Raw genomic sequence first — 142,073 nt, 5'->3', positions numbered from 1 at the left:
CCGCAAGGCGGAGGATTAGCCTGTTAAGCCACGGCGCCGGCCTTGGGCTGTTTCAATAGGGAACCCTGCAGAAGGCTGAGAAGGGCAAAAGCCCAGGTGCCCAAAGTTCTGGGGGTCAGTGGGGGGAGTGATCCCTGACTGCTGTTTCCCAGTTTCTGAATGCCATATGGAAGATAACACGTCTGACTTTGCAACGTTGGGGAGAAGGATCTAGGCGCTTAGCTGCTGTTTTAAAAAGGGTCTCACTGGGGCATCCCATACGAGCACCAGTTTGAATCCTGGCTGCTGCACTCCGTCTAGCTCCCTGCTATTGTACCTGGGAAAGCAGCGGGGGATGGCCTAAGTGCCTGAGCCCTTGCCACCCACGGAGGAGACACCTGGATGGAGTTCCTGGTTCCTGACTTTGGCCTCGTTCAGCCCCAGCTGTTGTGACCAGTTGGGAAGGGAACCAGTAGATGGAAGTCTGAACTGCTGTGCCAAGTATCTGCCCACACTTTTTTTCTCTAGAGTATTATTATTATTTTTTTTTTTGACAGGCAGAGTGGACAGTGAGAGACAGAAAGGTCTTCCTTTGCCGTTGGTTCACCCTCCAATGGCCGCCGTGGTAGGCGCGCTGCGGCCGGCGCACCACGCTGATCCGATGGCAGGAGCCAGGTGCTTCTCCTGGTCTCCCATGGGGTGCAGGGCCCAAGCACTTGGGCCATCCTCCACTGCACTCCCTGGCCACAGCAGAGAGCTGGCCTGGAAGAGGGGCAACCGGGACAGGATCGGTGCCCCGACCGGGACTAGAACCTGGCGCCGCAAGGCGGAGGATTAGCCTAGTGAGCCGTGGCGCCGGCTTTCTCTAGAGTATTTTAAAGCAAATCTCAGACATCTCATTTATAAAATAGGACCTATTTAAGAGAAGATCTTCAATACAGTATTGCATTCGGTAAAATTAATAGTAGTAGTTTAATATCACCTGATACCCATTCAGCCCTAAGTGCTTCTTAGACTTGCAGCCTTTATGGTTTTAGCTCCAATACTGTCTTTGCCAAGGTTGTCTGTCTTCAGTTTTCTGAGTCTTCTGGTGGCCCCTGGGCTTCAGCTCCTTGGGTCTGCCAACACTGTTAACATGTGCTGTCTACTCCCACAGTTTGGTGGTTTTGTTTTCTCACCTGTTCGCTATGCTGCTAATCCCTTAACACCATTTTGGTGATGTTTCAAAGGAAGTGAAGGTAACTATTTCTTTACCTATGAAAATTTATTTTTTTGTTCTAGGAATTTATGACTAGTTGATGTTTTAGTAATACATATTTTTAAAGATTTATTTGAAAAGTGACATGGAGAGGAAGAGACAGATCTTCCATCCACTGGTTTACAGGCTGCAATGGCCAGGGTTGGGCCATGCCAAAACTAGAAGCCTGGAACTCCATCTGGTTCTCCCACATGGGTGCAGCAGCCCAAACTCTTGGGCCATCCTCTGCTGCTTTTCCAGGTGCACTGGCAGGGCACTGGATTGGAAGTGGAGCAGCTGGGGTGCTCTGATCCGAGCCAGCATTGCAAGAAGAGGCTTAGTCCACTATATACTTTTTTTTTTAAACAGTGAAAAGTTTATTGCAGTGTTTACATTGTCACATTTTGAACAATTAGGCATAGAAAGTACACCCTGAAAGAACTTCTCTTGCGTTTTCCGTTTCCCAGTCTCATTACCCAGAGGGAACTGTTGCCCAGTAGTTTGCCTGTCCTTGGGGGATTTTGCCTGTGCATATGGATATGTATGTGCACACTCGTACTTGCAGTCTTTGTTTATTCCTGGATGAAGCCCCTTTGGGGTCTGGAAGTTTTATGGTTTCGTTTCCTGAGATAAATGTCACTGCTGAATCACCTGGTGAAGCTATTGCAGTAGCTGAGACTAGATGGACGCGGCACACTCAGGCACGTGCCCGCTTGCAAGTTGCTTGGGGTGCTAGAGGTTGGGATAAACCTGCGGCCAAGCTAGTGTTTCAGCCGTCCATTTCCGGGCTGGCGGGACTTGGGAGGATTTGTTCTCCCATACACTTTACCTTTTCACCTTCAGGCAATACAGAGCTCCCTAAAGACCAAAGGGGGTGAAGAGTGTCAGTGTCCTTAAAAAGCAGATGTGGGGCTGCCTGGAGCATTTGTGAGGGGTCTAAGACATTTGCATATATCTTAGTTGCTAGTGGTTTTCTCCTGGCTCTTCACCAAAACCTTGTTCAGTGCTCCAGAATCCTTGAAGAGGTTACTGGACTGGCACTGTGTGGTGGAGTGAAAGTTGTTTCTTTTTGAAAACACTGTTCTCTGCCTTTATCTTCCCCTCTGCCTGAGGTCTAAATGCGTTAAGCATCCATTGTGTGACCTGAGACACAATGAAATACTTGAACGACTGGGAAGGGTCAAGCTCCCTGGAGGTGGTGGAGGTGACCACAACCATCTTAGTCTGTGACGGATGGACACTTGTGAGGCTTTATTGATGCATGGATTTCCAAAGTGACAGCTAAAATAGAACCCTGTTGCTGCTCGTTGGCAGTATACTTGGCAGTCTAATGATTGGCTTTGGTGTGAGCCCCTTTTGTTATCTCCAGGGAAGGTGCTGGGTTTCTCAGTCTCTTCCGAGCCTGTTGCAGTGCGGTGTAGAACACTGCTTATTAAAAGGAGCAGGATGGTTATTTTCTGGGAACGACTGAAATGGAGGCAGTCTCCCCTCCCAGGGTGTTATTGCTAAAGACCTAGATAGCAGGTCTGTACTTCCCATTCACTCTATTTCTAGAAGCAAGCAAATGTTCTGTAATTGCAGGCTTGGGCTGAATGCCTCAGCAGTGTTTCCCACTGTGCTAATTGGAAAAATATAATTTTCAGCTAACTGTGTCCTGCTTTGCAAAATAATAGTTGGCAGCTGAGTTGCCAGTTTGCTTCCTAAAGTGAACTAGTGCTTCATAGTTTCGCACTAAGGATAATGGAGCTGTGGAAGTGTCAGGGCGAGCCTGGGCTATGTACCAGGGCCATTAGTTCGCTTCAGCCTGTGAGAACAAATGCCTATTGATTTGATGCCTTTGTCTAGGAGCCTTTATTTAATTGAAGTTCAATTAAAATGTTTCGGTGGGGCCGGGTTCTGGGAATGCTGGTCAGTGTGGCCCGTGAGTTGAACAGTCCAGGGTGTATGTGTGTGTATGTCTCGTGTAGCTTTCTTATTGATCTGGAAGGGAAGTGATTTTCTTTTCAGTAAGGTCTTTTTTTTTTTTTTTTTGACAGGCAGAGTGGATAGTAAGAGAGAGAGAGACAGAGAGAAAGGTCTTCCTTTTTGCCGTTGGTTCACTCTCCAATGGCTGCTGCAGCTGGCGCATCTCGCTAATCCGAAGCCAGGAGCCAGGTGCTTTTCATGGTCTCCCATGCGGGTGCAGGGCCCAAAGACTTGGGCCATCCTCCTCTGCCTTCCCGGGCCATAGCAGAGAGCTGGCCTGGAAGAGGGGCAACCGGGATAGAATCCGGCGCCCCAACCGGGACTGGAACCCAATGTGCCGGCGCCGCAAGGCGGAGGATTAGCCTGTTAAGCCACGGCGCCGGCCTCAGTAAGGTCTTGATTTCTGGCAGGCCTCCCCATAAGCCTGAATGTGGTTGGCCATGCCAGCTTTTGGGAAATATTGTCAGCTTGGGAGTGTAGAGTTTGTAAGTGACACTTTGTTGTTGTCCTGTGCTCAGCATAGAATTGCTATCCAGTGCAGAAGGCTTGAAGTCTACGTTTCCCCTGCGTGGATCTTAAGGCGAGTTGGTTAGCTGCCGCGTGCAGTACTGTGTCATGGTTAGGAGCATAAGCTTTGGATCAGGCCTCTCTGGGTTCTGATTGCAACCTCTACCACATGGCAAGTTGTATGACCTGCGTAGTCTGTAAGTCTGTAAACCCAGTCATCTGAAGTTTGATGATACTGGTGATCGCATTGCACATTCATGGAGATTAGATCAAATGATGCATGTGATTGGAGTGCTTGGCTTCCGAAGCGCCGCCTATGTTAAATGATCTTGTTGTCTAATCGACCTACGTAACTTTTCTTAACGTGGTATATGAGGCAGCATCAGAAAGTTCAAGGAAAACAGAAAAGTTGATTTTGCTGCAAACAATTTTGAAATCCATGCATAGTTTTCTCATAATGCCCATTTTCCATGAACGTTTTGAGGACCCTCTGTATCCCACTTGGCACCGATGTCCTAGGAACCTTTTTCTGACTGTGGTGTGGCTAATAATTTTCCTTAACTCTAACTTCAGGACTTCAGTCTGCGAGGAAGGATTTAATGTTGGTCGGTTGCTACTGACAGACAAGTATTGATTCGGATTAGGTTCAGCTGTGACAGAAACCCTCGCTGACAAAGTTAGTTTCTGGGGCCGACGTTGTGGAACAGCAGGTTAGGCCCTTGCTTGTGTCGCTAGCATCCTGTTATGGGCACTGGTTCAAGTCCCAGCTGCTTTACTTCCAATCCAGCTCCCTGCTTAAGCACCTGGGAGAGCAGCAGAGGTGGCCCCAAGTGCTTGGGCCCCTGCACCCACATGGGAGACCCAGATGGAGTTGCAGACTCCTGGCTTTGGCTCAGTCTAGCCCCAGCCGTTGCAGCCATTTAAGGAGTGAACCTGTGGATGGAAGATCGATCTCTCTCCCCATGTCTGAGTCCCTCTATAACTCTGCCTTTGAAATAAATTAAAAAAAATTTTTTTTGGTAAATTTTGTTTCTACCAAGGAAAATAAGCTCAGGGCTGTTGTGGTGGCTTCCTGGGCTCTTTCTGTCTTGTTCCATTCTCAATCTCTGGTTGCAACCTCAAGACCCAAGGACCCAAGGCTGCCAGTTGTGTCGTTATTGCTAACGCTAAGTTTGACCATGCCGGAATCTTGGTGAGCAGGAAAACAGCAGGTAGTTGAGAAGCCTTAGATGTGGGCGTGCCAGACGGGAGATAATCAGCCCCATGTTTGATCTCAGTTTCTGTGTCAGCGTCCAGTCAGGAGACAGAAATGATAGTTATTCCAATAGAATTTGGAGTGCTATTTTAGAGGGTAACTAGGTGTTAAGTGTTAAACAGGTAACTGAAATGGCAAAAGAAGCAAACTCCAAGGTACCCTGGGGTAGCAATTAACAGAGGCTGGGGGTAGCAATTACTGGGGCAGGAGGAGCCAAGAGAAGTCGCAATCACTAAACCTTCAGAAGTGTGGAGAAGAACTTCCGTGAGACTGACCCGGAGCGCCGGGGAGGGCCTGCTGGGGCCTGGGGACTTGCAGAGTTCTGTAGGGAGCTGCTTTCGTGAGGGATCCGCTGCACTCAAACGGGCTTCAGTTGTGGTATCAGAAGGGACTGCAGCTGCCAGAGCCAAGAAACATGAAGTGGCCTTTGTGGGAACAGGAAGTGAGCCGGGAGCTGGGTTCCTTTCCCTCCTCCAGCCTCTCAGGCTCCCCGAGCTCCCCTCCTGCAGAGTGAAACAGGAGTCCCAGCCCCAGCCTCCCAGTGCGGAGCACAGAGGGCCGGGTTTGAAGCAGAGATGGTTTCGCAACCGACACAGGTGGTGTCTGCCCGATGTCTCCATTTTTTAAAAAAGTCCCTTTCGGAGCAGTGCTGTGGCTCAGCTGTGCCGCGGTGCCGGCATCCCACATGGGTGCCTGTTGGAGTCCTGACTGCTCCACTTCCAGTCCAGCTCTCTGCTGTGGCCTGGGAAAGCAGGGCTGGGGAAGGGGTGGCCCAAGTCCTTGGGCCCCTGCACCCGCGTGGGAAACCCTGAAGAAGCTCCTGGCTCCTGGCTTCAGATAGGCCCAGCTCTGGCCATTGTGGCCATTTGGGGAGTGAACCAGAAGATGGAAGACCTCTCTGTTTCTATTTCTTTCTCTCTCTCTCTCTCTCTCTCTCTCTCTCTCTGCCTCTGCCTCTCTGTAGCTCTGTCTTTGGAATAAATAAACCTTAAAAAGAAAGTCCCTTTCTTCCTTCGGAGTGAATACACGGTGGTACTTTGACACTGTCTGGTAGATGTTGCCATATCAGCTGTGCTGAGGTTACTAAGCATGGGTCAGTGTGACTAAGGTTTGTAAAATGATTTTCTGTTGTTCTCATTCCTTGGGCATTTATTAGCTGTCACTCTTGAACGGGAAGGGCTTCCCCTTCTTCACCCTTGGCTCTGAGAAACATGCTTTCTCACTGAGTGGCCAGATGCCTAGCTAACAGGTGTGGTTGTGTTACCAAGGACTGGGGGGACTCAGAAGCTGTTTGCTGTCAGCAGCCAGCACTCTGCATCACAGTCCCGAGCCTCAGTGGTCTCATACTGCAGCCGGACTTAGGAAAATGTGCAGCAGTGCCAACTAATGTTTTACACGCAGATGGGTGGGGGACAGCCTGAATTCACAGGTGGTGTCTGGTGTTCTGGGTGTATGGTTGTCAGCTCTGGCTGCTTGTTCCCCTCATCTGGAATGCTTAGACCAGCATCCTATCCGCATGCCTAGTGATTGGTATGGGTGTGGCCTGGACATCAGGATTTTGACAGGCTTTCTTGGATATTACAGTATCCTTTAGGGCTGGGGACCCTAAACAGACTCAGTTGGCCTCATGGGGTAAATTAGTGTCCCTGTTGGTATCCAGTGCACAGGAATGGAGGGCCCCAACTAGGAATATAGGCCCATCTTGCCTTTGGGTTAGCATTTTAAAAAAATCTGTCCACTGTTAGCATCTGGTGACCACTTGGCATATTTATTTATAGATTTGATTTCTTACTTTCAAAAAAAAAAAAAAAGGGATTTTTCACAGTCTAATGTAACCAAGTTGGTTCATATCCAAGTAACTGATTTTAAAGTTCTTTTCACCATTGGAGTCATAAGCTCATTTGAACTTTTGTAAAAAATAGAAACTTTTTTTCAATCTTAAGGATGGAGTAAAGGAGAGAAGCTTGAAGTTGAATGAATAACAAAGAGTGGGCTACGTGAGTAAAAATGACCGTAGTTGCCACAGTCCCAGTATCGTGCTACCTACTTACTAGAAAGTAAATCTTTAGGGGTGGGCCTCTGCCCTGGCAGGTAAGACCCAGCTTGGGATGCCGGCATCCATGCTGGAGTTCAGCCCCATCGCCTTTCCAGCTTCCTGCTAACGCATGTCCTGGGAGGCAGCAGGTGATTGCTTAAATAGTTGGGTCCCTGCCAGCTGCATGGGAGACTGGGAGTGAATTCTGGCTCCTACCTTCAGCCCTGGCCTCCTGGCTTTGGTCTGGTCCAGTCCCAGATGGACCAGTAGACGGGAGCACTGTCCATCTTTGTCTCTCTTTTTCTCTCTGGCTTTCAAATAATTTTTTTTTTTTTTTTGACAGGCAGAGTGGACAGTGAGAGAGAGACAGAGAGAAAGGTCTTCCTTTGCCATTGGTTCATCCTCCAATGGCCACCATGGCCAGCGCGCTGCGGCCGGTGCACCGCGCTGATCTGAAGGCAGGAGCCAGGTGCTTCTAGTCTCTCATGGGGTGCAGGGCCCAAGCACTTGGGCCATCCTCCACTGCACTCCCAGGCCATAGCAGAGCTGGCCTGGAAGAGGGGCAACCGGGACAGAATCCGCTGCCCTGTCTGGGACTAGAACCCGGTGTGCCGGCACTGCAAGGCGGAGGATTAGCCTGTTGAGCCACGGCACCAGCCAATGTAAATGTTTTTAAAAGTAAGTCTTTAACATTTTTAGAATGTGTTGTGAAATAGTCCATACGTAGAGAAGGTATAAAGAATGAAGTAGTGAGCAGCCTTGAACCCAGTACACAGATTAAGATTCCAGGACCTATTGTTTTCGCTTTGTTCCTTTCAGGGATGCCACTGCCTGAATTGGGGGTTTATTATTTCTTTCCATTTTTATTACACATAAATAGTTTTTACTACACATATATAGTATATAACAGTATTCTGCATGTTTTAAGTTATGTGAATGATCCCACACCATATGCATTTTCATAGAGATCACTTTTGTTTGTTTACCGTTGTAGTTGTGAGATTCCTTTGTGGTTTTATGTGTAGCTCTGGCTCATTCATGACCATGGCACAGTTTATTATCAGTTATGGACAACATTTAGGTGGTTTCTGATTTTTGGCAGTTAGAAGAGTGCCTCCAGGCAACTGTTTAGGATGAGGGACAAGACGGAGAAGATTTACTGATTTATTTGAAAGAGTTGCAGAGAGAGAGAGAGAGGGAGAGACAGAGATCTTCTATCTGCTGGTTCACTCCCCAGATTGCCACAATGGCCCAGAGCTTGGCTGCTCCGAAGCCAGGAGCCAGGAGCTTCCTCTGGGTCTCCTTTATGGGTGTAGGGGCCCAAAGACTCTGGCCATCTTTCACTGCTTTCCCAGGCCATTAGCAGGAAGCTGGATCAGAAGTGGAGCAGCTGGGACTCGAACCAGCGCCCATATGCACCGGAGGCGGCAGCTTTACCTGTTCCACCACAGCGCTGGCCCCTCTTAGTATTTTTGAGTTACATGAATCTAAAAATACCATTTTGTTAGCAGGCCCTGATTCAAGTGAAAACACAGCAAAAAGAGGATCAATGATCTTAAAGTATGGAAACTGTTGAAACATTATTTGTTGTCTTGTTTGATGTAGGAACCTAGAGACTCCACTCACCCTGGAAACCTGGGAAGGCATTTCCTGCCATGTCTCAGGTTTGCCGGACAGTGTTCTTACAGCCTTCATTGTATGGCCAGAGATGGGGTGGGGAAGGAGGTGTGATGATGCCGGAGGTAGAGGAGTGGGAATAGAGCTTTGTGCTCCCGGTGCTGCAGATTCTGTCACTGAGGGGCCTGAAGCATCAGAAGAGGCCCTGTGCTTCTCCAGCCTTGCCTGGCACTGCAGAGAGTCGTCGTTGATTTGTTTTCCTTGGTTTCTCAACACAAGCAAAGCTGTGCTACATAAAGGACTCCCAGTCTTTGGAGTGTTTGGTGGGAGCTGTACAGGGGGCCTCCCAGCTGAGTGTCTGAGGGTTTCAGCAAGCCCCCGGGTAGTCAGGGAGCAGGGTTATTGGCAACTCATATGCCCTACTTAATGAAAAAAGGTGCAGTCTGGAGCAGTTTCTTCCCATTTGAGGATTAATCTTGTCATCATGGGGACTGGTGCTGTGGCATAGCAGGTAAAGCCACCGCCTGCAGTGCCAGATTCCCATATGGGCACCGATTTGAGTCCCGGCTGCTCCACTTCTGATCCAGCTCTCTGCTATGGCCTGGGAAAGCAGTGGAAGATGGCCCAAGTCCTTGGGCCCCTGCACCCACGTGGGAGACTGGGGGAAGCTCCTGGCTTCTGGCTTCTGATTGGTGCAGCTCTGACCATTGTGGCCATTTTGGGGAGTGAACCAGTAGATGGAAGATTCCTCTCTCTCTCTCCCACTCTGTCTCTCTCTCTACCTCTGTCTTTGTAACTCTGCCTTTCAAATAAATAAATAAATAAATAAATAAATAAATCCTTAGAAAATGTTTATACTGTCACCAGCAGTGTTACAGAAAGTTAGTTTCATGCCTTTGCCCAAACTTGGTATTTGTTATCCTGTAAGTTCTTTGCTAAATACATTATTGCTTAATTTCAACAGTCTTAGGAGATGGCCTTCTTATTTCAGATGGAGAAACTGGGTGTGAAATATTAACTTGTCCAGGGACACAGGAAGTAATTGGCAGTTCTAACCCAGGTCTGCCAGATTCCAAAGCTCTTCAGTAACATGAAGTCATCCGTACATCGTAAGGCTTCTGACCCTAAAACTGGAGGTATCAGCAGAGTGATGGGCAAAGGACTGCGGGGTGAAGAAGAAATAAGAAGTGCAGGGGGGAAGATGTGCTTAACGCAAAAAATGTTGGTAATGGCACCAACATGCAGGGCAGGCATAAAAAAAGGTCAGCTTAAGACTAGCCAGGGGCCAGTGCTATGGCACAGCAGGTTAAAGCCATGGCCTGCAGCACCGGCATCCCATAGGGGCCCTGGTTCAACTTCCAGCTGCTCCATTTCCAATCCAGCTTCCTGCTAATGCAGGAAAGCAGTAGATGGCCCAAGTCCCTGGGCCCCTGTACCCACATGGGAGACCTGGAAGAAGCTCCTGGCCTGGCCATTGTGGGCATTTGGGGAGTGAACCTGGGGATCAAAGACCTCTCTGTCTCTCCCCCTCTGTAACTGCCTTTCAGATAAGTAAATCTTAAAAAAAAAAAAAAAAGAATCGCTGGAGTCTTTGACCCTCCTCCCATAGTGGTGGGGTCTCTGTCCTCCTGCTGAGAGGCAGGTGGATTCTAACTGCCTTGACCCACAGAATTTGGCAGAAACGATCGCTGGTTTCCAGGTGTAGGGTTCTGGGCTGCCAGCTTCTGCTCTCCGTCTCCGAGAATACTTATTCTAGGAAGGTGGCTGCTGGACGAGAAGTCTGCTTTCCTGTGACTGCTGCGTTGTGAGATAGCCCAAGCAGCTGCACGGAGAGGAACTAAGCCCTCCAGCGTCCCTGCCCGGCCAACAGCCTGCCCCAACCTGCGGGCCGTGGGAGCAATTGTCGTGCCTCCAGCCCCAGTGGAGGGTCCAGCTGAAGCCACGGGAGCAGAGGTGAGCAGCCAGGCTGAGCCCTTAAATTCCTGATTCTCCCAATGTGCGCACAATAAATGCTCGCTTTCAGCCACTGCATTTTGTGATGTAACAATAGATAGGGCTGTAGCTAAGGCAGAAGCTGAAGGGAAGGTGTTTTTATCCTTCAAGGGTATGGCAAAATGTGCGTATCTAATGCAATTCAGAATTTTATGTCCACACAATGCAACTCTTGGTTATGTAATAGCACATCATAAATCACCTATCCATGACTCCCGAGAGCTACAGCTAAGGCAGAAACTGAAGGAAAGATGTTTTTATCCTTCATGGATATTGTAAAAATGCACATTCAGTGCATTTCAAACTTCAAAATCTACCCAACACGGTTCATTGTTATGTAACTGTACATCATAAATCCCTTGCCCATGACTGCCGATCCACTATTTTCATTTTCCCATGTTCTGTTCTGGCCTGTGGTTGAGTGCATGTTTAACTTATAATTAAATATGTAATTATGAACTAGATACAATTTAGGTGTCCTGTGCTATGTAATTTTTAGATGGGTTTGTCCAAAGGGAAATCAGACAATAATTAGAGTGGTGCAGAGTTAGTCGTAGCTGGCATTAATTTGGCACTTGCAAGCTTTACCTCATTCGCTTCTCGCAGTGACTCCTCCAGGAGGCTGTATCTTGCAGACGGGAGGACTCAGGCGTTGCAGAGGTTAGGAAAGCAACCCAAGGTGACAGCCAGCCCCCGAGGGACTGGGTCTTCACAGAGGTGGAGGAAGTGACAGCGCAGAGTCCTGTCCCTCAGGTGCCTGTAGACGGAGCAGTGACCCGCAGTGCAGGAGCATTTCCAACTCAGAGAGGCTGCATGCCAGCTGGCTTCCCCTCCTCAGTGAGTGAATGCATGGAAAACTGCGTAGGGGTCTTTGGAACAGCTTCTGGCGTGTGCACGGGCAGCTGTTCCTCCGGCAGAGCCTGCTGGAGATCTGCAGACCACGGAGATGCACAGCTGAGATGTTCCATGTGCTCCGAGAAGGGGGTCCCTACCATGAGGGCGTGACCTGTGTGTTGTCGCTGTGTGTGTGTGTGGCGGGCTTCAAAGCCTAACAAGTGGGTGATTAAAGGGACGGGAGAATAAAGGAAAGGGAGGTTATCTGGGGCTTTGTAGACATGAGAGACACCTTTGTTACACGTTGCTGGGGTCTTAGGTTCTTGGTAAGGTATCCCCATGTAAGTGAACCACGGAAAAGCATTGGACGAAAACCAGCCGGATATGTGAGCCTCGTTAGAATAATGTTGTTAGTGCTGCCGTTTTCTGCCATGCACGGCGTGCAACCTGGCTTCCCAGAGCAACCCCTTGGCCTGTGGCAGTGTGTTCTTTCCCCACTGCTGGGGAGCCTTGGGCATGGCGAGCCCATAGTGGGCTGGGTCTGGTTTGTCCCCAGCCTGTGTGAACAAGGGGGACATCTACCCTTATGCACTCGCTCTCCCCACTCCTTACAGACCTTCTGCCAGGCAGCAGAGTTCCTGGCTAGTGATCTCGGTGGGGCAGTGTGACGCAGAGCTGCTGGGGCTTGCTGATGAGAAGCGTGCTTTGGCGAGATAGGGAGGCCGGTCCAGGCATTGCCAGTGCAAGGCCACTGCGGTGACGCCAGGCTCAGTTCCTTGCTCAGTTCCTCCAAAGCAGCTCTCGTGGCAAACATCTCTGCAGGGGCGGTGCCTATAGCAGGCCAGCTGTGCCACCAGGACACTTTTGACTAATAGCCACAAGTTGTTTTCCAGAACAGACTGGTGTCGCGGTCACTTAAAGCTTTGTGTGTGCCCTTTACCAAGGGACGGGCCGGAACAGGCGATCAGAACCTGACTTTGCCACCATCGGGTTCTAGGTCCTGGTTGAGGTCACCTGTATTTCCTTCCTCTGACTCTGGGTCTGAGAAGGATTTTGAATTCTGAACTTGGAATACTTAGATGCTGTAAAAAAGATTTATTTATTTGAGAGAGTTAGAGAGAGGGAGAGGCAGAGAGATCGTCCATTTGCTGGTTCACTCCCCAAATGGTCGCAAGGACTGGGGCTGGGCCAGACCAAAGCCAAGGAGCCAGAAGCTTCATCTGGGTCTCCCAGGTGGGTGGCAGTTCAAGTTCCTGGCTCCTGGCTTCAGGCTGCCTCAACCTTGGCTGTTGCAGCCATTTGGGGAGTGAACCAGCAGATGGAAGATCTCTCTCTCTCTCCCTCCCTCTCTCCCTGTCCCTCTGCCTTTCAAATAAATAAATAAATATTTTTGAAAAAAACCAAGACAAGCCAATTCTGTCCTCCAAGGTGGGTGTGTGGACGGTCTGAGTCAACCTCAGCACCGCCGCTGGGGTTCTGGAGCAAAAGCCCTTCTGCTGCCTGTGAGAGGGAGGGGCGGCCCTGGGCACGCAGCCGGGAAGCTCGGGTCCTGGCCTTTGTCAGGGATGCCACCAGCCATGAGGAAGAGGACGCTGAGCCCAGGGAAGGGGCGGGCTTTGCAGCATTGCTGAGCTGCGTGAGGCCTCCCTGGCACTGTGCATTTCTTTGATTGTTTGAGCCAGTTTGAGTTGTGCTTTCTGTTTCTTGAAATTAAAACAACCCTAACCAGTACCCTTGGCACAGCAGTCCCTACTTTATTTTTCATTTTATTTGAAAGGCAGAGACATGAGGGGAGGGAGGGAGAGAGAGAAAGAGAGAATCTCCCATCCGCTGGTTCACTCAGGAAATGCCCAGGAGCCAAGAACTCAGTCTGGGTCTCCCGTGTTTAGCAGGTCCCCAGACACTCAGGCCGTCACTGCTGCCTCCCAGGGTGGTAGTCACTACTTTGAGCTGTTTGACAGCAGCAAAGTCCAAGCCCTGACACAGAGAGAGGTGACATGGTAGTCGTGGCTGGGCCCTGCTGAGAAGACAGAACTCTGAGTGTGTGGAACCCCAGGCTGTGGGATCCTGGGGGAGGCTCCTGGCAGAGATGCGACCCTCCTTCCCAGGGGAGAGGGGACCCAAGTGCCCTGTCTTGGGGGAGGGGGTGGTGAAGCACTCCTGCCCATCTGAGCAGGAGCCCTCCACTTAACTGAGGCTTGGGGAGCTGAGTACCCCGGGGATACTTTCAGCCCCTCCCAGAGCAGCAGAACTGTAGACACCCAGCCCTTCCCCCATCACCGCTTAGTAATGCCACAGCCCCAAACGCTGTGCCCTCCACCTGTGCTTGTTTTCTGCAACCCCTTCCCACTGGGTCTCGCCAGGTGACCCTGGAGATAGGGTCTCCAGGTCCTATCTGGCGCCTTTTCTCCTATCAGCCCCAGCCAGCCTTGTGCCTGCCAGCCCCACCCACTGCACAGCCATCGCCAGCATGTGCCCCCCCCATCCCAGGTGCTGCCCAGATCTTCCTCCATTCTCACCTGATTACTCAATAAGAGAAAGTATTCCCTGTGGAGGACGAGAGAGAGCCATGCAGAGACACAGAGGCTGGGGGAGCAAGGAGAGAAACTGATTTAAAAGTTAATACAAAGCTATAGTCATGATAATACGAGGCACTGCTAGTCCAAGAGCGGACATCAACTCACTGGAACTGCAGTAGACCCAAGGGTACAAGAAACACAAGGATCGACTGTGTAGGCAAAGTGGTATGGGGAGTCGGGGGGGAAAAGGCTCAGTTGGGGTTCTCAGCCGGGAGTGATACCTCTCCTTGGGAACATTTGGTGGTCCCAGCTGGGGTTTGAAACAGGCCTCTGATAGGTGGCAGGGTGCTACTGGACATCCCCGGGGTGCATGGACCAGGCCCTCAGGTGAAGGACCGCCGAGCTGCTGGAGTCAGCAGTGCCGCTGTTGAGAAACTCCGTGCTGAATGGAGTCACTGAACAGCTGGCTGACCACTTGGGGAACAAAGAAGTGAGTCTGAATCGTACCACAATTTTGCAAGTTTGATAAAAAAATACATTTTCATAAGGGGAATATTTACTTAGCTCTTTAATATGATTTATTTATTTTTATTTTTATCTTATTTTATTTTTTTTTTATTTTTATTTTTTTTTGACAGGCAGAGTGGACAGTGAGAGAGAGAGACAGAGAGAAAGGTCTTCCTTTGCCGTTGGTTCACCCTCCAATGGCCGCCGCTGCTGGTGCGCTGTGGCCGGCACACCACGCTGATCTGAAGGCAGGAGCCAGGTGCTTCTCCTGGTCTCCCATGGGGTGCAGGGCCCAAGCACTTGGGCCATCCTCCACTGCACTCCCAGGCCACAGCAGAGAGCTGGCCTGGAAGAGGGGCAACCAGGACAGAATCTGGCGCCCTGACCGGGACTAGAATCTGGTGTGCCGGCGCCGCAAGGTGGAGGATTAGCCTGTTGAGCCACGGCGCCGGCCTCTTTAATATGATTTAGAAGATGAAACTTTTTTTATGTTGTGAAGACTTTTCTAACCATGCAAAGAAAGTACTGAGTTACCTGTGTAATCATGAAAAAACACCTGCAAGAGCTGTAACACATAAGACAAAGGATTAGTGTTTTTAATATACAAAGAGCTCCCAGAAATAATGAAGAAAATACAATAGACTCCGGCTGGCACCGCGGCTCACTAGGCTAATCCTCCGCCTTGCGGCGCCAGCACACCGGGTTCTAGTCCCGGTCGGGGCACCGATCCTATCCCGGTTGCCCCTCTTCCAGGCCAGCTCTCTGCTGTGGCCCGGGAGTGCAGTGGAGGATGGCCCAAGTGCTTGGGCCCTGCACCCCATGGGAGACCAGGAGAAGCACCTGGCTCCTGCCATCGGACCGGCGCGGTGCGCTGGCCGCAGCGCGCCTACCGCGGCGGCCATTGGAGGGTGAACCAACGGCAAAGGAAGACCTTTCTATCTCTCTCTCCCTCTCACTGTCCACTCTGCCTGTCAAAAATTAAAAAAAAAAAAAAAAAAAAAGAAAATACAATAGACTCCAATAGAAAAATGCCAAAAGGAAATGTAGGATTAGGAAGTTATTTAAAAAAAGAAATTGAACATATGCCTTTGAACATATGTCTTTGAACAGCCCTTGTCTCTAATGTTGAGGAACAGGTTTGTTTGTGTGTGTGTGTGTGTGCAAATTGTTGAAATCTTAACTTAGTATAGAGTTGGTCTTCTGTGTATAAAGTTAATTCAAAATGTATCTTAGTGGAGAATGGAACTGGGAATGGGAGAGGGAGGAAGAGGAAGGGTGAGAGGGCTCATATGGTGGGAAGAATCACTATGTTCCTAAAGTTGTGCTTACAAAATACATGGAGTTTGTATTCTTTAAATAAAAGGTTTATTTGGGGAAAAAAAAGAGAAATGTATATGGTCAATATCACAAAAACTGCTCAATTTTCTGCAGTATGCAGATAAATGGAAATTTTACCTATTAAATTGGAAAAGGTGAAAAAATGATAAAACTGCATCTGTGTCAGAAGGAGTTGAATACATGGCTACTTGTGTATTGTTGGAGGAATGTAACATTAACATATTTTGGGGAACAGCCGTGAAAATCATAAATAACCTTAAGATATGATCCTGAAAGTGTGCAAAAATAGAACAAAAACCCTACGACAGTGTTCATTATAGCATCGTTGTAATGGAGAAAAGCTGGAGAAAACTTAAATGCCAGGAATCAGGAGCCGGTTGCAGATTCATTCACCAGAATACCATGTAATCATTAGCGATAACACAACAGTAGTGTAAAACAATATTCACATGGGGAAAATGTCTGCTATGAATTCAGAGGGGGAGAACAAATTATAAAATACTGTATTTAGTAGTATCACATTTTTGTAAAAGAGAAAAATACAGGCATGTGGTAGGTTCACTTGAGAAGGAGAAGGACTATTTACATAAACATACCAAACAATTGCTAGGATTATCTTTGGTTAGGGGTAGACTCTTATTTATTTATCTTATTATTACATGTACTCTTTTTCCTGTATTTTTAAGAATTTCTAAAATGTGCTGCTTTGTGATGAGAAAAGAATGTTACTTAAAATTCCAAAGCAAAGGGGCCAGCATTGTGGCGTGGTGAGTAAAGCTGACACCTGCCAGCCCTGGCATCCAATATCCGCACTGTTTCAAGTCCCAGCTGAATGTTGGGGCCAGTGCCGTGGCACAGGTTAATCCTCTACCTGCAGCATCGGCATCCCATATGGGCACCGGTTCAAGCTCCGGCTGCTCCACTTCTAGTCCAGCTCTCTGCTATGGCCTGGGAAAGCAGTGGAAGATGGCCCAAGTGCTTGGGCCCCTGCACCTGCGTGGGAGACCCAGAAGAAGCTCCTGGCTCCTGGCTTCGGCCGGCCCAGCACTGGCTTATTGCAGCCATCTGGGGAGTGAACCAGTAGATGAAAGATCTCATTCTCTGTCTCTCTCTCTGTAACTCTGACTTTCAAATAGATAAATCTTTTTTTAAAAATTAAAAGCAAAGCGCTTGTAGAGTGCTAACTGGGTACAAAATGCTTTCACTGGGCAGTTTCGGGTCTTTGGATTAGCCCTCTCCTCTCCAAGTCAGTGACCTCAATTTTTTCATCTGTAAAATGGGTTTGGATGGTCTTAACCTCTTAAGTATCTACAGTTTGCAGCTCCTGATGTTGAAGGCTCACAAGCTTTGTGAGTTTTTGTGCCAAAACATTCACTTCTTTTTTTAAGTCTTTTTTTTTTTTTTTTTAGATTTTATTCATTTATTTGAGAGGTAGAGTTACAGACAGTGAGGGGGAAAGACAGAGAGAGAGGTCTTCCATCTGCTGGTTCACTCCCCAAATGACTGCAATGGCCAGAGCTGGGCAGATCAAAGCCAGGATCTTCTTCCGGGTCTCCCACATGGGTGCAGGGGTCCAAGGACTTGGGCCATCTTCTACTGCTTTCCCAGGCCATAGCAGAGAGCTGGACTAGAAGTGGAGCAGCCGGAGCTTGAACCGGTGCCCATATGGGATGCCAGTGCTGCAGGCAGAGGATTAACCTGTGCCATGGCACCCAGCCCCAACATTCACTTCTTTATCTGTGAGTAGTCAGCAGGGTGAGACTCACAAGTTCCTAACAGATAAGATAGCCACAGAAGACTTGCATAAGTCTTCCTTTTTTGTTCCAAGGTAATCACAAGGTAGCAGGTGAATGGGCCTATATTGGAGCTGAGCCAGCTGAGGCCCACTTGAACTTGGTGTTTTCCAGGGCCTTGTTTAACTGGACTCCGCTCACCCCAGGGCCTTTGGACAGATAGGAATCCTAGAACTGTTTTATTATTAGGTTACTGGAGAAAACTGGGTAGAGTGTGGAGGAAAGAAAGACCTGACTGTTTTATCAAAGTAAAAGCTAATTTTAAAATAAAAGGATAGTGGGGGGGGAGGGACAGTGCTGTGGCGCAGCGGGTTAACGCCCTGGCCTGAAGCGCCAGCAATCCATATGGGCACCGGTTCGAGACCTGGCTGCTCCTGTTCTGATCCAGCTCTCTGCTGTGGCCTGGGAAAGCAGTAGAAGATGGCCCAAGTCCTTGGGCCCCTGCACCAGCGTGGGAGACCCGGAAGAAGCTCCTGGCTCCTGGCTTAGGACTGGTGCAGCTCTGGCCGTTGCAGCCAATGGGGAGTGAACCATCAGATGGAAGATCTCTCTCTCTCTGACTCCTTTCTCTGTGTAATTCTGACTTTCGAATAAATAAATAAATCTTTTTTTTTTTTTTAAAGGATAGTTGGAATGATTGCTGGGACAGAAAAGACCCAGAGCTACCCAGGAAAGGATGATCCTGTTGGCTGATGACTGGGCTTGTGGTTTCTCTTCCTGCACTGGGAGAGGGGAGTGGGAGGACTGGACCACCTGACTCAGCTGAAAAGTCCTGGACTTTGTGTTCAGGCCTCCCCAGCAGTGCCCAAGGTTCAAGAACAAGGGGTCAGAGACACAGGGCTCTACCTCAGCTCTCTGTCCCAGCAGCTCTCCACCATACCTTCTTGGTTTTCCAAAGCAGAGCTCTCCAACTGCAGTAGAACCAGAGCCCATGTGTGAATCATCTTTCGAGGGCCACAATTTGAAAAGAAGAAACAGGTGAAATTAATTTTCATTATAATGTGTGGCACTGCAAAAAGCTCATGCAAAATGAGATTAAAACGTTAGTTTGATAGAATACAATTGTACACTTCATGCACAGTTTTTTTTAAAGATTTTATTTATTTATTTATTTATTTGAGAGGTAGAGTTACAGACAGTGAGAGCAAGAGACAGAGAAAGGTCTTCCTTCTGTTAGTTCGTTCCCCAAATGGCTGCAATGGCCGGAGCTGCACTGATCCGAGGCCAGGAGCCAGGAGCTTCTTCTGGGTCTCCCACGTGGTGCAGGGGCCCAAGGACTTGGGCCATCTTCTTCTGCTTTCCCAGGCCATAGCAGAGAGCTGTGTTAGAAGAGGAGCAGCTGGGACTAGAACCAGCACGCATATGGGATGTCGTTGCTACAGGCAGAGGATTAACCTACTGCGCCACGGCGCTGGCCCTCATGCACAGTGTTTTTATAATAGATTTATCATCTATGACTTCACCCAATATATCAAAAGTAGTATTTCAACATGTACTCAGCATAAAGATACGGAGGGGAGCTGGCGCTGTGTTGTAGCAGGTTAAGCCGCCGCCTGCGGCAGAGGATGGCCCAGGTGCTGGGGACCCGGCACCCACATGGGAGACTCGGAAGAAGCTCCTGGCTCCTGGCTTTAGGATGGCCCAGCGCTGGCCATTACAGTGCATGAACCAGCGGATGGAAGACCTCTCTCTGTCTGTAACTCTGCCTCTCAAATAAATAAGTAAATCTTAAAAAAAAAAAAAAAAGCTGAATTAAAAAACAGCTCTAACATAGCCTTAGATTCATTTTTGTTTCCAGCTTCGCACCCTTCTTTCCCGAGGCTGCTTGTCACCTGCAGCAGTGCTGTGATTCCGCCCGGCTCCCCGTTTCTCCTCAGTGTCACCCGCGGATAGGCCGGGATGTTCTTGGATTTTGGGAACAATACTCCAAGCAAAAGGCTGAAGGAGGCCTCTTGGGTGCATTGGGATCCTTGAGCTTCTTTCTTTGTCTCTTTGGGAGGGATGGAGATTTTTTTTTTTTTCATTTTTAAAATTTCTTTAAAAAGATTTGTTTATTTATTTGAAAGGCAGAGTTACAGAAAGGGAGAGGTAGAGAGAGAGAGAGAGAGAGAGAGGTCTTCCATCCGCTGGTTCACTCCCCAAATGGCTGCAAAGGCCGGAGCTGAGCCAGTCCGAAGCCAGGAGCCGGGAGCTTCTTCCAGGTCTCCCACGTGGGTGCAGGGACCCAAGGACTTGGGCCATCTTCTACTGCTTTCCCGGGCCATAGCAGAGAGCTGGGTCGGAAGTGGAGAAGCTGGGCACTGCAGGCGGCGGCTTTATTAGATTGGACAGTGCTCCAGCCCCAGGCCCAAGGTTTTTCGCTTCTCGTTCACACCGAGCTTGTCCGCCTTTGCTGTGTCTTCACCTGTTCACTTGTCTTCATCGCCCACTCTGGGGGCACGTGGTGGAAAGGTCGGGGCGCTGCTTGCTCCCCCCTCCCCGGCAGTTTGCACGAAGACCGCACGGGAGGGCGTTCTGCTCAGCTTCGGAGGACCTGCTTGGCCGGTGTGTCCTGTCCCCTTGGCGAGGCACAGGGGCTGCGGGGCCTGTCCCGCTCTCACTTGCCCTAGCGCTGTGTGCGGAGCTCACCGTGCTGTTGGTGGCCGTGAGAGTGGGAGCCGCTCACTTCCTCTGTTCTGTCAAGGGGAACACAGCCATCATGGAGGCGCCTCAAAAAATTAGAAATGGAACGAGCAAATGATCCAGCAATTCCCCAGAGACTGAAAGAAGGACGTGGAGACGATTCCTGCATTCCCAGGCTTATTGCACCACCGCAGGCATCCATGGATGAAGAAAACCCATCTGTGTTCGCGGCAGAATACAAATCCACCACCCAAAGGACTTGCGGTCCTGTTGTCTGTGGCCCCGGAGGTGGACCTGGTGGAGATGGCTCGGTTAAGTGGAGCAGGGGAACACACAGAAAGACCACCATCACACGGCCTCACGCACGTACAGAAGGGAATGGAGGTGAGCGCACAACAGTGGGCGGCGGGGCTGGGGGCACAGGGCCTCGGCCTGCAGACGGAAGCAATCGGCTGTTACACAGAAGAGTGCTTACGGTCACCAGTGTTGTCCTGTAGGATGCAAAACAGCCAGCAAACAGCGCTGGGCACATTTCCTTCTCAAAGCAATGATAAACAACTAGAATCGATTATTACACGATGTGCAATCATTATCTGTCAATAATAAGAAAAGCTCTCACAGTCTGAATAGTCCTGGGGAAAAACAGTCCTTTGCCCTCAGCCCAGAGTACACCTACTCATTGTGACCTGTGTAAATGGGCCTTTGCTGCCAGGAGCTGGCTGGCGCGGGAACGCCCTGTAACCTCTCCTCTCCGCCGCTCCCTGTTTTACAATCAGGCTAAAGTGTTCCTCACACCCGTTCCCGCTCGCTGTGCTCGCCTGCCTTTGCTCGCAGTTGGCTGTGAGCAGCCCCGTTCTCACCCCAGAACCAGCAATCGGTGATGGGTGGGGACTTGGTGGACAGGGAGGGGCATAGGGGAGGGTAAAGCTTGGGGCCCTGCTGGCCTCTCTGCCCACTCCCAGAGCAGAGGGGTCAGCCCATGTCCCCAGACTTTGGCTTGGGGCCTGACTGTACAGGGTGGAGCACATCCTGGGTGGAGCACCTGGGAGGTGGCAATGCGGATCCGTCTGTAGCCACCACGAATATCAGTGTCTTGGGTCTGCTCTTCATGATGTCGCTCACCTCTTGGGGACGAACCCCAGATTCTGAGAGTGGACCCCTGGCCGGCTCATGCACCTGTTGCCCTCCTGGTGCAGGGACTCCTGGGCCAGGCAGATAGCCCTCCTCAGAGCGGTGAAGATGAGCGTGTTGTCTCTGTCCTTTCCCATGCTTCCTGGGGACCTGCAAGGCAGCAAGGCAGGGGGATTACTGCTTGCTCACGGTGGCCTGGTCTCCTTTGGTGCCTGCCAAAGGATGGGCAGAGATAACGGAGGCTTTGCTTGCTCTCCTTCCAGATGTTTGAAAAGTCAGACTCCGTTTATCACGTCCTGAGCCAGCTGGCCAACCAAGGAGGAGAGGGGCCATACTGTTCCATCATCCGTTCAGAAATACCACTGAGCCAATGCACACGAGTAAACGTGCTCACTCCAAACCTTCTCTTCTGTTTTTTTTTTTTTTGCTTGTTTGTTTTTTACCCAACCTTATTGAGACACACTTTGCAGACAGTAACAGGCACCCACTGTAAGTGTACAGTGTGATGAGTTGTGACAGATGTCTACACAAATGCAAGCATCAGCATCATCAAGTTAGAGAAGTTCCTATCACTCGCCCCTCAAATTCCGCCTTGCCCCTTTGCAATTGATCTTTCCCACCCATGCTCTCTGTAGCCATAGTTTTGCCCTTTCTAGAATTTTGTATACATTTAATACATAGTGTGCATATTTGTGTCTCTTTTGCTCAATATAATGTCTGTGAGATTCTTGTATTTTCCTTTAACTGCTGAGTAATAGTTGTTGAATGGACATACCACTATTTTTAAATTTATTTTTTCTTTATTTGAAAGGCAGAGTTAGAGAGAGAGAGAGATGTATCTTCCATCCTCTGGTTCATTTCTGAAAGGGATGCAACAGTTGGGGCTGGGCCAGGCTGAAGCCAGGAGCTTCTTCCATGTCTCCCACTTGGGTGCAGAGGCCCAAGCACCTGGGGGCCTTGCAGGGGCCATCTTCTGCTGCTTTCCCAAATGCATCAGCAGGGAGCTGGATCTAAAGTGGAATAGCCGGGTCTTGAACTGGCACCCATATGGGATGCTAGTGTCACAGGCAGGGGCTTAACTCCCTGTGCCACAACGCCGGCCCCATCCCACAGTTTTTAATGGTTCTCTTCCTTTTGATCTTGCGACAGATGGCTTTTTCATCCTGATAGCAGTGCCCCTAGGAGCAACTGGAGGTCTTGTATGAATGTACTGGACTTTTATCTCCCGCGTCTTCCTGCTAATCTGAGCTCCTTCTGTCCCCAACTGTGCCTTGTCTTGCAAACACAGCCACTCTTTTGCTACTTGTTGAAGATTATTTTTAGAAGTCATCATTAGTCATATATAAAGCCGCATGAAGTCGTGCCAAATAAGAAATAAACAAACAAAAGAATGTGTGCAGTCCTGGCAGCCCACCCAATTAAGATTCTCAGCTGATGTTAGCAGCCGGCCAGCTCCTCACCACCTGCTTCTTCCACAGGCTCTGCCTTTTGTCAGAATGTACATTATACTTCGTCTTCTCTTACAGAGACTCTCTGATATAGGCATAGATGTGATACATTTCTTATTTTCAAATGACTATTTTTTAAACTTTAAAAACATTCAAAAATAGCATAAGAATATGGTTGAAAAAAATCAAACAGTACAGACGACAGTAAAATGGAAAGAAAGTCTTTGGCCGTATGTCATGCCCACTCCTTGGGGGCGGCCACTGTGAACAGGCTGCTGAAGACCCCTCCTGGCATTGACAAAGTCCCAGACTCACGGTTATGTCACCCAGGTAAAATCTGGCTTCCACCTTCTTGCCTTAGCACAGGGACAGGTCCAGGAGGAATCCAAAGCTGGCTTCCTTTTGAATGCATCTAGGTCACTTCTAGTTCTTTTTGGAAGTCTTGTGAGGAGAGCAGTGCAGAGCACATGGCCACTGTCTTAGAGTTCTTGGCTGTGAGCCACGACTGATGCTTACAGGATCCCTGGGGAGCGCCCAGCTAAGGGGCTCTGCAGGCAAGACCACCCCCACCCCCAAAAAACCAGGCTGCAGAGTTGCTCTGGTTAAAATGTGATGACTATGGCTGCGGCTCACAACTCTTGGGCGTCTGCTGGGGCCCCCATCGCCCAGAGGCTGGACGTGCTGCCTCCTGTCCCATCACTGAGTGGGCTTCACATCACTCCTTCCTGAGCCCAACACCAAGGGAGGGCCTCCGATGGGCGGGGCCATGTGTGCAAGCACGCCCTCCAAGGGGGCCTGGGAACAGCAGTCTCCCATTGGGGAAGAAAATCTGCCTCCTAAAGACAGCACCCCTTGGTGTAGACAGGAGTTCAGATGCTAAATGGTGCAAAAGAACGCAAGTTGCCTTCTATAGTGCCACCCTGCAGAACCCCTTAAAAACGCCATCCCTCATCAGCCTCTTTGTCCTATGTTCCCTGTCTGCTTGACTCTCGGTCTTGCTCACTCTTCTTCTGCAGCCTTGTGAGCTCCCTGCTTTGCGAGGAGTGGTGGGGGAGCTCCGGATACTTATGCTTTTGTAGCTTTGTCCCTGCCACCCACCCACGTGCGAGGGACTGAAATATGTGTATGGCTTATACACAAACAACATGCCGTCCTCTGCACAGTGTTGCATCTCTTGCTTTGAGCATCATGGATTACAGATAATTCTGCTTGCCTACCAACAGAGCCCAGCTGTCGTCTGGAGGGTGCAGGACCATGATCTTACTGCGTCTCCTGGAGGACATTAGATTGTGGTCAGTCTTTAGAAAGTCAAACAGCGCTGCATCCTTGAGCATGTAATTTTCTTTTCTTTCTTTCTTTCTTTTTTTTTTTTTTTTAAGATTTATTTATTTATTTGAAAGAGTTACACACAGAGAGAAAGAGAGGCAGGGAGAGAGGTCTTCCATCCGCTGGTTCACTCCCCAAATGGCCACAACAGCCAGGGCTGTGCCAGGTGAAGCCAGGAGCCAGGAGATTCTTGTGGGTCTCCCACGTGGGTGCAGGGGCCCAAGGACTTGGGTCATCCTCCACTGCTATCCCAGGCCATAGCAGAGAGCTGGATCGGAAGTGGAACAGCCAGGACTTGAACTGGTGCCCATATGGGATGCCGGCACTGCAGGCGGCAGTTTTACCAGCTACGCCACAGCACCGGCCCTGAGCATGTAATTTTCAAAAGATGCATTTAGTTATTTGAAAGTCAGAGTTACAAACAGAGAGAGGTCTTCCATTCACTGGTTCACTCCTCAAATGGTTGCAACAGCCAAGGTTGGGCTCAGCCAGGAGCCAGGAGCTTCCTCCAGGTCTCCCACATAGGTGGCAGGGATTCAAACACTTGGACCATCCTCCTCTGCTTTCCCAGGTGCATTAGCAGGGAGCTGGATTGGAAGTGGAGCAGCTGGGACACAAACCAGAGCCCATATGGGATGCCGGCATTGCAGGCGGCAGCTTCACCTGCTGTGCCACAGCATCGGCCCCTGAACGTGTACATTATCTCCCTGTGTAAGTAGGGACGTTGCTTAGCCCAGCAGCAGAAGAATTCTAGCTCCTTAATCCCCTGGGTGTGAAGTTACAGAGGGCTCTTCCAGCTAAGTCTCCATATGCCTTGTGGGTGGATGTAGCAACCCGAGTGAGACTTGGCAGGAAGTCTGCAGTGAGAAATGTCACAACCCAAACAGTAGCTCCGCACACTGAGCTTCGCAGGTCTTGCTCCACTGTGACTAACTGCCATTACCCGGAGCTGTAAGACTTGGTGAGAGCCCCAGAAATGGCTAAATTAGTGGAACTGCTTGGAATTTGCTTGACAATTTGGCACTATATCTTTTTGACATTTTTAAAAGCCACTGAGCAAATAAAATCTTCCTTTTAAAGGGTGTATTTGGAGGTTGGTCCTTCTACTGTTGGACTAAAGACTTCTTTTCTGTCGTCTGGTCTTCCAGCATTTGCTCCTTCTGGCTGAAGCAGCCCCTTCTCCTTCCGGGGAGTTGTCAGTCCAAGGTCAAGTGCCTTGTTGGGAGAAGCACCTGCCACCAGCCAGGTTGTGAGGGCGCGTGACTCCATCTGGGCCAGCTGGACTTGGGACTCTGTCCTACACTTTGGCCACTGTGTGGAGTGAGGCTGGAATTGGAGGAAACCGGCTGGCACTGGCTCATTCTAGTTCCTGTAGAGTGGAGAATCAGAGGTCATGTTGTTGGAAACCAGCTAGCCTGAACTTGACCTCTGGCTTCTGCAATGAGGGAGGCAGCAATGTACCCACAGAAGCCTCTCCCCAGTCCTCAGGGCTGGAGCTGCTGCTCCCTGGGTCAGCCACATCTACCTCTGCTTCCCTCCCAGCCCCTCCACTCCCCCATCCTCCGCCTCCCAGCAGTGGCCCCCTTGACCCATCCCACCTCCCCCACCTGGGAGCTGCCAAGGCTAGACATTTGGCCTGCCCGAAGCCACCTGTGCTCTCCCTGCAAAGCCCCAGGCTCTTTACGTGGCAATCATGTAATCCTGAGTGCTGGGGTCAGGTTCTCCCCAGTCCTGTGACTTGGGGCACGTCGCAGGGCCCCGGGGTGGTACAGTGGTGTGGGGCAGTGAATGGACTTTTCTGAGAAGAGGAAGCTAGAAGGAGATTGAGTCAATAGGAGAGAGGTCAGCGGTGCCAAGGAAGGAAGTGAGGGTGTGAACGCGGCCCAGGGCTCAGCCTGTGAGCACGCAGGTTCTGGGGTTTGAAGGTCCCAAGTTCTACTTAGCATGACCTCTTATGAATTAATGAATTCATAATTTTCATTTGAGATTTGGTGAGAGGGCTCCTATTCACTAGTTCACTTCCATGAATTAATAGAGGATCTTTGGATTTTTTTTTGAGATAATGAAAATATTTCAATTGTAAAGTCATCAAAATCCAGACATCTCAATTTGCGTTTCATTACAACCCAGCAAAGAGCAAGCACTAGAAACTCCAACCCGGTGTTCTAAGAAAAACACAATCGGGAAATCTGGATTTGGGATCCAGCTCCGCACTCACTACCGAGCAACCTTAAACAGGGCGTTCGATCGTTCTGGGGTCAGCTTGCTTACCCACAATAGGCGGTGACAGTTGCCTGTGTTCTTTGTCTGACGGTCACTTGCGGTGGGAGGTCTGAGAGCTTGGAGCAGCCTCAGATATAGGCCGAGGTTCATCATTGCTGGGCGTTTTCTCCTGGGATGAAATCCAGGTGTCCTGCTGTCCCGTCCACCGCTCCTCTGGCCTGGTCCCGGGCTGTGTCTGTGGGGAGAAGGGTGGCGGTACAGCTGTTGTGCACAGGCATCTTACCGGGGAAAGCCTGTGATGACCTGGCGCTAAAATCAGTAGTAGGTAAATAGGTAAAACGAGCTGGCCTCAGGCGGGCGCTGAGTGACCTCCAGAGGACCCGTGTGACCACAGATGAACTGCTTAGCAAGAAATCCGGCCGGCTGCCTTTGGAAGTCCCCTAGGTTTCTGATCAGCCCCACGCAGAGCCCTTCCTCAACTCTGACTCCTACAAGATCCAGCAGCTGCCCAGGCAGCCAGCTGGGCTTTGTGCATCTAGAATATTCCAAACCAAATAGTGTCCCAGCTCTGGAATACCCTTAGGGTTTCCAACAGATCCCGAGCCGTTACCTGCTTGGTGCTGGCCTCGCCAGGGACCCAGGTGCCCTGGGCTGGGTTGGGACGACGTGGCCGGGCTGTTGCGTGCGGGAGGGGCTGGTCCTTTGTGCGTTTTCTCGTTCCCCTGGAAAGCCTACACTGACAGCACAGTTATCTAACAAGGGGGCCAATGCGTGCGAAGAACTCGTCCCTGCCCATAGGGAGTTTGTAATCTGTTGACAATTTTCATGAAAGATAAAAATGAGACATCTTATTGAAATCAAGAGTATCATTTTAAAATTTCAACACATTTTTAGTTAAAACTAATATGAGAGTATGGGATATGCATTTTGGCACTTGGTTAAGTCATTGCTTGGTATGCCTGCAACCATATCAGAGTCCCCGGCGTGAGGCCCGGCTCAGCTCCAATTCCAGCTTCCTACCAATGCTCACTCCGGGAGCAACAGCTGATGGTTCAAGTAATTGTGTCCCTGCAGCCCAGGTAGGGTTCCAGGCTCCTGGCTTTGGCCTGACCCAGCTCCTGTTGCACTTGTGAGTGAATGAGCAGATCTCTCCTCTCTGAGGATAAGTCCACAGAAAAACAGAAAACTGGGGCTGGCATTGTGGTACAGTAGGTTAAACTGCTGTTTACAACACCGGCGTCCCATCTGAGTACAGGTTCAAGTCCTGGCTGCTCCACTTCTGATCCAACTCAATGCTAATGGCCTGGGAAGGCAGTAGTAGATGGCCCAAGTTCTTGGACTCCTGCCACCCTTGTGGGAGACCTGGATGAAGTTCCTGGCTCCTAGTTTTGGCCTAGCACAGCCCTTACCATTGTGGTCATTTAGGGAGTAAACCAACAGACAGATCTCTCTCTCTCTCTAACTCTGCTTTTCAAGTAAATAAATCAATCTCAAAAAATATGAAATTTAAAAATAAATTAATTTTGGTGTGAAAACGTTTGAAATAAGTTCATAATTTTTTTCATAATATGTACGCATTTTCATGAACTTTTTCAGGACCCCTTGTTTGTGTGTATTTCAAAAGAAGGGAATCAGGGCTGGCACTGTGGCACGGTGGGTTAAACCTCCACCTGCAGTGCCAGCATCCCACATGGGTGCTAGTTTGAGTCCCAACTGCTCAGCTTCCGATTCAGCTCTCTGCTATGGCCTGGGAAAGCAGTAGAAGATGGCCCAAGCGCTTGGGCCCCTGCACCCACATGGGAGAACTGGAAGAAGCTCCTGGCTCCTGGCTTCAGCCTGGCCCAGCCCTGGGCTGTTGCGGCCATTTAGGAAGTGAACCAGTGAATGGAAGATGTCTTTCTCACCCCTCCCTCTCTTTGTAACTCTGAGTTTCAAATAAGTAAATTTTAAAAAATCTTTTTAAAAAAGGGAATGGAATCTATATTACACATCTGTTTCTGTAGAAGTGGCATTCATAGCTAAAGGATGGAAAGAACTCAAATATCTGTCAACAGATGAGAGGATTTAAAAAACGAGGTATTTCCATACAATGGAATATTATTCACCCACAAAAAGGAGTAAAATCTGATGTGCACTCTACATGATAAATCTTGAAAAATTATGCTAAGTGAAATCAAGCCAGACATGGAAGTACAAATACTATGTGATTCTACTCAGCTGAGGTGCATAGGCAAATTCATAGAGAAAGAAAACAGAACAGAGGTTACCTGATGACAGAAAGGGGATGAGGAGGTGGTATTTGTTAGATACAGAGTTTTGGTTAGGGAAGGCAAATCTTTTTTTTTTTTTGACAGGCAGAGTTAGATAGTGAGAGAGAGACACACAGAGAAAGGTCTTCCTTCTGTTGGTTCAGCCCCCAAATGGCTGCTATGGCCAGCGTGTTGTGCTGGTCCGAAGTCAGGAGCCAGGTGCTTCTGGGTCTCCCACATGGGTGTAGGGGCCCAAGAACTTGGACCATCTTATGCTGCTTTCCCAGGCACATTAACAGGGAGCTGGTTGGAAGTGGAGCCGTCGGGACTCGAACTGGTGCCCTTATGGGAATCCAGCACTGCAGGTGGAGACTTAACTGGCTACACCACAGAGCTGGCCCAGGGAAGACAAATTATTATGGAGATGGATGGTGGTGATGGTTGCACAATGATGTGCTTAATGCCACAGAACTTTGAAGAATGATTAAAGTGCCACATTTTATGTTGCATATATTTTACCACAATCAAAAGCAAGCAAAGAAGTGACACACATGATTTATTCAATAAAGCATGGATTTTCCAATTGTTCTTCCACAGCCTTTTCTCTGGTCTCACTTCTTAGAGTTACCCATTGATAGCAGGTGTCAGTGGATCCTTCGAGATACCATCTATAGACACCTTGTTCTTTATCACAGCTTATCCCTTAAAATTTTACTTGACAGGCAGAGTGACAGAGAGAGAGAGGCAGAGACACACACACAGAGATCTCCATTAACTGCCTCACTCCCCAAATGGGCCAGGGCTAGGCCAGGCTGAAGCTGGCCAGGAGCCATCAGGGCCACCCATGTGAGTGTCAGGGGCCCAAGCATTGGGCCATCCTCTGCTGCGTTCTGTGGCTCATCAGCAGGGGACGGGATTGGAGGCAGAGCAGCCAGGATTCCAGCACTCCAGCACGGGTCGCAGAGGTCACCAGCAGTGGCTTAATGCGCTGTGCCCCTCCTAGGTCATCTTTACACAAACAGAATCCTGCTGTTTACTGCACTGCAACTTGCTTTCCACTCGCTAATGCCACAGCCATCTTTCTAATTCATCTACGTCATTCTGCGGAGGTCTTTGTGTTGGGATGTTCTGTAATAAAACCGGTTCTCTGTTGAGGAACATTTTGATAGCTTCTAGAACCTTGCTCTATAAACTATACCAAATTAATGTCTTTATATGCTGTATTAATTATCTTCTACATGGCTGTGGAATTATATCTATTGGGCAAATTCCCAGCAAAGGGATTTCTGGATTAAAGGGCTTGTGTGTTACAAATTTTTTTTTTTTTTTTTTTTTTTACAGGCAGAGTGGACAGTGAGAGAGAGAGACAGAGAGAAAGGTTTTCCTTTTGCTGTTGGTTCACCCTCCAATGGCCGCCACAGCCGGCGCGCCATGCTGATCCAAAGGCAGGAGCCAGGTGCTTCTCCTGGTCTCCCATGGGGTGCAGGGCCCAGGCACTTGGGCCATCCTCCACTGCACTCCCGGGCCACAGCAGAGAGCTGGCCTGGAAGAGGGGCAACCGGGACAGAATCCTGCAACCCGACTGGGACTAGAACCCCGTGTGTTGGTGCCGCAAGGCGGAGGATTAGCCTATTGAGCTGTGGCGCCGGCCATAAATAAATCTTTTAAAAATTGATACATAGTAATTATAGATGTTTGTGGGGTAAAAGGTGGCATTTCAATGCATATATACAATCGGGTCAAGGTGATTGGTATATCTGTCATCAGATATCATTTCTCTGAGGTGAGAATGTTCCAAATTCTCTTCACCAGCTGTTTTGAAAAATTCAATTAATTGTTGCCATCTGGGTCTCCCATGTGGGTAGCAGGGGCTAAAGCACTTGGGCCATCTTATGCTGTTTTCCCAGGCATGTTAAAGGGAGCTGAATCAGAATTGTGGCAACCAAGACTTGAACTGGCTCTCTGATACGGGATGCTGGTGTTGCAGGTGGCAGCTTAAACTACCGCAAAACACCTGTCTCTATTTCTCTTTTTGAAAATATTTCATCTATCTGTCTAACTCTCTCTCTCTCTCTCTCTCTCTCACACACACACACACACACAGGAGAGAGAGAGAGAGAGGGAGAGAAAGAGAGAGAGAGAAAGAAAGAACGAGAGGGAATTTTTATCTGCCCTTTCACTTCCCAAATATCCACAGTGGCTAGGGCTGAAGCTGAGCTAGAAACTCAATCCAGATCTCCCATGTGGGTGTCAGGAACCCAACTACTTGAGTCAGGGTTATTGCCTCCCAGGGTTTGCATTAGCCAGAAGCTGAGTCAGGACACTCATATGATATGTAGACATATGAACCACTGCCCACTGCCCTCATACATCTTTTTTTTTTTTTTTTTTTTTTTTGACAGGCAGAGTGGACAGTGAGAGAGAGACAGAGAGAAAGGTCTTCCTTTTGCCGTTGGTTCACCCTCCAATGGCCGCCGCGGTAGGCGCACTGCGGCCGGCGCACCGCGCTGATCCGAAGCCAGGAGCCAGGTGCTTCTCCCGGTCTCCCATGGGGTGCAGGGCCCAAGCACTTGGGCCATCCTCCACTGCACTCCCTGGCCACAGCAGAGAGCTGGCCTGGAAGAGGGGCAACCGGGACAGGATCGGTGCCCTGACCGGGACTAGAACCCGGTGTGCCGGCGCCGCAAGGCGGAGGATTAGCCTAGTGAGCCACGGCGCCGGCCCTCATACATCTTTTATTCCAAGGAGTGACTAGGGCACTCAGGAGATAATTTTGATTTTGTAATATTTTGTAATAACATTTTCTTTGTATTTCCCACTAGTTTTATTTTATTTTTTAAATGTAGAAGTACAGTTATACTGCATTTTAAAGATATATTTATTTATTTGAAAGTCAGAGTTACACACACACATACAGAGAGAGAGAGAGAGAAAGAGAGAGAGAGGTCCACCATCCGATGGTTCACTCCCCAATTGGCTGCAATGGCCAGAGCTGCACCGATCTGAAACCAGGAGCCTCTTCCAGGTCTCCCACGTGTGTGCAGGGGCCCAAGGACTTGGGCCATCTTCCACTGCCTTCCCGGGCCATAGCAGAGAGCTGGATCGGAAGTGGAGCAGCCGGAGCTCAACCATATGGGATGCCAGCACTGCAAGCGTTGGCTTTACCCCTACGCCACAGTGCCGACCCCATAGTTTTATTATTTTTAAATTAAAATATTTATTTTCATTTTATCTGAAAGGTGGACAGATAGAAAGAGATCTTCCATCTCTTGGTTCCCTCCCCAAATGCCTGCAACATCCAGGAACCCAGAACTCCATCTGGGTCTCCCAAGTGGGAGGAAAGGACCCAGTCACTTGAGCCAAGTTGGGTGAGCACTAGCAGGCAGCTGGATCTGAAGGAGAGGAGCCGTGACTGGACCTAGCACTTGCATATGCGATGTGGGCATCCCCAGCGTCACTGTAACGCCGGTGCCAGGCACCCACCCACCCTCCCCTGTAGTTTGAAATGTAAGTTCTTGCATTTGTGGTACATTTACATGGCTCATAATTTAGAGATAGGAGCAAGGGTGCTGTGAGAAGTTTTTCTTTCTCTTAACTGCCCACCTCTAGTTCCTAGCACATTCTCTGTTGTCTGAAGCCCCGTTTTTAGTTTCTAATGTTTTTTTTCCAGAGTTTCTCTATGCAAACACAAGTGAATACAGCGACAGATTCTTGCCCTCTCCTTTGTTTAAACAGGATGTAACACACTATTTGTTCAGCAAGTGTTTTTTCTCGGCTATTGGCATACCTTGGTGATCTTTCCTTATTAGTAGGTGGAGAGCTTCTCATTCCGTTTTTTTTTTTTTTTTAATGAGGGATGATTGACATGCAAAACAGGTGCACATATTGGATGAAAGCATCCTGATCACTTTGGATATATGACAATATGGAATTGTCACCATAATAATCCCATAAACTTAACCACTACTTGTAAAAGTTTCTTCCTCCCTCCTTTCTTTTGTGATATGGATGTTAAACATCAGATTTATTCTCTTAAAACCTCAGGCATGCAGTGCAGTGTAGGATTGCTGTGGCACTGCGCCATACTTAGGTACGAGGACCGAGTCTTCTCGCGTTGCTGGATCTGTGCACCCTTTGAGAAAAACAGCTCAATTCTCCCTCCCCAGCCCCAGCAGGCTCCTCGCTCTTCTTTATGGTCACGTGTGTGTGTGTATGAGGTCTTTCATTTTGAACAGGTCTTATTTGCTTTTGTTTAATAATTTTAAAAAAGATTTATTTATTTATTTGAAAGGCAGAGTTACGGAGGCAGAGGGAGAGGGAGAAAGAGAGAGAGAGAAGCCGGTGCTGTGGCTTAACAGGCTAATCCTCCGCCTTGCGGCGCTGGCACACCAGGTTCTAATCCCGATTGGGGCGCCTGATTCTGTCCCGGTTGCCCCTCTTCCAGGCCAGCTCTCTGCTGTGGCCCGGGAAGGCAGTGGAGGATGGCCCAAGTCCTTGGGCCCTGCACCCCATGGGAGACCAGGAGAAGCACCTGGCTCCTGCCTTAGGGTCAGTGCGATGCAGCGGCCATTGGAGGGTGAACCAACGGCAAAAAGGAAGACCTTTTTCTCTGTCTCTCTCTCTCTCTCACTATCCACTCTGCCTGTCAAAAAAAAAAAAAAAAGAGAGAGAGAGAGAGGTCTTTCATCCACTAATTCACTTTCCAAATGGCCGCAATGGCCAGAGCTGGGCCGATCAGAAGCCAGGAGCCAGGAGCTTCTGCCCAGTCTCCCATGCAGGTGCAAGGGCCCAAGAACTTGAGCCAACTTCCAGTGCTTTCCCAGGCCATGGTAAAGAGCGGGATTGGAAGTGGAACAGCCAGGACTTGAACTGCTGCTCATACGGGATGCAGGCAGCAGCTTTACCCACTATGCCACAGCGCTGGCCCCTCTTTAATAACTTTTTAAAGATTTATTTATTTTATTTGAAAGATTTACAGAGAGGCAGAGGGAGAGAGAGAGAGAGAGAGAGAAAGAGATCTTCCATCTACTGGTTCACTCCCCAAATGGCTGCAATGACCAGGGCTGGGCCAGGCTGAAGCCAGGAGCCTCTCCTGGGTCTCCCACGTAGGTGCAGGGGCCCAAGCACTTGGACCATCTTCTGCCGCTTACCCAGGCACATTAGCAGGGAGCTGGACCGGAAGTGGAGCAGCTGGGACTTAACCTGGCATCCATATGAAATGCTGGCGCTGTAGGCCGTGGCTTTGCCAGCAACGCCACGGTGCCGGCCCCAGGTCTTACTTTCTTTAAGCAGCCCTCTGTGATGAGTTATACTCACACCACTTATTTTTACTATTATAGGCAATGTCACAGTGAGCAGCTTTGTCCATGCAATCACGTGGATTCGAATGCCTCAATCTGAAAGGTGAAAGGATGTATCTTGATGTTGATAGATGATGCTGCATTGCTTTCTAGAATGGGCCGTACCAGTTTACGCTGTGACAAAGAACGTGTGAAAGTTCCTCTTTACAGATTCACAGGCACAGTGTGGTGCCAAATAGTTGTTTTTTTTTTCCAATCTGATAGGTGAAAATTGCTGTCTGAAGGTTTTTTTTTGTTTTTGTTTTTGTTTTTTTTTATTTGTTTATTTGAAAGGTGGAGTTACAGAGGGGCAGAGGCAGAGAGAGAGAGAGAAAGGCCTTCCAGCCGCTGGTTCACTCCCTAAATGACCACAACAGGCCGAGCTAGGCTGTTCTGAAGCCAGGAGCTTCTTCTGGGTCTCCCATGTGGGTCCCAAGCGCTTGGGCCATCTTCTACTGCTTTCCCAGGCCACAGCAGAGAGCTGGGTCGGAAGTGGAGCAGCTGGGACTAGAATCGGCGCCCATGTGGGATGCCGGCACTGCAGGCGGCAGCTTTACCCACTATGCCACAGTGCCGGCCCCTGTCTATAGTTTTAATTTGTAATTCTCATATAAGTGAGTTTAATGATCTATATACACATCTATACACATTTGTGGTTTTTTTCTTTGAATTATTTATTTATTTTCCTTCTCAGCTTATTGATCTTCTTTTAGAAGCTCTTTATACATGGGGGAAAGTGATCCTTTGTCTAGAGTGAGATGTGAGCCTCTCTCCATAGTTTGTTACGTGCCTTTTGGCTTTATTTACTGTGCATGTCATCATTGCTTTTTGATTATCAATGCTTTTAAAATTCTTTTACACTTTGAAATAATTTCAGAATTAAACAAGAGTTACAAAGAGACGCTCATGTCCTTCTCCCAGCTGTTCCCAATGTCCTTCATGATTGGAATCAGAAAACTGGGGCCGGTGATGTAGCACAGCGGGCTAAGCCACCGCCTGCAACACTGGCATCCCATGCTGGTGCTGGTTTGAGTCCCGGCTGCTCCACCTCCGATCCAGCTCCCTGCTAATGCACCAGAGGAAGCAGTGGAAGGTGGTCCAAGTGCTTGTACCCCTGCCATCCACATGGGAGACCAGGATGGTGTTCCTGGCTCCCAGCTTTGGCCTGGCCCAGCCCTGGTCACTGCAGTCTTTTGGGGAGTGAACCAGTGGATGGAAGATCTCTCTCTCTCTCTCTCTCTCTCTGTAACTCTGCCTTTTTGAATAAATAAATAAATCTTTTTAAAAAATCAGAAAACTTACACTGACTCTATCGTTAATTGTTCTTTATACTTGCATTTTTGCTAGCTTGTCACATGGTTTTCTTTCTTTGTGCTGGGATCCCAGTTTGCATTTGTTGAATCTTCTTCTTTTTTAAAAAAGATTTATTCTATTTATTTGAAAGGCAGAGTTACAGAGAGGCAGAGGGAGAGAGAGAGAGAGAGGTCTTCCATTTGCTGGTTCACTCTCCAAATGGCCACAACGGCCAGAGCTATGCTGATCTGAAGCCAGGAGCCAGGAATGTCTTCCGGGTTGCTCACGCAGTTGCAGGGGCCCAAGGACTTGAGCCATCTTCTACTGCTTTCCCAGGCCATAGCAGAGAGCTGGATTGGAAGTGGAACAGCCGGGACTTGAACCGGCGCCCATATGGGATGTCGGCACTGCAGGTGGTGACTTTACCCTCTATACCACAGCACCGGCCCCTCTTCATTTTTTAAATCTTCTTAAACGTATTCCATCTGTGATAGTTTCACAACCTTTCCAACAATTTTAAGTGGTCAAGAATTCTGTAGAATGTTCTCCATTTGAGTCTGGTGTTTTTTCGTGATTAGATGAAGGCTGAGGATTTGGGGGAAACAGCACAGAGGGAACGGGCCTTTCTCAGTGCGCGGTGAGGGTGTGTGTTGTCGACTTGGATCACCTGCCGACAGCGTCTGCCTGGCTTCTCCCCTGTAGACTTGCCATTGTCTCCCTCTTAACTAAGAGTACTTCAGGGGAGATACTTGAGGCTTAACGAAATGCCCTGTTTTTCCTTAAACTTTCACTCACTGCTTTCAGCATTCATTTGTAGATTTTGCTACATAAGCCAGGGCCAGCTATGTAAGTTGTGGGGTCCAGTGTAAAATGAAAATGCCAAGACCCCTTTCCCAAAAGTTATTACGAATTTCAGGATGGTAGCAGGTGAGTGTTACACAAGTGTGAGGCTTTCATTATTACTGTGAAGTTGTCTATCTATCATCTGTCTGTTAATCATCTAATTATCTATCATCATCATGATCAATCTATAGAAAGGAGTTCACACTGATAATTCCAATTCCAGTCCAAAGGCACTGGATTAATTCTAGGATTCCCCTCTTGCTTACTTGTAACTTTTCCCTGAGTCCTTACCTTTTAAAAAATGTTATTTTTCTGGAAAATTCAAAGTATACACAAACATGTATGGGGAATAGTTCTCTAGTGCACTACTCCAACAATTAATATTTTGCCAATGTGAGTATTATTACATCTATCACTTAGAGTATTTTTAGAATATTTTAAGGTGAGCCTCAAACATTACATCATTTTACCCAGAAATGTTTCAAATGTCATTGTTTTTAAAAAAATAAAAAAACTGCATTTTCAAGATTGATTGATTTATTTGAATGGTAGAGTTACAGAGAAACAGAAGGAGAGACAGAGAAATTCTCCATCCGTAGTTCATTTCCCAAATGGCTGCAGCAGCCGGGACTGAGCCAGGCTAAAGCCAGGAGCCAGGAGCTTCCTCCAGGTCTCCCTCCCACACAGGGGCCTAAGCACTTGGGCCATTCCCCGCTGCTTTCCCAGGTGCATTAGCAGGGAGCTGGATCGGAAGTGGAGCAGCCGGGACCTGAACCAGAGCCCACATGGGATGCCGGTGTCTCAACACTGGCCCCCCAAATTGATTTTTTAGAGCTGTTGTACGTATACAGCAAAATTGAGCAGAAAGAAAGTACAGGAAGTGCCTGTGCCCCCGCTTTCTGCACATTTGTTAGGATGGCTGAGTCTGCCTTGACATTCGCCATCCCCCAGAGGCCCTGGTTTACCTTAGGGCTCACTCTGGATTTTGGCCGGTGTGTAATGACAAACACCTGCCATTGTGGCGCCATCTGGGAGAAACGTCCCTGTGCTCTGCCTGTGCACCCCTCCCTCCCCGCTAACTCCTGGCAGACCTGGATCTTTTTACTGTATCCACAGTTTTGCCTTTGCCAGAATGTTGTGTGGTTGGAATCACACAGCACGGAGCCTTTCAGACTGGCTTCTCTCATTTAACAGAATGATTTAAGGTTCCTCCCTGTGTGTCTGTTCTGGAGCTCATTTCTTTTGTAGCGCTGAATAATATTCTACTACCTGGATATACTGCAGTTTGTATATCCATTCGTGGTTCCCTCTGGGCTCTGGCAATTAGGAATAAAACGGCTCTAAACACCTGTGCACGTATTTCTTTGTGGGCTGAGGTTTTCATGTGATGTGATCAGGAAAGTGCTGGGTCAGAGAGCATTGGCCTGCCAGCCTGTGGCTGTGCTGTGAATATGCCGCTTCCCCAGGGCCAGGGGGAGGAGGAGGCCTCTGAGGGTGTAAGCTTCCCTCCACAGCCCCTGCAGCTGTGTCCTGAGGCCGCAGGCCAGCCGCAGCTCCAGTCCTGCAAGGACGTCCCACAGCCAGTGCCTTCGCTCTTGAAACCCAAGGACCGGGGCTGGTGCTGTGGTGTAGTGAGTAAGGCCGCCTGCCGCCTGCAGTGCTGCCATCCCATATGGGTGCTGGTTCGAGTCCCGGCTGCTCCACTTCTGATCCAGCCCTCTGCTGGGAAAGCAGTGGAAGATGCTCCTGGCTTCGAATCGGCACAGCTCCGGTCATTGCGGCCATCTGGGGAGTGAACCAGTGGATGGAAGACCTCTCTATCTCTTTCTCCCTCTCCCTCTCTCTCTCTCTGCCTCTGCCTCTCTGTAACTCTGCCTTTCAAGTAGATAAATAAATAAATCTTAAAAAACAAACAAACAAAAAAACAACCCAAGGAGCACTATGAGCTCCAAGCTTCTTCAGACATAAACTTAGTTTGAGCTCCAAATTCCATGCCTTCTGGAGATCGGACGTGCTCTCCAGGGTTCCATCATGCTCCTGGGTGCTGTGTCCTCACCACTGACCTCCTAGTGGACAACCTCCCACTTTAGTGTCTGTGCCCTCTCCTGGCATCTGAAAGGCAAGGGTCAGCCCTCGAGGGTGTGCAGGAGGCTGGCCTGAGGCTTGCAAGTGGGAGTGGCAGGCTCTTGCCTTGAGTGGCCACATAGAGAACCTGTCTGCAGAGTGCCCTATGTTGGGGGTCCTGATGGCCTGCATCGTGCCCGTTCCTAGCTTCCTTTGTCATGCTGCTGCTCTCTCTCTCTGCCTCCTCCCCTTGTGCCCCTCACTGCCTCACAGGAGCAAGATTCCTGACTCACCTATCTTTCGATCGCACCTTACTCAAAGGCACACACGTGGCCAGCAGTGGAGGACACAGTGTGCACAGCTGGAGGAAGCGGCCTGGCCTGCCGCAACATGAACTTTGCTTCTGGGTTGTGACTGTGGATATCAGTGCTTCTTGAGTTTTCAGCGCTCCGGGACACTCTGCCTTCTCAGGCTGTAGGTATGGGAATCAGGGTGTGACCAGCAGGGGAGGAAGAGTGGAGACTGTGTGATCTGAGTTAGAAACCACGGGGCGGTTTTTCAAATTTTTAATTAGAAAAATTATTTTGGAAAAGGTGATGTAACTACAAGGAAAATAATCAAGCTATAAAAGAGCATCCAGTGAAATAAATAATAAAGTATACAGTGAAATAAAATAGAAGCCTTTCCTCCCCACCTTCCTCCTTTAGGTCTCCTTCCTAGAATAGCCACTGTCACGTTAGTGATCTTTGGGGTAATATTTTATGCACACATGAGCACAAATGTATTCTCCCCAATTAAAAATAAATGGTTGCCTGATATGCATATCATATGGTTTTACTTTTGCCTTTTAAAAATTTAACAATACTGTGTATCTTCAATATTAAAATTTATTTATTGGAAAAGGAGGAGAGAGAGAAAGAAAGAGAGAGAGAGAGAGAGAGCGAGCATCTATCCCTTCCCACATGGCTGGGGCTAGGCCAAGGCAAAGCTGGGCGCTGGGAACTCAGTCCAGGTCCCCTGTGTGGGTGGCAGGGGCCCGACTACCTGAGCCATCACTGCTGGACTCAGAAGTGGAGCTGCGACTCAAACCCAGGCACTTGATATGGGATGTGGGTGTCCCCATTGGCATCTTAACCATTGCTCCCAAAGCCTGCCCCATCTCCACTCTTCCAAATGTATGTCATAAACACACACACACACACATTTCTTTTTTCCCCTTTATTTGCACAAAAGGAAGACTTAGATGAGTCCCTTCATCAGCTACTGGAGAAGGCTCCTGTAGCAAGGAATTTTCTGGTGCGAGGAGGGATTCTGGTGGCCAAACCTTCCTGGCGTCTGGTTCAGTGGCAGGGCGGGATGAGGGGCACTAATGTGTTGTTTCTGACCACTCACAGCTGTGGTCGGCTGTGTTCTTGTTCCCAGTTAGGATCTGTCCACTCTGTACCAGGATTCTCTTCCCCTCTGTGACCTGCAGCGCCTCCCTGTGGGAGAAGTGCGCTCCTGCCGCTCACTGGCCTCAGGCTCGGTCACAGGACATCCCTGCCGACAAGAAGGGAGTGGGAGCGAGGCAGGCCAGGTCCAAGTGCAGGTCTTGAGGGCCAGTGTGACTTCTGCTCTGTGTCTTTGCCCTTGGTCGTGAGAATGGAGAATGGAGATAGGGGTTGGGCTGGTCCCTCAGCTTGCGTCTCAGAATAAGAAGATGTAGAATAGGAGATGGCTTTGTGCACAGCAGGTTAGCTGTTGATTGTGATGCTAACAATCTATATGAGAGAACTGGTTCAAGTCCAGGTGGATCCGCTTCGGATCCAGCTCCTTGCTAATGTGCCTGGGAAAGTAGCTGAGGATGGCCCAAGTCCTTGGGCCCCTGCACCCACATGGGAGACCTGGAGGAAGCTCCTGGCTCCTGGCTTCAGCCTGGCCCAGCCTTGGCTATTATGGCCATCTAGGGAGTGAACCAGTGGATGGAAGATCTCTCTCTCTCTCTCTCTCTCTCTCTCTCTCTCATAACTTTGCCTTTCAAATAAATAAATAAAATAATTCCTTTTTTAAGATTTTATTTATTTATTTGAAAGGTAGAGTTAGACAGTGAGGGGTAGAAAGAGAGATGTCTTCCATCCTCTGGTTCACTCCCCAAGTGGCTGCAACGGCTGGAGCTGGGCCGATACAAAGCCAGGAGCCAGGAGCCAGGAGCTGGGCCATCTTCTGCTTTCCCAGGCCATAGTAGAGCTGGATTGGAAGTGGAGCAGCCGGGACTTGAACTGGGGAGGATTAACATACTGTACCACCATGGCAGCCCCTGAAATAATTCTTAAAAAAAAAAAAAGAAACAAACGTGGAAGAAAATCCTGATTGAGCCATGTTGTATGTATAACATGGGTAAGAAATAAACCTTGTCGTTTGCCTGCACGCAATTTCAGAGAGCCATTTGGCAATGTGTGTAACAAGAGCCTTACATAGCTTTTACTTCTAGGAATCTCTAGCACAGGAGGATAATCAGAACTGTACAGGAAGGCGCAGCCTTGACTCATCTGAAACATTGGAGCCACCGCAAGGCAATCGTTAGGTGATTCCGTGTGATGGATATTATTAGGCTGTTCAAAATCAAGGTGCTGAATATTTAATGACTTGGGGGAGATGCTTGTGTTGTAATGAGTGAGTAAAATTAACAGCACACAGAACTCCATACACTAGGTAGTCCTCACGTATGGCACACATTTGGGATCAGGCGGTTTGAAATTGGATGTTGTTTGGCTTATGCTATTTGAGCAAGCATTTTCCCTCCGTTGTCAAATGTGTAAATGTTGGCCGGTGCCGTGGCTTAACAAGCTAATCCTCCGCCTTGAGGCGCCGGCACACCGGGTTCTAGTCCCAGTTGGGGCACCGGATTCTATCCCGGGTTGCCCCTCTTCCAGGCCAGCTCTCTGCTGTGGCCCGGGAGGGCAGTGGAGGATGGCCCAAGTCCTTGGGGCCCTGCACCCACATGGGAGACCAGGAGAAGCACCTGGCTCCTGGCTTCGGATCAGCACAATGCGCCGGCCGCAGAGGCCAGTGGAGGGTGAACCAACGGCAAAAAGGAAGACCTTTCTCTCTGTATCTCTCTCTCTCACTATCCACTCTGCCTGTTAAAAAAAAAAAAAAAAAAAAAAGTGTAAATGTTTATGTGCGAAAAGAAGCCTGAGAAGCAATAAGCAAAACAAGTAGCTGTCTCTAGGTAGCATTTTCTTTTCTGTGTGTTCTCTATTTTCCAAACATTGTCGTATGAATATGTACTACTTTTATAGTCAGAAGTAAGTTAAGTGCACTTTTAAAATAAGAATTATTCCGGTCACTTGTAGGGCTGTGTCTCTGCGCTGTGGCTGCCCAGGGCCCTTAACTGGGGCTCCTTGTCTAAGAATAAGCCTGCGTGTTTAATTAGGTCACTTGCCTGCCAAACCCACGACTCTGCACAAAGGCTGAGCTTGTGTTGCAGAACCCGAGGGGACGCACCTTGCAAGCGTGTGCCTGCGACCAGCCTGGGGTGAAACAGATGTTGGCGAACTGTCACCGCCGTGAGAGTCATCTTCACGCCTCTTTGACCTATCTTTAAAATCTATTTTTTAATTCCGCTTGTACCCCAATTTTTGAAAGCCCCTCGTTATCTTCTTAATCGACGAGAGAATGAAGACTGGGGGAGTAGACATTTTGGGAGGATTCACTGAAGTTCTGCTGTGCCACGCGGCTGCTGTTCACGGTCTCCTGTGGCCTTCCAGGGCTGGTCTGTGACACAGAACCCTCTGGAGGGCGCGTGTTTGCAGACACTGAATTTGCAGGGGAACTGGGGGAGTCCGCAAGAGGAGACTCAGCCCGAGAGGAAAGGAGCCTGGCACAGCCAGGTGAACCCCGCGGCAAGGCCATAGGGGTAGAGGGGAACGCGTGGCCCGTCCTGGTCCACACCCTCCAGGTTCTGATTCACCAAAATCACAGTCCGCGTTCTGTCCTTGTGAGGCGGGGCGGCAAGGCGCACATGTGCACGCGTGAGTGCGTATTCGTGCGTCCGCAGGGTTGGGGAGAGGCAGTGGCATTGCAGTTGGGGGCAGAATTGGGGACAGTTAGGGGAACAGAGCCAGCGAGTGAGGGGGAGAGCACCATCCGTTTGCAGCTCTGGCTTTCCGTTTCAGTCTCACAGTCTTCCATGTCATCTGCTGAGCGACTTGATATCCTTGGAGCACCCTTCCTGCTCCTCCCAAACTCCACCAACCGGGCCTGGGGCTGCCTCTCATCCCCAGGACCGCTCCACAGCTGAGCCTGACGGCCCGTCGTCTGGGATGCTTTCAGACTGAAGTCTAACCCACAGACGGCAAAGTCCGTGCGTTCCAGGCCCAGCACCAAGCCCGTGATTGCCCCAGGTCATGGCGGGTGGCAGCGTTCACTTTTCTCTGTGCCCATTCCATTCTGGTGCTGATGGGCGGCTGGTTGTTGGCTGTTTGGGATGATTAGGGATGAAGCGTCTTCTGGGGGACACGTGCTCTCTCGTTTGGCCCCTTGGCCTCCCTTCAGCCTCTTGGCTAGGCCTGGGGAGCCATGGTCCTGAGGCTGCCATGTCTCTTGCTTGTCCCTTTGGCTGCTGCCCAGGCTCATTTCTTTCTTGGTCAAGACTCCTGCCAACAGAGCCTTCCAGGGGCTGCTCCCCACGCCCAGCTGTCTGCTCCAGCCTGACGCCTGCACCCTCTCACCGCTGACGGCCCCCTGGCCAAGGTCAGCTGACACCTGCTGCTCCATGCTGGGGACCGTCTGGGCCGTCCCTCACCCTGCCTTCCTGCGACACTGTGTGTGCTCCGGGGACTCTGGGACAGCCCCTGGCTGACTTCCCTCCTGCTCCCCTCCTGCCTCTGTCCCTCCCATTGCTGGATCTTTGGCTGTCACTCATGCTGATGCGACGGCCCTCATCCTGCATCCCTGGACCCTCCAGCAGAGAGGATTTTCCAGGCTCGCGCCGTGGCAGACCTCGACGACCCTGGTGTGAGGTTTCGCACATCGTGGGGATGAATATTCACGCACGTGATTAGGCGCTGCTGCCCCCACCCCAGCGCACACACCGTGAATCATGTGTCACCTTCTTCCGCCTGCTGAACCCTGAAACGCACCTGGGCTCCGATGCATTCAGAGTCGGGGATCCTGGACTCAGAAGCCTGAGCCTGCTCCAGTGGTCTGCTTGTCTTCCCATCAAGCTCCCTCCTTCCTGCTGGTCTCTGGGTTGTGGGCTCCGTGCCCTCCGACTCCTCTGGTCCTGGCCCCTTCCTTCTCCGGAATTCCCATGTGGAGTAACAAAGTGGCTTTCTCACCTGTCCTGCCTCCACACTTCCTGTTCATTCAGCCTCTCCACTGCCCCTGCCTGGGGCTGCCGCACCAGCTTAGCAGCCCTGCCTTCGCCAGCTTTGCCAGGGCTTCTTCATACTGCCATCACGGCAGCTTTAAAAATCAGGCGAATCGCATCCTCCTCTTCCAAACACTGCCAGGGGTGCGCGTTGTGGTGCTGCAGGCTAAGCCACTGCCGGGGATGCAGGCATCCCATATGGAGTTCTGGCTCCAGTCTTGGCTCCCTTGTTTCTGATCCCAGCTTCCCGCTGCTGTGTTCCCTGGGGTTGGCAGATGATGGCCCAAGTCCTTGGGCCCCCGTCACTCATGTGGGAGATCCGGATGAAGCTGTGGGCCAGAACTGGCTGCTGCAGCCATTTTTGGAGTGAACCAGAAGATACAAGATCTCTCTCTTACTCTGCCATTCAAATCAATCAATCAATCAATCCATCCATCCATTTTTTAAGACACTGCCAGGATCCCCCACTACCTCAGGATCAAGGTCAGGCTCCTGCTAGGATGTGGAAGCCTTTCTTGGTCTGGCCTTGCTCCTCTTGCCTATCTCTCTTTGGCACTTGGAGTCGCTGTGTTGAGGGAGCTCCTGCTCACCTCCTAGAGGGTGGGCATCGCCTTCCCCCCGCCCTGCCCTCTCCCCTGACAGGTGATGCTCTCTGCCTTGGCCCTGGCAGGCAGCCCTGCCCTGTGCTTGTTCCATGTGTCCAGGTGTCGGCTTACCTGGGTGGTGCCTTCAGTGCTGAGGGGCTCACCCCTAATGCTAGGCACCTGGCTCAGGGCAGGTGTCCATGAAATGTGAAACAAACAAACAAAAAAAGAGAGGTTTGCTTTACATTGGAAACAAATATGGTGTATTATCCATCATTTAACATTCTGTTGCGTCCACTTAGCATAAGCATTTGTTGAAGTTTCTGTCATTTTATATGGCTTAATTTTTATGATCGGACCACATCAGAAAATTAGATACTATAAATAAGAAATTAAGAATAACTTATTGTCCTAATATAATTACTGTTTACTTTGTATTTTCTATAGCCCTTTTTGTGCATGCATTTAAAATATTTATTTATTTATTTGGAAGGGAGAGTGACACAGAGACCGAGAGGGAAGGATCTTCCATCTGCTGGTTGCCCCACCCCACCCCGTCCCCATGCCTACCATAGCCTTCAGCCTCCACCACAGGGCCTGGGGTCCCTGGGCTAGCAGGGCTGCCGACCCCACTGGTTTCCTTTTAGGGCTAAATGAGCCCTCATCCCCTGGGCGCCAATGTTACCTAAAAGAGGAGCCCCAAAGAGCTTGCAATGGTGGCACGCGGGGGAGCCTTTGGCCTTTTCCCGCCCCTGTGTGTGTGGTGTCTCTGTCCTCTGCTTCCTTCTCTCACCTCCCTGAAGCTGCAGGTCCCCAAGGGTTCCAGGCTGAGCTCGAGGGTCAGTGCCTGGCATGCTCTGCTCGCCGCACAGCCACAGTGCTCTAACACACTCACACACCTGTGTGTACACAGTCACACATGCTCTGACACACTCACACACCTGTGTGTACACAGTCACACATGCTCTGACACACTCACACACATGTGTGTACACAGTCACAATGCTCTAACACACCCACACACACATGTGTGTACACAGTCACACATGCTATAACACACATGCTCTAACACTCATGCACACGTGTGTCCATAGTCACAATGCTCTAATACACACTCACACACGTATGCACAGCCACACATGCTCTAACACACTCACACACATGTGTGTACATAGTCATGCATGCTCTAACACACCTACACACGTGTGTACACAGTCACACATGCTCTGACACACCCGTGTGCACACATTTGTGCAGTCACAATGCTCTAACACACTCATACACATGCATGCACAGCCACACATGCTCTAACACACTCACACACGTGTGTGTACATAGTCATGCATGCTCTAACACACTCATACACATGCATGCACAGTCACACATGCTCTAACACACCCGTGTGCACACATTTGTGCAGTCACAATGCTCTAACACACACACATGCATGCACAGTCACACATGCTCTAACACACTCACCCGTGTGCACACATGTGTGCAGTCACAATGCTCTAACACACATGTGTGCACATAGCCATACATGCTCTAACACACCTACACACATGTGTGCAGTCACACATGCTCTAACACACTCATACACATGCACGCACAGTCACACATGCTCTAACACACTCACACACATGTGTGCACACAGTCACAATGCTCTAACACACTCACCCACGCACACCATGTATGTGCTCATGCACAGACACCCACCTGTGTGCACACACGCACACATGCTCATTCCTGCCCACATACATCCACATGTGCCCCTTACAAACACCACAGATGTCTAGAAGCTGCCACTGTTTTGATGGAAGGAGAGGCAGGTTCCTGGGTGTTTCCTAACCTCTCACCTTGAATCTTTCATTCCTTAAGCCCCCACCCATGGAGGGGGCCAGCCTTTGTTCTAGGTGGGACAGAATTGCACCTGGGACACAGTGCCCATGGCCTTGCGTCAGCCCCAGAGCCTTCCCAGCATGTGGGAAGCCCAGCTTCTGGACAGTCTGCTCCCCGTCCCTCCCGTCCACTCCAGAAATGCCCTGTGGCCATGTTGCTGCATTCCGGGGGAAGAGAGCTGGAGTCAAGAAACTGGCTGAACTCTGCTGGCCACTGTCCCAATGGAGGTCCCATTCTTAGCTGTCCCCTGTGCTCACTGCCCCTTCCCACCTCTCACACTGGGTTCCTTGCTAGCCACGTGAAATACCTTTCTTCTCCCTAAGCTAATAAAAACCCTGCATTTCCTCAAAGACCTTATCCAAGACTCTCCTCTGTACTTTCTGGTACATGGCTTGGGTCACTGCCTTAACCCTCCTCTGTGCCTGCCGCACCTGTGCTAGGGAGTCCCTGTTTAAGACAAAGATTCTGGTTGCCATGAATGGGTTTCTCCAGGCTGAGGGGCCCAGCAGGCCCCTGCAGGCCCAGGGTGCAGGTCCTGTGCCGTTAGCACTGCCATAGATCAGCTGTGGTGATCTGGAACACAGGGAGTGAGGGGTAAGGGGTGACAGCCATGCCCCACGCAGGGTCTCCACCCTGCAGGCAGCCCTGACCTGGAGACCTGAGTGCAAGCAGCCATAGGTTTGGCCTTGACACGTCTAAACAACCACAATGTAGATGAAACAATCAAGACGAATACTGGCTGGTTTGGTCCAGTTTCCCTTTCCAGCCCTCCATAGAGAAGCACCAAGCTGGCAGGGGAAGGAAAGAGCCCAGGACAGTGGCAGTCATTTATTTATTTTTTTTAAAAGATTTTTATTTATTTATTTGAGAGGTAGAGTTATAGACAGTGAGACAGAGAGACAGAGAGAAAGGTCTTTCTTCTGCTGATTCATTTCCCAAATGGCTGCAAAGGCCGGAGCTGCGTCAATCCGAAGCCAGGAGCTTCTTCCAGGTCTCCCACATGGGTGCAGGGGCCCAAGGACTTGGGCCATCTTCCACTGTTTTCCCAGGCCATAGCAGAGAGATGAATCGGAAGTGGAGCAGCCGGGACTTGAACTGGCGCCCATATAGGATGGCGGCGCTTCAGGCCAGGGCGTTAACCCACTGTGCCACAGCGCCGGCCCTTACTCCATTAGTTTTATCATTTGTCCCCGCTCCATATGTGTGCACACCCACCCCCTCATGTCTGTGTGTGTGTATATATATATACCCACACATACACACATGGTTATTTTTCCTGAAGGTCAGTGACACATCTCATGACATTTACCTTAAGTATTCTGGTGAGTATTTCCCAAGAACAGGACTGTCGTCTCACACTGCTACAGGAGAGCCGTCAGCTTCCTAGGTTCACTTGGAGATGGTGCTCTCGTATTGTATGCTTTGTCCTTAGCGCCCTGTGCTCCCGCACAGCAGCGTTCGGCATAGGCTTGGATAGTTCATTCATGTGTCACGGCTCTTGGGTCTCCTTTAATCCGTGTCATTTCCTCCTCTTATACGATTGTCTCTGCCTTTCATAACATGGAGAAGTCAAGGACTTTTGTGATGGACCATGTGCACAGGTGATTTTGCCTGGTAGTTAAGAGTACAGAAGCCACACCTGCTTGCCGTGGTGCCGGCCTACTCTGCCGATTATTAGCCTGTAGGACTGGGAAGTGTCTTATCCCTTCTGTTCTTAGTTTAATCATCTGTCGATGTAGAATAACAATCAGCCTGGCACATGGTACAAGCAATACAGATCTCCCTTTATTGTTGTATCACAAGCCCCCTCTTCCTGATGGAGGTCCAACTGCAGCAAGTTCCACAGGTGTGCTGTCACCCAGGGCCCTGGGCCAGCTCCTCATCCTCTCTCTCTCTCTCTTTTTTTTTTTTGGGGGAAAGGCAGAGTTAGACAGTGAGAGAGAGAGACAGAGAGAAAGGTCTTCCTTCCGTTGGTTCACCCCCCAAATGGCTGCCACGGCCGGCGTGCTGTGCCGATCTGAAGCCAGGAGCCAGGTGCTTCCTCCTGGTCTCCCATGCGGGTGCAGGGCCCAAGGACTTGGGCCATCCTCCACTGCCTTCCTAGGCCACAGCAGAGAGCTGAACTGGAAGAGGAGCAACCAGGACAGAATCCGGCGCCCCGACCAGGACTAGAACCCGGGGTGTCAGCGCCGCAGGGGGAGGATTAGCCAAGTGAGCCACGGCACCAGCCTCGTCATCCTCTCTTGCTGTGCCTGCAATTAACTGATGGGCTCCGTGGTCTGGGCAGAGCCCGTGCTGGTTTAAGTGGATACCCTAACAGACAGCGGCATGAAGAGGTGCCAGTGCAGGTGACGCCAGGGCCCACTGAGTGATGCCCTTACCAACTACCCGCCTTGTCCAGTCTACTCCAGAAGGCGACCAGGGCTTCACCCGGAGAAGTGCTCTGAGCAGCCACTGAAGCGATGTCTCCTACCTGAATCTCTGTGAGTGGCTGACCTGCGCTCAGGCGCTGGCAGAGTTTGAGGCAGGCCCCAAGTTCAATGATAGGATCACAGGACAGGTTTGTCGGCCTGCAGTGTGGACTCCTTGTGGGATGGCTGAGCTCCTTATCTGAACCTTCCTGTACCCAGATTTTCCTCTTCTCTTTCCTGACCTCGAGGGAAACTGTGTAATTCAGAAAAGGCACTTACAGAGGAGCCGTGCGATGAGCGGAGAGCATGGAACCATGGGTGAAGGGGCTCCAGAAATATGCCGGACTCCTGAAGCTTGATTTCTCCTCTGACACTTTTTAAAAAATTTATTTATTTATTTGAAAGGCAGAGTTACAGAGAGGCAAAGAGAGAGAGAGAGAGAGAGAGAGAATCTTCCATCCACTGGTTCACTCCCCAGATGGCCACAGTGGCCAGAGCTGCGCCGATCTGAAGTCAGGAGCCAGGAACTTCTTCCGGATCTCCCACGTGGGTGCAGGGGCCCAAAGATTTGGGCCATCTTCCACTGCTTTTCCAGAGCTGGATCGGAAGTGGAGCAGCTGGGACTTGAACTGGTGGTGCCCACATGGGATGCCAGCAAGGCAGGCGGCGGGTTTACCCAGTATGCCACAGCACTGGCCCCTCCTCTGACACTTTTGATTAAGGCCGCTGTACATAACCTGCCATCCTTCCACTCATCCACCCATGAATGAATCTATGCATCCAACCATCCATCTCCTCCCCTTCCTCCACCCATCCACCCATCAGCCATCTTTGTCCCCTCCCTCCCTCCATCCCTGCCATCTACCCAGTAAGAGGTCACATCTCCAGCAGCCCATCCATACCCTTGCCTCACCGCCCTAACAGTTGCTCTTCTTGAGGCCGGCGCTGTGGCGTTGGGGTTTAAGCCTCCATCTGCAGTGCCTGCATTCCATATGGGCTCTGGTTCAAGTCCCAGCTGCTCCACTTCTGATCCAGCTCCCTGCTAATGGCCTGGGAAAGCAGTAGAGGATGGCCAACAGATGGAAGACACCCCCCCCCCTTTCTGTCTCTCCCTCTCCTTGTCTGTAACTCTGCCTCTCAAATAAATAAATAAATAAATATATTTAAAAAACAACAAAAAACAGTTGCTCTCCTGGCATTGTCAAGGAAGGAACTGTTCCACAGACATGCTTTTTATTCCCAGCTAACTTTCACGTATTTGAAAGTGCCTAACCTTATTTGATTTGGCTACTTAAGAAAGAAGGTTTCTAAAATGGTCAGTAAACTTGGCTTCCTTTTTCAGAGAGGAAATGCCACCTCGTCTATGTCTTTCTGGATGACCCCGGCCACTGCTGTGCACGAAGTCACATGTTTTGCTGTGGAAGCAGAGGTGTGGGCTCTCAGAGGCTGTTTCCACTGCACACCGAGTGCACCCCATGCCCTGCTTGGTGGCCCCTCCTCTCCTCACCGACTCCGAGGCTCCAGTCACCCACCGCCTCTTCTAGCTCCTGCTATGCTTCTAGCAACTTCTTCTTTAAATTTGCCTTTGGGCAAGGAAAATGTTTTTTAAGACTTATTTACTTATTTGAAAGAGCTACAGAGAGAGGGACACACACACATGGGGAGAGAGAGAGAGAGAGAGAGAGAGAGAGAGAGAGAGAGAGAGAGAATCTTCCATTTGCTGGTTCACTTGCCAGATGGCTGCAATGGCCAGGGCTGGGCCAGGCTGAAGCCAGGAACCAGGAGCTTCTTCTGGGTCTCCAACATGGTTGCAGGGGCCCTAGAATTTGGGCCATCTTCTACTGCTTTCCTAGGCCATAGCAGAGAGCTGGATCGGAAATGGGTCAGGAACCAGTGTCCATACAGGATGGTGGCTTTACCCACTTTGCCACAATGCTGGCCATGGAAAATGTTTTTAAATGTTTATTTATTTATTTTCATCTGCTTGAAAGGAATGTGTGTGTGTGTGTGTGTTCATGAGAGAGAGAGAGAGAGAGAGAGAGAGAGAGAGAGAGAGAGAGAGAAATTGGTTCATCTGCTGGCTCATGCCCCCAAAGGCCTGCAATAGCCTGGACAGGGCAGGCCAGAGCCAGGAGCCAGGAACTCCATCTGGATCTCCCGTGTGGGTAGCAGGGGCCCACTTGGGCTATCAGAAGCAGAGGAGTAGGGATTTGAACTGATGCTCCAGTATGGGGTGTGGGTATCCCGAGTGGTGGGTTAAGCTGTTGTGCCCCAATGTCTGTCCCTTAAGCTGGGAAATTTGATAACCAGGTATGTTAGAATTATTATACAGCATGGGTTCTGAGTTCTTTCTCTCTTTATCAACAACTTTATGTGTAAGCCTCTGTGATGCCCATGTTTGCTCATTCTGGGGTTTCTGTGGGCAGGAATCCTAGACATGGAGGAGGTGCCCTGGAGGTAGTTGAAGGCCTCCTCCTTGGTCCCGGGGGTCTAGAAGAAGGGGTGAGATACCAGGGACTGTCCTGGCTGGCTCCTCCCCAAGGGGTGGGGTGGGGTGGGGGCGCAGGGTGGGGCAGCTGTGTCAGAGGGGCCTGAATTTGCTGAGGCCCAGGGTGGCTGGGCCCCGCTGATAACACAGATGGCCAGGAAGGGACAGTGCCTCTTGGTCACTCCAGTGACGGCCAGCATGGAAGGGGCAGAGCCATGGGAGCCTAGTGTGGACGCTGAGGGCCCGAAGCAGGACTGGCACCAGCGGTGAGCTGGGCATTTGGGGTGGGGGAAGGGGCCATAGCCTGGATACCGCCCACCTGACACAGCAGCAGGAGTGACAGAGGGGGACATCGAGACACAGGGGGTCCCCTTCACTTCTCTCCATCCCCAGAGCACTCTCCCCTTCACCCCAACAAGTGCTACCTGATTTTGCCAAACCCATCTTTGACTTTGGACAACCTCCCACTCTGACTCTGAGGCAGCCTCACCCAGGGGATGGAAGCCCACGACACAGCCCCGTGGGGTTAGGTGGTGAGCTGTGGCTTCTCCAAACACTCTCACACCCATACAGTCATGCCATACTTGTGCATACAGCCACACTGGGAACCAGGGGAGGCCCCGGCTGGCCCTGATCTACCTCCCCCCATTTTTCTGCAGTTGCAAGGGGTGCACTGCCCCCTCGCCTGGGTCTCCTCCCCGCCCCTCCATGGGGCTTGAGTTTGGGGGTGCTGGCGGGCTTGATCCCCACAACCTCCTCCTCCTCTTGCCCAGGATTTTTGTCAACCGTAGCCTGGCACTGGGGAAGATCCGCTGCTTCGGCTTCGACATGGACTACACTCTGGCTGGTAGAGGGGGCTGGAACACAGGGGCCTTGGGGCTGGGGGCACAGCAGGGGGTGCCAGGCAGCCAGGCACCAACCGGCCCGGGTCTACAGCCTACAAGTCCCCGGCCTACGAGACGCTGGCCTTTGAGTTGCTGCTGGAGCACCTGGTGTGCATCGGGTACCCGCACGAGATCCTGCGCTACACCTATGACCCCGGCTTCCCCACCAGGTGCGGGTGCTCAGCCGCGCGAGCCGGGGGCTGGGCTGTCGGCGCCCCTGGCACAGCCCCGCACAGCCGCTGCGCTCTCTCCCCAGGGGCCTGGTGTTCGATGCGCTCTACGGGAACCTGCTGAAGGTGGACGCCTACGGGAATGTGCTGCTGGGAGTCCACGGCCTCGCTTTCCTCTCCGAGTACGGCCGCAGGCTGGGGGGGTGGGGGGAGACTGCGCCCCCTGCTGGAGGGAAAAGGCAGACGGGAATGGAGAGAGGAGGGAGAGGCTCCCCAGATGCCAGCCAGATGGAGGCGGACCCGGAGGGGGCTTGAGGAGGGAGGAACGGGCTCTGGGAGGCGCCGGGGAGGGGGCATCGCCTGCACCGAGCCCACCCCTCCTCAGGGCGGAGATCTGGAGCTACTACCCCAGCAAGTTCATCCAGAGGGCTGACCTGCAGCGGTTCCACACCCTCAACACGCTCTTCAACCTGCCAGGTGAGGGAGGGCAGGGTTGGGGGAGGTGGGCCTCTGCCTCCCTGCGGGCTGCTGCTGACCCCCTGTCTCTGCCCCAGAGACCTACCTCTACGCCTGCCTGGTGGACTTCTTTTCTGGCTGCTCCCGCTACACCAAGTGCGTCCCTGTGGCCTGCTCAGCCCTGCGGGGACCCACGGGGGCCGCACCCTCCTGAAGGGATGGAGGGGCTCCAGGAGCTGGGCGGGAGGCCTCTCCTGGCCGGGGGTGGGGGTGATGCTGGGCACAGGGTGACGTCCCTCAAGGATGGCTGGGACGGAATCCCGGTGTGGGCCCTGGTGTGAGCCCCTCCTTGGCCCTCTGTCTCCCCTTGTCCTGCCCCAGCTGTGACACCGGCTATCAGCATGGGAACCTCTTCATGTCCTTCCGAAGCCTCTTGCAGGATGTGACCGATGCCATGAACAGCGTGCACCAGTCGGTGAGTGGCCCAGGGCCCTCGGACGCCTGACCTGCCTGCTGTTGGTTCTATCGGGCGGTCTCCAGGCCTCTAGGGCCCTCTTCCCTCTGAGGATTGCGGTCTGGACTCGCAGCACTGCTCCTGCCATGTGGGATGCAGGCACGTGGGCAGGTGCACCTGCCCACACACAGCTCCGCTCCCTCCTGCAGGGCTGTCTCAAGCAGAAGACCCTGGAGAACTTGGAGAAATACGTGGAGAAGGACGTGAGTGGCCACAGGCCAAGGCCACCACCAGGCCCTGTACCCTCCCCCTCGCGACTGTCCCGTCTGCCTTTCCCAGTCGCCTCGTTGAGGTTTAGACACAGCCCTGCACCAGGGCATCGCTCAGGGCCTTCCTGCCTGGCCCAGAGCCCACCTGCTGGGGGGTGGTAGTGCTGGGAGGGGGGCTCCCTGGAGGCCTAAACCTACGAAGGAGGGGGCAGGGCTTCTCTGGGAGGCCCCACCCTGGAAGTCACTCCAGTGTCTGCCCCAGGCTCGAATCCCCGTCCTGCTGGGCAAGATGAAAGAGGTTGGCAAAGTGTTCCTGGCCACCAACAGCAGCTACAACTACACGGATGTGAGTGTGTGTGTGTGCATGTGTGTGTGTGTGGGGGGGAAGGAGGGCCTCTTGCTTCCTGGCCCCATGGAGGCACTGCAGGAAACAGTGACGGAGGTGGGAAGGCGCCCAGCCCCACTGCCCCCACTGCCTGGCAGGTGTCCTAGGTTCCATTTCTTGGCCTTCCAGGGCCTTGGTGGAATGAGCAGTTTTCCTGCCAAAGTGTGCCCCCGGGTGTGGGGGTGAGGGCAGAGATGGGCAGCGACACCTTGGCAGCCCTGACCCTGCCCTGTCCCTCTCAGGCCATCATGACCTACCTGTTTGGCAGTGGGGGGGTGAGTATCACCAGCTGGCTGCAGTGTGTCCCATGTCCCCCAGCTTCTGCCCACCCCGGGAGGAGCTCTGCAGCGAACCGGAGAATGTCCACGGTGTCCGTCACCCACCCCCACAATCCCTGGCTGGGAGGCTGGCGGGGAGGGGACAGGCTGCGTGCACCCGCTGTGCCCCCCACCGTGCTCCCCCACGCCCACCCCACAGGCCAGGCCCTGGAGGTCCTACTTCGACCTGATTGTGGTGGACACACAGAAGCCCCGATTCTTTGCAGAAGGGACAGTGCTCAGGCAGGTCAACACGGTAATGACAGGTGCCGGGGCCCTGTCTGCTTTCACCTGGGGACCATGGCTGGGGACAGGGACTCCTGCCGAACTCAGACTTCACCTGCCTAGGGAGCTGCCAGCTCCCTGGAGGCAGGGGACCGGGGGCCTCCTTCAGGGCCCTGCAATGCCCCTGCCCCCATGCCCCCAGTCCCCCCGCACTCCCTGACCCGGGTGACAGCTGCTGTTCTCCTGGCTCAGGGCACCCTCTGCCCTGCCCCCTCCAGGACTCAGGGAAGCTCCGCGTGGGCACCTACACCGGGCCCCACCAGCACTGTGCCGTCTACTCGGGAGGTAGGCGCACCCTCACCCTGCCCCCGTTGCCCCACGCCCCTCCCCTGCCCTGCCAGCACGGGAAAGGTGAGCGAGATTCCGTGCGCCCTTGGTGGGCAGGCTCATCGGACGTGGTGTGCGAGCTGCTCGGGGTGCGGGGGAAGGACATCCTCTACATCGGAGACCACATCTTTGGGGACATTGTCAAGTCCAAGAAGCGACAAGGCTGGCGGACCTGCCTGGTGGTTCCCGAGCTGTCCCGGGAGCTGGGCATCTGGGCCCGGGAGAAGGGTGAGCCACCGTGGGGGTCAGGGCCCGGGCTGGGGGCACTGGCCAGCCCGCTTTCATCTGCCACCTCTCCCTGTGGGTCTGGTAGTGGCCAGCAGTCCTCTCCACGGTGATCTGTGCGGCATAAGGAGAAAGGTGCCCAGAGAGGTCGAGCTGCTTGCCCAAAGTCACACAGCCAGGAGCGGGCTGAGCTGGGACTGGGATGCTCGTGGGGTGACTCCAGGCTCCTGTGGTGGTTCGAGGGCAGGGGCTGCCTTCCCCATCTGCCCGGCGGACTCTCGGTGAGAGGAAGGTGCTCCTTCCCTGTTCGCAGTGAGCTGCGGTCGTCGACAGGTCACAAACCCAGACAGTTTGGGGCTTATTCTCTGAGCTGGGTGTGAGTCATTGCCATGTGAGGTAGCAAGGTCACCTGGCTTCCTGCATGCCGCCCTCACCTGTCCCCCGGCGCCTATCCCTGTCTACTTCTGGCCAGTCTCAGTGGCTCTGCCCTGGGGCCAGGGGCAGTGAGTGGTTGTCCTCTGTCGGTTTGCAGAGCGGGAGGAGGAGCTGAAGAGGCTGGACATGCGCCTGGCAGACCTGTACCAGTGAGAGCCTGGCCCATCTGGGGCGGGCTGGGCAGTGGGAGGGAGGGCTGGCCCATGCCCAGGCCTGGCCAACGTGGTCAGGAAATCAGGGGTGTGTGTCTCCCTAATTAACTGGACTTTGGGGCTGCCAATGGCCTCCCTGGAATTCCCACACTCTGACCCCTAGGCCTTTCCTCCTAACCCGCCCAGGTGCCAGCACCCTCACCCGGGGCCCCTGTGTGTCCCCCACTCCCCAAACTCTATGGGGTATAGGGAGGCGGGCTCCCCTCCCCCTGGGTCACATGGCATTTTTGCACCAGGCACATGGATGGGAGCAGTGCTGGGCTGCAAGTCATCAACTCCACCAAGAAGGAGATTCGGGTAAGAGCAGGGCAGGAGGGGACAGCCCAGTGTGGGAGGAGGGGAGGTGCCCTGGCTTCCTGCCTGGATTTGCCTTGCCTGGCTCCCCAGCTGCCTCTGACCTTGTCAGACAGCACCCTCTGCTGGTCAATGTTCCAAATGACAGCGGTGTGCTCTTGAGCACCGGCCACGTGGAGGCTGATCTGCGTGGCCCTCACTCTTCGCCCTGACCCCTCCTGAGCAGCGTGTGTCAGCAGGGTCGCATCTCGCTGTGACCGGCTAGCCAGCTAGGATGGACAGCTAGGAGCCAGCCAGAGAAGGGGCCTGAGAAAATGTGATTGAGTGTCCCGGGGAACAGGGGGAGAAGGGACGGAGGTGGGGAGATTCCCGCAGGCCTGCAGGGTCCGGGGGGCGTCAGGCCACTTACGTGGCAATTCTCGGCCCAGCTGGCCCCATCATGAAGGCTCTCGGCAGACTTTGGCAGGTCCTGCCATTCGGTCACCTCACAGTCCCGTGAGCCCGGCTGGACAGGGGTTGTCACACTTTACAGAAGAGGATACTCAGGCTCGGGAGGGGAAGCAGCTGGGGGTCAGTGTCCAGGCCCATCCTTGAAGCTCTCAATGGAAGGCCTGGTAGTGGGCCGGGTGGGGCGCATTGTTCAGGGGGCAGGAGGGGGGCTGGTGGTGTTGGCTTCTGCCGTGCCATTGGCTGGGGCATCAGAAAAGTGAGTTAGGCTGCAGGTTTAGTCCTGCGGGCTCCCTTTCTGGGCATATCAGCGTGAGGGGAGCAAGGGGTGGCACCTGTCACACAGCTCCTTCCCGCAGATGTCCTGGGGAGGGGGTGGGGGTGGGGCGGAGGGGGTGGGGGTGGAGGTGGGGCCCGCCCTGGGTGGTGCAGGCGGAAGTGGGCCGGGATCTTAGTTCACTGTGCTGTCCCCTGGCCAGAGGCTCACCCGGGAGCTGGACCTGTGCTACAGCACCACAGGCAGCCTGTTCCGCTGTGGTTTCCGCCAGACGCTCTTCTCCGGCCAGCTGATGCGCTACGCCGACGTCTACACAGCCACCTGCCTCAACTTCCTGCACTACCCGCTCAGCTCGCTGTTTCGGGCCGCCCCGGAGCTGGTGGGTCCCTGCAGAGCGAGTCGCTGCTCACCTGCCCTGCTAGGACATTGCCAGGCCACCAGACCCAATCTGCCACCTGCACACACAAGGGAACAGTGCCTTGTAGAGAGCTATCTTTGCCTTTAAAAGTGCACGGGAGAAGTTACACAGAGAGGCCTCTGCTGGGCTGTTCCTCCTTATGCCCAGCCTTCGCTTGTGCTTGCTTTTCTTTTCTTTTAGATTTCTTTATTTGAAAGGCAGAGTTAGAGAGAGAGAGAGAGAGAGATCTCTTCTATCTGCTGGCCTACTCCCCAAATGGCCGCAATGGCTAGAGCTGGGCCCATTGGAAGACAGGAGCCAGAAGCTTCCTCCAGGTCCCATACGTGGGTGCAGGGGCCCAAGCTTGAGCCATCTTCTGCTGCTTTTCCAGGTGCATTAGCAGGGAGCTGGATTAGAAGTGGAGCCACCGGGGGGGGGGGGGGGGGCGGCACCGTGGCTCACTTGGCTAATCCTCCGCTTTGCAGCGCCGGCATCCCACATGGGCGCCAGATTCTGTCCCGGTTGCTCCTCTTCCAGCCCAGCTCCTTGCTATGGCTGGGAGTGCAGTGGAGGATGGCCCAAGTGCTTGGGCCCTGCACCCGCCTGGGAGACCAGGAAGAAGCACCTGGCTCCTGGCTTTGGATCAGCGCAGCGCCAGCTGTAGCGGCCATTTGGGGGTGAACCAATGGAAGGAAGTCCTTTCTCTCTCTCTCTCTCTCTCACTATTTCTATCTGTCAAATAAATAAATACTGTTCAAAAAAAAAAAAAAAAGTGGAGCACCCGGGACTTGAACCGGTGCCCATATAGGGTGTTACTTTAACTGCGACCACACCTGCGCTTCGTGTCTTTGGTAGAAATGGCAGCAGTCCCAGGGAGGAAGGACAGGCCCCATGCTCTCTGCAAGCCCTCAGTGACCGCGAGGGGAGGGAGGTAGCCAAGGTGACAGATTGCATGCGCTGGCAGGTCTGAGGATGCCTGGGCCAAGGGCAGGGAGTAAAGGTGGCTATGGTGGCACCTGGCCAGCGTGAGGGGGAGCCGTGGGACTGAGTGAACTAGGGCGTCCTGGCGTGTGCGTCAGGCCCCCATGGGAGGAGTGTTGGTTCTGCTTTACAAGGATCTGAACGTGACACTGGGTCTTTGGGGCTGGCCACCCTCTGCTTTCCCGGCTGCCCAAAGGCTGCCTGCCAGGGGTTCAGGAAGAGAAAAGCTACTTCCCCAGTTGTCTGCCATTTCCGGTCCCGGGCTGGGTGCTGCTCACAGGCTCTGGTTAACGTTTACTATAACCCGGCAACGTAGGGTTTCTCCCCTCACTTTCCCGTGGGTCGAATGGAGAGGCAGAGGAACTAAACATCCTGCTGTCACAGTGCCAGCAGGCGGCGTGGGCTCGCAACTCCAGGCACATGCTCGGCCTGTCCCCCGAAGGGCACCGCCACGCGCTCATGGGACCAGAGCTCCCATCTCCCCTCTGAGCTCTCAGAAAGGCAGGGCCAGGGAGCGCCAGTCGGCAAAGCGCATGGCCAGGGGTCCCAGGCATGGCCATCCCTGCTGTTGGATGTCACTATTAAGAAGTGAGATGTGACGAAAAAGATGCTCAAGCAATAAGGCGAATCACTTTAAAAAAAAAAATAGGGCCGGCGCCGCAGCTCAATAGGCTAATCCTCTGTCTGCAGTGCCGGCACCCTGGGTTCTAGTCCCGGTTGGGGCGCCGGATTCTGTCCCGGTTGCCCCCCTTCCAGGCCAGCTCTCTGCTGTGGCCCGGGAGTGCAGTGGAGGATGGCCAAAGTGCTTGGGCCCGGCACCCACATGGGAAACCAGGAGAAGCACCTGGCTCCTGGCTTCGGATCAGTGCAGCGCCGGCCGTAGCGGCCATTTGTGGGGTGAACCAAGGGAAGGAAGACCTTTCTCTCTGTCTCTCTCTCTCACTGTCTAACTCTGCCTGTCCAAAAAAAAAAAAAAAAAAAAAAAAAAAAAAAAAAAAAAGGACCTTTACCCACCCTCTGAGAAGGGAAGTGCAGCAGACAGAACCCTCCTTCCCCGGCTGACTCCCCGTGTTCTGCAGCATCCGCTGGCTGAGGTGTCCTGGCGGGCCTTTCCACACACGGATGTATTTGTCCCTTACAGATGCCGCATGAGTTGGCTGTGGAGCAAGAACGGGCCAGTCTGGATGCTACCTCCTGCCCTCTTTCGTACAGCCAGAGGGTGAGTGGCTGGGAGGCAGCCAGGCTCTGCTCCCCACAAAGAGCCACTGGGCTGTGGCTTAGGAGGTGGGGGGGGGGCACCTGGGACGACCATGGGCTGGAGCCGTGGTTCCACCAGGGAGGCATCACCCCTAGGGGGCGCTGTGAAATTTGTGGGGGCGTTTTGGTCTTCAAGTGTAGTCATTCTTGAATATTTATGTAGAAATACACATGGTAGATTGCTTTTCTTTTTATTTCTCCTCTTATCATTAGGGCATTAAATCTTTACAATTATGAAGACAATAATTATGAATTTCAGTTCAGGGTAGAAGAGAGGAAATTATTTGTATTTAAAATCGAGTGTTGGCTCTGATAGGGCCACAAGGATTCACTGTTTGAGTTCTCTGCACCCCCTCAGAACCCTGCTGGACTATCCATTTTGTTGAAGGTTTATTTTATTTATCTGAAAGGCAGAGTTACAGAGAGAGAGGGAGAGACAGAGAGGGAGAGTCTTCCGTCCACTGGTTCACTCCCCAAATGTCCCCAGTGGCCATGGCTGGGCTAGGCTGAAGCCAGGAGCCAGGAGTTTCATCTTGCTCTTTCTTGTGGATGGCAGTAGTCCAAGCACTTGGGCCATCTTCCACTGCTTTCCCAGGTACATTAGCGGGGAACTGGATTGGGACTCAACTCAGTCCAGCTGGGACTCAAACCAGTGCCCACCTGGGACACCAGCGCTGCAGGTGGCGATTTAACCCTCAGTGCCACAGTGCCGACCGCAGGGCTGATCCGTCTCTTTTTTTTTTTTTGACAGGCAGAGTGGACAGTGAGAGAGAGAGACAGAGAGAAAGGTCTTCCTTTTTGCCGTTGGTTCACCCTCCAATGGCCACCAAAGCTGGCGCGCTGCAGCCGGCACATCGCGCTGATCCAAAGGCAGGAGCCAGGTGCTTCTCCTGGTCTCCCATGGGGTGCAGGGCCCAAGGACTTGGGCCATCCTCCACTGCCTTCCCGGGCCATAGCAGAGAGCTGGCCTGGAAGAGGAGCAACTGGGACAGAATCCGGCGCCCCGACCGGGACTAGAACCGGGTGTGCTGGCACCGCAAGGCAGAGGATTAGCCTGTTAAGCCACGGCGCCGGCCATGGGCTGATCCATCTTACAAAGCCTTCCCCTCTGGGAGAGGCAGCAGGGCACAGGCTCCCCGAGCCCAGCTGATCAGGGCTTCCTCTCCTGACAGCTTTCATAAACACCGATGTGTAGAGGATCCTGCTTCAGACCCTGGGAAGTGTTATGTTGCTTCTGCTTTTGGACTGAGGTTGTGTCTTTTCCGAGTGGCAGCCTTGGCTCCTAGCCTGGTTCAGGATCCCCGGGACTCCGCACAGTGATTCCTGCCTCCCTGGTGCTCGCTCTCTCTCTCTTTTAAAGATTTATTTATTTGAAAGACAGTTACAGAGAGAGGGGTAGAGACAGGGCGGTGTCTTCCATCCGCTGGTTCACGCCCCAAATGGCAATAGCCGGAGCTGAGCCAATTCAAAGCCAGGAGCCAGGAGCAGCTTCTGAGTCTCCCAGATGGGTGCAGGGGCTGCTGCTTCTCCAGGACCATTTACAGAGAGCTGGATTGGAAGTGGAGCAGCCAGGACTCAAACCGGCGTCCACATGGGATGCCGGTGCTGCAGGCTGGGGCTTTAACCCTCTGTGCCACAGCGTGGGTCCCCTGGCTTGCTTTTTAAAACACCCATCTCATAGCTGAGTGGTACCAGGCGCCCTATTCGATCTTTCAATGAGTGTTTACTGAGCACCTCCTACTTGCCTGCAGTGTAGAAAATGAATTGTGGGGGCCAGCGCTGTGGTGTAGCATGTCGGCATCCCATATGGGCACCAGTTTGAGTTCCGGCTGCTCCTCTTCCAATCCAGCTCTCTGCTATGGCCTGGGAAAGCAGTAGAAGATGGCCCAGTCTTTGGGGCCCCTGCACTTGCATGGGAGACCTGGATGAAGGTCCCGGCTCCTGGCTTCAGATCGGTGCAGCTCTGGCCATTGCAGCCATCTGGGGAGTAAACCAGCGGATGGAAGACCTCTCTCTGTCTCTGCCTCTCTGTAACTCTGCCTTTCAAATAAATAAATAAATCTTAAAAAAAAAAAAAAAAAGAAAATGAATTGTGAGCTGCTTCCTCCTGCTTAGAGAAGCTCAGAATTCAAGCCTTCATGATCTTTCATCAGGGGCTCCAAGTATTTTCCTGTTCCACGCAGCCCACAGGACACAGTCAAAGTAGTGGCCGAGGGCTCTCTAGGGCTCTCATCCCTTGCCTCAGCTTGCCCAGGGTATCTGGACACATTTCTACCCCTGCTTGGGAGTCTCTGTGGGGAGAGACTCCACAACCATTGTTTCTCACCAGGCTGAGGGCAAAGAGGGCGAGGAGGACAGACATGGGCCACACTGAGGCCGACCACATCCTGGATGCAGGCCAGAATCCATCCCAGCTCACCTTCTGCTTGCGGTGTTTTCCAGGTAACAGGAAGGAGTGTGGACGAAGTGACAAAGCCGCTGTCTTGACATCTCCTCGATGTAATGGACTCAGCTCCCAAGAACACGCTGGGGCAAGGGCAGGAGTTTTGCCGTTATCCCAGAGGTCATCCTCATGACCTTGAGCCTGGAATGGTGTGTGACCACTGCAGTTATTTGACCCAGCTCTCCTGAGCTGTCTTGTGGTCCACGTCCAATCTTATTTCTAAATATCTCGTTAACAACAGTGTCTCTAGCACTTTTGATGCTGTTACTTAGTAATACCAATAAAATATGATTGGCTGTAGACTATCTCATTTTTTTTTTTTTTTAAAGAATTTATTTGCAAGGCAGAGTTACCGAGAGAGAGGTCTTCCATCTGCTGGTTCACTCCTCAAATGGCTGCAGCTGGGCCAGTCTGAAGCCAGGAGCTGCTTCTGGGTCTCCCACGTGGGTGCAGGACTCAAACACTTCGGCCATCTTCTGCTGTTTTCCCAGGCCATTAGCAGGGAGCTGGGCCGGAAGTGGAGTAGGCTGGCGCCGTGGCTCACTAGGCTAATCCTCTGCCTTGTGGTGCCGGCACACCAGGTTCTAGGCCCAATCGGGGCGTCGGATTCTGTCCCGGTTGCCCCTCTTCCAGGCCAGCTCTCTGCTGTGGCCCGGGAGTGCAGTGGAGGATGGCCCAAGTGCTTGGGCCCTGCACCCCATGGGAGACCAGGAGAAGCACCTGGCTCCTGCCTTTGGATCAGTGCGATGTGCCGGCTGCAGCGCGCCAGCTTTGGTGGCCATCGGAGGGTGAACCAATGGCAAAAGGAAGACCTTTCTTTCTGTCGCTCTCTCTCACTGTCCACTCTGCCTGTCAAAAAAAAAAAAAAAAAGTGGAGCAGCCGGGACTTGAACTGGCACCCATATGAGATGCTGGTGTCCCAGGCAGAGGCTGTACCCGCTGCGCCACAGTATTGGCCCCTATAGATTGCCTCATTAACTATTCTTTCATTCCAAGTCACTAAGAGGGATTGAGATAGTCGAAGGTCTCTGAGTTTGACATATGTGTGCATCAAGACATAAAGAGTCATACTTATGATTTAAAACCTTAGTTATTTTGGTTAGAGCTTCTCTGTGGCCCTTCACTGTTCCGAGGTCCCTGATTTGAATACCCTCGTTCGGCTCACTTCTTTGTCCGTTAGTGGTATTGTTGGCGTGGCATGGAAGCTGAGAACGAATCCACAGGTTTGGAATGACAAAGCAGACCCATGAGGGGAAAGGTGTGATGTCACAGTTCACCAATTTTTCTGTGGCTCAACAACGGGAACAACGGGAACAACTGGAGTATGTGAGGGGGAAATAAGAGAGAGCAGGGCAAGTGCTCCGAGTTCACTTTTTTTTTTTTTTTTTTTTTTTTACACACCCTATGCATTTCAGAAGCTTCAGGCTTGCCACTGCTAAGCTTTTCCTTCTCCCTGGAGTGATTTCAGGCCTGGGTCGGCTGGGGGAGGGCCCCCAGGTGGAGACCAGGGATCGATAGCCTTGTCTTTAAACACCAGGATCTTATTGAAGGGCTAGAGGGTAGTGTTTTATCAGGAACACTGCTCAGACCCAGAGCAGAGGCCCCCACCCCCTTTTTTTTCCAGGAAAGGTTCAGAAATGTGTGTAGTGACCACATGGTAGGAGTCGCCTTTAGAATCCCACTCAAGGTCACAAAAATGCGGCAAAGGACCGAGGGACACATAGCAGCACCGCCTTGGGGTCTGTAGGAGTCGGGGGTAGGGGAGCAGAGGGCCTTCCCTGCGCTTACCCTGGTGCCTGAAGCAGCAGGACCTTCTCAGCCCCTGGCCCACAGGCCTCGGTTACATGCATGTGGCTCTGATTAACAAGGGTCCCGTCGGCTCGGCACTGGCTCTCTGCCGGGGCCGGTGTCCTGTGTGCTTCATTGAATGAAACATGGCAGCTGGGTCAGGATCACTCTGCTGGGGAAGGGGTGGGGCAAAGGGCAGGAGACAGAGGAGGTGGGACAAGGCTGTAAAGTTTACTAACCCTTCAGGGGCTTTCTGGGTAGGGCGGGGCAGAAACTTTCATTCATGTGATGCAAGGTAGTTTTTTTTTTGTTTTTTTTTTTTAAGGCTCCTGTCACTGCTGGAGTCCAGTTTCTCCGTGTTTTCGAGGTGTTTGCCATTCCTCCTGTGACTTGCATGGCAAACACTGATCATCACCCACAGTGCTGGGAGACTGTCTGAGCATATGGCCACCTGCAGGCAGTTCCCAGGTGGGTGGTTTGTTTTTTTTTTTTTTGGTGAAGATTTACTTGTTTATTTGAATGTCAGAGTTAGAGAGAGCAGGGGAGAGAGAGAGAGAGAGAGAGAGAGAGAGAGAGAGAGAGAGAGAGAATCTTCCATTTGCTGGTTCACTCCCTAGATGGCCACAGTGGCCAGGAGCCAGGAGCTTCATCTGGGTCTCTCACATAGGTAGCAGAGGCCCAAGTACCCAGGACATCCTCTGCTGCCGTTCCCAGGCCATAAGCAGGGAGCTGGATTGGAAGGGGAGCAGCTGGGACACGAACTGGCACCCATATGGGATGCAGGCATTGCAGGCGGTGGCCTTGTCTGCTACGCCACAGTGCTGGCCCCGATTTTCCAGCTTTGGAGAGGGGGGAGGACACATGACCCCTCCATCCTGGGCAGAAGTACATTCAACTTCCAAGGTGTCACTTTAGAAGGAGGGTGCGCCTTCTGCTTCCTCTCTTCCCATCGCTGGAGTGGAGTTGGCTGCGGCTGCACTCTCGGGGTGGAGACGTGGCTGGTGCCTGGCACTGTATTAAAACTGCTGGTTTCACTTGGATTGCTGGTCTGAGAGCGGCATTTCCCTCTGGGACTAGTCATGGCAGTTAGACTGACACACAGATTTCACAATCAAGTCCTCAACAATCAGGAAATGAAGAGAAGCAGCGCCCCTGGGGTAGTGAGCCAGGGGTGAACAGTAATCAAGCCACCTCCTCTGTAGCGTAAGGGACAGTGCTTGGCTGTCTCAGTGCCTCCTGTCTGGTAGGCCAGGGGCAGTCCAAGAATATTTCCCAGGCAGGAACAGTTCCGGACCTGGAGCCAGACAGCCCCAGACGTGAGGCTGCAGCCCTGCTCTTCAGTCTAACTACTCCGATTCCTTCTTACGTCATAGAGCCGTTGTGAGGCTGTGCCGAGATATGGGGCCAGGGTCAAGTGCTAAGTCAGTCTTCTATGCTGTCCTAAGTTCTTTTGTGTGTACATTAGTCATTTCTAAGTGAAACTGGCTTAAGTAAAATGGGGATTTTTGGGTTCATAAACTGAAAAGTCCAGGGCTCAGCCAATTCCAGGCATAGCATTAGCCAGGGGAGCAAATCCACGTCATGGGATTTAACTCCCTCTCTGCGCTCAAGTTTATCTAGTATTTATTTTAGTCTCTGGCATGTTTTGTCCATCTGGGTATAAGGTTGAGTCTCCCACATTCCAGATTTCCATCTTATCTTTTCAGCGACTATATCAGGAAGTCTCCAACAAAAGCCTGGAAATGGAGTCTCACTGGTTCTGAGACCCGACCCCTTCCTCCCATCCATGCCCCCAGCCAGGGAGATGCTGGGCTATAGTTGGCCAGGCCTGAGTCCATGCCTCTCCGCAGTGACGTCCATTCCTCTTACACCATTTTAAGATGGACTGGGAAGGAGGTGGTCCAGAGGAAGCTGGGGTGCTCTCATTAAAAGAGGCAGTACCCGCGAGCAGGCAAAGAATGGCTGTGATAGCGTGGGAGACTCGGCAGTGCCTGGAGTACAAACACTAACGCACATGGGGCATCACCCCTCTCCTGTGTCCTGGCTCATGGCCGCCGCAGCGATGCTGTAAAATCCTCATTTACCTTTCTTAAGCTCTTGCTTTACCTCCCCTCCTCACAGAAGTCCTCCCTAACCAGTGTTAGAGCTGACTTCTGCAGACGAGTCTTCCCATTACGATTTCCAGTGACGCTCCCACCTGAGTGACTCAGAGCCTGCCTTCCTTCCTTCCTGCTCTTCCTCCCTCCTGTCCCCTATGTCTAGGAACAGCGACTTACTAAACAAGAGGGTTGTTAAGTTTTTACAAAGAGCCCCCAAATTCGGATGCAGATACTGTAGCCCCGACAATCATTTCCACATCCTTCTGTTCCTGGAAGACAATTTAGTCCAATCAGCTGTTCAATTCCCCATTTGTTATTTTGAAAATTACACATTATTAGATGCCAGTAGTTCTACCTACAGTGTTATTGTCAGTGCCCAGGGAAGCACTGTGAGACGTCTCTCGAGGAACTGGCAATAAAGAAAATACAGTTGTGGGAACTCGGCTGCAATGTCAGACAGTGGCAGTGGAGTAGTAGGCTAAGCCTCCACTTGCAGTACCGGCATCCCATATGGGTGCCAGTTTGTGTCCCAGCTGCTCCACTTCTGATCCAGCTCTCTGCTGTGGCCTGGGAAAGCAGTGGAGGATGGCCCAAGCGCTTGGGCCCCTGCACCCACGTGGGAGACCTGGAACAAACTCGCATCCCCTGGCTTTGGATTGGCCCAACTTGGGCTGCTGCGGCCACTTGGGGAGTGAACCAGCGTATGGAAGATCTCTTTGTCTCTCCATCTCTATCTGTAATTCTGTCTTTCAAAATAAATGAATAAAATCTTAAAAACAAAAACAAAACCCTACTATAAAGACGCACCGGCTTCCCAGGCCTGGGGTGGGAGGAGGGCACTGGATGGCAAGGATGAACCATTCTAGGAGGTGAAGGAAAGGTAAACGTACAAGCAAAGAACAGCAGGGCCGGGTCAAGGACTTTGTCAGTGGAAGTGAGGCAGTCTGAAGTCTCAGGCGAGGGTACTCCCAACAGAGGGACTTGCTTCAGGGCTGCTTGGCCGGGTGACGGTGACTGATTCCTCTAAGTCCTGTGTTCAGACTCTGTGATCGCTAAAGCACCCTTTGGGTGACTCACAGGCGCAATGAGTCTTTCTGAAGGGAAGGAAAGGGCCGGCTACGTGGATTCTGGATTGCAGCTGTGGCGACAATCTATCGTCTCCTAGCATCAGGGTTTATAGCTGCCTTACGAGGCTTGTTGTTATAAATCTAATAGAGGGAGAGTGTGTGTGACAGAGAGAGTGAGACAGATCTGCTTCCTCACAATGAAATGCCCGGTTCCTAGCTGAGGCTGGCCGCCAGCCCCGAGCGAGGGCAGCCCTAGGGCAGTGACTGCTCCAGGGAGGCCTCTTCAAACAGCCCACTGCCCCTTCCCCACAGGAAGCCCTCCTTCTCTTGCCAAACCAGCATCGCTTTTTTCCATAATAAATAAGACAAATGAGTAAGGAACATATACGAATTTAATGGTTGTTTTCAGATAATACTTAAATATTAAGAAAGCTAAAATTTAAAATGTGCTGACTAGGTTTTTCTATACATTCTATTTACATAATGACTCTTATTTGAGCTTTCTAAGAGCATTTGCTCAGGAGGAAAAAAAAGTATCCCATAATAGCCGGCGCCATGGCTTCACAGGCTAATCCTCCGCCTTGCGGCGCCGGCACACCGGGTTCTAGTCCCGGTCGGGGCACCGATCCTGTCCCGGTTGCCCCTCTTCCAGGCCAGCTCTCTGCTGTGGCCAGGGAGTGCAGTGGAGGATGGCCCAAGTGCTTGGGTCCTGCACCCCATGGGAGACCCACGGCAGAGAACTGAAGCAAAGCAGTGTCCCTCCTGTCCCCTCTCCCTTGCCCTGTTCTGTTTTTACTTGAAGCATTTCTAAACAACAAATGCAAAATCAGGTTTGGGTATTAGAAACTAGATGACCACTCCAACTCAGGAGTGTGTGTCATTTGGTTCCTGGAACGGAGTGACAAGGAGCAGCCCTCATCTATGGGACACTGTGACGGAGCCGGGCCCTCCATCAATGCCCCACGTGCACAGGGCAGCGAGGTCTGCCAGGCTGTAAGGACCTGTCCCCTCAGGAAGGGGGTGCACAGAGGGAAGTCCACTGCGTGGTGGCACCAATCTTCTGATATAACACAGGACTGGCTGGGGATTAGAATGGCTCAAGGACGAGCAGTTTTAACCATATTTGTGGGGCACATTAATATTCAACAGTTTGAAATTCATGTATGCTGCAAAACTGTGGCAAACTACAGCCTTAGACCCACAAAGCCTTCCTTGTGGGGATGCATAATTTGCAAAGTGCCGAGTGAATTATGAATAATCTCCTGCACCCCGAGGTCTGTCCTCGGCACCCCGATGCCTCTCCATTATGCATTCTTTTCCAGGACACCTGACAAGGGCATTCCTGTCTTATGGAGGTTCTCACTTTTTCTTCTTTTTTAAAGCAGCAAGAAATTATGATTCAAGGATCTGAAACCCTAATGTTACAGGCAAAGCCTCATTTTTACGGAATATAAAACACTCTGTTTCCTCCACTTCCAAGAGCTCGTCCAGAGAGGCCACTACTAAGTCGTGCTCCTGTAGCATTTCTGGGTAGCGGGACACTGCTCGCTCGATCCTCGCTGAGCGTCGTACGGGAGTGATAAGCTTCATGTCTTGCACTTCTGCCATTCCACTTACTCTGAGAGACAGCAAGAGATGCATTCAAAACCTTATAACTTAAAGAGTTACTATTGTTTGTCTCTTATTCTGTAACAAAGCATGACAGCTATTTCAACATAGCTTGGTACAGAGAGATGTCTAGAGCAGCTCTCGCCCTAAACTGGCTTTTCCCAATTTCCAGCATGTACCAAGTGGTGGTCATCTGCTCTGGCATGGTGTATGCCAGGAGATTTAATGAATGAAGTCTAAAGTGTGGCTTTTATTTGAAGCCATCTACTTGGCAGTTGGTATTTGTTTACTCCATAAACTTTCAAGAGAGTTGACAGGTTAAGGAAATTGTGCCTAATACCAAATTTGGACGACCAAATAAATTCCAAGATTCTTTCTAGCTTTGACAGTGAATTACTGAGAAGACACCTTTTGAGATGGTGGGCCACACCACAATAAGCTGGGCCTCTCCCTTGGAAACCCATAAATGCACCTCAGTACAAAGTAGCTGGAGGATGGGACGCGCGTGGTGCTCACGCAGTGAATCCAGCTCAGGGCTCACACAACCACTCACCATCCTAGTCAAGCAAAACCAGCTCAAAAGCCGTCTGGGGACATTTGGGGATCACCTGCCTGTTTTCATCTACTCAAGAGCTGTCTAGAGTGGGGAAATGAGACGTCTGAGAGGAGGAGAGGAGGTGAGGGCTGGAAGAAGCCTAGCTCGCTGTCCAGGGAACTCCAGCACAGAACTGTTGTCCGGGTGCTCTTCTGTTGCCAATTCTCCTTCCAGGATATCGGCAGAGAAGAGTGATGCTGCATTCACATTTTAGAAAAGAACACTGACACCTTGACGTAGCTCTGGAAAAGACTAGGGGTTCTGCCTCAAACTTGCTCTTGTTAACAAAACAAAACTCTTGTGATATTCTGAGCAGTCCCCGTTCTGAGAGGGCTATTCATTGTCCCTTCTCTCCCACACCTCCAGAGGGGAACTCTGTGGAGACTGGCAGAGCAGGTGGACAGGATCTACAAGAGCAGGGCGAGTGGGAGGGGAGAGGTAGGACCCGTTCCCGGGGAGGAGAGTGGAGCCCTTTCTCCCTTCCTCTCGACTCCAGCAGTGGCTTCCTCCCTGCAGGCCAGGCCTCATCAGTGGAGCTGTGAGGGGACGGTGTATATACGGAGCAAAGACACGGACTGCCCCATCAGTGATCTAACCTCCCCGGCTCTCAGCTCCTGCCTGAATGCCTGAGACCTTACCTGAAGCAGAAGTATCTACGAATTTACTTGGACTTGTGGGGAAGAAACTGAGAACCCGACTAGAATCAGGTCTGAACACATAGCCTGCTTTAGACTTTGCTTACCCAGGAATTGAGGCGATCTGTAATTTGATACCAGGATAAGTATCCTGTTCTGCCTTGCTGATGCTGGGTGTCGCTGTAACCTGCTCCTTCTCTTTCGGAGAAAGACAAAACTGTCCAGGTTCCATCTTGGTGGCCAGCTCTTCCACCGAGGTTGTATTAGTTGCAGTGACTAAAGGGTCAGAAGTAACTCCTGTGCAAGGTCAGGGAGGAAAGTAAGATTTAACAATTTAATACTCAAGCTAAAAATCAGCAAAATGGAAGGTAAACATATAATGATTTCTCAGTGATCCTCATGGACTCCATATACTAAACAGTGTTGATCTGAAGTGGGACTTATATCTTGCTCTTCTTGCTAAGCCTGTGGCAAAGCCCTGTGGCATCAGGCCACCCCCCCAACCAGCCCTTTGGACAGTCTTGGGCCTCCTTGCCATTTGCAGATGGCTTCTTGCTACCTTTTTCACACTCTGAACACACTCCCAGTCTTTTACTCTCAGGAGAGCGCTATTAGGAGCCAGTCACTGTCCTACTCCAACACCACACTGTGGATCAGTTTTTTTTTTTTTAAGATTTTATTTATTTATTTGAGAGGTAGAGTTACAGACAGTGAGAGGAAAGACAGAGAGAAAGGTCTTCCTTCTGTTGGTTCACTCCCCAAATGGCTGCAACGGCCTGAGCTGCGCCAATCCAAAGCCAGGAGCCACTTCCCCGTCTCCCATGTGGGTGCAGGGGCCCCAGGACTTGGGCCATCTTCTACTGCTTTCCCAGGCCACAACAGAGAGCTGGATTGGAAGAGGAGCAGCCGGGTCTCGAACTGGTGCCCATATGGGATGCCAGCGCTGCAGGTGGAGGATTAACCTACTGCACCACGGCAACGGCCCCCAGATCAATTTTCTTGACTCATTAATTTTCCCAGTGTCCTGACGCCCTCCTACCAGGGTTAACCACATGGCCATTCCCTTCAACGTGAAAACATCTTGCATCCACACAATTTTCATGTTAGACCAGCTACGGCTGTCAGAACGAAAAGGAGGAAGGTAGACAACAGGCAGACACTGACTGAGCCTAGGGTCTGACACTCTAAGAGAGGTCAGGAGGGCCAACAAATGGCAAAGGCATGGATTCTGTTTTCTTCCATCCTTTTGAAGAACATTGCCAATATTATAACCAGATATCTGGAATGGAGTATTGCCTCCAGTAAGAGTCTACCAGTGAGTATTCCTACTACGAATTTATTCCCTCAAGTAGTGGATTATTTAGCTGTAATTCTATGAGACTTGAGTGTTCACCAGTTAAAATTATTCTTTTTTTTTTTTTTAACATGTATTTATTTATTTGAGAGGTAGAGTTCGAGAGAGAAAGAGAAAGAGAGAGGTCTTCCATCTGCTGGCTCACTCCCCAAATGGCCACAACAGTTGGAGCTGGGCTGATCTGAAGCCAGGAGCTTCCTCTTGATCTCCCATGTAGGTGCACAAGCCCAAGCCCACCACTGCTTTCCCAGGCAATTAGCAGAGAGCTGGATTGAAGAGGAAGAGCTGGAACACAAATCGGAACTGCAGGTGGAGGCTTAGACTACTACGCCACAGTGCTGGCCCCTAAACCTGTTCTTTTTTTAATTATTAGATTATTTGTATTTATTAACAAACAACAACTGTAAACACTTATGGGGTACAATGTAATATTTTGATACATATATACATTTTAATGACCAAATTAGGAAAGTTAGCATCCACCGCTTCATATATTCAAGATTTCTTTGTAGTGTGAACATTCAGAAGTTTTTCTTCCAGCTATTTAGAAAAATACAATATGCTATTGTTAACTACTGTTCCCCACTGGGCAACAGAACACCAAAAGGATATTTTTACAATAAGAAAAAAAGTACTTTTTAATTCAATAAAAATAAATCTTTCTGAGGTTTAATTTATATATTTTGAGAAACTTAACTTCAAAGAAGAACCCAAGAATGGTATGTCTTTTGTGAGCACTTAGACATTACTATAGCTTATGAGACATAAAAAATATTCTCCACGTAATACATTATAATGAGGTAAATCTTTGTGAACAAGTTTTACTATTGACTCTCATAATCCAACTCTTTGAGGACAGAGGTTCTGCATGGGTAGTGCACAGTGACTCCTGTTGTTAATTTACAATTAACACTCTTATATATGATGTCAGTGATCACCTGAGGCTCTTGACATGAGCTGTCTAGGCTCTGGAAGCCTTTTGAATACACAAACTCCTTCTGTACTTAGACAAGGCCATAAGCAAAGTGGAAGTTCTCTCCTCCCTTCAGAGAAAAGTACATCCTTCTTTGATGACCACTTCTTTCCACTGGGGTCTCACTCACAGAGGTCCTTCATGTAGGATACTTTTTGCCTCAGTGTAAACCTATTCTTAAAGGAAAAGATTTGTCACCTTCTAAGACAAAAGGAGAACCCACTTTCTTTTCTAAAATGTTGGTGGGTTTGTTATAAATAAACATGTAACTTAAATCAAGGCATTTGTTCCTTTTAGCCTCCGTCTCTTAAGAGCCATTTGTCTTTTCCTGTCTAGGACTTTAGTGAATCAGGATGCTGTAGCCTGGGCCACTCTGGTGGAGAGCACCTTTCTTCAGCGATGAGCAGCATATCTACTTTCAGTAACAGCAGTCAACCCGCTAAGGTGAAGGCTGCAAGGGCTAGGCTATGAGAGTCAAGATACGAGACACATTTCAGGGGACTTAAAATTCTCCTTCTTGCTCTATGTGTTCCTGGAAGATTTTTGCTTAGATAGCTGGGGGAATGAATTTAAATACAAAAGCAACATACCTTCTGTAGTTCTTTTTGAGTCTTGCAAAATATTAAGAACAACTTCTCGCAGCTCTTGTATTGGCTGGAAGAAAATATATGAAAGAACATTCATGGAAACTATAAATGTTTATAACACCAGTGTTTTGTTTTTTAATCTCTTTCTAGGTATAAATAACACTAAAAAAGTTTCAGTTTTGTAGTGTCATGAGAAAAATGAAGGAACATTCTTGACTTTAATGAAGAGATGTGCTTAAAATCGCCTAAGATGAAATTTGTCTCAATCAGATCCTATTTTCCTATTGACTTGTGCGAAATCATTGATAATGTGTTTTCACATAAAGATTCTTGCCCAAAGATATAACGCTAGGCATATAGAAAACACAGCACAAATTGTTACTATTATCTTAATCTTTTTCTAAAAAGTTTTTTTTTTTTTTTTTTATATTTGAAAGTCAAAGTTATAGAGAGGAGGCAGAGACTCTTCCATCTACTGGCTCATTCCCCAAATGGGTGCAACAGCCAGGGCTTGGCCAGGCTGGAGCCAGGAGCCTGGAGCTTCTTCCTGGTGTACCATGTGGATGCAGGGGCCCAAGCACTTGGGCCAACTTCCACGGCTTTTCCAGGTACATTAGCAAGGGGCTGGATTGGAAGTGGAGAGCTGGGACTCAAACCAGCGCCCATATGGGATGCCAGCGTTGCAGAAGGAGGCTTAACCTGCTACACCACAATGTCAGTCCCTAATCTTTGTTTTAATCATAAAAGCCTCATTATGAAAAACAGAACAAGTTAACCTGAACAAGGGAAATTACCCATTTTTCTGTCAGTCAAATATAATCCTTGTTAGCATTTTGGGCAATTTACCCCAGCCTTTCTTCATTTATTTGGTAATATAACATAAAAAAAAAGGTCTTTAGAGAAAAGTGTTTTATGATAAAATTATCTGAAGTAGCCTTCATTTTTCAAAGTAAAAAAACCATGCCATGACGTAGAACATCACAAAGGGAACTGTACTTTTCCATGGGAGGGGAGGAAGGAAGAGGCCTTACTGAAGGAAACTTGTCAAACAACTTGACTGCTTAAACAGTGTGTGTGTGTAACCCTGAGTGTGAGTACAGAAACAGGTCCTGGAAAATATGGAGTAGGACATGGGAAATGACACTGAAGTAAAAAGAATGTAAAACTATTTGATGCAATCTGTGTAAAACAATCAAGTGTTTTTTTCCTAGGTTTTAGAGTTAAATGCTATTTCACGCAGTGGCTCTGAGTGACTGATTTATGGACATTGATGTGTTGTTTAACATACATTTGAGTTGGTAAGGTTCTTACTAAGTATTGGAAATTGATGTAATAACTTTGCATGCTATTATTTTCCATGACTGCATTTTTCTATAATTAGTGTTGAGACAGTCACTTGATTTGAAGATTGGTTATACTGGTTTACATGTAACATGGCTTTCTATGAAATACATAATTAAAATGTTCAGAAAAGCATATGTCATTGTGGCATAGCAGGTTAAGCTGCCGTCTGTGATGTTGGCATCCCACACGGGTGTAGTTCAAGTCCCAGGTGCTCCACTTCCAATCCATCTCCCTGCTAATGTAATGTGCCTGGGAAAGCAGCAGCAGATGGCCCAGGTTCCTGGGCACCTGCACCTATATGGGAGACCTGGACAAAGATTTTGGCTCCTGGCTTCGGGCTGGCCTACCTCCCATTGTTGTGGCCATTTGGGGAGTGAACCAGTGGATGGAAGATCTTTCTCTGTTTATCTCTCTGTAACTCTGCCTTTCAAATAAAATAAATCTTTTTAAAAAAAGTTCAGAGAGACATATTCTCTGTATAACTTTATGAAGTGAATTAGAAATTGATATTATATAACCATCACATTTACAAACAGAGAACCCATACTAAAGAGAATTTTTATTGAAGAGAATTTTAAGTCATTCATTCAAAACAATACTCACCGTTGCCCCATTTTTAATGGCCTCTTCATACAGCCCAATAACATCAAAGGTGCCTTTACTTGCCAACAACTTTGCTTTGCAGATCCAGAATTTAGCAAATTTTTCAGCCTCAGGAATGCTGGACAGTATGGCAAGTATTTCATCAGAAAGTGTACCCTGGAGAAAAGGAAATACTCAATGGTAAACGTTATCATTTTATTTTTACTGTTCCATCTCTTAATATGTCCCACTGCAGATTAGCAGAAATCAGTTTGATCACTATTTTTGAACTTCAAAAAAATTCCAATTTTACCAAAGCATAATGTACATAAAATAAATAAAATGTGCCATTATTTTAGCAATCAATGAGTTTTGCCACTGAGCTTTAAAGTTTAAGTGTTGGGGCCAGCATTGTGGCGTAGTGGGTAAAGTCACTGCCTGTAGTGCTGGCATCCCATATGGGTGCTGGTTTGAGTCCCAGCTGCTCCACTTCTGATCCAGCTCTCTGCTGTGGCCTGGGAAAGCAGTAGAAGATGGCCTGATTCCTTGGGCCCCTGCACCCATGTGGCAGACCTAGAAGAAGCTCCTGGTCCTGGCTTCAGATTGGCCCAGCTCTGGCCGTTGCGGCCATCTGGGGAGTGAATCAGCAGTTCAAGACTCACTTTCTCTCTGCCTCTGTCTCTCTGTCTCTCTCTAATTCTGCCTTTCAAGTAAATAAATAAATCTTTAAAAAAAGGAAAACAACAAAAAAATACATGAGACAAGACAGAAAAACATAGCTGAAGGTGAAGAGCAGGTTTTATATTCTTCTGTGGTGCTAAAATAAATATGACACCAACCTTAGGACAACCAATATTTCATACATATTTATATCACAAACATTACACATTTACAATAACTGAACACTGAGTAGTGGCCAGAACTTCCATATGACTTCTAACAGTAGATTTCTAGTAGTAGAAAGGTTGGGGTGCATGTGTGTGTATTGGGGATTCCTGCAGGTGTATGTAGGAAAGAGGAGGTTTGAAATAGTTTCACTGGTTTGTCCCCTTCTGGTTTGTATCCAGAGCAGGGTCAGGGCATGGACCAGGAAGAAGGGACCAGATGGGTGCCAGTTTGAGACCCAGCTGGCTCCTCTTCCGATCCAGCTCTCTGCTATGGCCTGGGAAAGCAGCAGAAGATGGCCCAAGTTCTTGGGCCCCTGCACCCACGTGGGAGACCTGGAAAAAGCTCCTGGCTTTGGATTGGCGCAGCTCCAACTGGGGAGTGAACCATTGGATGGAAGACCTCTCTCTCTCTGCCTCTCCTCTCTCTGTGTAACTCTGACTTTCAAATAGATAAATAAATCTTAAAAAAACAAACAAACAAACAAAAACCAAGTACTGGCACTCTTAACCTCCTGCTCCTCTAGAGATGGGAAGACACAAAGTTTAGTTCGCAGTTGAGAATCATCAATGTTTGAGAAAACTGACACTACATCAAAGAGGTATAAAGTAAACAAGAATTAACACCACAGAAATGTTAAGAGTACCAAAGTCAGTATCTTCAGAGTGATAGAGAGTATTGCTATCATAAAACAAGAACAGGTAGTTACAAAAAAGAACCAAAAGAAGGGCAGGGCAGGGATGCTATCGAAGAATAAATCAATGTGGGATTCTCCCAGAATGCAGTGCAATAGAACCAAGAAATGAAGTGCATGAAAGAGATATTTAGATTTCTAGAGGACATATCTATTGCTCAGTAATTCCAAATTCCATCAAAGAGAATTTCTAGAAAGAAAAATAGTACAAAGCTGAATACATATTCAAAGCAGTTGCAGAAGACAAATTTTAAGAACTGAACAAAGACACAATTGTTCTGGCCGGCGCCGCGGCTCACTAGGCTAATCCTCCGCCTTGCGGCGCCGGCACACCGGGTTCTAGTCCCGGTCGGGGCACCGATCCTGTCCCGGTTGCCCCTCTTCCAGGCCAGCTCTCTGCTGTGGCTAGGGAGTGCAGTGGAGGATGGCCCAAGTCCTTGGGCCCTGCACCCCATGGGAGACCAGGAGAAGCACCTGGCTCCTGCCATCGGAACAGCGCGGTGCGCCGGCCGCAGCGCGCTACCGCGGCGGCCATTGGAGGGTGAACCAACGGCAAAAGGAAGACCTTTCTCTCTGTCTCTCTCTCTCACTATCCACTCTGCCTGTCAAAAAAAAAAAAAAAAAAAAAAAAAAAAAAAGACACAATTGTTCTGACTGAAAGGCTCTCAAAAAATCAGGATAAATTGACATTAGGACTATATTTAAGAAGCCAAAGATGACAAAGAAACCTCAAAAACTTCCAGAGAAGTTAAAAAATTATTACCTATAAAGGAATGAGAATAAGATTATCAAGAGAGTTTAATAAATCATAGAAAATGAAGCTCTAACTTCAATTTTTTTCAGGGAAAACAATTTGAAATTAGAAATTTTTCTCAGCCAAACTACGATTCCAGCATGGGAGCAAAATAATGACCTTTACATAGGCACAAGCACTCAGAATGTCAACTACTCAAAACCTTGAAGTTACTGATGAGTACACTTTAGAATCCAGATAGAAGACTTGACACAAAAGTAACAGAGAGAAGACTGCGACATAAGGCTTGGGAACTACACCTGTGTGTGGACTGACACCTATCAATTTTATTTTCTGATTTAAATTTATTATTTTCTTTGTGAAACAAAGAAGACTATCAAACACAGTTGAAGGCAAATAAACTAAAAAGAATTCATATAAACAGAATTACAAAATAAAATCGCAGGTATAAATTTATTTTTTTAAAATTTATTTATTTTTTGACAGGCAGAATTAGACAGTGAGAGAGAGAGAGAGACAGAGAGAAAGGTCTTCCTTCCGTTGGTTCACTCCCCAAGTGGTCACTACGGCCGGTGCGCTGTGCCGATCCGAAGCCAGGAGCCAGGTGTTTCCTCCTAGTCTCCCATGAGGGTGCAGGGAACAAGCACTTGGGCCATCCTCCACTGCCTTCCGGGCCCCAGCAGAGTGCTGGACTGGAAGATGAGCAACTGGGACAGAATCCGGCGCCCCAACCAGGACTAGAACCTGGGGTGCCAGCGCTGCCGGCAGAGGATGAGCCTAGTGAGCTGCGACACCAGCCAACACGTATAAATTTAAACTTGGGTAATCACAATAAATGTGTATAGGCTCAATTTGCATTGTAAAAGCAGAGTTTCATATTTAGTTAAAGAAATTCAATGATATACATTCATAAGAGACATTTTTGAAATCAATCCAGGAAGATTTAAAGATAAAGAGATAGACACATGGAAGACCCAGATGAAGCTCTTGGCACCTGGCTCCTGGCTCCGGCCTGGCACAGCCCTGGCTATTGTGGTCATTTAGGGAGTGAACCAGCTGTCGGAAGATCTCTGTCAAATCTGGGTTTCAAATCAATTAATCAAAAAAAAAAAAAGGGGGGGGGGAGGATGAATGAACGTCTATTGGACAAATCCTAACAACAAAAAAGCAGGATGGCAGCACTAACAGTAGACAAAGAAAAATCAAAGCAAGTCATGAATCTCTAAGTACCCAAAAATACAGGCTTGAAAAATGGAAGAAAGAGTTGACAGAGCAGGTATACAGCAGTGGATTTGCTGCTTTGGATCCAGCTTCCTGTTAATGTGCCTGGGAAGGCAGTGGAAGATGGTCTTAGTGGCCACTTACTTGGGAGAACAAGGAGTTCTTGGCTCCTGGCTTTGGCCCAGTCCCAGCTGTTGTGGCCATTTGGGAAGTCAACTAGTAGATGGAAGATCTCTCTGTCTCTCCCTTTTATTACCCTTCCTTCCTTCTTTTTTTTTTTTTTTAAGATTTTATTTATTTTTTTGAGAATTAGTGTTACAGAGAGATGGACAGACAGAGAAGTTTTCCATCTGTTAAATGGCCACAATGGCTTAAGCTCGGCCAACCCGAAGCTAGGAGCCAGGAGTTTCTTCCAGGTCTCCAATGTGGGTGCAGGAGCCCAAGCATTTGGGCCATCTTCTCCTGTTTTCCCAGGCTATAGCAGAGAGCTGGATCAGAAGAGCAGCAGCCAGGACACAAACTGGTGCCCATATGGGATGCTGGTGCCACAGCCTACTATGCCATAGCGCTGGCCCCTGTTACTCTGTCTTTCAAATACATACATACATATACACATACATAAATGTTTTTAAAAAGTAAAAGCTGACAGAAATACAAAGAGAAATTGTCAATGACTAACTACAGTGCCAGAGAAATTCTGGCATTCTTTCTTTTATTTATTTATTTATTTTTTATTTTTTGACAGGCAGAGTGGACAGTGAGAGAGACAGAGAGAAAAGTCTTCCTTTGCCGTTGGTTCACCCTCCAATAGCCGCCGCGGCTGGCACGCTGCGGCCGGCGCACCGAGCTGATCTGAAGCCAGGAGCCAGGTGTTTATCCTGGTCTCCCACGGGGTGCAGGGCCCAAGCACTTGGGCCATCCTCCACTGTACTCCCTGGCCACAGCAGAGAGCTGGCCTGGAAGAGGGGCAACCGGGACAGAATCTGGCGCCCTGACCGGGACTAGAACCCGGAGTGCCGGCGCCGCAAGGCGGAGGATTAGCCTAGTGAGCCGCGGCGCCGACCTGGCATTATTTCTTAAGAAAGTAACAGATCAATAAACAAAAAGAACATATTCTTTTCAAACATTTTTGGAACATTTATGAAGAATAATCAGACATTAAAATCACAAAGAAAATTTTAAAAATTCCATCAAACAGAATACATATAGGACAAACTCACTAACCACAATGCAATGTAAGTAGAAATTAACATAAAGGTAGTAAGAGAAAAATTCTAGAAATATGGAAATTAAAAGATACTCTTCTAAGATAACTTTTGGGTTAAAGAAGAGTTCAAGATGGAAATCTTAAAACTATTTGCACATGCAGATTATTAAGCTATTGTCTCTGCTCCAAACCCACTTTCCTCCCTGTGCTGTGTGAGCTGGGGCTGGGATTCTGTACCACTTTCTGCTTCATAGCTGCCCGCTGGCCTGTCAGCATGGGGCACCAGAGGGGGAATGCGGATGGAGGTCTTCCTATTTGCTCTCGCCCCAGCAATGGCCATCTCTCACCAGCGGCAGCAGCAGCTGGGACTGCCTCCACCTTTCTTCTCCCCTTCACAGATCCTCCCTCACTGTGCTCCTTCAGAGGCAGCCTTTTCCCAAAGCCAGAGTCCCAGCTCCGCAGGGGCCCTCTTCTGCTCCCATGGTACCAACATCTGCAGGGTAGGATGCCCTCCTAAGAGTCGCAGCTCCTTAGGGTTTTCTCTCCCGATGTGATATTGTGAAATTTATAAACTTGGCCCTCAGTTTTCCTGGCATACAACCCTTAAGATTCTTGGAATGTCCAAAGTAATAAATATCTTTTTGTATGTGAGTTAGCTAAGGCTGGGTGCCAGCCAGTCTCTGTGTAGCTTCAGGATGAAAGTTGATAATAAGAAAGATCAAGGCAGGATTAGAGGGCTGGGACCCTCAGTTCTACCACCCCCAAACACTGGGGAAGGCTGGGCTGACAGCTGAATTGATCAGTCAATGGCCAATGATTTAACATAGAAATGCCTATGTTATGAGGCCTCCATAAAGACCCAAAAGGACAGGGCTGGAAGAGCTTCCAGGTAGCAGAGCGTGGAAAGTTTTCTGGAGAGGGCATGAAACTGAGTCCCTTCCCACATGCCTTGCCCTGTGCCTCTTTTTATCTCTATCCTTTATTATAAACTGGTGAATCTAAGTCAGTGTTTCCTTGAGCTCCCTGAACTGCTTTAGCAAATTAGTTGAGCCAGAGAGGAGGTCGTGGGAACCCTGATCAATAGCCAGTCAGTCAGAGGTACAGGTCAAACCACCTGGGGCTTGCAGCCCTTGCTGAAGAGGGTAAAGTTCCTTTTGGATCCCTCTGGAGCCAGACTGCTTGGGTAGTTTATCAACTTTTCTGGAGCTGTTTCATTTTTAAGGTGGGCAAAGTAACAGTTGTGATAATGACATAAGTCAAGGGTTTCTAAAAGTACCTGCATACAAGAGCCACATTCCAGTGCATGTCATTATTATTATTGCTATTAATATTTCAGGTCTATATTAGAAAGTGGGTAAATTGTGCCTAGATGTAGGCTTTGCCCTCTACACTATATTTAAGAAAAATGTTTAAAAACCTCAAGACTCTGGGTCAAAGCTCTGGGAACTGGCTTCTCTCACTTACCTCTTCAACGAGCTGCAGACATTCTGTCAGAGTTTTGTTGATTTTATTGGACAGCTCAAATTGAGCTTTCTTTTCTTCCTCTTCTCTTTCAATGCTCTTCCAGAAAGAAATATTCATTTCCTCTATTATTTTTCTTTTTGTTTTAAGTTCCATAGGAGGTCGCTTATAGATCTTCCCCTTAGATTTCTGCCATTCTTCCAGTTGTTTCCTGTTATGCAATACAGGGGAGGAGGTGTGGTTTCATTTTTTTTTTTTTTTGGTTAACATGGTCAAGTTTCTAAAATATATGATGTGCACAGACTGAGAATGACTAATACCTTCAACATTCAAAGTCAGGAGGATGGAATAAAACACAACTTACAAATGTATAATGGCAGTGATTACCAGGATTGTAGGTGGTCAGAGCTTCAGTCTTCAGATATCTTGACTGGGTGATTATTCTTCATTATTTTTCTCTAAAAGCTTTTATTTCACTAAATACTACCTCTAACACTTGCTTTCCTAAGAAAAATCCTCTGTTTCCAAAGTCACTAAGTCAGCATTCCATTTCTCCCATCAAAGCCTTCTGTCACTCCATCCAGACACAGCAAACCTGCATTTTGCCCTCAGTAGGGTCTTGGTGCTCAAAGTGACCCACTTCCCTCAATTTCATAGCCCTCTCGAGCCCACAAGATCCCCTTTCTTTCATAAACTAGGTCAATAATTTCAGGGTTCTTTTCTGAAGTGCCTGGTCTCTGATGGTGCCAAACCCCAAACTTCCTCCTCCACTATCACATTTTGTACTCACTCCTGATTCTCTGCTTCCGCTTGAATCAAATTCACTCTGTGCAGTAGAGCTGCTCTATTATTTAAACCAGATTGTGTCATTGTCAAGGACTTCCCATGGCTCTTGGAATAAAATTCAAAATGTTTCCCATGGCTGAAAGTTGCCATGTAATTTGGCTCCTGCTGGCCTTGTCCATCTCCTGTCATGCCACTGTCTCCTCACTCTCCACCTGCCAGGAGCTCAGGCATCCTGTTTCTTGCCAAGTTTGTTCTTGCCTCAAGCTCTTGCAGTCTAAGTCCTCTGCTCAAATCCTACCTCCCTGAACAGTAATCATCCATCTGATTTAATCATTGTGTTGATTTTTGTCTCCTCCACCAGAATGCAAGCTGCGTGAAGGCAGAAACCTTGGCTGTCCGGTGCCTCACCTTCGCTCTAACCACATACTTAATGATAAAAATTGAGATACCTGACATGTATTTCCTCCACATTTCTGCCTTTCTATCTCCTAAGCATTTCTTCTAGTCAAGAACAGATTTTCCTTTTCTATTTATTTATTTATTTATTTATTTATTTATTTTTATTTTTTGACAGGCAGAGTGAACAGTGAGAGAGAGAGAGGTCTTCCTTTTTCCATTGGTTCACCCCACAATGGCCGCTGCGGCCGGTGCACTGTGACCGGTGCACCATGCTGATCCGAAGCCAGGAGCCAGGTGCTTCTCCTGGTCACCCTTGTGGGTGCAGGGCCCAAACACTTGGGCCATCCTCCACTGCACTCCCAGGCCACAGCAGAGAGCTGGCCTGGAAGAGGGGCAACCGGGACAGAATCCGGCACCCCGACCGGGACTAGAACCTGGGGTGCTGGTGCCGCAGGTGGAGGATTAGCCTAGTGAGCCACGGTGCCGGCCTAGATTTTCCTTTTCTAAAGCCAGCTTACTCCTAAGGCCTCAATGCCATGACTTTATATTAATTCTTTTTACATATACCCCAAACAGTAAGCCCCACAGGGGTAGAGACTGTGTGCTCACCACTGTACTTCCTAATGGACAACACATTGCAAGTTCTGAGGGAACACTCAGGGAATGAGTGAATGAACCTATCCCTTCCCACAGACTATCCCTTTTGTAAACAAACATGTTCAACATGTGACACACTGACTTATGACCAGTCCTCTGTGGTCTCACCAAACCGTGAGCCCTGAGCAGGGCCTGGCTTCCTCCCTCACCAGCTTAGGGTCTTAGGGTCTTGCACGCACTTTTCTTTCTACTCAGAAGGCTTGTCTTCCTTCTTGTCACCAACCTTAGGTCTTAGTTCAGGTGTCACCATTCAAAGTATCTTCCCTGATCTTTCTACATAAAGAAACCACCACAGCTTATGTTCTTGATCACGTCACTCTGAATTATTTTCTATCTCTTCAGGAGAGCAAAGTGCTCATCACTGGTGGTTAGGGCTTTGTCCTGCTACATCCCTTAGGTCCCACATGCTCTTTTCAACCTTACCAGGGTTCTTCTTATTTTCTATTCCAACCAGGTATACATGACTTTTTCTCCTAGAGATGCCTCTATATTATGAAACTATACCTGGTCCCATGCAGAAAGTGTACGAAATCCATTGGCTCCATTTTGAGCATCACGTATATTAATACTAACCTTCAGCAAGCTGAGATCCTAATTTCTCTGAACTCTGCATTTGAGTTACTGTTCCTCTCTGCTGTAGCTCTTTCCAAAACTTGGCCCACCCAGACCCTTGTTAACTTTTCTGGGCTAGGGGCCAGCATTGTGGCACAGCAGGTAAAGCTGCCATCTGTGATGCCACATCCCATAATAGATGCTCCACTCCTGATCCAGCTCCCTGCTAATGGCCTGGGAAAAGCTGTGGAGGATGGCCCAAGTGTTTGGATCCCTGCCATCTATGTGGGAGACCTGGAGGAGGCTCTGGCTCCTGGCTTCAGCCTGGCCCAACCTTGGCTGTTGTGGCAATCTGGGAGTGAACCAGTAGATGGAAGAACTCTCTCTAACTCTTTCAAATAAATAAATAGATCCTTATGTAAAAAAACTAAAAACCAAAAAAACTTTTCTGGGCTAAAAATCACTGGTCTGCTTGACAAGAGACTCCGTCTTCCTACTTCATGCACTGTGGACTCACTACTCCGGCTCCTTCTAAGCTGCCCAATTCTGACCTTACTTGATGTTTGGATGTCTGTTATATTCTTCCTGAACAAAACTGGGGTATGTCCTGGGTTTATGCTTTGCTTTCTGTTCAGTAACAGGGTATGAGTCCTTGCAGGTACTTCTTGAATGAGCACACTACATCTGCAACTCCTATTTCTTACTCATCCATTCTGTTTCAATTTCTTTAAAACAAAAACAAAAACAAAAACAAAAAAAAACTTCAAGGATACAGGAAATTACAGAGAAAGATTTGTAACACACACATATACACCTGGCTCTATCAGGTCTTAATATTTGTTAAGTTTGCTTCAAATCTTTTTTTTTTTTTAGGCCATAAGTAAAGTGACTTATTTATTAAAAGTGACTTATTTATTAAAGGTCATAAGTAAAAATTACTTAGGAGCCATTATTTATGGCCTATTTCCTGACCAAGTTTTTTTTTTTTTTGACAGGTAGAGTTATAGACATGGAGAGGGTCAGAGAGAAAGGTCTTCCTTCCATTGGTTCACCCCCTAAAATGGCTGCTACAGCCAGAGCTACGCTGATCTGAGGCCAGGAGCCAGGTGTCTCCTCCTGGTCTCCCACGCGGGTGCAGGTGCCCAAGCACTTGGGCCATCCTCCACTGCCCTCCCGGGCCACAGCAGAGAGCTGGCCTGGAAGAGGAGCAACCAGGACTAGAACCCAGCGCCCATATGAGATGCTGGCGCCGCAGGCGGAGGATTAACCAAGTGAGCCACGGCACCGGCCCCCAAGTATTCTTAATGGTCAATTTGCCAAATCATCTTAAGTCAAAAAGATTTAGAATTAAAGCAAAGTACCTTTGACACTAACCCACTGTTGGTGGGAATGCAAACTGGTAAAGCCACTATGGAAGTCAGTCTGGAGATTCCTCAGAAACCTGAATATAACCCTACCATATAACCCAGCCATCCCACTCCTTGGAATTTACCCAAAGAAAATTAAATTGGGAAATAAAAAAGCTGTTTGCACCTTAATGTTTATTGCAGCTCAATTCACAATAGCTAAGACCTGGAATCAACCTAAATGCCCATCAACAGTAGACTGGATAAAGAAATTATGGGACATGTACTCTATTGAATACTATACAGCAGTAAAAAACAATGAAATCCGGTCATTTGCAACAAAATGGAGGAATCTGGAACACATCATGCTGAGTGAAATAAGCCAGTCCCAAAGGGACAAATATATGTTCTCCCTGATTGGTGACAACTAACTGAGCACCAAAAAGGAAACCTGTTGAAGTGAAATGGACACTATGAGAAACAGTGACTTGATCAGCCTTTGTCCTGACTGTTGATGAACAACTTAATACTTTATCTCTTTTAGTATTTTTTTTTTGTTCTACTTAATACTATTGGTTGAACTCTGTAATTAATACACAATTATTCTTAAGTGTTGAAATTTAACTGAAAAGTGATCCCCATTAAATATAAGAGTGGGAATAAGAGAGGGAGGAGATGTACAGTTTGGGACATGCTCAATCAGATTTGCCCCAAATGGTAGAGTTAGAAACGTGCCAGGGGATTCCAATTCAATCCCATCAAGGTGGCGTGTACCAATGCCATCTCACTAGTCCAAGGGATCAATTTCTGTTCACAATTGATCATAATAATAGGACTAAGAGTCAAAGGGATCACATAAACAAGACTAGTGTCTGCTAATACTAACTGATAGAATAAAAAAGGGAGAGAACAATCCAACACAGGAAGCGGGATACACAGCAGACTCATAGAATGGCAGATGTCCTAAGTAGCACTCTGGCCTCAGAATCAGCCCTTAAGGCATTCAGATCTGGCTGAAGAGCCCATGAGAATATTTAGGCATGGAAAGCCAAGACAATCTGGCAAAAACAAAAACAAAAAAAACCAAACCTATATGAAAGATCTCTACGAGTGAGATCCCAGTGGAAAGAATGGGTCATCAGCTGGCACCATGGCTCAAGAGGATAATCCTCCGCCTGTGGTGCTGGCACACAGGGTTCTAGTCCCGGTCGGGGCACTGGATTCTGTCCCGCTTGTCCCTCTTCTAGGCCAGCTCTCTGCTGTGGCCAGGGAGTGCAGTGGAGGATGGCCCAAGTGCTTGGGCCCTGCACCCCATGGGAGACCAGGAGAAGCACCTGGCTCCTACCTTTGGATCAGCGCAGTGCGCTGGCTGCAGCGCGCTGGCCGTGGCGGCCATTGGAGAGTGAACCAATGGCAAAGGAAGACCTTTCTCTCTGTCTCTCTCTCACTGTCCAATCTGCCTGCCAAAAAAAATGGGTCATCAAAGAAGGAGGTACCTTCCTCTGAAAGGAGGAGAGAACTTCCACTTTGACTGTGACCTTGTCTAAATAAGATCAGAGCTGGTGAACTCAAAAGGCTTCCATAGCCTTGGCAACTCATGACAAGAGCCTAGGGTGATTACTGACGCCATAAACAAGAGTGTCAATTTGTTAAGTCAACAACAGGAGTCACTGTGCACTTACTCCTCATGTAGGATCTCTGTCCTTAATGTGTTGTACATTGTGATTTAATGCTATAACTAGTACTCAAACAGTATTTTATACTTTGTATTTCTGTGTGGGTGCAAACTGTTGAAATCTTTACTTAATATATGCTAAATTGATCTTCTGTATATAAAGAGAATTGAAAATGAATCTTGATGTGAATGGAAGAGGAGAGGGAGCGGAAGAGGGGAGGGTTGCGGGTGGGAGGGAAGTTATAGGGGGGGAAAACCATTGTAATCCATAAGCTGTACTTTGGAAATTTATATTCATTAAATAAAAGTTAAAAAAAAAAGCAAAGTACCTTCGATCTTCTGCTGTTGCCTTCTTTTTAATATTTGGATTAGTTTGTGCTCCAGTTAAGACTCTGCTCCTATTCGTGGCTGTGACTCCAGCTTGAGGTTTGGGAGCTGTCTTGCTCAGAAAACTGTTCTGAGGAGGAGCCCTTTTCAACTTGGAGTCCAAAGTCTGTGCTTTTTGTTGAAGACTGTTGCCATACTTATTGTCATTGGTTCTATTTGCTCTTAAGTTGGGGGTGCTTGGAATGACTGAATGAAAGCTGCGAACTGTCAGAGTAGGCTTCTGGTTTATTGCTTTTGTTTTTTGCAGTATGCATGATGTCTGGGGTCTAAAACAAGGCTGTGTGGATTTCTGGTCTTGCCTGATGCTCGTATGTCTATTACATACTCCCTGAACAACATTGGGGTATGTCCTGGGTTTGGTATGTTTTGCTTTCTGTTCAGTAAAGGGTTTTGACTGTAACTTAGCTTCACTTGGTCTTCCATGGTTACCCCTGTCAGCCTTTGTATCCTTGACCTCTGGCTTCTTTGATGTTTGGTTCCTACTAAGGGTTCGAATACCATGAGTGGGAACTGTCCTTGAGGGTTTTCCTCCTGGCCTTACAACATCTCCTCTAGAGAGCTGCTGTGACTTCACTGGTACAGTCCTGATTCGTGTTTCTCCTACAGTTTGTTTATTAACTCTGTCTTTCAGAACTGTGCTATTCACCGAACTTTTCCCCACAGCCTTTTTAGGAGCAAAACTGTTCTTGGTTTGATTATAACAGTTAGTCTTTGCCTTACTTACAATACATAATTCAGGATCTGGTTTCCTCTGAGGTTCTGATAAAGTTTGGGGCAAGTTCTCTTTGTTTCTCTCTTTCAGAACGCTATCTGAAGATTCCTTTTCAACATGGGTATTGTCCACAGAGTCTGTACATTTAGCATGTCCTGGATCGGTCACCTGCTGCTCTGTGGGTTCCAGCTGCTGTATATTAAGTGACCCCTCTGGTTTTCCTGACAGTTCTGCTGTGGATGGTCCGGCTTCATGCTGCTGGTGACTCTTACCAGGAGGCTGACAGCTTGGGTTAGAAGAAACACATCCTGAAGTCAGTCTTTTGCCCAGAAGTTTGGGTGGCTCCAACTTTGGCTTCTGGGACCTTGTGATATTGTCTGGTCTGGGTTGTAGTTTAATGCTGATGGGCCTTGAAGTTTTGATAGGCAAAGCAACATGGCTGGTAACATTCTTTGTGGGTCTAAGAGTCTAAAAAGACAAAGAAATAAGTTGAAAAAAAGCATAATAGTTGTTTTTAAAGCAAGGATAAAATAACTTTTAAAACACATACTAGATGGGTCGGCACTATCGTGTAGTAGGTCAAGCTGCAGCCTGAGGCACCAGCAATCCGTATGGGTGCTGGTTCGAGTCCTGGCTGCTCCATTTCTGATCTAGCTCCCTACAAATGTGCCTGGGAAAGCAGTAGAAGATGGCCCAAGTGTTCGTGGGAGATGTGGAAGAAGCTCCTGGCTCCTAGCTTTGGATTGGCCTAGCCCTGGCCATTGTGGCCATTTGCGAGGTGAATCCATGGATAGAAGCTCTCTCTCTGTGTAACTCTGTCTTTCAAATAAATAAATCTTTAAAAACAAAACAAAACAAAACAAAAAAAACAAAAATACATGCTAGAAAAATTATTTTATGTAGAATTTCACTTAAGAAAGATGAATCCTGAAGAAGTAAAGAAATACTATTAGGTGGTTTTCATAACTTGAGTTCCTATAGAAATATATCAGAATCTTTGACAGACTGAGAAGATCTGTAAATATATAAAGTAATATATACATATAAATATTATTATATATGTTATATTATATATAATATATACCATAGCATATCATATTATATATTATTATATATTATGTATATATAATATTTAAAGATTTCTATTTAAAAAATGAATTTGGGGGCCGGCGCTGTGGCATAGCAGGTAAAGCTGCTGCCTGCAGTGCCAGCATTCCATATGGGCGCCAGTTTGATTCCTGGCTGTTCCACTTCTGATCCAGCTCTCTGCTATGGCCTGGGAAAGCAGTGGAGGATGGCCCAAGTCCTTGGGCCTCTACACCCATGTGGGAGACCCAGAAGAAACTCCTGGCTTCGGATCAGTGCAGCTTCTGCTGTTGCAGCCAATTGGGGAGTGAACCAGAGGATGGAAGACCTCTCTCTCTCTCTCTCTCTCCTTTCTCTGTGTAACTCTGATTTTCCAATAAACAAACAAACTTTTAAAAACATGAATCTACCTCAATCTAATAGTATCTGCTGAGTGCCCATATGTCCCAACCAAATGTCCTCTTAGCAACCCCTTATATTAGGGTACCTCCCAACTAATTCCTCCTAGTGTTTTATACAGTAAAAATCCAGGAAGTTGGGACTAGGTTATAGCAAACTTTGAAGGCTCAGAATTGACATGGTAAATAACTGGGCAAGTCATTGTGGATTCTGGAGGACCCACAGTAAAAAAAATCATTCGGAAAGAATTTGGCAAAAACTTAAAAGTATGTCTCCAGTTGGGCTTGGCAAGGTTGAGGCTGGGAACTAGGAGCTAAAACCAGGTCCCTTGCAGGTATGGCAGGAACCCAACTACTTGAGCCATCACTTGCTATCTCCCAGGGTGTGTATTAGCAGGAAGCTGGAACGAGGAGTGGAGCAGGGACTCAAACCCAGGAACTCTGACATGGGATGTGGGCATCCCAAACATTGTCCTAACCACTAGGCCACCAAATGCTGACCCCTTTCATTGTGGTTTTGATTTGTATTTCACAGATGGTTAAAAAGTTGAGCACTTTCTTACGCCTTGATTAGCCATTGGTACATCTTTGGAGAAACATCTATTCAGATCCTTTGTCCATCTTTAAATTGCATCATTTGTCTTTCAATTGTTGAGTTGTAAGAGTTTTTATATGTATCCTGGATACCAGATCCTTATCAGGAACATGAATTGCGAGTATTTTCTCTCTGGTACATTTTTTACATCTTCACTTTCAATCAGCCTAACCTGGCTAACTTATTACAGGTGGTAGGTCAAGCAGTTTCAAGTACTCCAATGAGAGAAAAATCTGGGCTTAGAAGAGTTATCAGGCTAGCAACCAAATGCAAATACAGACCGTTAGCATCTGAAGAGATTTTAAAGATCATTAAGTCCCTTTGAGAGGGAAAGTGAGATGCCCAAGGTTAGGCAGGGTTGGAGTTAGAACTTCTGCTCTAAACCATGGTCTCTAACAACTGGTCTCTTTCATTCCACCTAAGAACTGAGGGATCAAGTTCCTAAACAAAACAAAGCAAAGACAGAATGTACAAGAAGGATTAATTGATTTAAAGTGAATTTGGTCTCTTCATTCTGCATAAATGAAGTAGGAAAAGGCAGAACATTCACAGAGGATATAACTAGGGTTTAAGTCAAGAGATATTTATTGAATGTTGTCTGTATAGCAGGCACTGTGCTAGACTCCTGGAGACATGAGGACAAGAGATGACGCCTGCCCCTGAAGACCTCTAGTAGAAAAAACATAAACACAAGAAATTATGGTATAAGGAAATAAGAGCTCTAGCAGGGCTGGGAAGTGCTGTAGAATATATATATTATCAGTGGCTTAAAAAATAGTTTTGCTTCCATACTCTGTATGCAGTATTATTATTGCTAGAATGAGACAGGGTTCTTTATCAGCTTGATTCCTTACATAAAAACATTGAGAAAACTTGTTCACAAGTTTTGCAGAGAAGACTAGATTTGTTACAGCAGTTAATATTCCATTTTCTGAACTTATGTAGAAGTATATGCCAATAATCTCTCAGCAATAATTTGATGTTCTACCAGATGGAAACCATTATTTCAAATTGTCCCTGATTTTGTACCATAAAGGTATTTCTTTCTTTCTTTCTTTTTTTTTTTTTGACAGGCAGAGTGGACAGTGAGAGAGAGAGACAGAGAGAAAGGTCTTCCTTTACCGTTGGTTCATGCCCCAATGGCCGCCGGCTGTGGCCGGCGCACCGCGCTGATCTGAAGCCAGGAGCCAGGTGTTTATCCTGGTCTCCCATGCGGGTGCAGGGCCCAAGGACCTGGGTCATCCTCCACTGCACTCCCGGACCACAGCAGAGAGCTGGATTGGAAGAGGGGCAACCAGGACAGAATCTGGCGCCCCGACCAGGACTAGAACCTGGTGTGCCGGCACCGCAGGCGGAGGATTAGCCTATTGAGCCGCAGCGCTGGCCCCCATAAAGGTATTTCTATCCCACGGTAGAGTATCATATTATAATTAGGAAGGAGATGGGTGAGTGGTTTGCCTAAAACAGGCAGAGAAAGAAAGAACTGAAGAGTAGAAGAAAGACAATAGTGCCAAGGGAGATGGGAAAGGAGAATCTGCATGTGAAACAATTTTTCAAAAAAATGTTAGGTAAAAGCACATATAAAAACTGATGAGGGGGCTGGCATTGTGGCTCAGTGGGTTAAGCAGCAACCTTCAACACCAGCATTCCATATGAGCACTGGTTTAAGTCCCAGCTACTCCATTTCCAATCCAACTCCTGCTAACATGCATGGGAAGCCAGCAGAAGATGGTCCAAGTACTTGGTGGGAAACCAAGTACTTAGGTGGGAAACCCAGAGGATCCTGGCTTTGGCCTGGCCCAGTGCCAGTGGTTGCGGCCATTTGAAGAGTGAGCCAGCAGATGAAAGATACCTTTCTCTAACTCTGCCTTTCAAATAAATAAATAAATCTTAAAAAAAGAGAAAGCTGATGATCTGAAATTGATTAAAATGTATGTCTATGTACCCATTAGGCACCTCAAGTATACATATCCCAATCTGCAAGCATTCTAAGTGCATTTCAACATTTATTTATTTATTTTTTATTTGACAGGTAGAGTTATAGACAGTGAGAGAGAGAGAGACAGAGAGAAAGGTCTTCCTTCCGTTGGTTCACCCCCCAAATGGCTGCTACGGCTGGCGCTGAGCCGATCCAAAGCCAGGAGCCAGGTGCTTCTTCCTGGTCTCCCACGCGGGTGCAGGTGCCCAAGCACTTGGGCCATCCTCCACTGCCCTCCCGGGCCACAGCAGAGAGCTGGATTGGAAGAGGGGCAGCCGGGACTAGAACCTGGTGCCCATATGGGATGCCGGCGCTGCAAGGCGGAGGATTAACCAAGTGAGCCATGGCGCTGGCCCCACATTTCAACATTTATTAAACACATACTTTTAAACAATCTACGAGATGTAGCCTATTATATCTGTTTTACAGATAAACAACTTGCTCAAGCTCACTGACTTAGAAAATGAAGGAGTTGCTTCCACCTGCGGCACCAGCGTCCCATATGGGCACCGGTTTACATCCTGGCTGCCCTGCTTCCAACCCAGCTCCCTGCTATGGCCTGGGAAAGCAGTGGAAGATGGCTCAAGTGCGTGGGCCCCTCCACACTTGTAGGAGATCCGGAAGAAGCTCCTGGCTTCTGGCTCTGGATTGGCTCAGCTCCAGCTGTTGCGGCCATTTGGAGAGCGAACCAGGGGATGGATGATCTCTCTCTGTCTCTCCCTCTCTTTGTCTTTAACTCTGCCTCTCAAATAAATAAATAAATAAATAAATTTTAAAAACCAACAATAAAAAACGCCCAACACTCTGGAAAAGTCCTGCTCAAGTTCTGGATCTGATCTTTACTGGCAGTGTAATTTTGGTCAAGTACCTTTTTTTTTTTTTTTTTTTTTGACAGGCAGAGTGGACAGTGAGAGAGAGAGACAGAGAGAAAGGTCTTCCTTTGCTGTTGGTTCACCCCGCAATGGCCACTGTGGCTGGCGCACTATGCTGATCCAAAGCCAGGAGCCAGATGCTTCTCCTGGTCTCCCATGTGGGTGCAGGACCCAAGCACTTGGGCCATCCTCCACTGCACTCCCAGGCCACAGCAGAGAGCTGGCCTGGAAGAGGAGCAACAGGGACAGAATCCGGCGCCCCGACTGGTACTAGAACCCGGGGTGCCGGCACCGCAGGCGGAGGATTAGCCTAGTGAGCCGCGGCGCCGGCTTTGGTCAAGTACTTAATTTGAGTCTTGGTTCTCTCATTTGTATGGGAATACTACTACTAATAATAATATCTATCTCACAGGAAAAGTGCCATGTATTCCAGTTTTCACGTGACAGTTTTGATTTATGCTTTTTGGTCCAACATAATTATTAGTAGCATCTCTCACAGTGTCCTGGTTTGGACATTAAACCACGGGGCCAATCTTACAAGGTTGTTTTGCATGTGTCTTGCCTAGTAGCTAGAAGAAAATAAGCACTTAAATTGTCAGCTGTTACTGTTAGATATCAAAAATGCTTATAAACTATAAAGCATGATACAACTATAATGATGACTACTATATGCACAGTGTTCCTATATTCTGTAATTTCCATCCCGTCTTTATTTTCATCTTTACAACTGTATAAAGCAGAAAAGGCAGGTATTATTCTCAATTAATAGATGCTTTATTGAAGTCAGTATTGTCAGCTTCTGGAGAATTCTCTGCAACTCTGAATGAAGGCTTCTTTGTAGATTTTTCCCTTGAGACTTGCACCCTACACTGGTTCAATCTGCATAAAACAGAACTCTAACCAAGTGCTTCCCAAGTGCTCACATCATAATGAACCAATTTTTCCTTGTATACATTTTTCTATCTTCCAGTGTCTAATATTATACACAAAATGGCATATTTATGTCCATGTATGCATATATATGTATACATAGCAGGTTCAGAAGAGTTCATAGAAAATGCACACCATGACAAGACTATGCATGGATTTAAAATTTTTTGCACCAAAATAAATGTACCTTTTGATTTCATTTTTCGACAAACTTTTTGAAGTGCTCTCACAATGTGTGAGATATATATATATATATATATCTCATTTATATATAGTGATGGCACCATTAAAGCTTATTAAAATTGGCACCAATTTCTCACTTTGGGTAACACAATTTCAGTTACACTTTAGAAATTAAAGCTATAGTTTAAAGAACTAAAGGTGGCATTTTTATGGGTTATTTTATTACAAATAAAGAATTTTTCCTTTTTCAGAAGGCCACTTTCTCCCACTTATACCTTAAGTATGTTAAGGATCTTTTCCATTCTATCTGCTCTCTACCTGAATTGCTTCGGAAGCATATTTAAGTAGCTTGGAAGATCCAACATAGGTGTTTTCTTTTCAAGATCACCGAGATACTTAATAGAGGCCTACTAAAGTGGTTAAAACTACAGGCTGTCACCTCTGCTACTTACCAGCAATGTGACACTGGGACATCACTTAACCTTTCTGTGACTCTGTTCCCTCATCTGTAAAATGGGCTACGAACAGTGCCTACTTCCTAAGTCTTGAGGACTCAACGAGGTACTGCAAGTCAGAAAGTGCTAGGCACATAGTAAACCATCAATAAATGCTAGCTATTAAGAGGACCAAAGTCTACTTAAGATTTCTTTCAGTTAATAAAGCTAAACTACAATATGCTATAATTTTTTTTAGTATTTATTTATTTATTTGAAAGGCAGAGTTACAAAGAGAGGGAGAGACAGAGAGAGGTTTTCCATCCACTGGCTCACTCCCCAAATGTATACAATGGCTGGAGCTGAGCTGATCTGAGGAGCCTGGAGCTTCTTCTGGGTCTCCCATGTGGGAGCAGGGGCCCAAGGACTTGGTCTATCTTCCACTGCTTTCCCAGACCATAGCAGAGAGCTGGATTGGAAGAGGAGCAGCCGGGACTTGAACTGGTGCCTACATGGGATGCCGGCACTGCAGGTGGCAGCTTTATCCACTATTCCACAGTGCCAGCCCCTGTGCCATATTTTTCAAAAAAAGATTCTCTTATTAAACCAAACTGTCCTATGAGAAACATCTTTGAATTATATATGTTCTTAGGTTGCTAACACTTTTATTATTTTATTGATAATCATATTTCCAAAATAGATATTTCTTAGAAGACCAACCTCTACTTACAGATTGAGAAGGTGGTGGATTTGGGCAACTATTCTTGGCTTTTAGATAAGGCCTATGAAAGAAAAAATAAAGTTAATCCTTAGTATAGAAGTATTAGCAAGGTTTAGGAAGCACAGTGATTAACGATTATGATTAGAATTTTAAACCATTAGAATTTCTATATATGGTAAAACAAATCAAAGTTATAATCAATAAAAAGTCTCCTTATCATACTGTCCTTAGTCCTGTATTCTCCTAGGAGACCCAAAATTGTTCTTACCCATGCTTTTTTATCATTTAAAAAATTATATATTTTTATTTCATCTGTGAGGCAGAAGAAGAGTTAGAAAGAGAGAGTGTGAGCACACGGTATCTTCCATCCATTGGTGCACTCCCCAGATAACCCTGCAGCAACCAGAGCTGGACAAGACAGAATGAAGCCAGGAGACTGAACTCCTTCTGGGTCTCCGTGTGGATGGCAGGGATCTAAGTACTTAAGCCATTATCTGCTGCCTCCCTGGGTGTCCATTAGCAGAAAGCTGGATTGAAAGTGAAACAACTGGGACTTGAAGCAGACATTCCAGTATGAGATGTGGGTATTCCAAGCAGTGTGTGTGTGATCCTTTTAGAGATAACCTATGCACAATGTACCATTTTAATAATACTAATGTGCATTTTTTTCATATTTGCAGTCTTATTCATTTAAAATTATTCCTCAAACACTGCAATGTGGCAGATACTGGTGATACATAGCTCTCATGTGACCTCCTGAATTCTCACAAGAGGGTTATAAAAGTCTGAGTTTGGGCCCAACCCCTCTCTCTGCTTCCTGACCACTATGTGATCCTTCTATATGTATTCACCACCTGCCACAGGTTCCTCACCGGAACCAAAGCCTGCTCCATGCAGTTTGGACTTTGAACTTCCAAAGTTGTAGGCTAGATAAACCTTTTCTCTTCATCAGCTTGTTGCCTCAGCTATTTTGTTGTGATAACACAAAGCTGATTAATACAATCAACTTTCTAAAACAAATTTCCTTCTTTAAAACATCTTAAGATAGTGAATTTTCAGAGGGAAAACATGATATAGTTTAAGAATAGAAATATACATAAAATGTAATCAGTGAGATAGAAAAATTAAAAAAAAAAAAGATATGAGAACAGAGGAGAATTTAGGATTCAATTTCTATGCACCAAAAACAAAGCCTAGACTAACAGGGATTTTGATAGTGACTTATTTACTATTTCTCACTCATCTAGAACATAAGCCCTGGGAGGCTTATGCACCACATCTCCAGCAGCAACACTGATTGGTACATTCTAGACACTAAACGAATATTGTTGACTAAATGAATTAAGTTCATTTAATCAAGGAAATGCAGAGGAGTAAAAACCCCAGGTAAAATAAAGGGGAAAAACTAACTTATATAAAAAAATAAATTTTTAAATAGAAATATAGCTACTCAAGTGGGGGAGAAAATACAGCAATGCTAAGCAAGAGAAATAAAAAACACCCTCCATGGGGACAGTAAGATGCTGAAAGAGGTTAAAAGTGAGGTGATCACAGTTCTGTTTATTCCAAGAGCAAATGCTAAGAAGATGAGCAAAAAGCACCAGCAGGCCGGGGAATGTCAGTGTGTCACTGTGGAGGGCTGATGGTGACGGGCTCTCCTGCGCTAGCGAGAAACCCCAGAACCAGGGTCATCCAATCCTGGACCAAAAGTGCATTCATGGGAATCAAGTTCCCCAGGAGAAAAGGCAGAGAGAAGAAAAGCTTCCCGCATGGTAACACTGTTGATCTCTCCTCCTTCCTTTGGAGGCTGTCACAACAATCCTGCTTCAATCTCTGCCAGCTGACTCGGCATTGCCCAGGTGTCTGGGTGGTACTTGGACTGAGACGCCCTTTGCAGTTATCAAGGGATCCCCGTGCAGTTTGAGTAGACTGCAGGCCCAAGGGCAATGTTTGGAAAAGGCTTTACATTGCTGTTAGCAACAAGGGCAACAAAGCTGGAGTAACTGTGGGTGGGCAAACTCACTTGGTGTTCTGGTTCTTCAATTTTCCCTTGGCTGCTAGGTACTCCTGGAGCTTTCGCTGCCGTTCTTCTGTAAAACAGGCAAGCACATGGACAACAGAGATTTTGTCTAAGACTTTAACCAGTTTCATTCACATTATAAAAGAGAGCACTTTTCAGATTCTGGCTTTGCACAGAGATAGGATAAAATCCCTCGTGCTGAAAGTTTACTTTCAAGTGAATAACAACATCAACAATATCATTCATATGCCAGGCCCTATACTAAGCTCTTTACACTTACTTTTTTTTTTTTAAATATTTACTTATTTATTTTGAAAGTCAGAGTAAGAGAGAGAAGACAGAGAGAGGGGTCTTCCATCCACTGGTTCATTCAGCCAGGAGCCAGGAGCTTCTTCTGGGTCTCCCACATGGGTGGCAGGGGCCCGTGTACTTGGACCATCTTCTGCTGTTTTTCCCAGGCCATTAGCAGGGAGCTGGATTGGAAGTGGAACGGCTGGGACACGAACTGCCACCCTTATGGGATGCTGGTCTCACAGGTGGTGGCTTTACCCATTATGCCACAACGCTGGCCCCTACAGTTATTTCTCAGAATCCACACAACAATACTATGAGATATTTTCTAGTCTGAAATCCTGTGATGGCAAAAGACTTGCCTAAAATTACCTGGCTAATATGTGGCAAGGCCAGAATTCAAAAAGAGGCTTATCTAACCCCAGAGCCCTTGTTCATAGCTCCTGTTCTCAGGTATAACACACTATGCTTAGTATGAAGAGATTTTGTTACTGGCCCATTTGAGCCAGTGAACCAGGCCTGGTCTTAGTTCGCTTTTTTTCTGAGAGGGGTGAAGATTTTTACCCATAAACCCTTCTATGGTTTCCTTTAGGATTAAGGAAAATATAGGGCAGGTTAGTGGCTAAAGCAAACATACATGACTTTCTCTGCAAGGCATTTGTGAGGGGATGAAAAATCAATTCAGGTTGAGCATCCCTAATCGATAAGTCCAAAACGTTTTAAACCCCAAACTTTGTGAATATTGACATAAGACCACAAGTGGAAGATTCCACATCTGACCTCATGTGACAGGTCCAAACACAGGTACTCTAAAAATATTATGTAAAATGCCCTTCTGCTATGTGCTTAAGGTGTATATGCATTCCATGCTTGGACTTAGGTTCGATCCCTACGATATATCATTACGCACACGCGAATATTCACAAATCCCTAAAGAGTAGAAATCAAAAACATTTCTGTTCCCAGGCATTTTGGATAAAGGCTAATCAACCTGTATTTCTGATTTCAATCCAGTTGTGGAGATAAAGCATAGACAGAATTATACTAGAAAGCAAAATCTAGGGTACTATAGAATTAGATTCAATAACAGAAGTATGGAGTTCAGACGTGGGGAATGGGTGAAGGGAGTAGGTGGTGGGAAAAGGCTAAAGCCAAATGATGATTAAAGAAAAAAAAAAAAAAAACTACAGGGAATGCAAAAACTACAATCACCTCATCTGGCCTGAGGTGCCTCATGAGCCAGCGGTGAGAAACGCATCTTGGGTCCATGGGAGCCAGGGTACAGAGCAAGTTGCTGTGGAGTCTGACATCTGGGGTGGGCACCCAGTTCTGTGACTTCTACCAAGTTAGCAGACCCTGCTGCTGAGGGCCTATAACATGGGGACAGCAACGCCCCCTTTAAGTGCTGTCATTCCAAATGCCCAGGACCTAGTAGCCTCAACCCGTACAACTGATGCGACAATCAAAACACCGCGTGCACCCTGGAGCAGGTGGCATCTGAGCAGTATTTTAGGGGGCGGGGAAAAGGTCCCAGGTCTAAGAGCTCAGGGAGCGTAGGCTCCTCAGCCCTCGGTGCAGATTTAATCAGTCAACTTCCAGGCCGCAGACGACCCGGGCTCCGGTCGGATCCCACCTCTGGGCAGCTGTCAAACCTCGGGCACAGGGGACCACGCCCGGCTGCGCCCGGTGCCAGATCCGGGTCGAAGGAGCGCGTCGCTTCCCACTGGTGATAATGACATCGTTCTGCAGGGCGGCAGCGAGAACCACTGGGAAGGCGCTCGTGAGGCCTCTGGGCCTCCGCACAGCCACCCACATCCCGGTTCCAGACGCGTCCCTGTGGGGCCGGGGCCTGAACTCCACGCCCAGGGGAAACCGAGGCAGACAGGCACGCGGATGGGCAAATTCCGCGGGAAGAACTCAATCGGCGGCCTCCCCGCTTCCCCACGGTGCTCCAGAGCCGGCAAGAAACAGGGTTCGCGGTCATACTCACCCGCTGCAGCAGAGGCGGCGCCGCGTCCCGGCCCCACCATGACTCCCGAGACAGTTTTTCTTCAAAGGCCGCGCCAGGAGCTTTGGCCGACGCGCCGCGCGTCCGCGCCCTCTCATTGGCTCCCGCGGGTTTGAAACTCTCCAGTTGAAGGCAGGGAGGGGTGGGCCAACGGGAAACAGGCGCTTTGTGGTTGGCTCTGGCTCTCGGAGCCCTCCCTCCGGGCTCTTTGATTGGAAGAACGTGCACGCACGCCGGCATTAAAGGCGGTGCTCCATCGCGAGCCGCCGGGACCCGCCCCTGAGGTCTGCGGGATCGCTCGTAGTTTGTGTCAGCTGGGCGGAGGTTGTGGTGTCTGTTAGCGTGAACGACCGAGGCCCCGAGAGTCCCTGAGGTGAATGACAAGGGCTGTCCTCCGGGGCTGCTGGGGCCACAACCTGAGTCCCTCTCTAGGTCCAGAGGAGCTAGGAAAAATAAATACTACTACTAATAATTAATAATAATAATTTATTTATTAATAATAAATACATAAAAGGCAAAACTGTGGTATCGCTACTCGGTAAGAGTGGGATGAATCTAAAGCCTCTTAGTACTGCAGGGTGGCTCCTTTAAAAAATTTTTAATTGTAGTAAAATATAAATAGCAAAATTTCCCATTTAATCACTCTTAAGTGTTATCTTAAAAAAAAGTGTACTGTCCGGAGGCATTAATTCGTTCTCATTGTTGTGCAACCGCCGTCACTCAGTCTTGCAAACATTTTCTTCCAAACGGAAGCTCTGTCCCCAAGAGGAGCTAACTCTCCTCCTTCCCCCAGCCTCTGGGAACCCCGTTCCACTCTCTCTATGAATTCGACAGTTTCAGCTACCTCGTGAAAATGGAATCATACGGTCTACAACCCGTGACTTGCTTGCTTTACTTAACGTATTTTTAAAGTTTACCCGTGTTGTAGTATGTGCCCGAATTTCCTTGCTCTTTAACACGGAGTGGTGTTCCACTATGTGCCTAGCCCATGTTTTATCTGCTAACCCAGCTGTGGACCCTCGGGTTGCTTCGCCCTGGTGGCTAGTGTGAATATGGCTGTTGAGAGTATGTGGCAAGCCCTGTTCCACGCACCCAGAAGCAGGCTGAAAAACTAATATTCAGTCAAGGGAACAGGTTCAAATCAATTGGCTCCGATATGACGATCAGATTCACCACTACCAACCTCCAGCCTTACTATACCATCATATGTGATTAATATGATTATTAGCATGGTAAAAATTACTCCCCCTCTTGCCAAGATAGTTGCCAATTGTTGGCATCACCTAAGGAAGTGATCACACAGGGAGAGAAAAGAGGTAGATCCCGAACGCCTGGAAGTCACTATTAGTATTTGGCCCGATATTAACATACATCTCTTGGACCTTGTAAATGTAGACCCTGAAAGCGCATGGGCTGCTTTGTGAAGTCTGTTCTTTGTTGCTTTCTTTAATAACTCTCTTCCTTCCACCTTGTAGATTTGCAGTTGATTCCTATCTTTCTCTGAAGCCAAGGATCCTCCTGAGGCTACGAGTTCCCAGCCGTCCTGTACCTCAGTGATCATGGGTGTACCAATGTCTTTGTGAGTCCCTCTTTTCAATTGTTTTGGGTATGTACACCAAGGGGAGTATTGTTGAATCATATGGTAATTCTGTTCCTAAGTTTTTTGGGGGACATTCTACTCTTTCAGGATAGCTCCCTTTTCATGTACACTATGCATATGGCCTTATCAGCTGAGCATATGCCTAACCAAAGGGGTACAGCAGAGGGCAGGCCCAATGGTCCCCAGTCCCTATACATGCCTCTTCCCCCTGTTTCAGTCCTAAATGTATTCATTGGAAGTTTGCCCTCTGTTGTTCTCCATTTTCATGGAGAGCTCTGGGCAATGCTCTTGGACGTCTCTGCATCAGGATCCCTCCTCCCTGGGAGCTGGGGGGGGGGGGGGTGGTGGTGGGTAGTCAACATCTGGGCCCCTTTCCTAGGTTTGCTTCCCTAGTTGGGCATTTGGCAGAGCGGGAAGCCATAGCAGCAGCTCTTTGGGGTTGGGAGAAAGCTATGCTGGGGTTTCTGGACTTACCCTACATGTTGACGTTTACGTTAGTGGTATAACACACATTTAAGATAAGAAAATGGATCATTGTTCTGATGAAAACTTTGACTCTTTGTCCAGGACTATGACTTTATGCCTAATGGTTACATCTAGGAGTTGAGCAACAGCCTCCTTTGTTAGTGGCCAAGGGGCTCCTTTGTGGGCAGTTTTGGGAAAGTGAAGAGGCCCTGTTGGTCTTCACAGAATCTTAGTGACTAAATGTGTTTCAGTTTAGAAGTCCTCTTGCCTGGCCTCCCATTCAGTGCTAGAGAACTTTATAGATGCCATGTAGGTATTACACTTTGGCAGGAGTACTGCTGGTTCTGGGGAGCTGTCTCACCTGTCCTGTTATTGGAGAACACTGCCAGTTGTGAAATGTTTCTTAAAATAAGCTCAGGCCGGTGCTGCTGCTCAACAGGCTAATCCTCTGCCTGCGGCGCCGGCACACCAGGTTCTAGTCCCGGTCGGGGCGCCAGATTCTGTCCTGGTTGCCCTCTTCCAGGTCAGCTCTCTGCTGTGTCCTGGGAGTGCAGTGTACCTGCATGGGATACCAGGAGGAAGCACCTGGCTCCTGCCTTTGGATCAGCGCGGTGCGCCGGCCGCGGCGACCATTGGAGGGTGAACCAATGGCAAAGGAAGACCTTTCTCTCTGTCTCTCTCTCTCACTGTCCACTCTGCCTGTCCAAAAAAAAAAAAAAAAATTAAAAAAAAGAAGAGTTCTCTTTGTCTCTCCTCTCTCTGTATAACTCTGACTTTCAAATAAATAAATAAATCTTAAAATAAGCTCAAACACATTGGTCCCAGGCCTTTGGAGGAACTAGGCCAGTCCTGCACCCTTTCCTCTATCCTTTGGATATTTGAAGGAGTATTTTGTAGGACATGAACTGTGGGGGCAAATCGTAGGCAGATTAACTTCTCAACTCATCCATTAAGACAGCACTGTGGCTCTCTCTGCTACCGCGGCGGCCATTTGAGGGTGAACCACCGGCAAAAGGAAGACCTTTCTCTCTGTCTCTCTCTCTCACTGTCCACTCTGCCTGTCAAAAAAAAAAAAAAAAAAAAAACTAGTGGATTTAATGGCTTCTGACTGCTCTAAGGCTAAAGCCCTCAAGCCTCTGCAGGACCTGGACTCCGCCTAATTCTTCACCCTTACCCCACACTCCTCTCCCCTTGCTCAGTGTTATCCATTCACACTGCTTTTTCTGCTATTTTATTGCCATACTTTTTTCTCCGACTGGGAATCCAATCCCTCTTCCTCTTTTCACTTGGGCAATTACTGTTGCTATTTTTACTATAACAGCTTTGTTGAGATATTCACAAACCATACAATTTACCCACTCCTATTGTAGAGAGTTCTCATCACCCCCTACAGAAACCCCATGGTCATTATTAGGCACTCCCTGTTCTCTCCTCCCAGGCCGTGGAAACCTCTAATCTATTTGATAGGTTTTCCTGTTCTAGACATTTCCTATACACAGAGTCATGCAATACATGGTCCATGGCAAGCTTCTTTCACTTAGCATGTTGTTTTCAAGCTTTATTCATGTATCAGTACTTAGCATGTATCAGTGCTTCATTTCTTTTTATGGCTGGATAATATTCTGTTGTATGAATAATGCCCACTCATCTATTGATGGATATTTAGATTATTTCCATTTTTTGGGTGCTGTGAATAATGATGCATTAATGTACAAGCTTTCACATGGATATTTGTTTTCAATACTCATGCTATGGTTTGAATATGGTTGTTCCCCCTGGAACTCATGTTGGAAATTTGATTGACATTGTGGTGGTGTTGGAAGCTGGGACTGATAAGAGGTGCTTAGGACTCATTAAAGGGGTTGCTACCTTTCTGGTGATACTGGGTTAATCCTCACAGGACTGGATTAATTCCCAAAAGAGCAGGTTATTCTAAAGTGAGCCCAGCCCCTCTGGCTTGCTCTTCTGTGTGTGTGTCCCCATCTGACTCTGCTATGTTATGAAGTCCCCACCAGAGGCAGTTGCTTAATCTTGAGCTTCTGAGCTTCTGGAGCTAGGACCCCAAATAAGTCTCTTTCTTTTTTAACTCACACTGTTTCAGGTGTTCTGTTACAGCGATAGAAGACAGACTGAGACAATAACTTATGAATGAGATTACTGAGTCACGTGGTAACTCTGTATGTATCCACTTGAGGAACTGCCGGACTGTTTCCAGAAGCAGTTGTACTATTTTACATCTCCACAAGCAGTGTATGAAGGTTCCCATTTCTCTACAACCTGAACAACATTTGTTATGGTCCACTTTTTATTGCAATCATTGTAGTAGGTGTGAAGCACTATCTCACTGTGGCTTTTGTTTGTATTTCCTAGATGGCTTAAATATTGGTCATCTTTTCACATGCTTGTTGGCCATTTGTAGATCTTTGAAGATGTGTCTTTGGCCCATTTTTTTTTTAAAGATTTATTTTTATTTATTTGAAAGAGAGTTACAGAAGGCCGGCGTCGCGGCTCAATAGGCTAATCCTCCGCCTGCGGGTTCTAGTCCCGGTTGGGGCGCCGGATTCTGTCCTGGTTGCCCCTCTTCCAGGCCAGCTCTCTGCTATGGCCCAGGAGTGCAGTGGAGGATGGCCCCAGTCCTTGGGCCCTGCACCCGCATGGGAGACCAGGAGAAGCACCTGGCTCCTGGCTTCGGATCAGCGTGGTGCGCTGGCTGCAGCATGCCAGCTGCAGCGGCCATTAAGGGGTGAACCAACGGAAAAGGAAGACGTTTCTCTCTGTCTTTCTCTCTCACTGTCCACTCTGCCTGTCAAAAAAAAAAAAAAAAAAAAAAAAAAAAAAAAGAGAGTTACAGAGAAAGGTAGAGATAGAGAGAGAGGTCTTCCATCTGCTGGTTCATTCCCCAGATGGCTGCAACGGCCGGAGCTGTGCCAATCCAGAGCCAGGAGCTTTCTTCAGGTCTCTCCCATAGGTGCAGGGGCCCAAGGACTTGGGCCATCTTCTACTGCTTTTCCAGGCCATAGCAGAGAGCTGGATTGTAGAGGAGCTGCCGGGACTAGAACTGGTGCCCATACGGGATGCCAGTGCTTCAGGCCAGGGCTTTAACCTGCTGCACCACAGCGCTGGCCCTATGGCCCATTTTGAAAGTGAGTCATTGTCTCTGTTTTGTGTTCTTGTAACAGAATATCTGAGACTGAATAACTTATGAAAAACAGAAAAATTTTTCTCACTGTCTGGAGACTGGGAAGTTCAAGGTTGAGGGGCTCACAACTGGGCATGCCTTCTTGCGGTGTTGTTCCTTGGTGGAAGGTGGAAGGGTAAGAAAATGTGAGTGCAGGGGTCGATGCTGTGGCACAGCAGGTAAAGCTGCCACCTGCAGTGCTGGCATCCCATATGGGCACCGATTCGAGTCCCGGCTGCTCCACTTCTGATCCAGCTCTCTGCTATGGCCTGGGATAGCAGCGGAGGGTGGCCCAAGTCCTTGGGCCCCTGTACCCGCTTGGGAGACCTGGAAGAAGCTCCTGGCTCCTGGATTCAGATTGGCGCAGCTCCAGCCGTTGCGGCCAGTTGGGGAGTGAACCAGTGGATGGAAGATTAATCTCCCAGGAACAAATTCACTAAGTAAAAGTGGCAACAGTGGGGCTGGCATTGTGAATGAGCTCTATTTTTTGGAGGGAACGAGAGGTGGGTGTTCCTCTGGAAATCAAGGCCTCTTGTTTGTCAAAGCTAGGAGCCACAGGTAGGCTTTGGGATTTTGAGAGATGAGAGGGTAAGTAAGGATAATCCACTCATGGTTTTTTTTCTCAGTTAGGCAGAGCGTTACAGATGTTCTGAAGGTGTGAATCCAAGGGCAAGTACATACCTGCTGGGTCCCTCAGTGTCTGTGTAAGTGTAGGCGAGTATATGAGATGGAAGGGAACTTCTGCTGTTGGGTACCTTATTTCCCTACAGGGCCCACTGGTGCCCTGGGGCTGTTGGAAGGCCTCTGCTGAATTGATGGGACCTGTGCGTTCCTTCTTCTCCTAACCCTGCATCAATTTGCCCAAAGGGTATCCATAGTTAACCTCACGATGAGACTATCTTTGACTCTAGGAATATCTTAATTCTAAATATGATAGTTACCTTTGGAGCTTAAAAAAAAAATGTTCCTATCCCAGACTGAATCCAAGTCTCCAGAGATGATGCCTGGGCCTGGATACTTTGGAAGAGCTCTGTTATCAGAGAACCCCAGGTGCTCCACAGCTGTGGTTTTGCTACCCTCCAGGGAGTACCCTTTTTGCACATAATGTTGCATAAGACCCTCTGTTGTTTGTCAGCCACTCTGATAGAAAGATAGGCAAGATAGTAATTTTAGAGAAGAGGGAGCAAAGGTGTTTTTTCCTAGTGAGAACAGCAGATAGGAAAGGGAGTGAGAGAGGAAAGAACACAGCGTATCCACAGAGACCAATTACCTGTAGAGCACTTCAAGGTAAGTGAATAGCTTATGCCCAGGATTGATGGACAGTACAAAAAACCCCCATGTCTGATTACACAAAGTTAGAAGTGAAATAAGGACATTTTTTCCCTATAAATGAAAAAGATCCCTCTTTATTGAGGTATAACTTACATACATTGAAATTCATTTTATGTATAGTTCAATGAGATGTTTTTAAATAATAAATTTTGTATAAATTGGAATATTATATAATCATACATTCATTTAAAAGATCAGAAAAATATGAAACTAAAAATGTAATTTACAAATCATTCAATTATTCAGAGGTAAGAACTAATATTATTTTAGAGTATACTTTTCAACAATGATTTTAACACAAATAGTAGATATTTAAAATAAAAACAGAATCACTGTAAAACCATTTGCAACCTATTGTTTATACTCTACAACACACTGAGAAAAATAAAAATACGTTTTCCAAACTGCAGAAGTCACAAGTCAAGAGAGAGAGTCAATGTATCAAACAAGAGAATCAAAATCCAGAATAATCTAGAAAGATCTTGAGGCCAAATTAACAAGATTAAATTTCACAGGGCTACATTTAAAGTTCTGAACTTAGCTGAGAACCTGTTGGTCTTAGCTGGCTACAAATATATGAATGAACAGAAACTAATGCTTGGGCTGCCTTAAAAGTATAACATCCAAAATAAGAAAGAAAAGATCTCATTGTAGGCTATGCTAGCCTGACTGTATCTTAGATCCTATCCTCAATTTTGGGTAATTATTTTATAGAAGATATTCACAAGTCAATGCTGGTTCGGATCTTAGAGGACAATTCTTACAAATGCATATGGACTCAAAGTCATCACACAATCAAGGATTATATATAGACACACAAACATGTTTTATATCATGATATTTATTGCTATCCCAACAATTCCATCACTCCTAAAAGTTCAAGTGAAGTTAGCTTTCAATGTCGAGGGGGTAGTGACTCAGTGGCAGGGAAACATCTTTTGGCTTTTTGCTTTTGAACCTTGGGCTTTAGGGATTTGGTTCTATACTCCTTAATTTGGAAGCTGGTATGTAAGATGTTAACAGAAGAAATAGATTCTAACAAGTCCAGTGGTAAGGCTGTTGAATATCATCATTGTGGTGAACTTCTTGCTACTTAGGCAGTGAGGGAGGTGGGGTAAAGGATGATGGACAGTTGGCTCTGGGGGAATAATACTTTAAGATATCTCTACAATGATTCAATATTTCACTTCTGATCACAGACTGAGCAACTATTACATTTTTTAAGATTTCTTAAATTTAAATTGTTAAAATTTCTTAAATTTAAATTGTTAAAATTTCTTAAATTTGTATGCTTGCTCATGATTTTGTTTTCACTTATTAAAATATTAAGATATATTAAAGGCCGGTGCCGTGGCTTAACAGGCTAATCCTCCGCCTTGCAGCGCCGGCACACCAGGTTCTAGTCCCGGTTGGGGCGCCGGATTCTATCCCGGTTGCCCCTCTTTCAGGCCAGCTCTCTGCGATGGCCCGGGAAGGCAGTGGAGGATGGCCCAAGTGCTTGAGCCCTGCACCCGCATGGGAGACCAGGAGAAGCACCTGGCTCCTGGCTTCGGATCAGCACGATGCGCCAGCCACAGCGGCCATTGGAGGGTGAACCAACAGCAAAGGAATACCTTTCTCTCTGTCTCTCTCTCTCTCACTATCCATTCTGCCTGTCAAAAAAAAAATAAAATAAAATAAAAATAAAAAAATATATATATATTAAAGTTAAAATATTTCTTAAGTCTTAAAACCAAAGGACAACTAGAAAGCAGGTCTTAGTCTTCCTGTAGCCATACTTAGGTAAGGAAATTCTAGTAAAGTAGTTGCTTCTAGAAATAATAAGGTAAAACAAACATGAGACCAAGTTTCTATGAACTCTATCAGTTAGACTGAGTTGGCTTCCAGTAATAGCAAACCAAATGAAAGTAGTTTAATAATAATAACAGTCGGCGCCGCGGCTCACTAGGCTAATCCTCCGCCTTGCGGCACTGGCACGCTGGGTTCTAGTCCCGTCGGGGCGCCGGATTCTGTCCCGGTTGCCCCTCTTCCAGGCCAGCTCTCTGCTGTGGCCCGGGAGTGCAGTGGAGGATGGCCTCTCTCTCACTGTCCACTCTGCCTGTCAAAAAAATAATAATAATAACAACTTTTTTTATATTCTTAAAATATGGAGGTCGGTTCTTAGTGTAACAGTATTGTTAGAGATGCTGGTTCTTCTCTGTTCTGCCTTCCTCACATGTGATGGTGCTGTCCCCATTGTTACAGGTCAGTGACCACAGTTCCAAGTCCACGAACATGTCTAATGGAAGAGGGAGGCGGGAAAAAGGACCTTGTTCTATAGAGCTCTCTCTTTTATCAGGGTAGAAAATCTTTTCCAGAAGTTACTCCCAACATATGGACATCTCACTAGACAGGATTAAATTAACAGGACTTAAGCATGGGAGAATAGAATATCATCTTAAACCAATTAGATTCATTCTCAAAGGCAAGGTGTGTTGATTTTGAAAATCAAGTTTCTATTAGTAAGGAAGAAGGGGAGATGATGACTGTATGGACAGCCTCAGTGTTCACCATATGCGTTTCTTCTTTTCTCTCTTTCATGGCACTTTTAGGATTTTACCTACTGCATGCGTGCCGATATCTTCCAAATCCACATCTAGTCTTAACTTCTGAGTTCCAAATCCCTTATCATCTGCCCACTTGACTTTTGCACTTGGGTATCCTGGTAGTAGCTCAGATATGTATCTAAAATTGTATTTATCATACTTCATCCTGGAATGGAGAAGAACTTCATATTTCTACCATATTTCTAAGTCTCTAGTTCCAGGAAATAGGGTCATTTTGAATTACTTCTTCCTTTTTTTCCCATTATTCCACATTTAATTCCCAAGCCCCCTAGATTTTCACTTTTTTCCAACTCAAGATATCTTGTATCCGGGCTTTCCAAATGGATTAATTGGTTGTTTTTCAAAGAATTTATTTATTTTATTTGTGAGGGGGGAGAGAGAGAGAGAGAGGAATCCTCTTTGTTGCTTCACTGCCCAAATACCTTTAGTGGCCAAGGGGATAAATCTGGGAACCAGTAACTCAATCCAAGTCTTCCATGGGGTTTGCAGGAAACCAATTGCTTGACTACCTTGAGCTATCTCTACTGCCTCCCAGGTTCTACATTAGCAAGAAGCTGGAGTCTGGAGTTTGAGGCTGGCATTGAACCTGGCACTCTGAAGTGTGGGTATCCTAAGTGGTGTGTTAACCACTCAACTGGACACTCTCTTCCATTAGTTTTTTTTTTTTTTTTTTTGACAGGCAGAGTGGATAGTGAGAGAGAGAGAGAGAGAAAGGTATTCCTTTTTTTGCTGTTGGTTCACCCTCCAATGGCCGCTGTGGCCGGCGCATTGTGCTGATCTGAAGCCAGGAGCCAGGTGCTTCTCCTGGTCTCCCATGTGGGTGCAGGGCCCAAGCACTTGGGCCATCCTCCACTGCCTTCCCGGGCCATAGCAGAGAGCTGGCCTAGAAGAGGGGCAACCGGGATAGAATCCGGTGCCCCGACTGGGACTAGAACCTGGTGTGCCGGCGCTGCAAGGCGGAGGATTAGCCTGTTAAGCCGCGGCGCCGGCCCCATTAGTTGTTTTTTAACATAGTTCTCTGTGTATGAGTTTGTATACATGTAAATATATATGTATATGTATAAAAGCATACATGATATATATGTAATATGAATTTTAGCTGAACCTGAGAATATTATCTTTTTTTTTTTAAAGATATATTTATTTGAAAGAGTTACAGAGAGAGAGAAGGAGAGGCAGAGAGAGAGAGAGGTCTTCCATCTTCTGGTTCACTCCCCAATTGGCTGCAATGGCTGGAGCCGCACTGATCCGAAGCCAGAAGTCAGGAGCTTCCTCTGGGTCTCCCACGTGGGTGCAGGGGCCCAAGGACTTGGGCCATCTTCTACTGCTTTCCCAGGCCACAGCAGGGAGCTGGATCAGAAGTGGAGCAGCCGGGGCTCGAACCAACGCTCATATGGGATGTTGGCACTGTAGGTGGAGGCTTTACCTGCTACGTCACAGCACTGGCCCTGAGAATATTATCTTGTTTAAAAAGATTTTATTTATTTATTTGTGAGGTAGGGTTACAGATAGAGAGAGGGAGAGACAGAAAGATTTTCCATCCTCTGGTTCACTCCCCAGATGGCTGCAATGACTGGAATTGGGCCGATCTAAAGCCAGGAGCCAAGAGCCTCCCCCTGGTCTCCCACATGGATGCAGGGGCCCAAACACCTGAGCCATCTTCCACTGTTTTCCCAGGCCATAAGCAGAGAGTTGGATTGGAAGAGGAGGATTTGAACCAGTACCCATCTAGGATGCTGGCGCCATACTAAGGCTACAGCACTGGCCCTGAGAATATTATCTTTTAAAATGCTATTTATACATACTGGCAGTTAGCAAAGTGGAGAGAAAACTATAAAATCTTGGTAAAGTAACAGTAAGTGTATTTATGTGAATTTTACCATTTGTCCATAGTTACCATGAAGTAATATAATGATAAAAACAACAATATAATGATGAATACAACAAATAACTACATATCAGTTATTTTTTTGAGGTTTATTCAATTTTGGTTGATAATAACAAATCAATCATTATTGCAGATAAAAGGTAACACTATGTTTTGATGTCAATTTTTAGAAACTAGAAGCCCTAATTACATCCCAGAAATGAAACTTTGAATGCAATGGTTGCCAAAGTTAAGTTCATCCACTTTTGTCTAGTATGATTTGACTACAGGTAAAATGAGTGACAGAAGAATGTGAAGATAAGTTTAAGGGCAGAAGAGTGAAATATTGGCCCAGTTATCAGCTCAAACATTCAAATAAATTACAAATAATTTATTATCATAAGTACAGGGTCTCCAGTACCAGAACTGAGAGCTTCTTGGCTATGTATAAAGTACAACTTGGATCAAAGTATTCTCATGTAAGTAGAACAGACTCATTCTGTCTAGAAAACACTGTGCACTATTGTTAAGGTTGCCTAGTCAAACTCAAGACTATTCAAGAAACTGCTATAAATATAATAATAGTTATTATTATCTTAAATACATTTATAAATACATATATATATAAATAACTTAAAAATAAGATTACATTTTTTTCCTTGAAGCTCAGCTTCAAGCAGTATTTTAACAAAATGACCTCACTGATTGACACAAAGAACCATTAAGGCAGGAACAATGTAGGTTTTATTTCTTCCATCTTGAAAACAATAAAACTGAGGTTCCAGGAACTTATGCTATTTGACTAAGGATCTAACAGTCTTAAAAGCAGAAGGCAAATAGTCGAAATGATATTCTGTGTAGCTTCTCATTCTATCATTATGTGTATCTGTTAGTTTTATTATGCCTTAGCTAACCCATCTGTAATATGGGTAGAATCTTTTTGGTAGCCATAGTCAGTAGCCCTGGTCCTCCTAAGGTAGTTATCAGGAACAATAATTAAAATGATTGGCACTGTACAAAGTATAGGGTGATCTTTCAACAACAAACAACATTATATGTTAGTGTTGGTTCCATTAGACTTGGCTTCTCTCTTATGAAGAGGGGAAACATTCATGCAGAATTATGCAGGCTCAGCACATGCTCAGCAAATGACTAAGAGTGAAGACTGGCTTCTTCATGTACACGGTACATACAGATGGTCAACACTTCACTAGTGAGTGGACTTCCAGAGCTAAGGCTGGTTTTATGAGATCTGAAACTCAGTCATCGAAGGTAACCCCCTTGCCATGTGCACCAGATGTTCTGGCTTTGTGGCGATAAACAGCTGTGGGTTGGCTGCTGACTTGAAGTAGTTCTTATTGCCTTGACTTTCCCAGAAGAAGAGGATGTCACTCTCGCTGTCTGTGATGATCCTGGGTGTCTGAGGCATTTCCTGTGCAAAGAGAACAGAATTCTCTTAGAGATCAAGGAGGTGCTAGAAAAAGGACGTCCTGGCATTTGGCCTTCAGGAGAGACGACACTTTAGGACCATGACTGTGATATGATGAGCTAGGCTCTACATTCATTTGTTCATTCATCAAGCATTTATCACATGCCTATTAGACGTATGGCTTGGTCTATTTATAAGAGCTGATTTTCTTAGTTAACCAGAAAGAAATCTAAATCAGTCAGGAAGATTGCCAATGACACTAGTGTTTGAATGTATCTATGCAGGCAGGTGTGAAACAGTTTGTGTCCTGCCTTAAACATAGGCAAAAGGCATTTTGCATCAAATATGCCACTGGTGATTCTAAGACCTCTAGGGATTTTGCTTGCTAACTGTGCAAATCCTATCTTCAAGAAAACTATTTAGTATTTAGATGACATTTATTTCTGTGTTTTAGTCAACAGTTGAAGGTTAAACACACACACACACACACACAGACACAGACACACAGACAAAACTTTTCAGGTGTACAAGTTGCTGAAACCTTTCAACAAAATCTCTTTAGACTGTACTTTTCCTGTGAGTGGGAATAGAATCTAACAATACTTTATTGGAAAAATAAATTTCAAATTCCAAATTGAGATGTTTATGTCCTACTCTTTTAAATGTAAAGCAAGCAAATATCTTTTTGAAGCTTGTTTGAGTGTTTCCATGTCAGCAAGAATTTTTTTACTAAACACATTCCTCTCCTAGGTTTTTCCATCTCAGTAATTGGAGCTCCTCCTCTTCCCCTGTTGTTCAATCTCTATAATAATCCAACTTCTATTTCTCTTCGCCTGTTTTCCTTACTCCACCCACATGACTCTTAATCGGGCTTTCTGCTTTCTTCGTTGTTTTCCTTTTGATGTGCTGTCTGTTGTAGGACATCAAATGAGGTCAGGACACTGAACTGTCTGAAGTTTTTAGTGGCTTTTCATTGCACCTCAAATGGAATCCGAATGTGAGCTGTGCAGCCTCTGCATATCTTACTTCTGACAAAGCTCCAGTTCGAGATTACTTCTACTGATCCTTGAATCTGGCCTTCCTGCTCTTGGTGCTCTAGTGCCTGGGTGCGCTCAGACCCTTCCAAGCCTTCCATTTAGAATGCCCCGTCCACCCTTTCACATGGCCTGCTCCCTCCTATCAGTAGCTCTCATCTAACACAGAGCTCTGCCTTTGCTACTCTATCTAAATAGCATTCTCTCATTTCCCCCATTTTAGCACCTTCTTTGTTTGAAAGAGCATCTTACAGCTTTTGTTGATTGTTTGGCTTCTCTATTGTCTCTGTCCCCCAGATGGCTAAATTCTAATACCTAGGGACTTTGACTCACACTTGTCCACATAGCAGTTCGCAGTGTGCATGACAAAATAGATGGCACTCCCTAAATAATGCTTATTGGATGAATTAAGGGATGAAGCTACTGCCCTCCTCTGTAGACATTACTTTCATTTTACTTGACCAGGGAGAGAAACACATACATCACATAAATTCTAGTTGGGGATAAGAGCCTTTGGGTTATACGTTTACTGAATAGGAGTCAACTACTTATTAGTGGAGAAAACTAGTGCTATTTTGGGCATGCTTGTGTGTGTCTGTGTATTTGAGAGGCAAGGTGGGATTGGAGATGGGGTTGGGGTGAGGGGTGATGCTGACACCAATGATAAGGGAGAGGCACTGGAGTCGGAGGGCCAGAGTTTGAGTATTGGAACCCAGCTTTTGCTCTGTGCCAATTGTCTAGTGACTAACCCTCTCTGATAACAGTTGGCTTATTTGAATTTCTTGAAGGCAGGCTCCACTGATGTAAAGCCTAGTAGGTCACAGATGATGTCATAAAAGATGGATAGAAAGAATGGTTGTGCAGGCATGGGAGGTAAATAAGGCTCAGGTATGGCAGGGAAAAGGAAGAAAACACTTTTTCACATATTTACTCTTGCCACCTCCATTATCCCCTTCCACAGACCCTGCCTAGGATCGCCTCAGAGGCTGGGTGAGAATTCAGATGGGGGTGGCATGGATAGGTTGGGGTTGTAGTAGCAAGAGAAGAGGAGTGTGTCACCTTTTGGGATCATTTATAAATGTGTGGGATGTAAAGGAGAGTAAATTGGAGACTTAGGACAACTGACCTTTAGCAGCACAGGTTCATCTTCATTCTGGGCACTCACAAACAGTGGAGTTTGTGAGATTCTTAAAGTTACAGGAAGTATAGAATCGTCTGATGTCATGTAGACCCCCATGTCAAATTTCACTGTGAAAGAGAAGGAAAATCAGGAGTTTATACAGATTGTGAGATTGTGTGTGTGTGTGTTATGTAGTTAGGTACCCAACTATGGTATACATGAAGTCTGGCATGCAATACTATTCTTCTTTGGATCCTTCACAGTATGTATCACATTTACCAGGCAGGTAAATATCAGGTTAATATTTAAAAATTTCCTGTGTTGAATATTAAATGTTTGGAGGCTGAATAAGTATTTGTCAGAACTCTTGTAATTACATTGGTGGGATAAAACCCTGCACTTTGATAATTCACAAGATCATAATGACCTAAAATGAAGTTTAGGAAGTTGATATAAAAGTTTTAGTTGTAACTTTGATGTATAGGCTTTCTCTAATGGAGAGGAATTCTTCCCATTGGCTTCTGGGTAAATTTGAGTACGTCATTTACTAGTTCTGAGACTCTATTTCCTCATCTTTAAAATTAGGGCAAGAAGACCCATCTGAAAGCACCAAGGAGATAGTGCATCACGCAGCTTTGCACTCCACTTCATTCTTTCGAAGACAGAAACCTGTTTTGTAGATCATTCAGATTTGGCCTAAACTTCTGTTTTTGATCAGATTCTGTTTTGTACCGGGAGCTATGTGCCTCATTCTATTGTAGAAGAATTGTATTAAGTTGGGATTTAGAGAGGTTTACTGGTTGAGAGCAGAAAGCTTGGAAAACAAACAAACAAACACCAGAGGGGAGGGTGACATAGTTGGCTCTTTACCTGCATCGCCCATATTTTGTAGTGGAGCTGCCCTGAGGTACTGATCTGAGATGTCACGAACTAGGCTTTGATTGAGGGCATCATTCAGGACAAACTCTTGTTTGATGATTCTCAAGTATTTGTATCTCATGTTTCTCTGGAAGATGGAAGGTACTGATCTGGGCTGGATGATTCCTAAAACCATCATTACAAGTTCAGATTAGTGTCTAGGTGCTAACACAGATGATACACACTCTCCTACAAGCACAGAAAACAGCTCTAAGAGGGACATTAAGAAGCTTCCAGTCCAATAATGGAAATGGAGGGAAGGAGATCAGCTGGTAAGCAGTGGGACTGATTCTAGAATTATCTTGTGGATACTTATTTGCCTTTTCCCCCCAAACTTTATCCCTCAGGCAATATTTTCCTTAAAAAAGAGACTATTTGTGCAACATTCTCATTTTTGGTTGTTTGGAGTTTGTAAGTGACCCAGAAGACTACTAGTCTTCCCATCTGTATTTCCCAATAAATGCACTGTGAGAAAAAAAAAATGAGTATATTGAGAATTGTATGTCTCTGAGGGCACAGGTCTACCTCCTTTCTGGAAAGTGGTATCAATAGTTTCTCAAATCCTCATGTGTCTGAGTAATTCTACTTTTAGGACTCTAAGTAAGTAAATGGTAACAGAGCTGAAGATTTATTGATAGACATTCTCAAATGAGATTGATATACTGATCAAATGAGATTGATATAATTTTAAGATATAAAATTCTTAAGCATATTCTTAAAGCATTAAACCCCTTTGTCTAAGTGTATAAATATAGGCTTTAAAGAAACACAAGGTTGGCAGTGGCAATATGAGTGGCTTTCATTTTCTTTATGTTTTCTTGTATTTTAAAATCTTCCAGGTGAACATATACTATTGTTTTGATGTTATGTTGATATACAAGAATATTTGGTTTATATTTCATATGGAGGCTCATTCAGTAAAGACATGGAAGAAAAACTATGGTTTATACAGTCGTAGCTGAAGTATATTTGAGGCTCTTCCACTTATATAGTGTCTGCCTTTGGCCAGTTTACTTATATCGGTGAGCTTAATTTCCTCATATACAAGGGCACTTCAAAAAGTCCATGGGCAAACAGAACTAACAAAAGGACTTAAAAAAAAATTTGAAATCCATGCATAGTTTTTATTTTTCATCATAATTTGTGTTTTCCACAAACTTTTTGTAGAGCATGGGTTTCAAAGGGTTGTTTTTTTCCCACCAAAATAAACTTTTCATTCCATTTTCCATGAACTTTTTGAAGCATCCTCATTAGAATGTAGAGTTGTTCTAAGGCCTAGAGACAGTGCAGACATGAATACCTTAATAGTGCTGGTATTGTTAATAAAGGTGGTGGTAGTAGTAGTTAGTAGTAGTAGTAGTAATAGTAACAACATTTTTTGGGTTCTTACTATACAGCAGTAGCCCAAAACTTTGGAAATGTTGACTGATTTACTCATCATAACAACACAGTGAGGTAGGGACTCTATTTCCATTTTTCAGCAGAGGAAGTTGAAGCACAGAAAGATTAAGTAACATGTCCAAAGAGGCATAGTTAATAGTAAGTAGGTGAACAATCTTGTTAAGTGGCCATTCACTAACAATAAATAACTACTTTCTCCTGAGATACTAAAAGTCAAACAACCTTTACAACCTGGCCAGAGAATGAGTACAAGAGCAAGTATATATACTCAGGCCACTTCTAATCTGTTGCTAATAGAGAAGGATTCAAAACTCACTTCCCTTCCTTCCAGTTACTAGACTAATGCCTGGCTGGCCTCTTGTCATCCTCACACTAGGTTCTATTTTCTCTGATTCTGACTTAATTTTATTTACTTTTAAATCATTTATTTTAAATTATTCATTTTAAATTTAATTTAAAATTAAATAAAATTTAATTTTATTTACTTTTAAATCATTTATTTTAAATTATTCATTTTAAATTTAATTTAAAATTAAATAAATTTTAATTTTATTTTCTCTGATTCTGATTTAATTCCTTATTTACTTCAAAGAAAGAAAGGATATTATTGTGCTTGACCCCTTACCCCTTACCTTCTTCTGGATCACTGACATTGGCCTCCAGGTCAACATCAGTGATGGGCTGGTTTAAACTCAAGCGTCTTTTCTTCAGAATCTTCCCGCTGGCTGTTACTGCCACCACATTCTCCTGGAAGGTGAGGTTGGGTGACACAGAGGTTTCAGAGGTACTCAAAGACACAACTTTATTCACGCAGCCTTCGTGAAGTGGTTCATAGCTTGCATCATAGAAGGACTTCTGTGAGGAAAGACAATGACAAGTGAGAAATGAGACCCCTGAAACTAGCAAACTCAGTGAGAAGGAACTACATTTTGGTCTTGGGTAACCTGTGTTTCCTCCCTTCTTCCTTTTTCTCCCTCCTTTCCTTCCTCCCTCTCCTCTAGGTTTTCTCTGAAAGAGTGTGATTTCTTTGTAAGACTTTTTTCTCTCTGCATGCTCAAAAAATGACATGGTATAAAGAAATAAGTTGACGACCTTAGGCAATGGTAGTAGCCTTCCCCCTCAGAAGGTTAAACATCTACTTGACTGTGCTCAAAGTATTTTTAAAAATATCTATTTATTTATTTGAAAGGCAGAGCTACAGAGAGGCAGAGGCAGAGACAGAGAGGTTTTTCGTCTGCTGGTTCACTCCCCAGATGGCCGCAATGGCCGGAGCTATGCCAATCTGAAGTCAGGAGCCAGGAGCTTCTTCCAGGTCTCCCAAGTGGGTGCAGGGGCCCAAGGACCTGGGCCATCTTCCACTGCTTTCCCAGGCCATAAAGAGAGCTGGGATAGAAGTGGAATAGCTGGGACTTGAACTGGTGCCCATATGGGATGCTGGCACTGCAGGTGGCAGCCTTACTAACTACACCATGGCACCGGCCCCTCAAAGTATTTTAAAGAGTATAGTATCCCTCCATATCTTTGGGTTCCACAACCATGGATTCCCCCCATCGTGTCTGGATTGAACATATACAGGCATTTATCCTTGTCACTATTCCCTAAACAATCCACTGTATAACATCTGCTTACATAGCATTTATATAATATTAGATATTACAAGTAATTCTGAGATGATTTAAAATACATGGGAGGATGTGTATGGATTATATGCAAATATGATGCTGTTTAATATAAGATTTTGGTATTCATGGTGCATGGGGTAGGGTGGGTGGTATTCCTGGAGCCAGTACCCCACAGATGGTAAGGGATGAGCATGTACCTCTGGGAACAGCTCTTAAAGCAGTTATAAAGACACATGTGGCAGTACCTGTATGTCTATTTGTGGTCTCCCAACAAAGTAACATATCTGGGTGAGTGACTGCCAGTTTCTTACTTTCACTTGACCTGCTTCTTCCATCTCATCTTCATGGGCTAGACTGTTTGGGGGGCTGTCTCTAACATCTGGTGCTGGTGTCAGAGAGGACTACCACAATGCACCATGTTAGGAGAAGAGCCTGGTGAATTGACCTGAGGGGCCGTCTCAAGAAGGACAGCCGGCATCCTGAAGAGACCTGATCCAGCAGACTGCAGTTCTTAGGGCTTCAGGACCATTCTGTTCTGTTTTGGCGAAAGCTGGTGAACATGAGTGATGCCATCAATTGTTAGTTTAGGGAGGAAGTTGGTCTCTCTTGCAAGGAAGAAATACAGGTGTTGTGACCTCCAGTGAGGGTAAAACAAAAGCATCGAAGATTCAAGCCATTGCTGTGCTTTTCTGGTGGAGAAACTACTGTGTAAAACTAGTGGTCCCCTTAGAATTACAGTCATTTTCTTACCTGAGTCAGAGAAAGATGGTCAATGGCAGAGCTGTATTCCTCATTTTCACTGTTAACATAAAATGAAGAGAATGTAATGCTGTTCATTATTTCACTATGATCACCATATTTTAATAACCACATTGATTTTGGGCAGCTAACATGGGTATACACACATTACTGTCATCTGCGAACATTAAGGACACGTACACCTGCATCTGGTAATTCATATTGCATTCATGTGGAGTTAGTAATCATTAGACCAGTCCTTGAGCTTTACCTGAGCTTTATCTATAAAAATTAGGCTTGGCTAACAAATTGAAGGGCTTTAATTGAATTTCAGGAAAAAATGTGAAACTCTGAGAGAAAAACTATACTTCGAAAGTGCCTCATTTTTACTTTAACCAAATAGATCCTCTGATACACTTTACTTTCATGTATTCACTGAGACAGCTTTAATAATTTACACTTGGTAAAATACCAAGGCAAGATTTTGATCACCTAGTTTGCGTTAGTATTTGTTATAGTAATGGAACAGCACATTAGTTTCAAATGTTCCCTCATTTTACCTGTCTGCTCATTGACCTTTCTTCTATGTCTAAATAAGGTTTGCTGGTGAACAGCTCGTCTCAGGCTCAAGTCACAGTGGAGCCATCTCCTCTTCCCCACGAAGGTCAGGCTTTCTTGAGAGCGGATTCTCTCTCAGGTGCCCATTAAAGCCTATTACCATGGCAGAGCCCATGAACTCAACCGAGGCTGTGTCCAAATTCATGGAGGAGTCAGTCCACCTCCAAAATAATTTTTCTAAAATGGCTATCTCCCTGGATGCCTGGGCTCCCTGGGTCATCTGTGACCTGCTCTGATTTCAGGGCTAGCATGTATCTCTGTGGCTTCTGCCAGCCTGGCCCCATGCTGGTCACTGTAACTGCCAGCTGGAATCGAATGCACCTTGGACCCCTCATTAAACCCCGAGAGATGGAATCTGTTTCTTACCTGAAACAGTTCTTCAGGTCTTCAAACAGGTCAGGGACTTTGGCCATCTTGATTTCTGCAACAGAGAACACGGGTGGCTGTCAGCTCTGTCAGCCTCTCAACCAGATGCCTGCCAAGGGGGACACCTCTGCTTTGTACTTCTTGAGATACTTCATTGAATGACTTAGCCCACACTCAGCATTTCCCTTGTATTTCTCACTCCCGCGAATTATTTGTATATGCATCTGCCTCCTCTACTAGATTGTAAACTTCTTTTAGAATGTTTTATATTTATATTCATTAAATAAAAAAAGAATGTTTTATTTATTTTATCTTGGTATTCCATATGTGCACAACATAATACACTGCAGAAAGTAGGCAAAATTTGGATAGGTTAAAAATTTAAAAACACATGAAAGAGAGAGAGAGAGAGAGAGATGGAAATGTTCCATTATCTGGTGGTACAGATTCCTTTCCATGGACCATGGCTATACTCATATGAAGCCAGTTCTGCTGTCTTCCCATTCCCCATTAGTAAAACCACACAGTCGTTTTCTAAAACTTGATAGTGATTCTAGCTCACACAGGAAAGCAGGAGGGACACACACACACACACACACACAACGCAGGAAGGAAGAGGTGATAGTTTTAGATAAGGCAGTTTGAGGACAATCAGCCAAGGAGAAAAACAAACAAAAAAATATTTCAAAAGCCAGAGATGTGATAAGGACAATACCTTTGCCGACTCAAGTGCCAATGAACTGACTCCTTCTCTGCTTGGAAAACTAAGCCTGAGTCAGGCTCCTTCGCCTTTTGTAATTGTCTTCTCCTAAGTAGGCGTGGCCACACTGTGTCATGGGAATTTACAGGGAAGAACTCTGCTTTTTTATTTCTCTCGTTCATTCACAGATTGTATTTTTTGCGATATTATTAACTGCAAAGATTCCAGAAGTTTTTGATTTGACTCATTTAGTATTTTGACCTTTGTAATTATATACATGTAATCTTAGAAAAAGGGAAGAAGAACAGGAAACATCAAGTTTCTAAAAATATAAAGGGGAGGAGGAAGGGAGAAATTCCCAAATCAGAATTGGAGAGAAGCTTAGTAGTTGTACTTTGTGTTTTGGCTTAATCTGTTTAGGGTTCCCCAGAGCTGAGTGTGAACTGGTGGAATGCTTGACAGCTCCTGTGAGTGAAGGGGTGGGTAGCATTTGAGGCACAATGATCCATTTGTGTGTGTGTGTGTGTGTGTGAAGAGAGAGGTTTGCTTGAATAGACATCATTCTGAGTTTGGGGGTGACAATCCTCAGGTGAGGAATAGATAGAGGAACAAAAAAGCACTTAGCCACATATGTTTGATTCTTTTACTGCTCTGAAGATGGTCAACACATTTTCTTTCTGATTAAGTCTTTCTGTAAAAGATTTATTTTTATTTGAGAGGCAGAGTTACAGAGAGAGGGAGAGACAAAAAAGGTCTTCCATCTGCTGGTTCACTCCCCAAATGGGTGCAAGGGCCCAAGTACTTGGGCTATCTTCCTCTGCTTTCCCAGGCTATTAGCAGGTAGCTGGATTGGTAGTGTTGCAGCCAGATCTCAAACTGGCACCCAGATGCTGGCACCATAGGTGGAGGCTTAACCTACTGTGCCACAGCACTATCCCCCACCCCCCATTTTTTTTTCTAACAGAGGTGATGGAGATTCTGAAGAGAACATCCAGCCCTAGCTGCATTACATTAGGTGGCCTCTACCAGAATCCAAAGAAAAGTCTGATCTCAGTCTAGGATAACCCCGAGGTGTGTGAGGTTAGCTGCAGATGCTGGGGGAGGGAAGGTGTGGAATCTTAATGTAGGACACAGCATCAGTGGTGTCTAGTCATTATCTTTAAAAGATTTTTTTAGCATCCCAAGGGGAGTCCATTTCAGGTGGTAGAACATCAAGATTCTTAACAAATAAATGTTTCAGGTTTCCTAGCTGGAATTTAAGCCATGAACATTTAAAAGAAATGAAATGGATGGGAGAAAAGTGTAGAGGAAAGGGAAAAAAAAAAGATAATGTGAGGAAGGTGAGGCACTGAAATCTGGTATAAAAAAGTTAAGAAGTACAGAAGTGGGAGTCAAGCAGCTCTTTGAGTTGGATAAATTATTCTCTCTGGTCCAGTTTAAACTGTAAACAATGGGGTCTGTTAAATGATCATTGAGATCTGTTGTAGGTATAAAACTTCTGATTCTGATTGCATTGAGCAGTTTGGCTCCTCCTGGTCATAACCCTGGTGTTACAATAGTTATTATTAAGGGTTCACACAAACCAGCACATCTTGAATATAGGCAATGTAAGTGTAGGACCAGCTTGGGGCAGAAACTTGAGTGTCTATGATAGGTCCCATACAGTGAGGGCAGCCCACTCTACTTTTCTACTTACCTTGGTTCCCCTTCAGACAGAACAACACAGAAATGTGAATCCCAGTCACCCCCTCTGCCTCTGGGGATCTTGTGAGGACTATTACTAAGAAACAATTGCTGGGCACATCATGAATGTGGGTGCTATGGAGATGTAACTAAACAAAAATAATAACAACCTTAATGATGGCTTCAGTCATCATTGAGAACCCGTAGAGTTGTCATTGTAATGCCTTAGTTCACCAAAGAAAATAGAGTTCTTTTAAAAATATTGATTTGAAAACTGAAATCAGGAGGAAATTTTCAGCCATTGAAGCCCTAAAGAAATTTGGGTTCTTGGAGCAATACACATCACTTCTTTGGCAATTCAGGAAAACACCCTTGGTTCCACTGTCTGTGGCAACACCCATCCTGGCCCTATCTTCACTCCTCGATTGTAGAGAATTCCCCAGTTGTGGTTGTTGAATTTCTCAAGGAGAGTTCGGTTGAGAAATAGCCAACTTTGCCTTCTCATGATCTTCTTGGAAACTGTTTTTTAAGAAAAGAACAGGATGAATGAGATTCAGAGTGAGAGGTCCTGGCTTTCTTTTGGGGAATCTGCTCTTCTGAACAAAGACTGTCCAGATCACCTGCCCTAGAGAAGGGTGAGAGGAATGTGATGAGTAGGACTCTACTGGGTCCTGGGATATGTGTGTATGGGAGGCTGTCCTGTGAAAAGGACTTCTGGTGTCTTCCTGCAAATATCTCTTGACTCTCTAAGGAAGCCCCTAAAAACCTATCTTGAGGGGCTGGAGTTGTGGTGCAGTGGATTAAGATGCTGCTTGCAATGTTGGCATTCCATACCAGAGTGCTGGTTCAAGTCCTACATGCTCCATTTCCAACCAGCTTTCTGTTAATGTGCCTGGCAAGGCAGCAGAAAATGGTGCAAGTGCTTGGGCCTTTGCCACCCATGTCAGATAGTAAGATGGAGTTCCTGGCTCCTGGCTTTGGCCTGTCACAGATGTGGCTGTTGGAACCATTTAGAGAGTGAATCAGAGTATGGAAGATCTCTCTCTCTCTCTTTCTGCCTTTCAAATAAATAAATCTTAAAAAAAAAAACCCTCTTCACTCATTGTCACCTAAACTGTATAGAAAAAAATTTACTGTGCACTTAATCTGTGCCAAGGGTTTTGCTATGCATCACCATTTTTTTTTCATGATCCACAAAATTCAGTATGCAAGATGAGATATGTTGATCAGTAAACAGGCTTCAAACGCTTGGAAATTGTGTGTCTAAAGAATCATAGTGATATTTTTCATGTGAAAAATTGTTTTATAGTTCATAAAGAGCTGTCACCTGCACTGTCTCACTGGCTCTTCACTGTACCTGTAAGAGTTACCTATTACTATTCTCCTTCATAGCTCAAGTCCCTTGAAAGAGCTTAAGGGACTAACCTAAGGTCACAAAACTGGTATAGCCAGCATTTGGAGTAAGGCTGATGATGGCAAGCTCAATTTCCTCTTTCCCGTGCATGTACATGCTTGAGTCTCTTATCAACACCAATGTCATGTAACGTAGATCAATCTCCAGGTCTTTCCTGCCTCAAACACTCTCTTCATACTTTCTAAGATCCTTGTTAAAAAGGAAAGAAAATATTTGAAATATCTTACCCCCTTCTTGTATTTCTTTTTTTGATGAAACAGTTGGTTATTTTTTTACTGGATTTTTATTTATTTATTTATTTACTTGAAAGGCAGTTACAGAGAGGCAGGAGCAGAAGCAGAGAGAGAAAGAGAGAGAGAGAGAGAGAGAGAGAGAGAGAGAGAGAGAGAGAGAGGTCTTCTGTCCTCTGGTTCACTCCCCAAATGGCTGCAACAGCCTGAGCTGGGCTGATCTGAAGCCAGAAGCCAGGAGCCTCTTCCAGGTCCCCCACATGGGTGCAGGGGCCCAAGGATTTGGACCATCTTTTACTGGTATCCCAGGCCATAGCAGAGAGCTAGAATGGAAGTGCAGTAGCTGGGTCTTGAACTCACACCCAAATGGAATGCCAGCACTACAGATGGTGGCTTTACCTGCTGCTGTTCCGCAGTGCTGACCCCTCTCTTCTTGTCTTTCAATCTAATCTAATTTCATAATGCATTCTGTGATATCCAGGAACAGGGTAAGGGTGATATGTAATTGAGCACATGGTCAGTGGTGGAGTCTGCATGTGAACTTCAGTTATGGTTTTGCCATTTACCATGAAGATATGAAATACCTGCAAGCATCTTTGGAACTAACTTTAAAATTGTTGCCTGGGCTTGACTCTGACAGTTTCACTTGAATGAGGAGACAAGCGTAGTACATCTTTGTGAGTTTTCAGGAGAGCATATCTTTACAGTCAGCACTCTGTATCTGTGGGTTCTGCACCCCGAATTCAACCAACTATGTATCCAAAATACTGAGGAAAAATGATTGTATCTGTCCCAAACATGTACAGACATTTTTCTTTGTACTTATCCCCTAAACATTACACTATAACAACTATTTACATTGCATTAGGCATTACATGTAATCAAGAGATGATTTGGAGTATATAGGAGGATGTGTGTGGGTTATGGACAATTACTAGATCATACTCAAGATACTTGAGCATCCAGATTTAGGTACTGATGAGGAAGTTCTAGAACCAATCTTTGTAGATACTGAGAGACATTAATGATTATATTTCTTTTCAGGTGGAATAAAACCTATTCAGGAAATAAAATATGCATAAACTATTATATGCAGAGGCAATTGAGCCTTTGGTCTCAACTCATGTCCTGTGTAATCATAACCCGCTTTTCGATTCCAAGACAGGAAGCAGAAGGAAAGGACTTTCCATGGTAGCCTACCAATATCCCAGGTGTTATAACATAGTGTCTCGTTTAATCTTCTCATCAAACCTGTGGGGTAGGTATTATTACTACATTTTACAAAAGAGGAAGTCACGGTCTAGAGAGATTAAGCAATCTACCTAAGGTTGCAGGGTTACCAAGCTTTGGAAATGGATGCAGACATAGGAGCTTACCCTCAACCACAAGGCCTTCTCTTTTCCTTTCCTGTGCACTTTTAAATTAATTTTTAATTCCTCTGCTTTGTGTTAGGATCTTGAAGATTCTAGAATTAAAAGTTAGAAAAGGGTGCACCTCAGGGACTCTTGCTTTTATCAAAGAGGAAACAGGTTGAAAAGACAAATATGCCCCACAGTTGCATGGAGAATTCATGTGAGAGTGGAAAGTAAAATTATAACTCACTGTTGAATTCTAGTTCAAAATATCCTATGACTTAGAGGCACTGACTTTTCAGGGAATAGGGCAGTGTTGAAGCAATGGTCTCTCCTGTGGCTTCTCCACGTTAAGTTAAAAAAGAATTACAAAGAATAGAACCCATGAATTGAGCAAAACTAGCTATGGTCCTGCTCTCCTAAAAGCTGGCAATGAAGTGCTTCAGCGATGAATTTCTATACAAGTAGGTAATTACGAACTGAGACAATACAGTCATAATGCAACAGCTGTGCTAGTCTTAGACTGGGAATGGGTAGTTCAATGGGGAGGAAAGAGGAAGATTCTAGACTAAGCAGATGTGGTGGTGAAGTAAGATAAGTAAAAATGGGTCATTGAGGCTGGAGCTCAGAAAGGTGGGGGTGGGCAGTGGGTTGATGAATTGAGGATGAGGAAGAAAGCAAGAGCCAATCAGGCAGACCTTCTGTGGTCTTGATGCAAAGTTTAGTAGGAAGCCATCAAGGTCATGTGTGTTGGTGACATAATCAGCTTTATACTTTTGAGTTATCAACTTTTTTTTTTTTTTTTTTTTTTTTTTTTTTTTTTTTTTTAAGGCAGAGTGACATGAAGGTGGGGCGGGGGAGAGAATGAGTGCAGGAGAGAGAGATATCTTACATTCTCTGGTTTGCTCCCTAGATGGCCACAACAGCTAGGGTTGGGCCAGGCAGAAGCCAGGAGTCAGGAGCTTCATGTGGGTCTTCCACATGGGTAGCAGGGACCCAAACAATTGGGCCATCCTCTGCTGCCTTTCCCAGGCCATCATCATGGAGCTGTATGGGAAGTGGAGCAGTTAGGACATGAACCAGTGCCCATATGGGATGCTGGCGCTGCAGGTGGCAGCTTTACCTGCTATGCCATAATGCTGGCCCCTCAACTTTGTCTTTGAAAGTAAGTTCTAGATTGTCAGACAAAAAGGACAGGGATTATGTAGAGAAGTGAGACCAGACTGGCTCCCTTAACTCCCACTTGTGTGACAGAGACAGCGAGTAGTGTGGGAACCTAGACAACAGGTGGATGACTGGCTTAGAGGAGATGCAGGAAGTTCAAGTTGGTGGAGGACCTCAGTAGGAAGGGACTGGCTTTGTGTTTGCTCAGCAAATCCTCATTTAGCTCTGAATCCCTCTCTTTGCCTTAGCTCATTTGTTCGCTAATTTATGTGCTTTTTTATTTCTCAGTTCTTGTCTCTTGAGATGGTATTTAATTAGGCGTTCTCCTTTTTGCCTTCTCCCTTGGATGCATGTCTTTCTTTTCATCTTTCACTGAAGATGCTCTTTAAAAATTAGAGTTCATCAAAGCTTCTTGTGTGGCAACAGTCATGTCTGTGCTTGTCTCTCACTTTTCTCTTCTGGCTAAATGTGATTGTCTAATCAGAAATGCCTTCTGAAGAAATTCTCTTTCCTTTTGAGTCATTTTGCTTGTTGGAGTCAACGTTATCTCTAGTCTGAACTTGTTTCTCAATTTCAAAAAATGTGTATTACTCTTTTGGATTCTAAAATGCATTTGTTAAATATTTTTATGGAAATATAATAAATGCAGAAGAAAATAAAATCCACAACTAAATCACTAGAGATGATGATTATTACTGTTTCGGTGTATTTCCTTTTAGTCTTTTTTTCAAGTCATAGATAGCTGTTTTTGGACAGTTGGGATATTCTGAACTTTTTTGGTATCTACTTCTTGAAATTCAGGGAACATAGACATCTGTTCATTCATGGGATTACTTTATTCACAGCTGTCTTCATTTCTGCACTTCCTTGTGGTTAACCTACGGGCATATGGTCTGTTCTGGCCAATGAACTGTGAGTGGGAAGTGACTTATATGTGATGTTATACTTTTCAGGTGATGTAATCAAGGACCAGTGTTCACCTTTATCATAATGACCACCTGATGCATCAGCTTTGAAAGTCATGTTTTTCAGATAGTATGGTTGCAAATGGATGAGGTGTGGCTACAAATAATAATAATCTTGAATTATAGTAAGTCACTGGGATTTCTGAACTTATTTGTTACTGTGCTACAGCCTAACCTATTCTAGTGTATGTGGGACTCTTTTTTTTTTTCTCTACCACAAACTCCAAGATGAAATACTTTTTAATATCAGAATTCCTTAGGCTGGCGCCGCGGCTCAGTAGGCTAATCCTCTGCCTAGCGGCTCCGGCACACCAGGTTCTAGTCCCGGTTGGGGCGCCGGATTCTGTCCTGGTCGCCCCTCTTCCAGGCCAGCTCTCTGCTGTGGCCCGGGAGTGCAGTGGAGGATGGCCCAAGTGCTTGGGCCCTGCACCCGCATGGGAGACCAGGAGAAGCACCTGGCTCCTGCCTTCGGATCAGTGCAGTGCGCCAGCTGCAGCGCGCCGGCCCCGGCGGCCATTGGAGGGTGAACCAATGGCAAAGGAAGACCTTTCTCTCTGTCTCTCTCACTATCCACTCTGCATGTCAAAAACAAACAAACAAAATTCCTTTTTCACACACAATTTCTTCTTGGGCAGAATTGTGTCTAGATTAGCATTCTGCTTGTCATGGTCTCTACTCCATGGGAGATGGATTTTCCAATAACCTAATCAGCTGCTTTATTTTGGCCAGATTCAGATTCCAGATATAAAGATAAATTAACTGTGAAAATATAAAGGCCAATAATAAAAAGTTAATACTGTTGAGTTAGTATCCCAGATGCAGATCATAGAGTAATTATGTTAATTTTCTAAAAATTATATCATGCTTGACAGTTTTTCAAAGCATTTTTTACAAACATAGATGAACTTTCAATCTTATGTGAGCTTGACTTTTTTATGCATGCAAATCATTAGTATCAAAGGGCCTATACCCAGTTCCCAGTTCCCTCCTTCTTCTTTTTGGTATGAACTCCTGGTTGCAAGGGAGTTTGGGACCCTGAGAACAGCAATAGTGACACAGGCCAGGGAGTGGCAGGTGTTACATTAAATGAGGATGGAGAAGCAAGAGACTTGGATCCTCATCCTGACCGTAATTAGCCATGTGGCCTTTGGCAATTCCCAGTGTCTCTGGGTGTTCCTTATTGACGAATAGAGGAGATTGGACTGGCCAGCCATATGCTGGGGTTCTTCTAGCCCTGGTCATCCATTCCAGATTTCATGACTATCCTGGATAGGGCCATGTTCTGCTTCATGGTACTCCTTGACTCTTGAAATATTGATTTCTATTTATAAGGCCCACACTAGATTCACTCTTTGCTATCCTTTCATAGCATTTTTCTCATGCACAGTTGAGTCACAAAAAGATACATGCTAAACTCTCTGCTTTTCTTCTGAGCATAAATGTAAATGAGTTCTTCTCTAGTGCATAAACATGTAACAGAGGGTTAGAAATTATAAGGAAATGACCATTTTACTATGTCCATCACGTGGTGGTGACTCATCCTTGTTTTCTAGAAAGCTTGCTATACATGAAGGGTCATCCGGGCCCTTGATTAACCTCAAGAAAAGGAAGTTTCTGAGTCTGAAACTCTGGATAACTTTTGAAGCATTTTGATTAAAAAAAAAATGAGCATCCAAGGAAAAAAATATGACCTGAACTTTCCCTTTCCTATATCTTCCCTCCATGGAGTCTCAGAGGTGTCTCCAGTAGACCATATTGTTCAGAGTGCTGTGGGTTCCCTGAGAGAGAATGAGCAGAATGAGACAGAGCCTGGACTCAGGAACAGGAGCCAGGATCACATGTGAGCAGGTGTTTCTGTATAGCACAGCTCCATGAAAATCTGTCTATGCCAATACGGATACCTGCTTCACAATTCTGTCATGCATGAGGCATTGTATCAGGAACCAAGGGGAAACAGGTGGCCAAGAATTCCACTTACCTTTAGCAAGCTTTGAACTTGTGGGGGAAGACATGTGAAGGTGACAATAATGCAAACAGAATAAAATAAAGGCTAGAATGGAAATAAAAGCAGAGATCTGGGGAGGGATTGACCGAAGCTAATATGGAGGACCAACACAAGGATGCCTTCATGTATTTTAGCTTCACATATTTTGCATAGTGGAGAATGGATATTCCAGGCTGAGGAAACAGGGTGAGTGAAGACATACAGCATGCATTTCATGTCAGTGTCTCGTTGTGTAGCATTGGGCAAGCTACTCAACTTTTAAAGTTTGATTGCCTCATTGTAAAACTGAGTTAGTAATACTTACTTCATAGGGTTCAGAAAGATTAAATGAGATTGTGTTTGTGAGAGAGTTCAGTATTAATTTTGTTTCCTTTATCTCCAAATGTTCAAAATTCTCCCACCTCTACATTTTTGCTCAGTTTGTTTTTCCTTTGGGGTTTATTCTACGTCATTTACCCATGGAATTTAGATGTTTCTTTCCTAGTTATCCTAGGCCACTCCTTGACATAGAATGGACAGCATAGATTTATCACAGGGTATAACAAATGTGGCTAGCCAGAAGTCAAGTTACAGTCTAAGATATTCTAAGTAAAGGTAAGCTTGTGTGTAGTGGTTCTAATAGGCTGCAATAAAGACTAAGGGTAATCAGTTCATTCATTCATTTACCTACTCATTGAAGATGGGGGACCTTTGGTTCAGGAACATGACTGGAGCTGAAGACTGAGTAATACATACGATAAACCTGATTCCTAACTCATGGAGCATCTCTGCCAGCAGAGAAGCCATATCTTTTAAAAAATATTTATTTATTTTTAATTTATTTGGAAGGCAGGGAGAGAAAGAGAAAGGAGATGGAGGGAGGGTGGAAGGGAGGAAGGGAAGGAGGGAGGGAGGGAGGGAGGGGGAGAGAGAGAGAGAGAGCGAGCGAAAGTATTTCCATCTCTTTGTTTATTCTCAAATACCTACAACAACCAGTGCTAGGCCAAACTGAAATCAGGGGCCTGGAACTATATCTGGGTCTCCCATGTGGGTGGCAGGGACTCAAGTACTTGAGCCATCATCTGTTGCCTCTTTGGATGAACGTTGCCACAAAGCTAGATAAGAAGCAGAGGAGCTGGGACTCAAACCAGGCACTCTGATATGTGATGTTGGCATCCCAAGCAGTAGCTTAACCTGCTGTGCCACAACAGCACCCTGAGAAACCATGTCTTGCACATGAAATCACAGTCATGATGGTGCCTTTGTTTGTACTGCTCTAACAAAATATCATAGACTGAAACACCAGAAATTTATTTCTCACAGTTCTGGAGGCTGGATCAAGGTATCAGCAGATTGGGGCCTGATGAGGGTCTGCTTTCTGATTCATAGACTGCCCCTTCCCATTGTATCCTCACATGATAGAGGGACTAGGGAGCCCTCTGAGATTTTTTTTATAATGGTGCTAATCACATTCATGAAAACTCTGGTATCATGATCCAATCACCCCAAATGCCCCACCTACAAATACTCTCATTTGGGATTAGGTTTCAAGTATGAATTTTAGGTGGGAGGGGCACAGGCATTCAATGTATAGTGGGTGATTATTAAGAAAGCAGTAGCTCACTTGGCTAATCCTCCACCTGTGGCACTGGCACCCCGGGTTCTAGTCCCAGTTGGGGCACTGGATTCTGTCCCGGTTGCTCCTCTTCAAGTCCAGCTCTCCGCTGTGGCCCAGGAAGGCAGTGGAGGATGGCCCAAGTGCTTGGGCCCTGCATCCACATGGGAGCCTAGGAAGCAGCACCTGGCTCCTGGCTCCTGGCTTTGGATAGGCACAGCTTGCTGGCTGGAGTGGCCATTTTGGGGAGTGAACCAATGGAAAAGGAAGACCTTTCTCTCTCTTTCTTACTGTCTAACTCTGCCTGTCAGAAAAAAAAAAAAAAAAAAAAAAAAAAAAAAAAAAAAAAAAAAGCAGTAGAATGGGATACTATGAGATGTGTGCCGGGGAGACTCTGAGTACTCCAGGAGGTCAGAAGATATCTTGCTGAGAAAGCAAAATAATGGATAGGAAAGGTAGGATTTTGTTAGATAAAGAGTTAGATGCAGACAAAGAGATTTGTGTCCCAGGCAATGTGGGCATGCAGAGACCCCACAGCTAGAAGGACCATGGTGCGTTAGAGAAACTGAATGAGGGCAAGTGAGGCAGAGGCTCAGGAAGCGAGAGGCAAAGTGGTTTGAGATGGGACTCGAGAGTCAGGCAGGACCAAGCCCTGGGTAGCTTCATAAATATGTTATGGACATTGGATTTATCCTGCAGGCAGTTTTTAGGTGCTTTAAGCAGGAGAATGGAAAGAAAGACCAAGATGGATTCTCAAGGGAGAGCAAATGTGGGAGAAGGCTATTACAGTCAGTTGGGTGAGAGATGAAGGTGGCTTGGTCTTGGTGGTGGCAGTGGAGAGGTAGAGAAGGGGGGTGTATTTGACTTATTAGAAGGTAGAAGCAACATAACATGGAGATTGGTTAGAAGCGAGGTATGAGGAAGATGGATGGCTCAAGGGAAACCACCCGCTAGGATGGAAATTTGAGTTGTATGTCTTCTGGAAGGAGCAGCCAGGAGCACCAAAGCTCCATGGTCTGAGAGAAACACTGAAAGACTTGGAGAAAATGACGTGGAGCTTGAGGAGCCCAGTGGCAGTTGCCTGCCTGAGTTTAGAGGTCAGAGAGATCAATGGGCTGGAGCCCAGAGATAGAAGTCTTGGGAGGGGTGAGGCAGTTGGAGAGGAAGTGTAGGCAGTGAGACATACCTGACAGTCGGCAGGTGCACCTGGGCAGCAGTAGACAAGGGAACATGGAGAGCATGGTGTCCTGGGAGTTCAGGGAGCTGACACCTGTGGTCTGTCACATGGAGAGGCAATCAATGTGCCATGTACTTTCCCGCACAGCCACATCCTCCCTGGCTCACCTTTGGAATTTCTTATTGGTGCTCCCGCCCCTCCCCCTAGCCCCGCTCCCTCTGACTTTGTTCAACCACCATGGGACTTATTCTTCTCCACTCCCTCCCCAACCCCACCCTCAACTCTTTCTTGACTTTGAAGAAAATGTCTGATAAAATCTTCAACTTAGAATCATCCCTAGAACATGATTTGGTGCACTTGGTAGGCATTTGTGGTTTTTAAACAATGAGTTTGGGGGTGGGCATTGTGGTGCAATGGGTTAAGCTACTGTTTGCCTCTGCTTGCCATATCTATATCCCACACTAGAGTGCTGGTTCTAGTGTCCCAGGTACTTTGCTTCCAATCTACTTTCCTACTCGTGCATCCTGGAAGCATCCGATGGTGGCTCAAGTGCTTGGGGGACCCTGATGGAGTTCTAGGTGAGCACTTTGGCCTGGCCCAGCCCTGGCTGTTTTGGACATTTGTGGAGTGAATCAAATGGAAGATATCTTTCTGTCTGTCTTCTGCCTCTCAGGCAGATGAAAATCAACTAATTACTTTTTTTTTTTTTTTAGAAGATGAGTTTGGAAAAAGCAAGGCTTTATGTTATAGTGTGTTTTCTGTTGCTATAACAAAATGTCTGAGGTTGATTTGATAATTTATACAGAATAGCAATTAACCTGTCTCATGGTTCTGGAGGCTGGGAAATCCAATAGCTTGAAGCCCATATATGCTGAGGGGCTTTGAGCTGTATCATAATGTGGTGGAGGGCATCACATGGTGAGCAGAACAAGCATGCTGGCTCAGGTTTCTCTTCTTCCTGTAAGGCCACTAATGCTATTCTGGGGGCCCGTCCGTCATGACCTCATCTCATCCTGATCACCTCCCAAAGACCTCACCTCCAAATACCACTAACAATTGAATTTGGGTTTAAGTGCCCAACACATGATCTTTTGGGGGACATAGCCACACCATAGCACATTACCTTGGGCCTGAGAACTTTGCTTTTATGAAAGTTACTGAGAAAAGTAAAAGCATAGGCATTAAGGTGTAACGTAATTTTAAATTGTGAAAATTGAGAACAGATATCATCATGCTTTAATTAATACTTGACCGATGTATTTTTTTTAAAGATTTATTTATTTATTTGAAAGTCAGAGTTACACAGAGAGAGGAGAGGCAAAGAGAGAGAAGTCTTCCGTCTGATGGTTCACTCCCCAGATGGCTGCAACGGCCAGAGCTGTGCCAATACGAAGCCAGGAGCCAGGAGCTTCTTCTGGATCTCCCACATGGGTGCAGGGGCCCAAGGACTTGGGCCATCTTCTACTGCTTTCCCAGGCCATAGCAGAGAGCTGGATTGGAAGAAGAGCAGCCGGGACTAGAACCGGCGCCCATAGGGAATGTCAGCGCTTCAGGCCAGGGCGTTAACCACTGCACCACAGCGCTGGCCCCGACAGATGTATTTTAAAAGTATTCCTGGGAGCAGGCTTTTGGCACAGTAGTTAAGACACTGCTTGGGATGGTTATATCTCATCTTGGAATGCTTGGGTTTGAGTCCTAGCTCTTCTACTGGTTCCAGCTTCCTGCTAATGTAATCCTGGAAGGCAGAGGTGATGGCTCAAGTAGTTGGATTCCTGCCACCCATGTGGGAGACCCAGATGGAGTTCCTGGCTCCTGGCCTCTACCCTGGACTCTTGGGGACATTTAGGGAGTGAACCAGCAGATGGACATTCTCTGTCGTCTTTGTCTTTCTTTCTGCCATTCAAATATATCTGTATTTCTGTGTCTATATACTTAAATGCAGTTCAGAATAGGATAGAAGAGGAGAACAATAATAAAGTATGTCAGAAATAGAAAATGGGTCAGAGATGGAGAACTTGTATCAGAGGAAGGGGAAAAGATTGTAGAGATGGTGAGGTGGGAGCAGATTGTGGTAGGCTTTCCAAATTTAATATCTGAATTTTCATTTATGGGCAATGAGGGTTTAGAGCAAACAAGGTGATACAGAAGATTCTGACAGTGGTGGCCACAACAGATTAGCACAAGAAATGAGTTGAGTCTGGGAGCTCAATCTGATGTTCCAGTTCCTGGTGAGGAGCGTGTGGACTATGCGAGGCAGTGATGGGACCACCAGCAGGTGGGAGGAAGGGACAGAGGAAATGGCTTTGAGGAGGGAAGTCATGCGGTATGCAGGATTGTGGAAGAGGACTCCAGGATGACATCAAGAGCTTAAGTCTGGGTCACAGAAATAGAGAAGTCCGGAGGAGGCAATGGGCTGGGGAGGAAAATGATGATTTTGCTTTAGACAATCTGAGTCATAAGGTAGGGTAGGCTTAATAGATTAAGCATTTCCCAGGTTTCCCCATGAGTTAGTTCTGCTTTGTGAGCTCTGGGAATTTCTATAGATCTGAACCGATGAACTTGTAGTGTGGAAAGGGAATTCGTAGAAACAAAGTGCCAAGAGGGGAAGTGACACAGTCCTGGTCTCTGAGGTTTGACAGAGGTCACTGGACTTTTTGACTCTGTTTCAGATTTCCTCAAATGTAGCCTGGAAGACTGTAGCTTACATGTCAATGGCAAACTTCTAGTATTTAAAACGAGGAGGGAGGGAAGTCTGGATTAATTAATGCATGGGAGACAACAAATCATTTGAAAAAAATAAAAAAAAGTGATATTTTCTTCCTCCTGCCAAATAAATTAAAGGCTTAAACATAAAGAAGTTAAGCCATAGAATTATCAGAAGAAAATAAAGACCAATATTTAGATAATCCTGTGGTTAAATTTCCTTAGGATGAACCTATAAAAATGGAATCCAGGGTCCAAATGTCTTTCGAACAATAGAGTTTTTTTTAAAATTTTTTATTTTTTATTTTTTTTTACTTTTGGACAGGCAGAGTGGATAGTGAGAGAGAGAGAAAGAGAGAAAGGTCTTCCTTTGCCGTTGGTTCACCCTCCAAAGGTCGCTGCGGCCAGTGCATTGTGCTGATTCGAAGCCAGGAGCCAGGTGCTTCTCCTGGTCTCCCATGCGGGTGCAGGGCCCAAGCACTTGGGCCATCCTCCACTGCCTTCCTGGGCCATAGCAGAGAGCTGGCCTGGAAGAGGGGCAACCGGGATAGAATCCGGTGCCCCAACTGGGACTAGAACCTGGTGTGCCGGCGCCGCAAGGCGGAGGATTAGCCTGTTAAGCCACGGCGCCGGCCACAATAGAGTTTTTGATGGTTTGCTGCTCAACTGCCCTCCAGGAAACTGTCCCTTCATCTTGCTACCTGCATTGTATGATAGTGTCCACTTCTATGCATTTTAACCAATTAGGGCTATTTTTGCTTTTATATTTATTTATTTGAAAGGCAGAAAGAAAGAGAGACAGAAACCGATAGTGAGAAATCTCCTATCTACTGGTTTACTACCCAAACACCTACAACTGCTGGGACTGGTCCAGGCTGAAGCCAGGAGCCAGAAATTCAATCTGTGTCTCCCTGTGGGTGGCAGGAACCCAAGCACTTGAGCCATCATGTATTGTCTCCTAGGATGCACATCTGCAGGAAGGTGGAATCAGAAAAGGGTTGGGACTCGAAACCCAGGCACTCTGATATTGGATGTGGGCATCCTAAGCAGTGGCATCTTGACCACTATCAAATACCTGCCCTTATTTTTACTTTTAAAAGTAATAGTATAAACTCATCAACACAAGTGAAACAAACATTTTGCCCATTTTGGTCTGCATTTTGGTTGGTGATATCACTGGCTAGATATACACCAGTATGTCAAGAGCAGAAATATTTTCATGGTGGAATTATAGGTGTTTAAAATGTTCTTCTTTGTGTTTTTTCTGTATTTAAAAAATCTTGTATGATAACATATATTAATATAATAAGAACAACTTTTTTTAATGTTTAGAAACGCTAAAATAATATTTTGAAAATGTCTCCCTGACTATGAAAAATTTTACAAGGAGATCTTTCTCTGGCCTTCAGTTTTTGGAAACATTCTCTTCTGGGCTTCTGAAGGGATACTTTTCTTCCCACTGGACCCCTGGGTGGCATTTTTAGCAGTGGACCCTTACACAGAGGTCCTTCCAAGTAAATCTGGAAAACAGAATTGACTCCATGCTCTGCATCACTTACTATTCTGGGAAGTCGTCCTGCCCAGCCCTCATCACTGCAGTGAGGCCCTAGAACTCAATATGTACTTGCTTAATGTCCACTTGAGTTGTCTTCAAGCCAAGCTCTATTATAATCTGCCATTTCCTATCCTGGCTCTTCAGCTTCATTAAGCAAAAATTTTTAGAAAACTTTGTGCCTTCAGATTAGGATGTGGGAACTGTTTCCCTAGTCCAGCCTCTTCCTAAAGGCAGGAATGAGTGCCTTCTTCCACTGCACTCCAGTGAAGATGGGAGTGATTAGGGGATGAGACCCTTGGTACTTTGTGAAACAGCCTATTCTGCAGCTGGACAGCTCTGTTGTTCCAGTGTTCTCCCTTCTGGCGCATCAGTATCTCTGAGGTCCTCTGTGGGTCCCATCTGTTTGACCTTGGCATACCCTTGAAGCAGCACAGAAGCTCTGATGCCACAAGGGAGCCCTTAGGAATCTTATGCCCCCTAGTCTTCTCCAGCTGCCCCTCCCCCTCCCAAAGAGCCCCCTTGTGGCACTGAACTCGAACTTGGACACTCCCATACAGGATGTGGGTGTCTCAAACAGTGTCTTACTGCTGTGTCAAAGATCTGCTCCTAGATTGGAGTTTTCTATCATCCTAAATGGGAGGAGTCGTACCTCATAAGGGAGTTGAAATCAAAAGTCAAATTTCCTTATAAAATAAGAAAGATTCAAAAAAATATTTAAGTTTGCTTTGTGTTTGATATGCTCCTTAAAATATTTGGAAATTAGCTTCTTTCATAGCAATGGCACTGATCTATGTAATTTAGGCAAATTAACTATTCTAATGTTCCCATTTTATAAGTGAGAAAACTGAGCCCCTGGGAAGTTCAGTGAGCTGCACATGGTTACTTGACTTAATATGTTACTAGACCAGGACTAGAGCCTGCTGCACCTCCTTGTCAGTCCCTTGCTTTTCTCTGTGTGGGCATGTGCCCTGTGGCACCTGGCATGGTTGAACCCAGTGGAATTACCAGTTTGAAACTAGTTCCACTTACTGCAAAAGACTGGCCCATCAAGTAACAAGTGTCTCCTCAGTGCCAGACACAGTTTGAGGGGCAAAAGAGGATACAAATGGAACGCATATCCTCTGGGTGTCACTACCCACCTATTCGTGTGTCTAAAATTAAAAAACTGTTAATATCAAGTGTTGGTGAGGATGTGGAAGAACTGGAGCCATCATGCATTGCCAATGGCAATGTAAAATGGTACAAGCACTTTGGTGAACAATTTGGTGGTTTCTTAAAGAGTTAAGCATCTGTCTACCATATGACCCAGCCCTTCCATTTGTAGGTCTTCATTTACCTAAGAGAAATGAAAGCCTGTCTTTATAAAAATACCTATACAGGAATGCTCATAGCAACTTTATTTGTCATTGCTAAAAGTAGAAACAACCCCAGATCATCAACAAGTGAAAGGATAAATGAACAGTGGTCCATCCACACGATAGAATATTACTTAGCAATGAAAAAGGACAGGCCTAATAAGACACATAACACTATGGAGGAATCTCAAAAATAATTGTGCTGAAAGAAGCCAGGTAAACAAGAGTACTGATACAGTATGCTTTCGTTCACATAAAATTCTAGAAAATGTGAATGAACCCATGAGGGCAGCATGTATTGGAAGTCATCTGGAGTTGGGAGGCAGAAAGTGGGAAAGGAGGGGTTACAAGGGAGAAGGGGAAACTCTTGGGAGTAATGAATGTGCTCACTTTCTTGATTGTGGTGAGTGTTTCACTGATGTGTACCTGTCAGTATGATCAAGTGTACTCTTCAAATTTCTGTTTGTTTGGTTGTATGTTAGGTATACTTCCATAGGGCTGTTGAAAGGTTATACCTAGAGAAACAAAGGCAAACAAAACAAAACAAAACAAATCTCTCTGGGTGCCACTACTGTGAGTGGGCGTAAAGGAACCCTAGTCACAGTAATTCCAGTTTCTCTGACTTCTAGCCCCTTCTGACTTGGAACTGGGAGGTGCCTGTGGGCCTCGCTGGGCATGTCCCAGAGCCCACTGCTTATAAACTGTCCTAGCAGCTGTGGCCCTCCATGGCACTGCCCCTGCTGCTGCTGGGAGCCAGCTGCCTGTGAAGCTTCGCGGACACCAGCCTGGTTCTGCAGTGGGTGACCAGAGGAGGAAGCTGAGGTCTCCTCCTGAGGCCTGGCTCTCTGAGGAGGACCCGTGGGACTCAGGACAGCAAGGCTAGTCTGCATCTTTGCAGGAGAGAGGAGAACAGGAGAACAAGCCCCTTGTCCACTCTGTGTCCCGAGCAGTTTTGCACCCACCTCTCAGTTTTTAGTGAACATATCTTCTGTGATTTCCCATGGCAGCGCCGATATCTCTGTAGGTTCTCCCACCCCTGCATGCAGACCAGCTAATGCATGTGAATGACTTCCTTCTGCTTGCCCCAGCGTATCACCCTATCATCCGGCATGCCTGGACTTGAGGGTTCCCAGCCTGGCACAGCGAGGCCTCATCAGGGGCATTCCCACCCCATGGTGGTGCTGGGTCTCGCTGGCAGCTGTCCATGGATGGAAGACCTCCTCCTACTTTCCGGTGCCTCTTCCTGGACTCTGAATTAGATGAGGAAGAAAGTGAGGAAAGAAAAGGAACTGACCCGGTCCCCAGACAGAAGGGGAGAAGAGCTGTAGGCCAGACTGAGTGGGGCTGATGTTCTTTCTGCTCCAACCTCTACTACATACACCTGCCTTTCTCTTTGCCCAGTCCTCTTAATATAGCTACATCTTAATTTTCCTAGAGACCCATGTTTATATATATCGTTAAAAATATGTGCTTCAGAGCTGAGCCATTTAATGCACTGGGTACTTTTCCTTTCCAGTCCAACATTTTCTTTTGAGTCAGTAATTGTGTTGTGTTTTTTTTTTTCCTCATTTCTACATAGTTGTTTATGTACTTATCTCTAGGGCTGGATATAGTTTCTACTGGTGGCCCTCTTTAAGAAAATAAATATATAAAATTATAAATCCAAAATAAATATGATTATAAATATAACATTCCAAAAACACTGAACAGGGAGGGCCCTTGCCAATTGAAGCTTGATTAGTGTCACAGTAAGTCTCACCCCATTAATTTGACTCGGACTTTTTTTGACAACTCTAGACTTCTTAATGTAAAACTTTCCTTAAGACATTCAGATGTAGTAGGTAGTTTCTTTGTGTCTTGGGGAAAATCACCTAGAGCTTTCTGAGCTGTTCCAATTTGGTCTGGTGGCTCTTTGCTGCTGTGCCCAACTTTATTCTGGGATCTCCCTTCATCCCCAGGATTCCTTTCACCTCAATCCCTTCTTAGATCTCCTTCTTCCTTCCCATGTGTTCTTCTGTCTTGCTTTATCCCCTTCAGTGGCTCCTTGAGCAAAGATGTTTGAGAAGTAAAATATTATTTAGAAACATATATCTGACTATTTCATCCTGACATTTGGTTGATAACTTGACTGGGTCTAGAATTCTGGGTTAGAACTAATTTTCCTCCATGATTTTGAAGACATTATTCCATTTTTTTCTAGCTCTTGATATTACTACTGAGCAGGCTGACACTATTCAAATGGCTGAGTCTTTCCATGTGGCTGTTGTTTTTTTTTTTTTTCCTGGGATATATTTCTTTATTCCTAGAGTTCTGAAATTTCATATAGTGGATTTTTTTCATTCTTCACACTAGGCACTCATTTGATCGTCCAATCTGGAAAAGTTAGTGTTGTTCAACTTCTGAAAACTTTATTTAATGTTTTTCCTTCTCTGTTTTTTCCCTCTTATGTCTTTCTCTAAGAATTTGTTTTTTTGTTTGTTTCCTTAGTCTGTTTTCCACTCTGAATCTCCTGCTTCTGTCACCTACTATTCTTATTGATTCTATTCCATTTTCTAAATTTTTATCCTTTTGCTTTAGTTTCTGGGAGATTTGTTAAGTTTTTCCTCCCAACTCTTTCTCAGTTTTTATTTCTCTTATCATATATTTTGTTTTTTGAATATACCCTCCTCTTACCTCCTGTCCCCCACATAGTATTTTGTTCTTGTGTCATAGTCCTACTGTCTTTTTACTCTGAGGATTTTCATAATAGGTTTTTGTTTATTTTTAAAGTTCTTTCTCTTTGGGTAATTTCTTTTTCCCCTGCTTTTTTTTGGGTTTCTGTGTTAGTCTGATTTCTATTACTTTAATGAAATAACTGAAGCTGGGTACTAGTAAAGAAAAGAAGCTTATTTAGCTCACAGTTTTGGAGGCTGAAAGTTCAAATGGCATAGCACCAGCTCTGGTGAGAGCTCCCTTAGCTACATCACCTGATGGTTGATGGCTCTACAATGGTGGGAGTGCATGTGTGAGGGAGAGATTACATCATCACACAGGAAGCCAAAGAGTCTGGAGTCCCATGATCCCATCTGTGGACACACCCCTAATTGACCTAAGGACCTTAAAAGCTCCACACCACTTCCCAACCCCACAACCCTGAGGACCAGGCCTTCCACTCATGAACCACATCTAAACTGTGGCAGATTGGTTTGTTTTTATCTGCATTTTGCTAGACATTTTTGAAGATAGATGTTAGGTTTTTAAAAATAGGCAACTCAAAAGCTGGTTGGGAGCTATGAGTAAAGTGGTGAGCTTGTTGGCTCTGTCATTGTTTGATGACTTGGCAGGGCTATTAGGATGGCCTCATTCCCACAGAAGTCTCTTAATTTGCCTGAAGGATACAGACCTGGCTACCAGGCACCTACATATGGAATTGGAGAAAAGGACTGAGATTCTTAGTATCATACTGTATGCTCTCATTAATCATCCTGTTTTCAGTACTCATCCTACCTGAGAAGATGCCTGGTGTCCTCCAGAACAAAGACCTTTTTTATTTTCCACTCTTTAAAGAATTAACTTCCTATCTTCATCTATGAGAAAGGTGATCTGGGGATATAACCATTTATTTTTTCCCTGCTAATGTCATTTTTATTATTACCAAGATATTAAATTATTATATCATTCTCCAAAAACCAATCATTGACAGATGATAATTCCTCCATAGTCTTGTTGGCATTAAAAAAAAAAAAACTTGGCCGGCGCCGTGGCTCAACAGGCTAATCCTCCGCCTTGCGGCGCCGGCACACCAGGTTCTAGTCCCGGTCGGGGCACCGATCCTGTCCCGGTTGCCCCTCTTCCAGGCCAGCTCTCTGCTGTGGCCAGGGAGTGCAGTGGAGGATGGCCCAAGTGTTTGGGCTCTGCACCCCATGGGAGACCAGGATAAGCACCTGGCTCCTGCCATCGGAACAGCGCGGTGCGCCGGCCGCAGCGCGCTACCGCGGCGGCCATTGGAGGGTGAACCAACGGCAAAAGGAAGACCTTTCTCTCTGTCTCTCTCTCACTGTCCACTCTGCCTGTCAAAAATAAAAAATAAAAAAAAAAAAACTTTACCAGGGGTAAAACAGGCATATAATCAACTGTACATATTTAAATTGTGCAATTTATGTTTTGATATACCCCCATGGAAGCATCCCCAGAATCAGGATAGTGAATATATCTATCACTTCATAAATTTCAAACCTCTTTGTAATCTTTTCCCTTTCTTCATTACCAAGCAAATATCTGTTTCTATCATTACAAATTAGTCTACTTTTATGGAGTTTTGTATAAATGAAATGATACAATATGTACTTTTTGGAATTTCTATTTCTTTTTTGTAAAGATTTATTTATTTGAAAGGCAGAGTTACAGAGATAGAGATGGAGGGGGGTGGAGAGAGAGAGAGAGAGAGAATCTTCCATCTGCTGATTCACACCCCAAATGGCTGCAACAGCTGGGGCTGGGCCAGGCCAAAGCCAGGAGCCAGGAACTTCTTCCAGGTCTCCCACATGGGTGCAGAAGCCCAATCACCCAGGCCATCTCTGCTGCTTTCTGAGGTGCACCAGTAGGGAGCTGGATCAGAAATGGAACAGCTGGGACCTGAACCACCTGGCATCACAGGTGGAGGCTTAAACCTTTTATGCCACAGTACTGGCCCCAGGGTTTCTATTTTTAATTAGCTTCCCAATAATCATTCTTACTGTAGTCATTCCTTTGATCCCACTCTCAAGGGTAATAGATGCTGATTAATTCTTGACTTTTCCACTGCTCACATAGGCTGAGGTACCACCTGTCCAACTGCTTTCCAGCTTTCAACTGTTTTTCTTTCTTTTATTATTATTATTTATTTATTTGACAGGCAGAGTTACAGATAATGAGAGAGACAGAGAGAAAGGTCCTCCCTCCGTTGGCTCACTCCCCAAATGGCCGCTATGGTCAGTGGCGCTGCGCCGATCCGAAGCCAGGAGCCAGGTGCCCCCTCTTGGTCTCCCATGTGGGTGCAGGGGCCCAAGCACCTGGGCCATCCCCCACTGCCTTCCCAGGCCACAGCAGAGAGCCGGACCGGAAGAGGAGCAACTGGGACTAGAACCTGGCGCCCATATGGGATGCTGGCGCTGCAGGCGGAAGATTAACCTAGTGCACCATGGTGCCGGCCCCAACTGTTTTTCTTTCTTAAGAAAACTCATGTGAGAGGCTTGGAACTTTTGAATTGATGCTGTGAATGTGATCTCAGTGAAGCAAGTGCCAGGCAATTGCTTGACTGACCTAAAGCAATTATCCCCATACTCCCAAATTGTTGCTGTCTCCCTTCCTATTCTTCCCAGCCCTTTGTGCCTTTAAAACTTTCTTTAATGTTGAATGAGGTTCGGGGATAGGAACAGATTGAGGCATAGGAGTGTATGTTTCCCATCTACTTCTGGAATCTCAGGCTGTTTAGGGATGAAGATTGTTTTCAAGAATGTTCTGCAGTGATCTGAGATGTCAAAGAGGTTTCAGAGAGCAGGTTTGAAGGCAATTGCTGGATAAAAATAGCCATTTCTGGTTTCTACTTCGCTAAAGTCAGGCTGCCCACTTACTTCAAAAAGCCCAGGCGGGAGGCAAAGCCAAAGCAGGCATG

General features: G+C 47.0%; 3 protein-coding genes across 4 annotated transcripts; 1 reads left to right on the top strand and 2 right to left on the bottom strand.

Annotated features, from left to right (window-relative positions):
* Positions 1 to 51,049: 51,049 nt before the first annotated feature.
* On the top strand, positions 51,050 to 62,600 carry NT5DC4 (5'-nucleotidase domain containing 4). The gene is made up of 18 exons (XM_062208873.1): positions 51,050 to 51,117; positions 51,625 to 51,698; positions 51,788 to 51,905; positions 51,992 to 52,087; positions 52,276 to 52,382; positions 52,460 to 52,517; positions 52,743 to 52,836; positions 53,025 to 53,078; positions 53,347 to 53,430; positions 53,712 to 53,736; positions 53,894 to 54,042; positions 54,290 to 54,356; positions 54,456 to 54,626; positions 55,156 to 55,207; positions 55,507 to 55,567; positions 56,491 to 56,667; positions 58,808 to 58,885; positions 62,547 to 62,600. The coding sequence occupies exons 1-18, from the start codon at positions 51,050 to 51,052 to the stop codon at positions 62,598 to 62,600; spliced, it is 1,587 nt and encodes a 528-aa protein (XP_062064857.1).
* A 4,103-nt stretch (positions 62,601 to 66,703) lies between these two features.
* On the bottom strand, positions 66,704 to 98,320 carry CKAP2L (cytoskeleton associated protein 2 like). Its single transcript, XM_062209834.1, has 9 exons — positions 98,233 to 98,320; positions 95,955 to 96,021; positions 93,941 to 93,992; positions 85,965 to 87,202; positions 80,224 to 80,431; positions 74,020 to 74,175; positions 72,076 to 72,139; positions 69,266 to 69,455; positions 66,704 to 67,938 (listed from the first exon to the last, which is right to left on the bottom strand). Exons 1-9 carry the CDS (start codon positions 98,270 to 98,272, stop codon positions 67,713 to 67,715), a joined length of 2,241 nt encoding a protein of 746 aa, XP_062065818.1. The 5' UTR covers positions 98,273 to 98,320; the 3' UTR covers positions 66,704 to 67,712.
* Positions 98,321 to 109,977: 11,657 nt separating this feature from the next.
* Positions 109,978 to 119,310, bottom strand: IL1A (interleukin 1 alpha). 2 transcript variants are annotated; one of them, XM_062208744.1, is made up of 7 exons: positions 119,260 to 119,310; positions 118,545 to 118,599; positions 117,573 to 117,621; positions 115,833 to 116,055; positions 113,752 to 113,925; positions 112,888 to 113,009; positions 109,978 to 110,730 (listed from the first exon to the last, which is right to left on the bottom strand). In XM_062208744.1, the coding sequence occupies exons 2-7, from the start codon at positions 118,589 to 118,591 to the stop codon at positions 110,542 to 110,544; spliced, it is 804 nt and encodes a 267-aa protein (XP_062064728.1). In that variant the 5' UTR covers positions 118,592 to 118,599; positions 119,260 to 119,310; the 3' UTR covers positions 109,978 to 110,541. The 2 variants fall into 2 exon arrangements, with proteins under 2 accessions (XP_062064728.1, XP_062064729.1); XM_062208745.1 differs by having other exon boundaries at positions 115,833 to 116,052.
* Between the last annotated feature and the right edge of the window lie 22,763 nt (positions 119,311 to 142,073).

This window comes from Lepus europaeus, chromosome 13 (genome assembly GCF_033115175.1).
Source record: "Lepus europaeus isolate LE1 chromosome 13, mLepTim1.pri, whole genome shotgun sequence".
Taxonomy (NCBI): Eukaryota; Metazoa; Chordata; class Mammalia; order Lagomorpha; family Leporidae; genus Lepus; species Lepus europaeus.
Note: the sequence above shows the minus strand (reverse complement) of the source record. Positions and strands in the feature narration are given on the sequence as shown.

Coding starts and splice junctions, on each gene's coding strand:
- CKAP2L (XM_062209834.1), bottom strand. CDS start 98,272: ATGGTGGGGCCGGGACGCGGCGCCGCCTCTGCTGCAGCGG. Junction 87,203..93,940: donor ATCCACCACCTTCTCAATCT/GTAAGTAGAGGT, acceptor TTGTCTTTTTAG/ACTCTTAGACCCACAAAGAA. Junction 72,140..74,019: donor CCATTAAAAATGGGGCAACG/GTGAGTATTGTT, acceptor ATTTTCTTCCAG/CCAATACAAGAGCTGCGAGA.
- NT5DC4 (XM_062208873.1), top strand. CDS start 51,050: ATGGAAGGGGCAGAGCCATGGGAGCCTAGTGTGGACGCTGAGGGCCCG. Junction 51,699..51,787: donor CATGGACTACACTCTGGCTG/GTAGAGGGGGCT, acceptor CCGGGTCTACAG/CCTACAAGTCCCCGGCCTAC. Junction 56,668..58,807: donor TTCGGGCCGCCCCGGAGCTG/GTGGGTCCCTGC, acceptor TGTCCCTTACAG/ATGCCGCATGAGTTGGCTGT.
- IL1A (XM_062208744.1), bottom strand. CDS start 118,591: ATGGCCAAAGTCCCTGACCTGTTTGAAGACCTGAAGAACTGTTTCAG. Junction 113,010..113,751: donor ACAAAATATGGGCGATGCAG/GTAAAGAGCCAA, acceptor TCTCTTTCACAG/TGAAATTTGACATGGGGGTC. Junction 110,731..112,887: donor ATGAACCTGTGCTGCTAAAG/GTCAGTTGTCCT, acceptor CTCTTTGCACAG/GAAATGCCTCAGACACCCAG.